This window comes from Pristiophorus japonicus, chromosome 12 (genome assembly GCF_044704955.1).
Source record: "Pristiophorus japonicus isolate sPriJap1 chromosome 12, sPriJap1.hap1, whole genome shotgun sequence".
NCBI lineage: Eukaryota > Metazoa > Chordata > Chondrichthyes > Pristiophoridae > Pristiophorus > Pristiophorus japonicus.
In genome coordinates, this window is record NC_091988.1 from 160,479,597 (window position 1) to 160,608,341 (window position 128,745).

The window sequence follows — 128,745 nt, forward strand, 5'->3', positions numbered from 1 at the left end:
AGGAAGACCAAAGTACAATGAAACACGACCAGGAAAGTCTTTGATACAATTACAAGCATTCTGTGGCACTTGCCACGCACCATTATTGTGTGCAACAGTGTGGTTTGTATCCATGTACGAACTGAAAATTGCCATGTTGTCTGCGGTAGTTTGTGGTAATTTTTATTCCAAACTGGATCTCGGAGCAGCTTCCTATCATTTTATTGCTAGTGATCTTCCACAGTGGTGTGTATTACTGATAATTAGCTTTAAGTTAGAAACATTTTCCATCTTTGAAGATTCATCTGTCATCATTTAGGTTTACTATAAAGCTTTTAAGTCTAGTTCACTTTCCCCACCCACCTAATTGCCCAAATATGCATTCTTTGCGTTGTCCATTCTTTTCCTCCATCTGCCTGCTATTCCTCTATATGCACTGTTATCTAATACCCCAGGGATCTGTACACCACTCTGCCATTTGTGGCAGGCTACCTACCTAATGACTCCTTCTCAATAAATAGCTCTCTACATTTGTCCACTTATCTCTGCTTGTGCATCAAGTATATACCTATCTACCTGCTTATGCAAGTACTTGGTTCTTGATTTACGTGCTTGACTGTGTATTCCACAACTGACGTGACTTTTCCAAGTTAATGTGTTTGTGCTACACCACACATGCAATTCATTTTAATCAAATACAGAAGTGTGTAATTACATATAATGTAAATAATGCTGTCATTTTAGTGCTATATTTTAAATAGTACTATTTTACTGAAACAGAATTTAGGTAAGTTTATGATTGTAATTATATAGTGCAAGAAGTAATTTTAAGTATGCATACAATGGAAATATAGATGCAGTTTTACGTTAAACATACTATAAAGTGGTGTACAGTTCATATGATAAAAACTTTATTAAGTTCAGTGATTTATATCAACTGCATTTTCCGTCTATGCTTCTGACGCGCGACCGTCTATACCAGGTAATTTCTCAAACATTTTCCATCACCATAGAAGTCAATTATAAAGGCGCTGCTAAGAACGTATTAAGCGTGCCAGCTATTTTAGGTAATTCAATAAGCTTTTTGCACCTCGTTAAAGTGCGATTACTTTAATCCTCTCTACTTATTTTTTTTTAAAAAAAGCTCTGCTGATTTCAGGCAAATTGAAGTGTTTATTAAATGTCTTTCAGCTTGCTTTGATAGTCACCTGGTACTTCGGAATGGAGTGCCTCAGCACTGCAGTGCAGTCAGACATTGCCACTGTTTGTATCGGGAGCGTGGTGAAATAGTGGCTGATTGACAGGATTACAGTCATTGTAAGGGGCTCGAGTTTTATTTTTCTGAATCCCCTCTTTAGGATGCTGATGACTCCTACGTGAACAAGCTGGAAGATTGCATCATGACGTAACTTTGGGCCAGGTATTAGAGTGCTACTGACACTATCTTTATTCTGTACTTCTTGGTTTTACCGTCCCTGTATAGGGGGAAATCACATTAGCACCAACACGTCTGCTCTAAAAAGTGGGGACTGTATTGCAAATAATGGCATGATTTTAGTTACATATAATCTGAATACTTCCATTTTTGCCTTCCTTTCCCCCCCTGCATAACTTTCTCCCTTCTACTGAAAGCAAATTCTCTTTCCTAGAGTCTGCTTTGAAAAGTGGTAGCTGCCCTCCAGCACCTCACTCAAGTGTCCATCATTCATGTGTGCATTGTGACACCCTGTGCAGAAGGTTATCGAACAGAGAATTAAGATCATATCATCAGCTCATATCCAAAACATGCACACATCCAGTAGGAGCTTCTGTAAAGAGATCAGGAGCATAAATATCTCCTAGCCAAAAACACGACTAATAATTGCTGAATCAGCTAACTCAGCACAGACGGAAGATGAAACCAAGGACCTTTCTGGACTGTTCGGCTCAGGGATGGGAGACTTTACTTTTGAGCCAGTGGCAGCCATTCTTCGCCTTAATACATTTACATAACTGATCAGATTGTTTTTTTTTACAAAAATGACATTTTCTTTCACTAACTAGGCTTTTCTTTATATTTAACTGCTACTTTTGTTCTAAGCAAAGTCAGTCGAACTTGGCTGTGACGGCGCTTGTTAATATTCCCTGTCTGTGCTTGTGCATGGAGATAGATTGCGTGCTCGGATCTTTATTGCTGGATTGATTTGCTTCCACCACACCTCAAAGGAGTTTAACATAGTTTGGTAAGTTCTGGAAAAACTACATACTGAGCTCATACCAAAAAGTCAGCATAATATTGCATTTGGGCATGGGGACAGATATCTCCTACTCTTGACCTCAAGACTTATGTCAGTTAATTTTCATGTTTATCTGTAACTTACAGGGCTTCTAACCGAGGGCCGTGCGGCTCTTTGTCGGCCGGCGCAGACACGATGAGCCGAAATGGCCGCCTTCTGCGTTGTAAATTTCTATGTTTCTATTCAAGTTAAACTGAAAACCAACATACCAATAATCACCTCCCCACCCAAACAAAACGTTACCATGCAGGGCCTTCAGTAATGAGTAGGTGGGATTGTGGTGTGTGGAAGATGGTCATCACTTGAACATTGAAAAAGATCCTACCAGATAAGTAAACTATAATTCTTCTTTCTGCTGCATCGTTCACACAGGATACCAAATTTAAAATAGTGAAGGGAAGATCCTGGCATAGAAGCCATAACACGAGCTGTCAGGACCGATCTGCCAAAGGCATGGTCATCCGCATTCCAACGGTGATGCAATATATTGGGATCGGATATCGCCTTTACAGGAACAATCCCCCTCGAAAAATTATCTTCTGCTTGGATTGCATCTGAGATTTCAAGTAACTTACAAAGCTCTTGGACTATATTGAGCATCTGCCACATGAGGCTGTCTTGGCAAACCTCAAGCATAGGGCTCTAATGAGTCAATCATCCAGGGATGGATGGGTCTCCGAGGATGTGCTACAAATACCAATAGACAATGTGAAATACTGATAGACAATGGGAACACCTTGCACAGAAACTTCCAGTGGCTTACCTATATGATGTTATGGAAATATTCATCCTTTACATCTATTGTAGCTGACCAGTCGTTTGTCATAGATTATTGAGGCAGTGTGTCCAATGTCCACATTAAGCCAGGAATCAGTTTGAACTTTAGTACAGGACAGAATCCCTCCATCCTTTTATGGATCACAAAATATTTGGAGTAAAAACATTCCTGAGGTGAACTCTTTCTATCTCCTCTGATAGTAGTTTAACACAGCTAACAACACTGCTATCACACTGCAGGTGGTCTGATCACTCCAGAGTCAGAGAGGATTGCTTGTGATATGGAGAATGTAATCTTCTCCAATAGTCTCCAGCAGCTAAGCATCCATTGTAATGCTTTCCCATATAGATCCAGAGACAGTTGAGAATATCTGTCAAGTCACTGATGCAAGGCCTCAGGTGGACTGAATCCACGTAGGACTGAGATGAGGAGAAATTTCTTAACTGAATCATTGGAATTCTCTACCCCAGATGGCTGTGCTTGCTTGTCGTTGAGTATACTCAAGGCCGAGATCGCTAGATTTTTGGACTCCAAGGGAATCAAGGGAAAAAGAGATCGGGTAGGAAAGGGGAATTGAGATCAAAGATCAGCCATGATGTGTTCTTATTTAAGGATGTGATTCAGCTGTAACCAAGTTGAGCAAGTCAGGCTTTTAAAAGGATCCCCATTCACAGCCACTCTTATAACAGCATGCATGTTTTATTGATTTAAAAAAAAAGAATTACAGCAGTTCCTCAAAATCTGGTTAAAATAACTGTGGCTGCTGCTCCAAGTGGCAGTGATGCTAAAGATACCAATGACAATCTTGGGAGCAATACATTAAGTATCATGGACATTACTGTCTAGAATTATAATTTCTGGCAGTTTAACCTCTGGTGCCAACCTTTTTTGACACCTAAGCCTCTTGGGAAACTGGACAAAGAAACATAAAAATCTACAGCCAGGTGAATAATGATTAACAGATTTCTGACACTCTCTAACTTACTCAGCAGAGATGCAGGAAACTTTGTCCCAAATTTTTGGCAAAAGGAGAAATTAAGCTTTAAACGGGGAGAAGCTAAATGCACAGATTCCGAGGCTTTATACAACACGGGAGTAGGACACCAAGTGGTATTACCTATCCACAATACATGCATGCTCATTAGGTTATTTCCCCAGAACTGATCAAACTAGGCCATTCTCCTATAGTTTGTAAAGGATGCAGAATGAAGAAAAATGGTAATTTGAGTGACACAACCAGGGGAAGGGGGGCAGATAGTGGCCAAGCAACTATATGCGTTGTACATGGCATAAGTTACTGCATTAAGGAAAGAACTGGTAAGGGAAAAAAATTAGCAGAAAATTAAAAAAAATGTACATCACTTTTTACATGAAGCAATGCATTCATAGTAAATTTCAATAAAGTCAAACTATAGTGTAGTTATACATTCTTTAAAAGTGTGCTAAATAAAATATATTTGCCATTTTATTTTATTAAAACTAATTTTAGGAAACAGCATTAATACATTGTCCTATCTGGTTATTGTTTAAAACGTTGAAATATCATATAATAATTGTGAACTTAGGGCGATATCGCATTTTCAGGAAAAGCAACAGAATGCCAGTTTTTCTCTCTAATTAACAACCCAGTAAAGAATCACATTCATAGAAATCATAAGTTGCAAGGCTGTTGTTCCTGTGGTTTCATTAGCAGGTTGTTAATTATCCAAAAAAAAAGGATTCCTTCCGATTTTGTTTAAAGGAGAATTTTAGAACCAAAAGCTCCTTTTCAGCAGTACAGTAAATTAAAAAGAAAAATGTGTAACTCACTGCTCTGAGATTGATATCTACACCCGCATTTATTAACATGCGGGCCATATTTTCTTTGCCGTGTTTAGCTGCCCAATGTAAAGCAGTCTGCAAAAAAAATAAAAATTATACATCAAAAACTTGCAAATTAAACAAATATTTTACTTGAAAAACAAGGATTCTATATTAAAATCTCAGTTATTTAATGCCACTACACTTTTTTTGGCTTCTCCCCTCCCAAAGATAAAATGATTTATTTCTATTACTAAACATGGACAATGTAAAACAGGTGGACCCAACTATCTGGCTGGGTCTGTCTTTCATACACATACTGTATCCAACAATTGTAGACCTTTATCATTTAGTTTTGCCAAGCTTCATGTTGTAATACACAATCTTTTCTGGTAAAAACAAAAACAAACATTTTTTTCTGGACTAGCAAAAGGTGAACATTTAATGGGTGCAATGTCATTGTGCTTCACCTCGCTCAATAATCTTACTATTGGAATCCAATTATATTGGTTTATAACGGACATATTTACTTACTCTGCAACAATCGACCTTGAAATCAATAATGCAGGTACAAGAGCCAGATATACATCAGTTACAGTCAGCTGTCCACAATGAAGTGTGGGATATATTCTTTAGATATTTGCATAATATTGCAATTGCAGAATTGTTAAGTAAAACTTATTCAAACCATGGTATGATATGGTATGCTCACATTGTAAGATGATACAACCATGGGGAGTTTTGATTACTTTTCGCAGGACATTTTCATATTTATTACTAAATGCCTTCAAAGCAGCTTGAAAAAATGGACTAAGATTCTATTACTGCATACTGGATGTATTGTACACTGCAGCTGAACTAAATTTGACACTGTAGAGAAACATACAGGACTACTTTAAGAACTTGAATGAGAAAAATCAAGGTGTATTAGCAAAGCTAAATGCTCATTTTTTTAAAAATCAATAAAAGAATGTTAAAAAGTTACTGCCAGTAAACTACTGTTTCTTTCCTCCAATTTGTTACCTTTAGAGCAATTCTGGAGATGCAGAACAGTAGTTTTGCCCTTGTTCAACAGAGCAAAGACATTCTTATCATGGGCTGGGAGATGATGAAAAGATCAAAAACAATTTTCCTTCCATTATATACTCACCCCACTTGAAGATCCAGCACAAATTATACCAAATACAAATATGCTGGGAGTTTTAAGTGAGAGATCAACTTGGGATATGTATAGTTACTATGTTGGAATATTTCCCCCTCTCTGCTTTATTGATAGAAAGCTGAAAACACTGAACCCAAAATGTGCACTTTTCTGAGTTGTTCTCCATTTTAGAGCTGTGTTACACTTTTGCAGTGTGTTCATCATGTTTAGTTTGCTGCTGTTTATCGTGAATCGTGGTAACAATGCAAAGGTGACAACACATCAAACAGAAAGGAGATTGGATGTGAAACGCTTTGAGCTGCAATCCCCAAAGTTTTTTCAGCTTCTATAATACAGTATATTATTGTTGTGGAAAAAAATATCCATCCACATTTATTTTAAAACACCATACTAATTTTAAAACATTTTCAAGGCACTAGCTTAAATTGTCGCTGCGCTCCAATTCTTTACATATGGAGCAGATCTGAAGTTCCTTTTAAATTAGATGCCAGCCTTGGCTCAGTGGTAGCACTCTTGCCTCTGTGTCAGAAGGTTGTGGTTTCAAGCCCCACTCCAAAACCTGGAGCACATAATCCAGGTTGACACGTCAACAGTGACTACACTTCGAAAGTTCCTTATTGGCTGTTTGGGACTTCCTGAGGTCATGAAATGCACAATATAAATGCATGTTCTTTCATTCTAAATTAAAAGTTCAACGTTGCTTACCAGCTTCTGGATAGTTCAATAAGTTTCCGAGTAAGCAGCTGAGTCAAACAAACTTAAAATGCCCCAGGTTCAATCCCTACTCTGCTGAGTTTAGTGCATTATGACTGTGCCCCAGCCTCCCATCAGCTCAATTGTGGATGGGAAATGTCAGCCAGAGTTCCAGCTTCTGATCATTATCCAATGACTCTTCCTGGGATTGGATGATGAGCAAGAGCTGGATTGGGCTCAGTGGTAATGTCCCCTATTACAGGAATAACTTTTGGCACTCTGTGTCTAGGCTCGCTCAAACATGAACGATCCAAGATTTGAGCACGGCATCGGCAGGAGCCCAATGCCTATGGAACTGTATCCCAGCAAGGGGTTAATCACCAGAAAAGGGGTAAAATTGGCAAAACCAACAATACCATCCCTTCATCAAAACATTAATCTGTCTTTTCTCTTTTTAGAAGTTAATATACCTGATTATTTACAGCATTTGCAGTTTTTAAAATCACAATATTAATATCCTACTTGTTTGCATTGTAGCAGATGGACAGAGACAGTAAGAATAGGAATTGTATTTTCCTGCTAAATAAGATATAATTCCATGGCAAATTTGCCACCAAAACCTAAGTTTAACATTGTTCTAAATCTACTAAATTTGAGGAGATGAGTTTTCTTCAGACCTGCAAATGACTGAAACCATATAAACTGTAGATTTATTTTAAGAAAAAATAAAAAATGAAACACTATTCTGAAATGACATGTTTTTGACCATGGATCATGGATCTGTCCTTGATGATCCTAAGAAATGTGTCAGCCTGTTACTACCTGATCAGCGTATCTTTTCCCTGGAGCCGCTGTGTTTGTAGTACACCGTCTGTTTCATTCTGGAAAATTCCCCGAATTTGCCAGCTGCACGAGGACTGTATGTACGACATTTCCTGCCCATTCGGCCAAGCTAATTACAAAACAACAAACCAAGCGTGCCTCAAATGAAGCCAAGGTGTAAGTGCCTGTCAGGGCTGATGATTGATGATGTTTGCTGCGACCCATCGGCCGTGCTGAACAGGGGCCTAGTTATGCTCTCACCAAAATCCCACTCAGTGGGAATGTCACAACTGAAGCTTAATATTTATGTTAAAAATGATTTTAGTGAAAGAAAGAAAACCAGAGTAATTGCAATGGGCTCATTAGACACCTGGGAGAAGAAACTTCCACTAGAAGTCGATTTATTTTCCTCAGACAGTATTATTACCATCTCATTATAATTGAACAGCTTTTCTGATTGTCTCCCGGTAATCTAAACATTCAGTTCAAACAATACATGCCTAGTTTTGGATAGTAATTTGTAGCAGTTTGTATAGAGGTGCAGGAGCTCTGATGTGTGTGGCAACGACATTATTAAGACTGGTATTTTTCTGACTAATGTACAGATTTATTTATCTACAGACTATGTTTTTTGGTATGCACATATTATACACGTACATAAATAAAAGCCATCAGCTCTAAAAGCTGTGTCCTCCTGAATGAATTCTTTGAGGCTTTCTCCTGCACACTTGAAGGACTTACAAGGCTAGAACCTAGGATCCATCAGCCCATCTGTCAGGGTCAGCAGCAAGGCGGTTCTCCACTTGGTGGGGGGGGGGGGGGGGGGCAGAAGAGAGGGAACAAGTTGACCAGGCTACTCATAGGCCACCTAGTGGCTACTTATAGACTGGCATTGGTAGAAATGTTGAACATCTGACGGGTGATTCGATAATCGCATGCTCGCAGAAGGGCGCTGTGCTTGCAGGGAGCATGGGTCAGGGAACTGGAGCAACTCTACAATGCTAACTCCAACCTGCGCACTCTGCAAGCATGGCTTCCCGACTGAGTGCAAGATCACAGAATTATCCCTTTAATTTAATGCTATATGACGAATGAAAAGAATGGATTCTCAGATTGGAGGTATATACCAATCTTAGCAACTTTTCATTGTAAAGCATCTTCATAAGCAAAGTACTGAAACATTCAGGCTCAAGTAGTTTTTAACTGCCTCTTTCAAGTTTTTGGCAAAATTCCTACAGTTATTCAATTTTGTAAGAAAATAGTAAAGTACCAATAGGGAGAAAAGAAGTGAAATTTATGTCTTGTATTCCCTGGAATTTAGAAGATTTGATCGAAGTTTAAGGGGAACTGATAGGCTAGATAGAGAGAAATTATTTCTGCTAGTTGGGAATCTAGGACTAGGGAACATGGCCTAAAAATTAGAGCCAGGTTTTTCAGGAGTAAGGGTAGGAAACAGTTGTACACGCAAAGAGTGGTAGAAGCTTGGAACTCTCTTCCGCAATGGCAATTGATGCTAAGTCAGTTGTTCATTTTAAATTGGAGATTGATTGATTTTTGATAACCAAAAGGTATTAAGGGATATGGGACAAAGGCAGCTATATGGAGTTAAGTCACAGATCAGCCATGATCTCATTAAATGGCATAACAGGTTTGAGGGGCTAAATGGATTACTTCTGTTCCTATGTTTTCATGGAGACCTGAAGGAATGGTATAGTGCTAGAACAGGTTCAGGTTGACTGCCGCTTTTTTATTAAAGGCAGCTTTGAGTGCTTCAAGCTCTCAAATTTCATGAAGATGTTGGTCCACTTGTGGGATAACATTACACACACGATAAGATTTTGTAACTATATTCTTCACGTCAAATGTTGGGCAGTTAACAGGGCTTTACATTTTTACAGCGATGTCCTACCTCCTGCGTATCCAAGCACTGAGCCCTGCATTGTATATTCCCTATTTACTGACACAGTAGATCACTGAAGGGCTGTCAGTCAGTCTACAAGAAACAGCTTTGAACCCGAGGTTCCAAGGCTGCAGTTTCAGCCTTATCCAAGATTATTTGTAAGCATAAACCTGCTTTACTTGGTTACACTCTCAACACGAGATCAACAGGTTGTAGATTCAAGGCCCACATTAGCACTTGAGTGCATAATCTAGGGTAAAATTTCACTGCAGTACTAAGTATGAGAGATTAAGCGAAGTTTCCATCTGCCTGTTTTGGCAGACAGTGGGGAGTTTTCCAGTTGTCTTGGCCAACTCTGGCCTCTCAATCAATAACAACAAAAAAAACCCATCTCATTGCTGTTTGGGACACTGCTGGCACAGAATGGATGCTGAATTTCCCTATATAACAGATCATTGCACTCCAAAAGTAATTCATTGTGCTGAAGTACTTTAAGAAAGTTCAACATAATAAGGCATCATATAAACATATTGAATGACTGCATTCAGTACCAAGCACTCTGGCCACCTTGGGGATGAGATCACCAGGCAGTTAGTATAATAGTTTTTTTTGGGGTGGGGGGGGGGGGGGTCAGCTCCTGCCAATAATCACCCTCAGTTCACTACATCAGATAACACAAATGCATCCCATCACTATAGGGGAGTTTGACAGATGAAATAATGCAACAGCCTCAGAACTGTATATACAAAGGTGGTGGCCACCAGAACACTCCAGAGCTCTGAGACAGGATTCTGGTATGCCACTGCTGGCCTAAACAAACTAAGATTTTTTTAAACAAAGTATAGGAATTTGTCCTTTGCCAGAACACAAATATCCAGTATCATCTGGGATATGATCCTGAGCAAAATATGCCTTAGAAAATCCATTATAAACTTTCTTTAGGTTAGATTTCTGGCTCAGTAGTCCAATCAACTGCCTTCATAACTACCTGAAGGGAGCACACTTGGGCAAAGCTTTAATCCAGGTGAAGATTATATAGATCTTGTAACTAAGAAATAGAACAGTATTTAAATTTTGAAAGATATTTATTTGCCACTTGAACAAAAAAAGAAAAACTTGCTTTGGCATTCTATGTGGAAGCACAGGCGACACTCAGTTTCTGAGCACATTACCTGAATAATAACCTCTCCATTTTTGGGAAACAATTACGATTTCGGAATCCAAAGGTAGATTGGAACAAAAGGAAAGGAATGTGGTTTCTAAACCCCTGGTGGTTTGACAAACCGGGAATTACTTCCATTGCTGACAATTCTGCTGGAATTAAAGAATTTGCCAGTTCTGACAGGTAAGGCCATTTGCTAAGAGTTTCATTCCTTTGTTTTTTTTTTTAAAACCACCCTGAAAGAGGAACTCCAGAAACTCTGCCTTAACTAATCATGGGTAGATTTATATTGCACTCTCTGGTCCTTAGATTTTTGGATTTCAATTGTGATGAGTCACTATAGCATTAAATTCAAAATTCATCTGACCTGGAACCATCCAATATTGGCCTCTTAATTCTCCTGCTTAATTCATCTGGAGTATTGTGTACAGTTTTGGTCTCCTAACTTGAGGAAGGACATTCTTGCTATTGAGGGAGTGCAGCGAAGGTTCACCAGACTGATTCCCGGGATGGTGGGACTGACATATCAAGAAAGACTGGATCAACTGGGCTTGTATTCACTGGAGTTCAGAAGAATGAGAGGGGACCTCATAGAAATGTTTAAAATTCTGACGGGTTTAGACAGGTTAGATGCAGGAAGAATGTTCCCAATGTTGGGGAAGTCCAGAACCAGGGGTCACAGTCTAAGGATAAGGGGTAAGCCATTTAGGACCGAGATGAGGAGAAACTTCTTCACCCAGAGAGTGGTGAACCTGTGGAATTCTCTACCACAGAAAGTTGTTGAGGCCAATTCACTAAATGTATTCAAAAGGGAGTTAGATGAAGTCCTTACTACTCGGGGGATCAAGGGGTATGGCGAGAAAGCAGGAATGGGGTACTGAAGTTGCATGTTCAGCCATGAACTCATTGAATGGCGGTGCAGGCTAGAAGGGCCGAATGGCGGTGCAGGCTAGAAGGGCCGAATGGCCTATTCCTGCACCTATTTTTCTATGTTTCTATGTTTTTCCTTCTCTACAGAGCAACTTAAAGAGTTTATCCTGACTATCCTGGATTGGGGAACGCCACGAAGGCACAGCTAGTCCTTTAGTAACCTGCCTGCTGTAAATCCTTTAGTCTTGTGCTTTCATACAAATTATTGTTGAATTACTGAATCACCACTGGTTTCACTTGACTCCTCACAGACAGTATATGTAGTTAATGATTAGCAGAAGAATTTAAATTGGTTTCACAATTGTCCAACCAAATAACAAATGAAACTTAATACCAACAAATGTAAAGTATTAGACAATGAATCTGTGAAACAAGTATACAAATAAAGAAACAGAATAATCGAAGGATACTTAACGAATCTGGGAATAGTCGTAGACTTATCAATTTCATTGTCTAGACAATGTGGTGATACTAACAGCAAACAAAAGCTAACAGAACGTTGAAACATACAGCTAGAACAGTAAAGTATATAGATATTATTCCGAGGGCTACTAATTATATTCATACCACACCTGGAGGTTACTGTGCTACAAAAAGGATGCAGGTGCACTGGATAGAGTTTAATGTCTCATTTGAAGGATGAAGACACTGTGGGCATTTATACTGCAGTTGAATGCTCGGCTGAGAGAATTGGAGTACTAGAGAGACTAGCTTCAGTAGACTATAAAAACGCTAAAACTAAAAAGGACAGCATTTTTATTGTTTCCAATTATCTTCCTTGATTAACCATAATGATGTTTCTTAATATGATGCAGATTAATACTTACAAACTATTGTGAAGCACCATAATTTCCATTGTTGAAGAGATAATCCATAATTCAGAGATGAAAAGCATATTGCAGTTGATATGTGGGAATAAATAGAAAAAAACAACATGACTATCAAATTGGGAAAACTCTGAGCACAATATACAAATAAATATTTCAATATTTGTTCGGTATTTAGATTTTCAAATGTAGTAAAAAGTAATGTACTGCATAAAATGTCAAGTTAGCAACTTGTATTTTCAAAATTTAATTGCATGCAGGCTCTAGCTCACAGAACAATCAACTGCAGGATTACCAAAAATAGCAGCACACAAGCAAGGGAAAGTTTTACAAGTTTGTGCTCTTGGAGCATAGCATTGCCCGAGTTCCCGATATGTCCCCCCAGTAGGTAAGAATCTGTGCTGTCAGCACAAACTTGTAAAAATGATTCATTTAGTGTATTTTGTGAGTATTACATTGAACATCATTGGACAGGTATAAAGATGAGTTCTTCATACAACATAGTTTAAAAAAAAACTAATTGATACTGCATAGTTAGGCAGAAAAAAGTGAATGCTCTCTCTATGTAACTCTCCCACACTTTAACTCCTTGCATCTAGTTTTCCAGTGTTATTTATCTTCCATTCAGTCTCCGTCTTCTCTCTTGCTGGTTTTGAAGATATGTTTTCTTGTTTCTTTCTATCCATCTTCAAGTTTCTTCATTCTTTCTGAAAGTCTGACCATCTCTTGGTAACTCGTCTTCTATACATCTTCCATCTGTGTACACGGTCCTTGGTGTGCATAGATTTTGCTCTGCCTGCCTATTTCTGTATGTTTACCAGTCCGTATCCCCATCACACGCATAATTTTTCTCTCTCATCTTGGATTTATATTTTACCTTTTGAAGTTGCTTTACTTCTTGCTTTCCACTGGAGAGCAAGAGATTCTGAATGGATCAAGAACTTGATGCATGATCACCTTGGGAAGGTTGTGGAGATTTGGGTTATGATGAGGGGGGAGGGGTAAGAGAGGAAAATTGGAAAAGACAGGGAGGAAAAAAGTGGAAAAAGTGAAGAATGCTAAAAAAAATTAAAATGTTAAAAATATGAGGTAAATAATTTAAAAATAGGTAAGCAGGGTAAAAAGTAGAGTCAAGTATGGCCATAGTCCAGATTTACATCAATGATCTTTATACCCAAATAGACAACTTTGGCCTTTCTGCGTCAGAAAAAAATGAATGTTATTTTTCTAGCTTGTTAAGGTGGCTAACAAATCTAGTGTTTGCAAATTTAGCCAAAATAAAGACTGCAAAAGAAAAAGGCTGGCCTATTCCCATTTATTTTTGCTTCATTGTGAATATTTCAAGTTTTCTTTTTAAACAGCAGGTTTCATTTTCAGAGAATTTTGGATACAAACTCAAGCCTTTTTGCTGGACAAGAATCCCTTGTGTGTAATCTACCTGATTGACCAACATAAACTGACATTTTTATTTATTACCTTTCTTCTAGCTTAACTATATTGGCACTATGACTTCAATTTTCAGAGATCAAGTGCTCCCTTTACAAGTGACTACATTTCAAAGTACTTAAATGGGTTTAAAGTGCTTTGGGATGTCCTGAGGTTGTGAAAGGCGCTATATAAATACAAATCAGTCTTTCTTTCTGATATTCCCGGGGTAAATACACCATCTGGTGTTGTCGGATTGAACATATAAATCAAAAGGCTTCACAAGGACACTATGGTTGAGGAAAACCATTCAGCCCATTGAATTTAATCAATCCAGAACGATCCTGATGTTTCCCCAATGTAACATCCACTTGTTTCTTAAATGTCTCAAGGGTTTTTACCTTTAATACTTATCAGTAAGTCTAATCCATACTTTTATCACTCTCTCAGATGCCTTTTTTTCAGGTTGAAAAAATCTCTCCAGTGTTTCCACACAACTCAGACCTGACACTATGGCCGCGATTTTTCCTACCAGGTCGGGAGAGAGGCGGGCGACTTCAGGTGGAGGATTGGAACCCTGTTACCGGTTGCAGCCCGCGCTGTTGAAGTGATTTTACCTTGATTGGGCTTGTAATCCCGCCCTGCGAGGTTCCCGGCCAATTAAAAGAAAGTGGGTCTGATGATGTCCTCTGATAACATGTCATCAGCCCGTTTCCTTACAGGGACCATGCCCACATCCATTTTGACAGTTGTGCTGTCAGTGTGCTGCTAATGGAGGGAGTCACAGCATGCAGGAAGATTTTCTTCCCTTCCAAATGGATGGAAGGCACTTCTCCAGGAGACAAACGCAGTCTGGTTGCACATTGTACAGGAGCGCACAAGCAGGGATGTTGTCAGGAGGAGCTGGCTGCAGTGGTGCAAATCTTTCAATGATCTCAGTAGATCACGAAACATTAAAACAAAGCCACACTCAACCACATCCTGCTGTGCCACTCATACATCCCCATCACTCTGCCTTCCCTACCCTACTCCTGCACATCTTTACTCACACCAACTTACCTTGCACCTCCACCCTTCCATTTCTATCTATCTACATAATCACATCCCCATCTCAATGGTCACCCCTCACACTCAACCCTCATCCTTGTCCAAACACACAAGGTGTAGGCACGTGGGTCTTTTAGCCAATGTTCATGTAGAGTTTCTGTTGATGTGTGTCAAATATTTAAATCTTTATTTTGAACACTTTGGGTTCTTGGACAGATTTGTGTGCACCTTTGGAAGTGGCTTAGTGAGTTAGTGAATGGTGAGACACAAGAGTACCCCCGCAATAGTGATGATGATTGGGCAGTGCAGGGATGCTTTATGATGCTGGTGTGGGGTGGTGCCAACGTGGCGCATCATGTGACAGCCAGGGTGCACAGCATCAAGTGGAGTAAATATGGCCCTGGTGAGGCCATCCTGGACCTCCCATGGTCATGTGCTGATGCCCTGTGCAGCATCAGGTGAGTGCAGAAAAAGTTGGTGTTGCTGCTGGTGAGCCTAGTGATGTTGGGGTTGGGGCTGATCGTGGTAGGATTCTGAGGACCAAGGTGAGATTTTTTTCAAGGGCACCGATGCTGCTAGAATAGATGGCAGCTAAAGTTGAGATGACGGAAGCGATCTGTTAATGGTGATAAAGGTTGCTCCAAGGAGTGATACTGGATAGAGAGTTTACTCCAAACACTTCGAACCTTCCTGAAGCTGAAAAGTGAACAGCTGTGAAATAGTAACTTTTATACCACTTTTGCAGCTATCACCTTTTCAAAGCAATGGAAAGTTGCTGAAAACCCGACCTACTTACCTGACGTGATCCCCGAGTGACGTGAAAGTCATCAAAAAGTTGGAAAAATGGTTAGTAGCTGGTAAACTGCTGCTTAAATACCTTTAAACAGTTTCTTAAGTATTTCAATTAGCTGATCAGCCACTTAGCACTGGGTCTGCAAAGAGCAGCCAGTGCCGACACTTGGGAAACTTCTAAGGAGGCAGGTTCAGAGCGGGATACTTGCCACTGTCAATCTTTTAGATTTTGACAGCAGACCCGCCTCCAAACCTGCCCTCTGAGCGCCGGCAAAATCCCAGCCGATGGATCGGGCTCATACCTCTGACACTAGGGATCAGGCTAATGGCGCTTCTCTGCACTGTCTTTAGTGCTTGATTGCCTTCCTCTTGTCTCAGAAACCAAAGCTGGACACAGCATTCTAGGTGCATTTGACCAGAGCACTGTACAATTTAATCACAACTTCCTCTTCCTTATTTTGTCTGGTAGCTCAGCATTTTATAGACTTTGAGGTTCAACCTCTAATGAGCTAAATGAGCTAATCTTAATTGATAGAATCACCCATTTATTCTATTCCCCATCTCCATACCCTTTTATACTTTACTTTTTCAAACATTTATACACTACCTTTTAAAAGTTATATTATGGATGATGCTTCTACCACTCATATGGCAGGGAACTCAACAACCTCTACATAAAAATATTCTAACTTCTCTTTGTTCTTTTAAAACCACTGATCAGTTGATCTTTATTTAGCTTATCAAAACCTCCCGTAATTTTCAACAACATTACAGGTATAATGTCTCAAATCCAACAACCTCGGGACCAAGACTGTGCCGATTTTCGGATTTTGGACAAGAAAATCAAGAACGTACATATGTTACCGAGACAAATGGTGGCATGGGTCAGGTCGGGTCGAGAGTCATTCGGCAAGGCTCGGACCGATCGCACACCATTTAAAACATAGCGGCGAAGCCGATAACTAGTCAGCCCGATGGTTTTTGGACAATAATTCCAGATTTTATTTTACTGAATATCAAATGAGATTTTCTCAAAAATGTCTGTTTTTTGGACAATTCCGATTTTCGGACAGCCGGATTTGAGACTTTGTACCTATACAAGATCTCCTCCTGATCTCTGAAATTATAATGATCTAGTATCTATAATTTCCCTCAAAGACTAAGGAGGAGAAAAATAATTCATCCAGAGTTCCCATACAAATATATCCAGTGATCCCAGCTGGGGAATGAATGTGGGACAAGGAAAGGATTGAGCTTTCTGTAATGCCCACATGGTTAAATAGCCTGCTTACACTGACCATCTGTCACACATGAAGAACAGCAAGTGAACTGCCTGTGCATGGATTCTTAAGAAAATAAGGCAGGTAACTAGAAAAAGAAAAAGGTGGGTACTGTTTTTTTTACTCCAACTCTTGTACAGACCCATAGCCACAGACAGGTTCCATGAAATCACCTGAATGGCAGAATTGTAGTGTGAAGGCAGCAGCCATTTGTTTGATGCCACCAGTTTTTCCCCTTCTGCGGAATGTTCAAAGCTGCTTTACAACATAGCTCTGCACCAAAAATGTAGTAATTTATCCTAAATCAGGAGTGTCCTAGCTTCCATGCAGCCTCATGAGCAACATTTGAAGTTTAAATCAATGCTCTTATTAATTTGCATATATCTCAAGCTGTGGATACAAATTGATCTTGGTGTTCTGATTTAGGATTTATCCACGAATGAGGCAACAGCATTAAGAACAGCCATTTCTAATCCCATGATGTTTGAAGCAGTCAAACCAGCAAGTTAGAAACATTGGCCCAGATTTTGCTGGAGAGGGCCATCTTGTCAGACTTGTTTGTGCACATTTAGGTTTTAACATTTTTTGCCCACAATGTTGCTGGAACTGCGAGCTGATAATGGTGTGTTGAGGGTGCAGGGACCTTGGTGAACAATGGGACAAATAGTGTATCTCCTTAACTAATGAGATTTAAAGATTGAGAAATAAACAGCGGAAGGATTTAGGAGAGTGAATTAAGAGTGGGTGAATCCAATGTCACATCTGGCAAGAAAAAGAGAGAGTAAAAGAAGAATTAGATTAAGGGAGAGGGAAAAAAAGAGACAGAAAGGAAATTAAAGAAATAAAAATGTAAAATTTAAAATTTGTCATTTAAAAAAATTTCCAACAATTCACAACCTGAAGAAATGTGACGCCACACTTTTAATTATTCGCTTTCTTGGCAAGAGGCATTGATTGGCAGTCATTAACAATTATCACGTTATTAAAAAGGTACTTATGCTGTTAATTACTAGATTTAACCTTGTGACAACTGAGCTACGGAATACCAAAGGGCAGAAAACGCTAGTGGGAGTTGTGTACAGACCACCAAACAGTAGTAGTGAGGTTGGGGACAGCATCAAACAAGAAATTAGGGATGCATGCAATAAAGGTACAGCAGTTATCATGGGCGATTTTAATCTACATATTGATTGGGCTAACCAAACTGGTAGTAATGCGGGTGGAGGAGGATTTCCTGGAGTGTATTAGGGATAGTTTTCTAGACCAATATGTTGAGGAACCAACTAGAGGGCTGGCCATCCTAGACTGGGTGATGTGTAATGAGAAAGGACTAATTAGCAATCTTGTTGTGAGAGGCCCCTTGGGGAAGAATAGCCATAATATGGTAGAATTCTTTATTAAGATGGAGAGTGACACAGTTAATTCAGAGACTAGGGTCCTGAACTTAAGGAAAGGTAACTTTGATGGTATGAGACGTGAATTGGCTAGAAGAGACTGGCGAGTGATACTTAAAGGGTTGACGGTGGATAGGCAATGGCAAACATTTAAAGATCACATGGATGAACTTCAACAATTGTACATCCCTGTGTGGAGTAAAAATAAAACTGGGAAGGTGGCTCAACCGTGGCTAACAAGGGAAATTAAGGATAGTGTTAATCCAAGGAAGAGGCATATAAATTGGCCAGAAAAAGCAGAAAACCTGAGGACTGGGAGAATTTTGTAATACAGCAGAGGAGGACAAAGGGTTTAATTAGGAGGGGGAAAATAAGAGTATGAGGGGAAGCTTGTTGGGAACATAAAAATTGACTGTAAAAGCTTCTATAGATATGTGAAAAGAAAAAGATTAGTGAAAACAAACGTAGGTCCCTTGCAGTCAGATTCAGGTGAATTTATAATGGGGAACAAAGAAATGGTGGACCAGTTAAAGAAATACTGCGGTTCTGTCTTCAAAAAGGAAGACACAAATAATCTTCCGGAAATACTAGGGGACCAAGGGTCTAGTGAGAAGGAGGAACTGAAGAAAATCCTTATTAGGCGGGAAATTGTGTTGGGGAAATTGATGGGATTGAAGGCCGATAAATCCACGGGGCCTGATAGTCTACATCCCAGAGTACTTAAGGAAGTAGCCCTAGAAATAGTGGATGCATTGGTAATCATTTGCCAACCGTCTATCAACTCTGGATCGGTTCCTATGGACTGGAGGGTAGCTAATGTAACACCACTTTTTAAGAAAGGAGGGAGAGAGAAAATGGGTAATTATAGACCGGTTAGCCTGACATCAGTAGTGGGGAAAATGTTGGAATCAATTATTAAAGATGAAATAGCAACACATTTGGAAAGCAGTGACGGGATCAGCCCAAGTCAGCATGGATTTATGAAAGGGAAATCCTGCTTGACAAATCTTCTAGAATTTTTTGAGGATGTAAGTGGTACAGTGGACAAGGGAGAACCAGTGGATGTGGCGTATTTGGACTTTCAAAAGGCTTTTGACAAGGTCCCACACAAGAGATTGGTGTGCAAAATTAAAGCCATGGAATTGGGGGTAATGTACTGACGTGGATAGAGAATTGGTTGGCAGACAGGAAGCAGAGAGTCAGGATAAACGGGTCCGTTTCAGAATGGTAGGCAGTGACTAGTGGAGTGCCGCAGGGCTCAGTGCTGGGACCCCAGCTATTTACAATATACATTAATTATTTGGATGAGGGAATTGAGTGTAATATCTCCAAGTTTGCAGATGACACTAAGCTGGGTGGCAGTGTGTGAACTGTGAGGAGGACGCCAAAAGGCTGCAGGGTGACTTGGACAGGTTAGGTGAGTGGGCAAACGCGTGGCAGATGCAGTATTATGTGGATAAATGTGAGGTTATCCACTTTGGGGGCAAAAACACAAAAGCAGATCATCTGAATGGCAGCAGATTCAGAAAAGGGGAGGTGCAGCAAGACCTGGGTGTCATGGTACATTAGTCATTGCAAGTTGGCATGCAGGTTCAGCAGGCGGTGAAGGCGGCAAATGATATGTTGGCCTTCATAGCTAGGGGTTTTGAGTATCGGAGCAGGGAGTTGTACAGGGACTTAGTGAGGCCTCACCTGGATTCTGATGTTCAGTTTTGGTCTCCTAATCTGAGGAAGGGTGTTCTTGCTATTGAGGGAATGCAGCGAAGGTTCACCAGACTGATTCCTGGGATGGCTGGACTGACATATGAGGAGAGACTGGATTAACTTGGCCTGTATTCACTGGCGTTTAGAAGGACGAGAGGGGATCTCATAGAAACATATAAAATTCTGACGGGCCTGGACATGTTAGATGCAAGAAGAATGTTCCCGATGTTGGGGAAGTCCAGAACCAGGGGACATAGTCTAAGGATAAGGGGTAGGCCATTTAGGACTGAGATGAGGAGAAACTTCTTCACTCAGAGAGTTGTTAACCTGTGGAATTCCCTGCCGCAGAGAGTTGTTGATGCCAGTTCATTGGATATATTCAAGAGGGAGTTAGATATGGCCCTTACGGCTAAAGGGATCAAGGGGTATGGAGAGAAAGCAGGAAAGGGGTACTGAGGTGAATGCTCAGCCATGATCTTATTGAATGGTGGTGCAGGCTTGAAGGGCCTACTCCTGCACCTATCTTCTATGTTTCTATAAAACAATAAGCCAATGCCACATGAGAAGACACTTCCATTCTTTTTTTAAATAAATCTAACAAAATGATAGCTAGCGGATATTTTTTTTTCGTTCCTGGGATGTTGGCGTCACTGACAAGACTAGCATTTATTGCCCACCCCAACTGCTCTTGTGGTGGTGAGCTGCGATTACTCTGAGGGCAGTTAAGAGTCAACCACATTGCTGGATTCACACATAGGCCAGCCAGGTAAGGACAGCAGATTTCCTTCTCTAAAAGGACATTAGTGAACCAGATGGGTTTTTACAACAATCCGGTAGTTTCATGGTCACCATTACTGATACTAGCTTTTTATTCCAGATTTATTTAATTAACTGAATTTAAATTCCCCAGATGCCGTGTGGGATTTTAACACGTCTCTTGATCATTAATCCATGCCTCTGGATTAGTAGTCCAGCAAACAAAATAAAACAGGGTTCTTGCTCTTGAATGCTGGAAAGTGTGCATGCAAAGCGAGAGCAGGATTGGGGCTCAACTGTGACAAACCTCTCAACTCAAATAGCCTTCCAATTCTCAGTGTTTAAATTCACCCATGAAGAATGGCCACATGCACAAAATACTGGAAGACTGCTGGCACCTGTAGAACTGTACCCCATTGTACCCCACTATTATTCACCGTCTACAGGACAAGAGAGAAGGAAAAAATGCAGCAACCTGTTCTATATTAAATCAGGCATTAAATCTTTGTTTACCGACATACATAAGCTTTCATGCAAAAGATGTTTGTCATAGTTCAAAAAGAGTCACTTTGTAAAGGAATCAAATGTGTCATAAATGGAATCAACTTACATAATTTAGTCCAAACTAAATACAATTTTAATTCTGAAGGTGGTAAGCCAGACTTTCTGGAAACATATTTGTCTTTAATGATTAAACATCTTTAATAGGAAGCCAGTATCTGGAGAAAATGGGCCCAAGATTCGGGCCGTGCCTAGAACGGCGCAGCCCCGACATGGACGCCCATTTTTCGCACCACAAAGTGCACCTAAAAAAAAACTTGCAGATTCTCCGGCTCCCTGCTGGTCCTCTGGAGTCGGGCGCGGCGCAGCACGAGCTGTTGGGGGTGGAGCTAGATCTCTGCGCTGAAAACAGTGCCGGGACCTCTGCACATGCGTGCTACAGTGGGCGTGCATGTGCAGTAGCTCCAGGCGCCCAAAATTGTGGGGGAGGGGCCCGAAGCTCACAGCCCCTCGCCCTGGTCGAATGGCCTCACTGGGGCTGCGTGCATAAGGCTGCCTCCCACGCCCGGCTCCTGCTTCCTCCCGACCTGACTCCCGCTTCCGCCCACCCCCCAGGACCGGACCCAACCCGCACTTCCCCCCCTCCCCCCTCCCGACCTGACCTCCCTCTCCCTCCCTCCCACCCCCCACCCCCGACCCCCCCCACCCGGACCCGACCCGACCCAACCCAACCTGACCTCCCTACGCCCCCGACAAAAACCGACCCGACCTCCCACTGCCCCCACCCCGCCGACCCGAACCGAACCGACCCGCGCTCCCTCCCTCCCCGAACCAACCCAACCTCCCTCCTCCCACCCCGCCCCCCCCGACCCGACCCAACGCCACCTACCTGTAAATCTGGTGCTGGTGCTGGTGACGGGCCTTGCCCGAAGTCTTGGGCCCGGCCAGGCCCAGCCCATTCAGCCTCCCTCACCCTCTCCTTCTCCCCCCCCCCCCCGCCCTCTATTCTCCCTCCCTTCTCCTTTCCTCCCCTCCTTTTCTCCTCTTCCCCCCCCTCCACTTCCCCTCCTTCCCCCCTCCCCTTCTCCTCCTTCCCCCCCTCCCCTTCTCCTCCTTCCCCCCTCCCCTTCTCCTCCTTCCCCCCTCCCCTTCTCCTCCTTCCCCCCTCCCCTTCTCCTTCTCCCCCCCTCCCCTTCTCCTCCTTCCCCTTCTCCTCCTCCTCCCCCCTCCCCTTCCCCGCTTCTCCCACCCTCCCCTTCTTCTCCTTCTCCCACCCTCCCCTTCTTCTCCTCCTCCCCCATCCCCTTCTCCTCCTCCCCCCCCATCCCCTTCTCCTCCTCCCCCCATCTCCTTCTCCTCCTCCCCCCCCATCCCCTTCTCCTCCTCCCCCCCTTCCCCTTCTCCTCCTCCACCCCTTCCCCTTCTCCTCCTCCACCCCTTCCCCTTCTCCTCCTCCTCCTCCTCCCCCCACCGTCCCCTCCCCCCATCCCCTTCTCCTCCTCCTCCTCCTCTCCTCCCCCATCCCCTTCTCCTCCTCCCCCCCCATCCCCTTCTCCTCCTCCCCCCCATCCCCTTCCCCTCCTCCCCCCCATTCCCTTCCCCTCCTCCCCCCCATTCCCTTCTCCTCCTCCCCCCCATTCCCCTTCCCCTCCTCCCCCCTTCCCCTTCCCCCCCCCTCTATCCCTCTTCCCCCCCTCCCCCTCCCCCCCCCATTCCCTTCTCCTCCTCCCCCCCATTCCCCTTCCCCTCCTCTCCCTTCCCCTTCCCCCCCTCTATCCCTCTTCCCCCCCTCTATCCCTCTTCCCCCCCCTCTATCCCTCTTCCCCCCCCCCTCCCCCTCCCCTCGCTGTCAGAAACACAGACACTGACAGAGAGTGAGAGACACACACAGACATAAAGAGAGATAGAGACACTGACAGAGACACACTGGGGGGGGGGGGGGGGGGGGGCATCCCAGCACGCTGTTGGAGGGCTCCCGGTGCTGCAGTCGGTAAGTAGAAAATGTTGTATTTATTGATTTAAAAAAAAAAATTATTTCTTATTAATTTTTTTTGATTGATTTATTGATTGATTTATTGATGTTTTTATCATTTATTATTGATGATGGCTCTTTATTTGTAAAACTGAAGTCTTTAATGTTTGTAAACTTCCCTTTAAACCCCCCCCCCATTCCCTACGCCTGATTTGTAACCTACGCCTGATTGTGTAGACAAGGTTTTTTCGAGCGTACAAAAATCTTCACTTACTTCATTCTAAGTTAGTTTGGAGTAAGTTTTCACTGCCGAAACTTTGAAAACAGGCATAAGAGGCCGGACACGCCCCCTTTTGAAAAAAAAATTCTGTTCCAAAGTAAAACTGTTCTAACTGACTAGAACTGGAGTAAACTATATGCCGAGAATTTGAATTTCTATGATACTCCATTCTGCACCAGTTGCTCCAAAAAATCAGGAGCAACTGAGGCCAAAACTTGGGCCCAATGAGTCACTTAAAATTTATTTAAAATCTCATGAAGCTTCAAACAAGTAGATTTTAACAAATAATAATTAAGCAAAGCGATAATAAATTTCCCCATTCTGTATCAGATTGAATGACAATTTTTTTTATATTCGATAATTAACAGATATCGCATATCAGGAAGACTTTTGGCTACGAATCATGAATTCTCCCTGAAATATCTGTGCTAACATCTATCTCTGAAGCAGAATTCGCTCACAGTTTTTTTTGCAAAGTCTTTTTCTTCCCTTCCCGATGGCACTGGGCCTTTCTACTAGCAGTTACCTTCCCCTAACATGCCCAAGTTGCCGTTCTTTATGTATGAGCCTCGACACTCAGTGCTGACAGGGTATCTGACTGTGTTGAGGCTGATGGTGGTCCTCACCTGACAGCCACACACACACAGCTGAAAACTGAACCTGCCACAATCTGTTCTGTATGGCTCAGTTATGTTCCTTAGGAACTGAGCCTTTGGGGGACTTCAATCCATAGTTTTTGTATCAGAAATCATTTCCACACTTGTTTGAAACAAGAATTTCAGAATCTGCAATACCTACAGAATTGGAGTTCATCTGCACAGTAAAAGAGAGAAACAGAACTGAGATTTGCAAGCCCATGGCTCAACTCCAAAGCTATCTATCGAAAGAATACCTCGCAGACCATGACACAGACACTTTTTACTTAATTCCACATGAAGCTCTCCTATTCTTAATGTAGATCCTTTTTTATCCATTATTTGCAGATTAATTGAAAGAGTGAGCTTATCCTTGGGGAAGCTATAGTAACCAATAATCTCTTCCACATTAGTCAGAACTATGTAACAACAGCTACAGGGGTGGAGCTGGATCTGTGCACTTCAAGGGAAAATGTTTTTATTTTTCCAATGATTGTAAAAAAGGGAATGAGAGGACATTTTATTGGAACTGCACAGTCACCTAAGATTACATAGGATAAACAACACAGAAACAAGCCATTCAGCCCAACCAGTCTATGCTGGCGTTTATGCTCCATTCGAGCCTCCTCCAGTCTTTCCTCAACTGTGCTAAGGTCTCACTTTTAACAATTCTTAAGTAGATCCATCGTCTATTAGTGATGTTCCACAATGCAGATCACAGATAAAAGAGTTTAGTATTTAGAAATCCGCACCTTCTTCTGCATCTCTCTCACAAACTAACCTGGTTTGTTTCTAGGATGTGACACCAAGCCCAATTTGTTTGATGTTGCTACAAAGCTTTGAGAGCACTCTCAGGCATGTCACTAAAGATCTCCAAGATCCAGTACCAAGCACTGCTTGCAGGGATGCCTTCTCTTTCTTTTTCCTACATCCTCAAGCTTCTTCCCCTTTTCTTTTCTTCTCTCTTTCCCTCACTGTCCCCTCCGTACTTTGCTTTCCTCTCATATTTGTCTCTTTCATGCTCTTCTTCATCTGCATTTTATGTTTGCCTTCTTGCTTCCTGTTTCTCTACTTTTTTTTTGCTCTATTTCCCTTTTCCCAGTGATAGCATTTCCCTCTCTAGTCTTCTGCTCCAAGCTTCACTAACTTTGTCAAGCCTCTCTTCTATGGTGCATCTTGAGCCCTGCAAAAAGGAGTAAGATTAAATTAAAATGAAAGGCTCGAGGTGAAAGTTGGAAGAGAGGCATGAAAAAAATCAGCAGAGATCTCAACTGATGCAAGGATTCTGGAGAGAGAAATCAGTGGTCCCCGAACCTGGGAAGGAGCCTTGAGCTGGAGAGGGAGCCAGTCACTGTGCTTGGACCCAGGTGCTGGTCCAAGCACCTTTGATTGGTCTCCAATGGACAGACTGATGATCCTCAACCAAAAGACTAGATTTGAGGCTTCACTTAAGTGTCGCTTTTTTTAAGTTACAGATAGATGAGCATTAAAAGATAATTTTTACAATGCTTCATAATTAACTGCGATTCTTGTTAAGGGACTTTATTATGTATTTGGCTGCTTGCAATAGAATCAAAATGGTAAACAGCTTAAAATGATGGCATGTCATTAAATGAGGCCATCACATCTGTTTTTATGCAACTCTAAATACTGTAAGCAGAATGCAAACTCGTTAAATTAATTTTTAAAAACACAGAAAATGCTGGCCACAAACAGCAGGTTCAGCCAACGCCTGGAAGAAAAAATTAGGCCAACAGTTCAGAATTCTGTTGAAGAATCCCACTCACAAAATTTGCTGCCTGGTCTTTCTCTTTCAACTGCTGATTAATCTTTGTTTATTTCCAGCATATTCTGTTTTATTTCAGAATTGCAGAATTTGATATTTTGCTTTTTATTGCAGTTCATTAATTTCGTGCACATTGTTTACAATCCATAAGCTGGTTAATGTTTACCATCAAACAGTGCTCATGCAATAAAAAGCTCCCAAGTCCAACAGTAAAGCCCTACATTTCAATGGAATGGGATTTGGATTTGTCCACATCTGCTGGTAATATCATAAAGATGCTGATGTTAATTAGAAGTAGTCTGAGCTGATCCAACGAGTGCCAAACAAACAGAGCAGTCAGGAGGAATACACAGCCTTTAATGTTGATACTGTCCTGCTCTGTGATACCAGCAGCTTTATGATATACATGTATGCTCACTTTTAGTTAAAGGAATTTGTTTTTAAATAATTTTGGAAACCACATGATTTCCTTGTAGGATTAAAGAAAAACCTTTGCCGTACAACATAGATTACTCCCACCTTTTGGTGATTAAAACGTTCTATTTATAAGTCGGTCATTAATATTTTAAGTAAAAAAAAAAATAATTTCCACTTGTTGTGACAGCCTTGCAGTATCTCTTCACCTGCAAGGCTGGACAGTGAATATCGGCAGCTTATTTGATCAAGGGGGAATCATACCCAAGCCTAATCCTATATTCACCAGACATGTCCATACACGTTCCAGCAGGAGTCATTGCACAGTGATCAGGAGCAGGAATTTTGACCAACTTGTCCCCTTCTTTAGCTCTGACCAATTGTTGCGTTCTGCACCTACCTTCCCAATGGAGATCAAGTAACTTGGCACACACCAAGGGCTGAACCGCAGATCTTCCTTGATCAGTAACATGCAATATAACACATTTATCCAGTGATCCCATTAGTTCTTTTTAATAACTATTTTCCCTAATTCTCTCTTGCCCGATCGACACGATATTCTAGAAAATGCACTGCGTGATACTATATAAAGGCTTAATATGATCAAATTAAAATCAATAGGTTAATGCCTTAACTAAACAAGAATTTTATGCATTGCATTAAGTGCTCATACAATAATATTGTAGTATAATAACCAAGCTTATATCTGCATTAAACTGTGTACTTACCACATCTTTAGTGTTTATATTTTTGGTACATCTTCCCCTCCTCCAGTTCTTCTTCTGAACCAGATTCTCTTTTAATTTTACACATATCTGTTGTCTTTTTACTTTTCTATCACCCACCCTAACTTTCTGCTAAATTAAATGTTCTCACAATAACATGAATTTCTACAACTTAGAAATAAACACATGACTGCAAGGAACAACTGGAGCCAGCCTGGGCAGATAAAAAGAGTGACGTATGTTAATAAGACAGATTGGGAGAAGAAAAATGCTGCTGAGGCTGGAATGGGTGGGCAGGGCCTGGAAGTCTGGAAAGGTGCCATGGTGTGTTATCTACACTGAGGCAGGAATAAAAAAAGGATTAGACCATGAGAAACTTCTAGAACAAAGAGGCAGTAACGACTGGGACTAATGTCAGGCCTATTGGCATGACCTCTGTAACATAGTTAAGACTTTCACCAGATCCTAATATTCTCTTCAACATTTGCAACCTCACAAAACAACTGTGGCATTTACATTGTAGATACAGGTAGATATGATCAGTGTTTCTCCTTCCGTGTGTTTTTTTTAAAAAGCACTAAGTGAAAGAGAATGTGAAACTATTGATTTTTCAAAATGAAAAATAGTAATCAAAATTAAATAAACAGTTTCTGCAGCTCAGGAAGCACTCAACTTTTTGCTACATAGAATTAGATAAGAGCACAATTACTGCACAACGCATCTTTTGTTTAATGTACATGTTTTCATAATAGGTGAAAAGCTTACTCAACAGTTCTAGTACAAAGGTCATAAAATGCATCAGCTTTTATTGTATTCTACTGTAATTGAAAAGAGTTTTACAAGTGGCATTTTATTCTCTAGACCTGCTGATCCTGGGTCAAAGAAGCCTAAAGATTAATACAGACCGTGGAATATTTTTGATCAGGTACTTACCCCCTAACATCAGACAGATTGTTTCAAGATTAGTGGAATCAATCAGGAGAATCAATTTCATAGAGGCAACACAGGACAAAAAACAGAAACATAATTCAGTCAAGAACTTAAAACTCATAGATCCTCAAGCAAGTTCTTGCTTTTCTTTCTACATGTTAACCAGTATTAAATTATTTAAAACAACACTGAATTTTGATTTCTTTTGTTCCTAATAGCACAGTATGTCCTCATATTCCCCACTAAAACAATATAATAAACAAACAGAACAAAAATTCAGCTGGCCATCAATCTCGAAATATTCCTGATCTCAAACCTTAGCCCGGAACATTGTGCTATGGCATCCTGACTCTTAACAGACTCAACCTGGACCCCAGCAAATTTTGCCCCGTCCCAACATTACTGTTATTCATAGAACTGCAGAATTCAAAGCTATAAGCCATTTATTGAGAAAGTGACGCTGTGGGCTCAGTGGGTGGCTGGGTAACAAATAGGAGCAGCTGCCATTCCAAATTGACTTAAAGTAGCACTTATTCCTTCCATGTAAATTTAATCTCAGTCACCAATCCACTCTGCCCAATTGCTTGGTAATATTTATGCCTTTGCTTTGGGCCATTTTGAGAAGGCATTGTGCAAAAGAACCACATTTTGATTAGAATGAGAAAAGGAAATTATATTGTGATTTTGAATAATTGAAATTTATAAAAAATTCCCAGTCAGGAAAATTTTTGTAGCTAAACGATATTAACAAGGGCGGTCTTTATATATACACACGTTAGAATTTTTGAAGATAATATTCTGATTGCTTAGTCATAGATCTTATTCGAAGTTTCCAGGCAATCTAAAACTCAAGTGTACAGTGTGTATGCTCTTGCTTCTTTTGCTTTTACTTGATGCACAACAGAACAAGCTTCAGCCCCTCCTTGGATGTTTCCGAGATCAATTTATCTTGAGATCTTTAAATGAAAAATACATCAGCCCCCAAGTTTACAAAGCACTTTCACTTCATTCAGAGTGGGTACAGTTTACTTCAGAAATACATTTTAGAACAAGATCGGTCAGCAAATCTGGCACTTATTCATTTAGAAAATGATATCACAATGTTCAGAGATCTGAAGACACATTCAAATAAATTCATGATTAGATAAATTAATTTAATTTCCACAAATTCAAATTCAGTGCTGGAGCACTATTTAACAAAGTAGATAAATACGGCTAACTATTTTTACTGTTTGAGTTTTAGACTTTTGAAATAGAAGTGTCTGCAGAATATTGGGCCTGAAATCGTGCTCCCCATGGGTGCTTACGAAGTGCACCGTGGGGTCCCCGCAGGTTCTGGGTTTAGGTATGCAATGCGTATGCGCCTAAACCCGTCACTTGCGATCAATCGCAGGCATGCGAAGCAAAATGGCCTCCGCGGGCGGAGAGTTGGGCTATTTGCTCAATTCCTTCCCAGCAATTGTCCTTCCTGCTTTTACCAGCGCAAGAGTTTTAAAAAAATAGAAAAATAAAATGTTATCACTCATTTATATATTAAAAACCCTGTCCATTAAGGTAAGTTTATTTCTAGCCCTGTTAAAACATATTAAAAATAAATTCAAAAAAATAAATGTGTGTGTAAAATATTTAATTAAATTGCATTTTAATTAATGTATTTATTTTCAGTATTTCTGTGTTTGGTGATATTCCCATTCATACTTATGATATCTCCGTACATACGGAATATCCATCAGCGTGAATGGGGATCCCCTACTCTGATAGGTTGGGTTGGTCCATGTGATCCCAGAGACCATACAAAACCCGTACGATCCTGGGCTACGTGGGCCCCCCACGCTAGCCTTCGCGTAGAGCCTCAGGACTGCAAGTCGCCGAACTTCTGGGACCACCAGGCACTTTAGTAGAAATTATTGCAGTCGGAGCATCCGTCCGTGGGAAGCCTCCGATCGCAATTTCTGGGTCAATATTTCTGATTCTGAAACATCAGCAAAATATGAATTGAAACCAATGACTGCAGATAGGGTGTACTGAAACTTACATTTAGGCATTTTTGTTTTGTTTACATTTTTAAATAAATATGAACACTATTATAGAGTTATAATATAGGAGTTCATAGTGCTGGAATGTCCTCTGCTATTGGAGGGAAGAAGCGAGAACATGCATGAAATTAACACGGACGATAATGGCCAGTGTCAAAGGTTATAACAGATCAAGGGGACTTAGTACCCCTTTCAACAAATTCCACATTAAACATGTTAAGTAACTTAGCCTGAGACTTTCCTGGCCTCGGCGGGTCCGAGTGGGCATTCGGTAGAGCATCGCGGCCCCACTACTGGCTCCATCCCACTCTGGAAAATGAACTTGCCTTAATGGGGCTCGTTGAGCCCGCCCAGCGCGTTACCCGGCCCAATTAGAGGAAGCGTGTCTGATGACATAATTCATAACATGTTATCAGCTGGTTTCCTTAAAGGGACCGTGGCCATCTTACTTTTGACAGTGTGCTGTCAGTGTTCTGCAGCATTGAGGTGCTGCAAACACTGCTCAAAGATGCACAGCTGCACCCAGGCTCTCCCATGACTCCCTCCATATGCTTATGTTTCTGTTAATGTGCTGTCAAACATATGCTTATGGAAGGAGTCACAGCACGCAGGGAGGTCCTCTTCCCTTCCCATGGACGGAAGAGACATCTCCAAGCGACCAACAGAGCCTTGTTGCACATTGCAGAGGAGGGCATAAGCAGGGATGTCATCAGGAGGACCTGGCTACAGTGGCGCAAACCTTTCAATGGTCTCATTAGCTCACAAAATATTAGTACAAAGCCACACTCACCTTCATCCTGCTGTGCCACTCATCACATCCTCATCACTCTGCCTTCCCTACCCTATTCCTGCACATCCTTACTCACAACAACTTACCTTGCACCTCCACCCATCCCTCTCCCTCTATCTACATTATCACATCCCCATGCCAATAGCCACCCCTCATATTCACCCTCAACCTAGTGCAATCATACCTAATAACAACACATAAGGGTAGCCACTTGGGTGTTTTATCCAATGTTAATGCAGTTTCTGGTAATGTGCTGTCAAACATTGAAACCTTTATTTCCAACACTTTCCATTCTTGGACAGATGTGTGTGCACCTTTGAAAGTGGCTTAGTGGGTTGCAGACATAACGGTACCCCCCACTCCCGCAATGATGAGGAGTGTGAAAGGACTGGCTTGGACATTGTAGGGATACTTTATGGTGTTGGTGTGGGGTAGTGCCAACTTGGCGCATCATGTGGCAGATGTCAAGTAAAGTAATGTGCAGCAATGTGGTCGGGTGCTGCTGCCCTCTGTAGCATCAGGTGATTGCGAAGAAGGCTGCTGCTGGTATGCCTGGTACTAATGGTGTTTGGGCTGTTCATGGTCAGATTCTGAGGACCAAGGTGAGACAGTATAAAGGACACCTATGTTGATGGAATAGATGGCAGGTGAAGCAGAGATGACAGAAACATTCAGTCAATGGTGAGAGAGTTCTTCCAATGAAGTAAGAGTGAATGGAGAGTGGAAAGTGTGCAGCATCTGTGCTGGAAAAGGACTGAGAAACAGCTTGTGGCTGAGGAAAGTCTCAGGTGGGAGCTTTTAGTGTACATTTGAAGCGGTCAAGTAATCAGCTGGAGCACTGCCCACTGAACTGTGGTCCTCGAACAGCGTAGTTCCCATGGCCATGCAGTTAAAGTTAAAAGATAAGTTTTAAAAGTCTGTTAAGCATCTCTCAACTAGATGCTCATGATTTTAATTTGGTCGCCTGCCGCTGCCCGTCAGGTCTGCTCAGCGCTGACAGATCAAACATTGGGAAAGGCAAATTGCAGTGGGTTGACAGCGGGTTTCCCAAAAACAACATTTCCCCACCCGACCAGCCACCGATCTTGCCCAGGAAATTCCCGCAAAATCTCGGCTTTATATAAAATGTTCAAATAACAGAGGCACATATTATTATTGATTAAACCATTTCCCACATTTGTAATCTATCTAAACAATATAGTAAAACTTTACGAGGTTTGTCTAGTCATCTCACTTAGCTTGTGCAGATGCTGACTAAATATATTGACTTGTTGGGTTAGGGATCAGGTATAATCTGTATAAAACACATTTAAATACTGTAAATTTTGGACAATAAATTCAGCATTCCAAATAAAAGCCAGAAGTATAAACATGGTCACTTACAGATGTGAAGTCCTTTAGATTTTCAACAGAAGCGTTTATATGGAAGAGAGAGAAAATAATTATTTTATAGACGTATTACTTTCTTATTGTGCTATTACAGAAAAGACGCATGGAGCAATAACTCAGCTTTCAGCACAACACAAATTATCGTTAATATTCTACTTAATGTAACCAATGAATGTTGAATTTGCATGTTAATTCTGATGAGCCAGACATCCGTTTGGAATTCAGTGGTTCCACATCTCCACAAACACAAGTATTGTGTACGCACATGCACATGATCTTTCTTAGTACTGAAAATTTAATGCAACAATTTGCATCAATGCCACTTTGATCAGCCAATCAAAAAGCATGATTGAAAGATCCAATGACAACAGTTCCTTTTCTTGCCCAGAGATGAAACATTTCACTTCTGCACAGTGTTCCAACTTCACTGGAGGCATGAAGGAGACAGGTCAGCCAACAAAGTCTCAGCTTCAAAACATTGCTTTTCCTTCACCTCTGCTCCTGAAGGCAGTGACTCACATTGGGGTCCAGTTCCACAGGACCTGTAGCCCTTTGGTACCTTGTCCATGTTGTATTCCTTCATGTGCACAACCAGAGAGTGCTAGCACACGAATTGAACTCAGCAATATAGCCAAGCTTGATCCCAGTTTCACCAGACACCTGCACATTCTAGTAGAACTGAGATGTCCAAACATCTTCTCTTCCTATGCCATTCAGTTGCTGATCCCAGAATATGAGGGCTACATATATACAAAATAAAAAATTCCCACTGTTGCCACCATAACTGGCTTAGGATGGCCCAGAGTTTCTTAGCCTTTTCACGCCCTTTTGATAGCTAAGAATTTCCTGCAACGGCGAGATGGGTGATGCAAGCTATAAATGTTGCCATCTAGCGTGCCAATCTCCCGTTGCTGCCTTACTCCAAAATTTCCTGGTATTCTAATTAGGATACGATGCAGCGAGCATTGGGGAGGATCAGAAGTGACCAAGGGCCAATGTTTGCTATTCTGAAGAAAAAAGGCAACATGGATATTGTATATGAAATTTTAATCAGAACTTGTGCTATTCTATCCTATTTAGTCAGTTGTAGTATTGAAAATTGACATACATTGATATGCGGTTACATTTTTACATTAGTAATCTTTTAAGTTGCTCCTTCGGATTGCTGTTAAAATAAGATCCTCTTGCTAAATAAATGCAACCTTATGAGACTCATGGAAGAATACGAACTCGGCACAGCTACTCCACATTTGGTCATCTCTGTACTGGCTCTAGAAAGTTGTCGTCTGGTGAAGTTACAATCAATTATATAAAAGTGAGACTCGGAGTCTTGTCGAATGGTTGTTCCAGCTAGATGAATTTCAGGTAAAATCTGGACGTGTGTTTTCCAGGGGGCCTGTCAGGGTCCCGGTTCACATTTAGTGTTTCTCCAAAACCTCCATGGCTAGAGAGATCCTGCCACAGACCATGATCCTTGCCACCCTCTGAAACTTCGCATCTGCCTGGTTATGCCAGACAAAAGCGTAGGGGCCGTGGTAACCAAACTTTGATCTCTTCTCTGCTGCCCCAGAGTAAGTAACAATAGCTACACTGTAAGACAGAGTATAAATCAATAAATAATGAGGGCGTGTAAGAGGTACCTGTACTGCAATAATCGTGGACGACTTTAATCTTCATATAATTGGACAAATCAAATTGGCAAAGGTAACCTTGAGGACAAGTTCATAGTGTATTTGAGACAATTTCTTAGAACAATCCATTGTGGAACCAACCAGGGAACAGGCTATTTTAGATCTGGCAAAGTGTAATGAGACAGGATTAATTAATGATCTCATAGTAAAGGATCTTCTGGGGAAGAGTGATCACAACATGATAGAATTTCACATTCAGTTTGAAGGTGAGCAACTTGGGTCTGAAACTCGTGTCTTAGACCTAAATAAAGGCAATTACAAAGATATGAAAATAGCGGTGGCTGAAATGGACTGGGAAAATAGATTAAGTATAAAAGCAGGGAAGTCTTGCTACAGTTATACAGGGTATTGGTGAGGCCACACTTGGAATACTGCGTGCAGTTTTGGTTTCCATATTTACGAAAGGATATGTTTGCTTTGGAGGCAGTTCAGAGAAAGTTCACTAGGTTGATTCCGGGGATGAGGGGGTTGACTTATGAGGAAACGTTGGAGTAGGTTGGGCCTCTACTCATTGGAATTCAGAAAAATGAGAGGTGATCTTATCAAAACGTGTAAGATTATGAGGGGGCTTGACAAGGTGGATGCAGAGAAGATGTTTCCACTGATAGGGGAGACTAGAATTAGGGGGCATAATCTTAGAATAAGGGGCCGCCCATTTAAAACTGAGATGAGGAGAAATTTATTTTCTGAGGGTTGTAAATCTGTGTAATTTGCTGCCTCAGGTGAGCGGTGGAAGCTGGGACATTGAATAAATTTAAGACAGAAATAGACAGTTTCTTAAACGATAAGGGGTTATGGGGAGCGGGCAGGGAAGTGGACCCGAGTCCATGATCGGATCAGCCATGATTGTATAAAATGGCAGAGCATGCTCGAGGGGCCATATGGCCTATTCCTGCTCCTATTTCTTATGTTATGTAAGATGATAAAAAAGCAGTGGCAGACATTTAAGGAGATATTTCATAATTCTCAACAAAGATATATTCCATTGAGAAAGAATCTACGAGACGGATGAACCATTCGTTGCCAATCTAAGGAAGTTAAGGATGGTATCAAATTGAAAGACAAGGCATACAATGTTGTGAAGATTAGTGGTAGGACAGAAGAATGGGAACACTTTAGAAACCAGCAAAGGATGGCTAAAAAAATAATAGAGGGAGAAAATAGATAGAGACTAGCAAGAAATATAAAAGCAGACAGTAGGAGCTTCGACAAGTATAGAAAAAGGAAGCGAGTGACGAAAGTAAATGTTGATCCCTTAGAGGATGAGACTGGGGAATTAATAATAGGAAACAAGGAAATGGCAGAGACTTTGAACAAATATTTTGCAGCTGCCTTCACGGTACAAGACAGTAAAAGCATCCTAATAATAGTAGAAAATCAGGGGACAAAAAAAGAGAGAGGAATTTAAAACAATTATCACTAGAGATAAAGTACTAGGAAAACAAATGGGACTAAACGCTGACAGCTCCCCTGGACTTGACGGCCTGCATCCTAGGGTCTTAAAAGAAGTGGCTGCAGAGATAGTGGTTGCATTGATTGTAATCTCCCAAAATTCCTTAGATTCTGGAAAGGTTCCAACGGATTGGAAAAACCGAAAATGTAACGTCCCTATTCAAGAAAGGAGGGAGACAGAAAGCAGGAAACTATAGGCCAGTTAGTCTACCATCTATCATTGGGAAAATGCTAGAATCCATTATTAAGAAAGCAGGACATTTAGAAAATCATAATATAATCAAGCAGAGTTAACATGGTTTTAAGAAAGGGAAATCGTGTTTAATAAATTTATTAGAGTTCTTTGAGGATGTAACGAGCAGGATGGATAAAGGAGAACCAGTAGATCTATTTGGAGTTCCAAAAGGCATTCGATAAGTTGCCACATAAAAGGTTACCACACAAGATAAGAGCTCATGGTGTTGGGGGTAGCATGGCTAGAGGATTGGCTAACTAACTAACTAACTAAAAGAAAACAGGTTGGCAAACTATAATCAGTGCTGGGGTACAACTATTTACAATCTATATTAATGACTTGGATGAAGGAACCGAGTGTATTGTAGCCAAATTTGCTGACGATACAAAGATAGGTGGGAAAGAGTATAATGTGGGAAAATGTGAGGTTATCCACTTTGATAGGAAGAATAGAAAAGCTAAATATTATTTAAATGGAGAGAGACTACAGAATATTGCAGTACAGAGCGATTTGGATGTCCTCGTACATGAAGCACAAAATGTTAGCATGCAGGTACAACAAGTAATTAGTAAGGCAAATAGAATGTTGGCCTTTATTGCAAGAGGGATGGAGTATAAAAGTAGGGAAGTCTTGCTACAACTGTACAGGGCGTTGGTGAGACCTTACCTGGAGTACTACGTACACTTCTGGTCTCCTTATTTAAGGAAAGATATACTTGCATTGGAGGCAGTTCAGAGAAGGTTCACGACGTTGATTCCTGAGATGAAGGGGTTGTCTTATGTGGAAAGGTTGAGCAGGTTTATCTACATAAACTTGAGATCATCCAAAACTCGGCAGCCTGTGTCCTAATTCGCACCAAGTCCGCTCACCCATCACCCGCGTCAGCTGACCTACATTGGCTCCCGGTTAAGTGGCGCCTCGATTTCAAAATTCTCATCCTAGTTTACAAATCTCTCCATGGCCACACCCCACCCTATCTCTAATCTCCTTCAGTCTCCCTTCCCTTCCCTCCCCACCCCCGGAGATGTCTGCGCTCTTCAAATTCTGTTCTCCTGAGCATTATAACTGCTCAACCATTGGTGGCCGTGCCTTCAGATACCTGGGCCTGAAGCTCTGGAACTCCCTCCCTAAACCTCTTCGCCACTCTACCTTCTTTTAGACTCTCCTTAAAATCTATCTCTTTGACCAAGCTTTTCGTCATCTGCCATAATTTTTTCTTGTGTGGCTCAGTATCAAATTTATTTGTTTTGTCTTAGAACACTTCTGTGAAGTGCCTTGGGACGTTTTACTACGTTAAAGGTGCTATATAAATACAAGCTGTTGTTGTTGGGCCTGTACGCATTGGAGTTTAGAAGAATGAGAGGCGATCTTATTGAAACATGTAAGATTCTGACTAGGGGCCTGACTAGGTAGATGCTGAGAGGATGTTTCCCCTTGTGGGGGAATCTAGAACTAGGGGGCATAGTTTCAGAATAATGGGTCGCCCATTTAAGACAGAGATGAGGAGGAATTTCTTCTCAGAGGGTCACGAATCTTTGGAATTCTCTACCCAAGAGCTGTGGAGGCTGGGTCATTGAATATATTCAAAGCTGAGATAGACAGATGCTTTAACTATAGGGGAGTCAAGGGTTATGAGGAACAGGCAGGAGAGTGGAGTTGAGGACAGGATCCGATCAGCCATGATCTTATTGAATGGCGGAGCAGGCTCGAGGGGCCTATGGCCTACACCCGCTCCTATTTCTTATGTTCTTATTCTTGGCCAACATTTCATTGCTCTAGGAGTTCTGCACACTGAGAGCTAGAATTCCTGATATCAGGAGAATGCCTGTGTATTTGAAGTAGCTGCAGGCAAAGGTAAAAACCAGTAGTGGCACTAGGGACAATGATAGCAGAAATCTGGAGCAATTCAGAGAGTAAACATAATAGTTTCTGTACACGCAGGTCAGATAGCAGGCCATAGTTTGGACATAGTAGGGTTACTGGCAATGTTCCCTTGAAGCTGCACGGTTTTGCAGTGTTTCAGAGGTCCCACACAGCCGGTGAGCCGGCTTTTAAATTGTAAAACCCACGCATGCGCAGACTTTTGAATGTGCTGTGCAGCTCGGTAAAGGGGCTGCACGACCCCCCAAAAATTTACACAGAACTGAATGACGATCATGAGTGGATAAGCTTGCAGATTTTTCCTCTCCCCAGCCTAATTCTTAATACAGCATAATCAACTTAAATTCTACACTATAAAGGATGCTTGATGAAAACTGGGCATCCATTTAAAAGTATTGTACTTTGAAACTTATTAAAAAAATGAAAAAAAACTTTTAAAAAGTTATATTTTTGTTACATTTATTTCTGTGGCAATTATTTTTTTTAAGCTCCACTTACCTAGACAAATTTGATTATAGCAAAGTTTACCTTTTTCATTGCCAAAGATGGATCCTGTCTGAGAAGATCACACAAAGCAGTTAAATGTCCACTGGCAGCACACTTCAGCCACTCTTTTTCCAAGGGATCCAACTACAAGAAACAAAATATTGAGAATAGACCATTTAAAATGCAATTTTTCATTTAACATCCAACTGTTTTCTGTACAGATTAGTTGTTATTCAGTCCAATGGGATAACAGGGGAATACTCCAGGCAAGTGATTTATGACTAGTATCACATACCTTAATGAACACAAGATTCTAACAAGTTTGAAATGTAATTCCAAATGTAATACAAGACAGAACCCTAGCACTCTGGACACCCATTATAAAGGTGTAATCAATGCCAAGTCACCCTCTCATTAAAAGGTCATTTCCATTACATTAATATATTACAGGTCCAACACCGCCTCCAGTGCGCCAGCGCACCCTTCAGCTGCCTGAGGAAGAGTGTGTTCGAAGATCAGGACTTCAAACCTGGCACCAAGCTTATGGTCTACAGGGCTGTAGTGATACCCGCCCTCCTGTATGGCTCAGAGATGTGAACCATATACAGCAGACACCTCAAATCGCTGGAGAAATATCATCAACGATGTCTCCGCAAGATCCTACAAATCCCTGCAAATCCCGTGGGAGGATAGACGTACCAATGTCAAATGTTCTCGATCAGGCCAACATCCCAAGCATCGAAGCACTGACAACACTCGACCAGTTCCGTTGGGCAGGCCACATTGTCCGCATGCCCGACATAAGGCTCCCAAAGCAAGCGCTCTACTCGGAACTCCTACACGGCAAGCGAGCCCCAGGTGGGCAGAGGAATCGTTTCAAGGACACTCTCAAAGCCTCCTTGATAAAGTGCAACATCCCCATTGACAGCTGGGAGTCCTTGGCCAAAGACCACCCTAAGTGGAGGAAGAGCGTCCGGGAGGGCACTGAGCACTTCGAATCTCGTCACCGAGAGCATGCAGAGAACATGTGCAGGCAGCGGAAGGAGTGTGTGGCAAACCAGACTCCCCACCCACCCTTTCCTTCAACGACTGTCTGTCCCACCTCTGGCCGAGACTGAAATTCCTGTATTGGACTGTACAGTAACCTGAGAACTTACTTTTTGAGTGGAAGCAAGTCTTCCTCGATTTTGAGGGACTGCCTATGATGATGATGATGATTAGTGATTCTCCCAGCTTTTTTTTGGTGGGAGCTTCTTGCAGTTAGGTCCTACCCAACTAGAAATGCATGTGACTCATGTTGGGGGTTGAACAGAGATCCGGCAAAGTCTATCTCCTGGTCTCCACCTGGCAAATGTAACCGTAACTCCAACTGCTACATCCATCTTCTATTATTACCAGTAACAGCAGATTAAAATATCCAAACAGAGAACAGGTTGGCAGAGTCAGATCGATGTTCAAATCCAGACCAAAAATTAAAGTTTCCTCTGTCTGCTAGCTGTGAGTCCTTTGTAATAAGAGTCTGCACAATCTCATCCATTTCCCAAAGACAGTGGTTCCATAGCACAAAACGACTCCAAATTCAGCTCTAATTTTGCTGGAGAGGAGATGCTTCTGAGGCTGGATGAAATCACTGAGATAGAATGAAAGGGCTGTACTAAGAGTGCTTGATGCTAACACTGCGTGAATGGAAAGTGTTTCATTCCCAGACATTAGCAGCCCTCTACTTTGCAAGAAGAAAAAACCTCATCAAAAAGCCCTTATAAAATACATGTAAATTTTTAGGGCACTGCAGTAGTACAAAGTATAGGAACTCAACATACTGAATCCAGGTTAGCACTCATGAATCACTGTATGTTGAACTTTTGTTCGCAACCACACCAACAAACAGATGTGAGGCACTTTCCCACATCCAGCAACTGAGGGCTACTAACCTTTTAAAACTTCAAAGTGAGGGATGGCCGATTATTGCCAATGGGAATCATGAGGAGAGATAAGTAGAATTAAAGACCAATACCAGCAGTGGGAAAACCAGTTTTACCTGCTGGTCGTGGCCATTACCAAACACATACACAGAATTCACAAATCAAGAGCTAAATTTATCAATACAATTACAGAGGTCCATTGATTTTATACAGCAATAAAATAAATTTGATCTGGATTTCAACCCTAAATGTGCACATACAATAATAAAAGTAATGCATATTAAAATAAAGCTTTAAAGGTACACAAAGTTTGAAAGGCTAGGTCAACACTTCACTTTGAAGCAGCTACTTTTTCAGAAAATGGCAATATATACAACATAGATTAAAAAAAATAAGCACATAAAATTAAGAACTGCATGATTTCATTATGGAAATGTATTATTAAGGCAAGTATCTGGTAGTTGGGGTCTGAGCGTTAGTGGGTTAGCACACTGTCCTTTTACATTAGGAATCTGGGCATGAATCTAACCACAACAAATAGGATCAAATCTCTCCTCTCTGTACAAGTTCAAAGGGCCCTATAGGAAATTAGTCTGGATAAGACTTAATCCAGTTCTTAGTGGGCATGATCCCACAGAAAATAACTAGTAATGTCCCTCTAGAGTTGCCAAAATGATGGCTAGCGTGGAAGATGAAATAAATGTTAGTGGTGTCCTTAGGGTGCTCTTCTGAGTTTGGTGGTAAGGCATGTTATTGTGCAAAACCGAAGGAACTTTACTCTGTATCTGAATGATTTATTAAACCCGAGTGCGCTTGATGCTGACATTGAGTCCAAAATGTGTTCCATTCTCCTCGATTCCTCACCTTGTTTGGGGCAAAGTTCATTCAAAAATATTTCCGAAATTTACTATCCCGGAATACTGCGTTAAAAGCAAGCCGTTTCATTTATAAACAAAACAATAATTTTTTTCACCTGCAATATCCTGTTAGCACTCCCAAGTTTGTGCCCAAGTAAAGCTAGAGTGGAGTGCAGCCTGATCTAAACATGGGTTTGCAAATTCTGCTGAATCATGCACACCAATGTGACAATGACATGAAAACGCACACTTTGGTGACAGGTTTCAGATTACGAATTTAAAGGTACTATACTATAAACTTTGGCAGGATTCCATGGTGTGTGTGTGTTTTTTTACATAACTGACATTGTTACAAATAGGCTAGTCATGCTAGGAAACTGACAGGAGGATGGGACAGGTCAGGGACAGCACAAGGACAGGTGAGCATCAGTTATAGAGAAAGAAGGTGGCCAGAGGTCCAAATGGGGCATTGAAGCACAGAGAACAGGGCAGGCTACCATTAACAAGAAAGTGGCAACAAGTTCAATGGCAGGGGCAGGCAGCACAAGTCCTCGCGAGTAAGAGAGGGTAGGCAGGCACGGGGGGAGGGGAGCAAGCTAAAAGGTCATGTCAACTCATGATTCCAGTATGTCCAAGATAGTCACCGTCACTTCCTAACTGCTTGAACCTTTTAGCAGGTGGCTACCAAATCCAAAGTTGCTCGCTCCTGTGGGATGAGCAGCTGAAGAAACGGAATGCTTCATTTTATCTGAACTTTAGAAATATAGGGGCCAAGTTTCGGCCTGAGTTGATCCTGTTTTTTGGAGCAACTGGTTTAGAATGGAGTATCTTAGAAATTGCAATTCTCGGTATTTATTTTGCTCCAGTTCTAATCAGTTAGAACAGTTTCAGTTTGGAACAGATTTTTCTTTCAAAAGGGGGCGTGTCCGGCCACTTACGCCAGTTTTGAAAGTTTAGGCAGTGAAAACATACTCCAAACTAACTTAGAATGGAGTAAGTGTAGATTTTTGTACGCTCAGAAAAACCTTGCCAAGAATTAGAAAACCAAGCATAGGTTACAAATCAGGCGTAGGGAATGGGGGGGGGGGGGGGGATTAAAGGGAAGTTTACAAACATTAAACACTTCAGTTTTACAAATAAAGAGCCATCATCAATAATAAATGATAAATACATCAATAAATCAACCAATAAATCAATCAAAAAAAATTAATAAAGAATACATTTTTTTTTTTAAATCAATAAATAAAAATTTTCTACTTACTGACTGCAGCACTGGGAGTCCTCCAACAGCGTGCTGGGACAGCCCCCCCATTGTGTCTCTGTCAGTGTCTCTATCTCTCTGTCTGTCTGTGTGTGTGTGTGTCTCTCACTCTCTGTCTGTCAATGTCTGACAGCGAGGGGAGGAGGGAGGAGGGAGGTAGAGGGGGTGGGGGAGAGGAGGGGGAGAGGGGAGGAGAAGAAGAAGAAGAAGGAGGGGGGGGAGAGAAGGGGGAGGGAGAGAAGGGGAGGGAGAGAAGGGGGAGGGAGAGAAGGGGGAGGGAGAGAAGGGGGGGGAGTGAGAGAAGGGGGGGGAGTGAGAGAAGGGGGGGGGAGTGAGAGAAGGGGGGGGAGTGAGAGAAGGGGGGGGAGTGAGAGAAGGGGGGGAGGGAGAGAAAAGGGGGAGGGAGAGAAAAGGGGGAGGGAGAGAAAAGGGGGAGGGAGAGAAGGAGAAGGCAGAAGGCAGGAGGCAGGAGGAGGCTGAACGTGCCGGGCCCAAGACTTCGGGCTGGAATTACAGGTAGGTGGCGTTGGGTCCCGGGTCCGTGGGGGAGGTCGCAGAGGTCGGGTCGCCGGATGGGGGGGGGGGGGGGGGGGGGAAGAGAAGAGAGCGGAGGTTGGGGGGTGGAGGATGAGCGGAGGTCGGGTCGCCAGGGGGCGGAGCGGAGATCGGGTTACTGGGGGGGTCGGGTCGGGTCGTTGGGGGGGTCGGGGCAGGTCCAGGGGAGCGGGGGTCAGGTCCGGTCCGAGGGGGGGAGCGGGAGTCAAGTCGGGTCGGGTCGGGAGGGAGCTGGGCGTGGGAGGTGAGCCTTATCCACGCAGCTTCAGTGAGGCCATTCGGCCAGGGCTAGGGGCTGCGTGCTTCGGGCCCCTCCCACAGTTTTGGGCGCCTGGAGCTGCTGCACATGCGCACCCACTGTAGCGTGCATGTGCAGAGGTCCCGGCACTGTTTTCAGCGCAGAGACCTGGCTCCGCCCCCCCCACAGCTCGTGCTGCGCAGCGCCGAGGGCCAGAGGACCTGCAGGGAGCCGGAGAATAGGTGAGTTTTTTTTAGGCGCACTTTGTGGCTCGAAAAACGGGCATCCAGGTCCGGGCTGTGCCGTTCTAGGTGCAGCCCGAAACTTGGGCCCATAGAAAATGAGCTGGCAGAAACATGGAAATTGCATCAAATGCAAATTCCACAGAATTCAACATCCATATAAATATAAACAAGGCAATGTTACGTTCTTTTGACTATCGGCCATGCCATTAATCAGAATAATAACTATGTATTCTGTTGCATTGGCAGTAAACTGATCTGAAACTACTATGGAAGCAATAATGGAATAAAACTACGTGGAAACACACACAACTTAAAGCTGTGGCAGAAAGCCAATAAATATATATTTCCTCAGACCCTGGCTTCACACCATGTACCAGGGCAACTTTCTATAATAGTTCATTTAAATCACATTAGAAGACACAACCTGAAGTCAGAAAATTGTGCATTGAAAGAGGACAGATACCTCATTGTAGAGCAGATTAATGTGTAAGTGTAAATGGGATTCCTGTAGAGTACTCCATGATTGGATAAAAGCAGTTTGAATCCAGGTGCTACTTTCATTATTAAAATAATTAGGGAAAAGCAATAAGTTGCTCACAGTATATTGTTGAAAGGCAAGAATGTTGTTTTGTAGAGATACCACATTAGCAATTATATTAGTGAGATGTTCAACAATTATGTCACAAATTGTACTTATGTACTTACAAGTTATTCCACTCGTACACTAAATGAATAATAACCTCAAAATGTGTATATATTTTTTTCCCCCCAGTTAGTTTGAATCATCCTTATCCTACAAAGACCTGCAATGATTCCTCATAGCTTCAAATACTGTGCCTGAATTACGGCAGGAATTGGTGGGGGGGGGGGAGGCGGTGAGGGGAGAGAAGAGAAACAAAAAAAGAGATAGGGAGTGGAAGATACAGAAGATGGTAGAGGAGAGAAGGCGGGGGGGCGGCGGTGGGGGAAGTTGGGGAAGTAGATGGGTGCACAAATAGGGGAAGGGCAGGTGGGTTGAGGTGAGGATTATTATTGGAAAAAATGTGCCGTAAAATTAGTCAGCAGGGTGCAGTGAAAGGACATTTGTAGGTGCTGTAAGGGCCTATTATTTTTTTTTTAATTACATATGCATTTAAACCCAATTATTTATCTCCTTTACATTCCTATACCAACATGGTTGCTGGCTAACAACGAAGAGCAAGAGAAGTAGGCTGCTCCACAGTGACACTCAGTGGCTAGATACTGGAACAATATACAGGCTATACCTGTCTTTTTTTACCATTAACTTTCAGCGCCTTTTTTAATCAGCTATTGTTTTGGTAGCTAACATCGTGTGAAATGCAACAACGAAAATCCCTATCATATCACCAGCTGCAGACATAACTGGTACCTGTACTGCAGATAAATGTTGAAACTTTTATAATGCACTTTTACTCCATTGAGATGGGATAACAGGACTTTTCAATGCATGTTGAAAAGGAATGTTGCAACCCACTGAACAGATATAGTTGAATATCACCATTTAATTCTTTTGAGACTTTCCTACTTTTGTGGACACACAGGAGTCACACCAAAAGATACTTAACTCGACAGAGAACCTCTGACTGCTACACAGAAGCACGGAAACAGTGGGAAGTTAATACTCCAGTTTTCACTACAGATTGGTGATACAGGTATGGGCAATTTCATTAAAACAAGGGTATTAATCACATCGCATCTGAGCTGATGCTTTGGATTACAAAATAATAGAATTTCTATCCAATGTTTTCATATTACAGCAGGTACCAAAAGGTAACTATAATATAGAGACCATTAAAAAGCTGTAGTATAATCTTAAGGAATCATATCACTGCAACAGCAGAGTCAGAGTGGTTTATCACTGTCATACAAACCCCAAGCTGGTCTTACAGATTTAGAACCCTCCCGTAACAATGTTTTTTTTCTTAAGTACACAAACCTCCCTTTTGTCACTAAAGTTAGATTTGTTTCTGCTACTGCTGCCACATTTTGCAGCCCTGGTTAGTAGTCTTACCAAATTGTGCTACAGTACTAAGATCTGTTCACAAAAAGTCAGCGTCGGGAAGAAACGGGCTTAGAGTTAGCTGCATTACCTTTGTTGTCACCATTCTGCAGCAATTTTATATACATTCTTGTTCATAATTATATGAGCTGACTGTTAAATCTGTCAGAGTTTGATTATTTCATTTCAATTATAATAAAAATGCAAAGTTGTATGGTTTGATTAAAAAAAACTAAGGATAATACTGGATATAAAAGTAGATCTTTGGCAGGATCCCTTTCAGATTTAGCCTGTGTCTGTCTGATGGATGATTACATAACATTATTACTGACAGAGTTAAAGTATTAAGGATAGTTTTTGATGTGCCCAGTAATAAGATCTAATTTGCTGATCATTTTCTGCAATCACAGTTGCTTTAATGTCACCACTTTAGTGTAATTACTTGTTAGAATAATACACTATGCACATCCATAAGGCGGCTTTGCACATTCTCAGAATAAAATTCACTTAGTATCAAGGGATTACACCACTACTTATTCACTGCATCCCATTCAGCGAAGAGTGACCCAAGGCTAATAAAAACAGATCTTGGCAGACTATTAAACTGGGCTTATGCTTTCATGATAAATGATCCTTCTACAATGGCAACAGCTCAAAATTGGCATAATGTTTACTGTTGAAAATATACTTCAGTATCAATGACCTTTAATAAATTAATACATACACAATAATTAGCTATAATTCAAGCACCCAAAGTAGTGTCTATTAGTGATGTCAAAAATCAATGCGACACTATATACCTCTGTATGCAGACTTGCTTCAATAGTACAGAGCAAGTGTGTCTAGCTGACATTTTTTGTCCTGTCTTGTAAACATCCCAAGATGTCTACCACTATTTCCACAAAAGATGTCTTCAAATATCCTTCACCATTCCTTCCCAAGTGTTCTCAGATGTCCGCAATGTTGCATCATTACTTGTTCAGATCGGCACATGTTTATAAAGGAGCTCTATAGACTGAACAATATTGTATACTGGCAAGCTCTGTGGACTTAACAGGACATTACATTGAGAATAAATGCTGGCTAGAAGGATCACAATTATAAAATCAGTGGCCGTGAAGATCAAAGTGTGTGTATATATTTGATATATATAGATTTATAATATATATATATATTATATATATACACACACATACAATAGATAACTTTCCACATGATACAGGAGTGGATCAGCTTGTTGGAGCTCGAATGGGCTATGCCACAAGAGGACAAGGAAGCAGGTTTGAGCTCACAGTTTCATGTGTAGTAAATTCCTACTCCTAGTCATGTTGTTGAGGAAGGTATTTTACGAGCAACTGCCAGACAATTCCTGAAAGGGCAAAGGGGAAGGGAGAAAAGCACACTGCGGAAGGGGAGACACCTTGAGCTTGTCTCACTTATCTTTCTGTGTTTGGTTGAAGAGTGGCATTGGTAGTGGCCTGGAAGCAAGCCACTTGCCTACTTGTTCAGGAAGAGAAAGACTTGAATTTATATAGCTCCTTCCACCGGACGTCCAAAAGCACTTTACAGCCAATGAAGAACTTTTTGAAGTGTAGTCACTGTTGTAATGTAGGAAATGCGGCAGCCAATGTGTGCACAGCAAGCTCCCACAATAAGCAATGTGATAATGACCAGATAATGTGTTTTAGTGATGTTGATTGAGGGATAAACATTGGTCAGGACACCGGGGATAATCTTCTGCGAAATAGTGGCATAGGATTTTTTTATGTCCACCTGAAGGGACAGATAAGGCCTCAGGTTAACGTCTCATCTGTCCCCTCAGGTGGACATAAAAAAAGGTTGTGGCTGGCACCAAATTTGGTAAAGTGGCCAATGATGCTAAACAATGTGCACAATCCAAAAGGATTAGGCGGAGGCTCGGTTATTGTGCAGCAACGTGGTATACAGGCTCAGCAAAAATAATTGTGAAGCCTTGAGATGTGGTAGAAGCAAAGTTGTGGATTACATATTAAATGGCAATGTACTGAGGTAACAGAGTAGGAAAGAGATCTATAGGTTTTGGTGTTGACCAGTGGTGAAAACAAGCAGATAAAATGGTGGAATATGAGGCCTCAGTTTAACATCTGATCCGAAAAACAGAGTGTGGTACATGGAAAAAATTTAAGTTCAAGGAGGTGAGATTATCGATTCAAAGGATGATACAGCACAGAATGAGTCTGTTCCGGCTATCCAATTAGTCCAACACCCCTGCTCTTTCCCCAGTCATGCAAATTTTTCCCCTTCAAATATTTTGAAGGTGACTATTAAATCTGCTTCCACCACCCTTTCAGGCAATGCAGTCCAGATCATAACAACTTGCTGCGTAAATGTTTTTTTCTCATGGCGCCTCTGGTTCTGTTGCCAATTACCTTAAATCTGCATCTTCTGGTTAACGACCCTTCTGACACTAAAAACAATTTCTATGTATTTACTCTGTTAAAACGGTTCATAATCTTGAACACCTCTCTCAAATCTCCACTTAACCTTCTCCGCTCTAAGAACAATCCCAGCTTCGCCACATAACCGAAGTCTTTCATCCTAATACCATTCTAATAAATCTCCTCTGCACCCTCTCGAAAGCCTTGACATCCTTCTTAACATGTGATGCACATAATACTCCAAGCTGGGGCCTAACCAATGTTTTATAAAGGTTTAGCGTAACTTCCTTGCTTTTGGCGTCTATGCCTCTATAATTAAAGCCAAGGATCCCATATGCCTTTAACAGTCTTCTCAACTTGTCCTGCCACCTTCAAAGATTTCTGTACCTACACCCCAGATTTCTTTGTTCCTGCACCCCTTTAAAATTGTACCATTTAGCTTTTTAGCCTATCATCATTCTTCTTGCAAAATACATCACTTCACACTTCTCTGCGTTAAAAATCATCTGCCATGTGTTTGCCTATTTCACCAATTTGTCTGTGTCCTCCTTAAGTCTGTTACTATCCTCCTCATCGGTTACTACATTTACGAGTTTTGTCTCATCTGCTATTTTGAAATGATGTTCTGTACACTCAAGTCCAGGTCATTAATGTACCATGGTCCCAATCTGACCCCTGGGAACACCACTTATGTATCCATGCTGCCACTGCCCCTTTAATCCCATGGGCTTCAATTTGTTTAACACATCTATTTTGTGGTACTTTATCAAATGTCTTTTGAAAGTGCATATTCACAGGATCAACTCTCATCAACCTTCTCCATTACTTCATCAAAGAACTCTATCAAGTTAGTCTAACATGCCTTTAACAAATCTGTGCTGGCTTTCATTTATTAACGCATAATTTTCCAAGTGCCAATTAATTTTGTCCCAGATTATTGGGCCGAAGTTTCCAATGCTGGAGAAAACGGCGCACCTCCGAGATTTGTATGACCTGTCTGGGATAAAAAGCGCGCCGAAATCCTACCGGGGAATTCTCCGGTCGTCCTGGAGCGTGGCGTGGCGAAGCGGAGTCTCCCTGGGGTGGAGCAAGTCGATCCCAGCCTGCAGGGGGGGGGTGGGGGCTAAGCCCTGCGTGTTTTTCATAGGCAGGCACAGCAGGAGGGGCGAAGGAGTGGCAAGAGTCCGTAGAGGGAAGTGACCGGGGACCAGGAGAGGCGTGAATATGGAGCCCAGAAGAGGCGAGGGTCCAGGGGCAGCACGGGCCAGCCCACACTGCGATAAGTGTGCGCGCTCGGTCTGTGCAGCAGAGCTGGTCTCCAGTTAGTCTTGGGTAATCTTTGCCACTGGACCAAGACCTAGGTGTGCAACGGCCAACACACGTTAAAAAAGTCCATGCGCAGGCATCTTCCACCCTTCACGATGTAGTTCAGGATCTGGAATATTAGGTCCTTCATTGAAACACCAGTGAACTCATCCATTTTCGGCGTGGAAGCAAGTCATCCTTGTTTCGAGGGACTGCCTATGATGATGATGAATACCACTTCCATATCGAGTGAGGATTGGAAGATTATGGCCAGAGCCTCTGTAATGTTCACCCTTAATTCCTTCAGCAACCTAGGATGCTCAGACTGGGTGACTTTTCCACTTTGAGCACTGCCATTTTTTTTAGTACCTCCTCTTTATCTATTTTTATCCTATTCAATATATCTACTACCTCCTCCTTTACTGTGGCATTAACAGAATCCTCTATTTGTGAAAACAGATGCATTTAGTACCTTAGCCCTGCCCTCTGCCTTCTCAAGATCTCCCTTGTGGTCCATAATCAGCCCCACTCTTCCTCCGACAGCCCTTTCACTATTTGTGTGTTTATAAAAGACTTTCGGGTTCCCTTTGTTAGCCTATTCTCATACTCTTCCTTTGCCCCTCTTATTTCCTTTTTCAGTTCTCCTTTGTACTTTCTGTATTCAGCTAATTTCTCTACTGTATTATTAATCTGACATTTGTCATAAGCCCCCTTTTTCTGTTTCATTCTAATCTTATATCTATGGTCATCCAGGGAGCTCTAGCTTTGATGCCCTTTCTTTCCCCCTCGTGGGAATGTACCCAAAATTGTCTCCTCTTTGAAGGAGTCTCAATGCTCAATTACTATTTTACCTGACAATCTTCGATTCCAATCTACCTGGCCAGATCCCTTTTCAACTCACTGAAATTAGCCCTCCTCTAGTATTTTCATGTCTGAGTTCCCCCCAAAAAGACTCAGGTAGTTAAAGACTTTACCACCACTGATGGGATGAGGGGAAGGTGATGTAAAAAAGATGCACAAAAGGCGTGAGTCACAAGACCAGAGAGTATAGAAGAGGACATATGTTGAAAGAGATTACAGATAGGATGGGTGTAAGGCAGTGGAGGCATTTGAAGATGAGGGCAAGGATTTTAAGTTTAACATGTTGGGATACAGGTAGTCAATGTAGGTCAGCAATGCAGTATGTGTCTTAGTTAAAATGACAGTTCTACTAAAGTGAAGACATTGGCCGCAATTTTCCCCTAAAAAACGGGTGGGTTTGGAGCATGGGGGCAGTTAAATTCATGAAATCTGGCAGTTAAACTGAGGCGGGACTGCTGCATCCAGGAGGTAAGTGGCTTTATTGTTAAAAATGCGATTCCCAACTGGATCCCGCCTCAAACCCGCCCACTTCCGGTTTTAACGGAGATAGAACAGGGGCCGGTTGACCAACCCGCTCCCAGGGGGCGGTATGTCAATTTAAGAAGCCTCTTTTCTCACCTCCATTTTGAATTTAACTGCATGTGGACGGGTTTCACACAATTCGTGAAACCTGGCACTTAAACTGAGGCGGGGACTGCTGCATCCAGGAGGTAAGTGGCTTTATACCCACCTCTTGGATCCAGGTTCCCAACTAACTCACACCCCCCTCCGCAATCGAAGAACCCCCCCTCCACGAAGCCTCACGTCGCCTCCCCAGGCCTCCCTCCTCCCCCCAATGAGGCCAGCTACCATCCTCTGGTGGCTGGCCCCGATCCTCTCCTGCCCGCCCGCGCCCGCCACCACCGCCGATGCTCTGGATGACCCCCCCCCGCCCCACAACCAACCTCCCACCGACCTTTCCCGCCTCACTCTAATCCCCGATCCTCCAGCTGACACGATCCCCCCACCCCACCCCCGCCAATCCACGACCACCCCACCGCCATCACCAACCTTCACCACCTGTACAGGTGCAGGCCTACCCACCTGCAGCCAGCCAGCTTCTCAATCTCGGAAGCCCCTACCTCTAACCTGCAGAAAATTCCAGACATTGTTCTTTGCAAGATTTGGAAGTGAATTTGATCAGGGGGTATGAATAGAGGCAATGTGACTGGATGCATACAATAGGGAAGCGTCTGTAGTTAGTGATATATTTGTGGTGGGAAGGGATAAGATGTAGACAGGAATGTGCATGCAGTGGCCAGATATGGCCAGAATTTTTTCCGGTTTTAGAATGGTACAAATGTCACTTGCAGCCATCAGCAGGGTATCTATTAAACATGACTATGGTGCATTTAAAGGGCTCTGATGGACTAAATGGACGTGGTTAAAGTGCTGCTTAGCTGGGGCCTTGGGAAAGCACTCTCTGGTTTCCGAGGATCCACCTAGAGGTTTACCTTTCTGAAGTAAGAAGTGGTTGCTTTCAAATAAAGAAAAGCATACATTCACTTACATGGTGGTGGGAAGCTGCTGCACATTTGAAACTGGTATGCTTTCCAGTTCACACACATCATGGCCATTAGTGCAGGGAGCACAAATGACTATGTGAGTATAAGAGTTCTTGGACCTTGGAGAATGGTGCCATTTAATAAAATTGAAGTGAGTCAATAAAATTGCTAACTCTTAGAGAACAATGCATCCATGACTTGCCTGATGTATCTGTGCAGAACCGATTGCCTTATGTTATTGATGTCCTCAGTGGCACTCTGCAATCACTGTGTGGTATAGAAGTTAAGGGTGGTTGTGACTTTAACAACAATCTGGGGTGGAGATCTGCTTGTAGTACAAGATAAACTCTATGACAGCTACCTTTGTAACATGAAGACTCCACTGGCATTGGTCCTTAGAAAAAGCAGGTAGAAGCACTTTTGCCTGCCCACTCTGGGTAGTTTGGGTTGTAACAAATGAATACCATGTGCCTGCTGTGCAGTCTTACAAGCTTAGCCTCACTTCATTACATAAGAACATAAGAAATAGGAGCAGGACTAGGACATTTGGCCTCTCGAGCCTGCTTCGCCATTCAATAAGATCATGGTTGATCTGATCTTGGCTTCAACTCCACTTCCTTGCATGCTTGCGATAACCCTGGACTCCCTTATCGTTCAAAAGTCTGTCTATCTCCACCTTAAATATATTCAATGACTCAGCCTTCACAGCTCTCTGGGGTAGAGAATTCCACAGATTCATGACCCTCTGAATGAAGAAATTCCTCATCACCGTTTCAAATGGCCAACTCCTTATTCTTAAACTATGCCCCCGGGGGAAGCATCATCTCTGCATCTACTCTGTCAAGCCCCTCATAGTTTTATATGTTTCAATAAGATCACCTCTCATTTTTCTAAACTCCAATGAATATAGGCCCAACCTGCTCAACCTTTCTTCATAAGACAATCCCTTCATCTCAGGAATCAACCTAGTGAACCTTCTCTGAACTGCCTCCAATGCAAGTATATCCCTCCTTAAATAAGGAGACCAAAACTGTACGCAGTACTCCAGGTGTGGTCCATACAACCACTTCTTACTACAGAACCAATGCCCTGTACAGTTGTAGCAGGACTTCTCTACTTTTATACTCCATCTCCTTTGCAATAAAAACCAACATTCCATTTGCTTCCCAATTACTTGCTGAACCTGCATGCTAACTTTATGTTTCATGTACAAGGACACCCAGATCCCTCTATCGCAGTATTTTGTAATCTCTCTCCATTTAAATAATAATAATTAGTTTCTTTATTTTTCATACCAAAGTGGATAACCTCATTTTCACCACACTATACTCCATCTGCCACATTTTTGCCCACTTAGCCTATCGATATCCCTTTGCAGATTCTTTGTCCTTCTCATAACTTGTTTTCCCCCCTCTCTTTGTATCATCAGCAAATTTGACTACATTACACCCGGTCCCTTCATCCAAGTCATTAATATAGATTGTAAATAGTTGAGGCCCCAGCACTGATCCCTGTGGCACCCCACTAGTTACAGTTTGCTAACTTGAAAATTACCCATTTATCCTGACTCTGTTTTCTAATAGCTAGCCAATCCTCTTATCCATGCTATTATCCCTAACCCCGTGAGCTCTTCTTCCAAAGAGCAAAGACCCCAGCAAATGGTACCAAAGTGGGTGGCATCAGCATGAAAACAAACAAAAGTAACAGAGAAATAAGTTTTTAGCAATGCCTATCAATTTACAATCTCATCCCAGTTAAGTATTGTTTTTTTTTTAATCCTTTCTACTCGATATTTTTGGCTTTTGTGTTTCAGCCCAAACTCCCTGTATTCCACAAACTTGGTCTGAAATACAGTTAAAATTCATAGGATGCCAGGATAACGAGAAAAGATCTAAACTACTGGGTTCTATCCCGTGCCTTCACCAACTCTCATCTTCAAAAGGCAAGATAAATAATGTTATACCAGACCATGTTTTAGGCTTTAAGTAACAAATAAATTTATTAACCAGTAATTGGACAAGCAAATAATAACATGTACATTTTTTTTTAAACTACCATTAAGTTTCACTGCCTGCTTGAATAGAATAGTTCACAACTTCTAGACTAAGCTATGCTGTAATTAGTTATACACTGTGGTTCTTTTTATCCTTCTCTCACAAACTACATACGTCATCTGATTTAGCTTTGTTGGGGGAGGGGGGGGCAGTTCCAGACAGACATTAGCCCTGATATTTACTGGAGTGGGGAGTTATGGTTGGGAAGCCTGGAAGTGTGATTTATCCCCAGCGCTGTGGAGTTTCCGAAAACCCAGCTGACAAATTAAAAATAAAAACTTTGTTAAAATGGAGGCACGCAGCCTCCTTAAAAATTTTCAATGATGGACCAATCTCCTGAGAGCAGATTGGTTACCTGCCTCTCGATCTGTCTTCTTTAAAACCGGAGTGGCCGGTTCGAGGCAGCTTGAGTATGTGTTTGAAATTTTTTACATTTTTACTTCACACCCGACCCAAACCCACCCATTTTTAGGGGTTAAAATTACCCCCATTGTCTTTAAAAGCTCCACATTAGATTTGAAATGACAGGCTAATAATTATTGAAATAGAGACCATTGCACCTTTTAAGAGAAAGAACAAACATTTGAAGCAGAGAAAGATGCTGGACTATGGGAATTGAGAACAGGGCAGTAGGTTTAATTTTGGATTGCTCTAACAAAAATGCAGCATTGACAATATTCTGAATGCTTCTATGGCTCTAATTACCTTTGAAACAATTACCAGGATAACATGAATTTAAATAACTTAAATTCAAAAAGGAGATGTCATTCAAATCAAACAGAATATTTGTATTTAAATTGAATGGATTAGCCCCTCCTACAGACTGTCGTTTTTCAGACAAAGACTAATTACTGCAACAAAATGAGCTGGAGCATTCTTCTGTGAGTGAAGCAGGTTTTTAAAGCTCTTGTATATCACAATGGAATTAAAATAGCTAATACCAAGCCTAAAGACCTTTAAACTTGCAATGCCTTGAAAGTAGAGCTTTTCAATTCTGGATGCTAGTTTTATATTGGTGTTATTAAGAGTGAAAATGAGAAAAGAAAAAATAGGATGTATGACATGCCCATTACCTCATTTGAACATATCCACCCAACAATGAATGGGTGGGTGCTTGTGCCATCAATGATGGCAGTAAATGGGATAAGGGCAGATCTGACACAGTGGATCCGCTACTGCCCCTTTCCACTCATACCTCCATGATTAGCAAATTTTGGGTGGACAGCAGCATATAGAATGTAGAAACCATCAGAGTAACAACAGAATTTTACCCACTTCAAGAGAAAATTCCCCCAAAAGTGGATTAACAGAACTTGAAGGCATTTACACAATTTGAAACCAAAAATGTCAGCTAAATTTGGTGTATTCACTGGATCTGTGCAACACTTTGTTGGCTGTGACCCATGCAATTAGACTCGATGTATTGGCAATCTACTAGAATTCTTATTTGTGGAAACGGATGTGCAAAGTTACTGACTGCATCAAATCACCAGGTTAATTAAGTTACATACGGTTACACAGGCACAACTAAATTGTCCAATATACAATAGGAACTCACTGAAGTTGTAAAGGGCCTTGGTGAGGCCTCACCTGGAATATTATGTTGAGTTTTGATCTCCTAATCTGAGGAAGGACGTTCTTGCTATTGAGGGAGTGCAGCAAAGGTTCACCAGACTGATTCCCGGGATGGCAGGACTGACATATGAGAGGAGACTGGATCGACTGGGCCTGTATTCTCTGGAGTTTAGAAGGATGAGAGGGGATTTCATAGAAACATATAAGATTCTGATGGGACTGGACAGGTTAGATGCAGGAAGAATGTTCCTGATGTTGGGGAAGTCCAGAACCTGGGGACACCGTCTTAGGATAAGGGGTAGGCCAGTTAGGACTGAGATGAGGAGAAACTTTTTCACTGAGTTGTTAACCTGTGGAATTCCCTACCACAGAGAGTTGTTGATACCAGTTCATTGGATATATTCAAGAGGGAGTTAGGTATGACCCTTACGGCTAAAGGGATCAAGGGGTATGGAGAGAAAGCAGGAAAGGGGTACTGAGGTGAATGATTCGCCATGATCTTATTGAATGGTGGTGCAGGCTCGAAGGGCCGAAAGGCCTACTCCTGCACCTATTTTATATGTTTCTACGTTTCCATGCATGAGCTAATGAGGAATAATTTAAAGATACTTCCTCACAGAAGTAACAAAAACCTTGGGGACAACTTTAGACCCGCCTAAAACGGTTGCAACGTCGGTGGAGCAGACGGTCTGAAGCTGGCATCAGAGGCCTGAACAATTTTCCGGGTTTCTTTTTTTAGATGGCACTCGCGTGCTGCAGGCACCAAGCAATTGCCGCGCTGCAGCTGGCCAGTTGAGGAAAGGTGGAAAATCGTCCGGCATTGAGCCAGCTGGCAGGTTGGGGCTACGGGAATGTGGGTGGGGACTGATCCTAGAGAGGGCCAAGCTTGGGCCGGCAGCAGCTCATAATATTTTTGCTCCTCTTGCTCCTCCTAGCCCCACAAAAGCTCTCCGTGTTATGTCTCTAACAAAGTAATGTAACGGAGTACTGTAGACGTGAGCAAGTGTGACCTTAGTTCCTTTATTCTACTTCCAGATTGCCGGTACAGCATGGGAGGCCTGCTTATGTACAGTGCTCCCAAGGGATGCTGGGATCCCCTGGGACTCCAACAGGTACGTCCTCTGGTGGCAGTATAATACTGGTTACATAGGGTTGCATAGATAACATCACTCTCTCCCAAAGTCAATAGTACACTTATTTACAGGGTGAGACGATCAGGGGCCTTTCGCGCCCAAGTCGATCGCCTCGGTACAAATGCAGGTGTAGGTGAGTTGGTTGGTTCTTCACTGGGCTGCTGTGCAGCTGGCCTTGCTGGGGATGGTGAGTTCAGCTCCGTGGTCAACCGTGATGTCGGTTACCACTTGTGTATTTGTCGGAGGGTCGAAGTTGGTGGTGTCCTTTTCGGGTTGTCGTGGCTGTCTGTGAATCGCAGTTTAGTTTGGTCCAAAAGCTTCCTGCAAGTTAGTCCATTTGCAAGTTTGACCTGAAACACCCTACTCCCTTTTTTGACTAGGACAGTGTCAGCAAGCCATTTGGGACCATGTCTATAGTTGAGTACAAATACAGGGTCATTGACTTCAATGTCGTGTGACAAATTTGCACGATCATGGTGCATGCTTTGTTGATGCCGCCTGTCCTCGACATGATCATGGAGATCAGGGTGAACGAGAGAGAGCCTTGTTTTGAGCGCCCTTTTCATGAGCAGCTCGGCAGGGGGAAGCCCGGTGAGCGAGTGGGGTCTGGTGCGGTAGCTGAGCAGGACTCGGGACAGGCTTCCGAGACGCATTTGAAGCTTTGCTTGATGGTTTGGACTGCCCGTTCTGCCTGGCCGTTGGATGCGGGCTTGATCGGGGCAGATGTGACATGCTTGATCCCATTGCAGGTCATGAATTCCTTGAATCCAGCTGTGGTGAAGCACAGCCCATTGTCGCTGATAAGGACTTCAGGCAGGCCGTGCATGGTAAACATGGCTCGTAGGCTTTCAATGGTGGCAGTGGATGTGCTTAGACATTATTACACACTCAATCCATTTTCAATAAGCATCCACAACAACCAAGACATTTTGCCTAGAAATGGGCCAGCAAAGTCGACTTGGATCCTAGACCACAGTTTGGAGGGCCATGACCACAAACTTAGCGGTGCCTCCCTGGGTGCATTGCTCAGTTGAGAGCAAGTCTTGCATTGGCGCACGCAAGACTCCAAATCTGAATCGATGCCGGGCCAGCACACATGGGATCTGGCTATAGCTTTCATCATTACTATGCCTGGGTGGGTACTGTGTAGGTCGCGTATGAATGTTTCCCTGCCTTTCTTAGGCAAAACCACGCGATTACCCCACAAAAGACAGTTCGCCTGTATGTACATTTCGTCTTTGCGCCGCTGGAACGGTTTGATCTCTTCATGCATCTCTGCTGGGACGCTGGACCAGCTCCCATGGAGGACACAGTTTTTTACCGAGGACAGTAAAGGATCCTGGCTGATCCAGGTCCTGATCTGGCGGGCCGTAACGGGTGACTTTTCGTTTTCAAATGCATCCATCACCAAGAGCAAGTCTGCAGGCTGTGCCATTTCCACCCCGGTCGTGGGCAATGGTAGCCGACTGAGAGCATCAGCACAGTTCTGTGTGTCTGGCCTGTGGCAGATTACATAGTTATATGCAGACAGCGTGAGCGCCCATCTTTGGATGAGAGTAGAGACATTGGTATTAATCCCTTTTCTCTCTGAGAATAGCGATATGAGCGGCTTATAGTCAGTTTCTAACTCAAACTTAAGCCCAAACAGATACTGGTGCATTTTTTTTTAACCCCGTAAACGCATGCAAGAGCTTCTTTTTCAACATGTTGTAGGCCCTTTCGGCCGAGGACTAACTCCTGGACGCATAGGCGACCGGTTGCGATGTTCCCGATTAGTTTGCTTTTTGTAACACACGCCCGACTCCGTACGAAGACGCATCGCAAGCTAGCACTTAACGTTTACATGAGTCATACAGAACAAGCAGTTTGTTGGAACATAACAGATTTCTGGCTTTCTCAAAAGTAGCCTCTTATGATTTCCCCCATACCCAGTCATCTCCCTTGCATAGCAACACATGTAGAGGTTCTAGCAAGGTGCTTAACCCGGGTAGGAAATTACCAAAATAATTAAGGAGTCCCAGGGACGACCACAGCTCAGTCACGTTCTGTGGTTTTGGCGCGTTCTTGATGGCCTCCATCTTGGCATCGGTTGGTCTGGTGCCGGCTGCCGCGATTCTTCTCCCCAAGAACTCGACCTCTGGTGCCAGGAAAACACACTTCGAGCGTTTCAACCCGAATCCCACGCGATCTAGCCAACTTAGAACCTCTTCCAGGTTTGATGGTGTCCTGACCTGTGATCAATATGTCGCCCTGGAAAGCCACGGTGCACGGGACCGACTTTAGCAGACTCTCCATGTTCCTTTGAAAAATAGCCGCAGCCGATCGAATCCCAAACGGGCATCTATTGTAGATGAACAGACCTTTGTGCGTGTTGATGCAGGTGAGGCCTTTTGAAGATTCCGCCAGCTCCTGCGTCATGTAGGCCAAGGTCAGGTCCAACTTGGTGAACGTCTTTCCTCCTGCCAGCGTCGCAAACAGGTTGCCTGGCTTGGGTAGCGGGTACTGGTCCTGCAGCGCAAAACGGTTAATCGTTATTTTATAGTCCTCACAAATTCTGACTGTGCCATTGCCCTTGAGGACCGGAGCAATTGGACTGGCCCACTCGTTGAACTTCACCGGTGCGATGATGCCTTCTTGTTGCAGCCTGTCCAGCTCGATCTCCACTTTCTCTCGCATCATATATGGTACCGCCCGTGCCTTGTGGTGGATGGGTCATGTACCGGGAACCAGGTGGATCTGCACCTTCGCCCCAGAGAAACTTCTGACGCCTGGCTCAAATAATGCCGGAAACTTGCTCAGAACCTGGGCACATGAGGCGTCGCTGGCTGACGAAAGCATTCGAGTGTCGTCCCAGTTCCAGCGGATTTTCCCCAGCCAGCGTCTGCCGAACAGTGTGGGGCCATCTCCTGGTACAATCCATAGTGGGAGTTCGTGCACTGCTCCATCATAGGAGACTTTTACTGCTGCGCTGCCGATTACAAGAATCAGCTCTTTAGTGTAAGTTCTCAGCTTGGTATGAACGGCTAAATTAGAGACCAAATGTAGACAAGGCTATTAAAGGTTATGCAACAAAGGTGGATAGATGAAATTATGATACAGATCAGCCAAGATCTAATTGAATGGCGAAACAGGCTTGAGGTGCTGAACGGCCTCCTCCGGTTTCCATGTTAATACATTCCCGAGCTAAATTAGCGGCTAATTACTGTTCAAGGGAAGATTGGATCAGAGAAAGAATCAGAAAAGAAAACCCAGAACATGAGAAACAGATGAGGACGCTGGGAGAATCAGAAAGGACTGGCAAATAGGTACAGTAAATTCTCTCTCCAGTATCAGATTGCGACAAATAAATCCAGTAAGAAATTGAGGAGAAACTTCTTTACCCAGACAGCAATCAGAACATGGAACTCGTTACCACATGGAGTAGTTCAGGCAAATAGCATAGATGCATTTAAGGGGAGGCTAGATAAGTACATGAGGGAGAAAGGAATAGAAGGATATTCTGATAAGGTGAGATGAAGCAGGGTGGGAGGAAACTCTGGCACAGAACTGTTGAGCCAAATCGATGTTTCTGTTCTATAATTTCTATAGGCTGAATTTTACCAACCTTGACTGGTCCGTGGCAGGCGACGTCGGTGGCAGGTCCTGGCCTCGCAGCTGGCTCCATCCCGCTGCCCAAAATTATTTTCTCCTTATTGTGCTTGATAAGCACACCTAGCTGTTTGCCGGCCAACTGAAAGAAGTGGGTCTGATGATGTCATTTGATGATACATCATCAGCCGGTTTCCTTAAAGGGACCATGCACAAATTAATTTTGACATTTGTGCTGTCAGTGCTCTGCAGCATTGAGGTGCTGCAAATACGGACAAGCACTGCACAAAGGAATACGGCTGCACCTAGGCTCTCCCATGAATCCCTCCATATGTTTATGGAGGGAGTCACAGCACGCAGGGAGGTTCTCTTTCCTTTCCATGGACGGAAGAGACCTCCCCAGGAGATCAACGCAGCCTGGTTGTACATTGCACAGGAGGACACAGGCAGCGGCCATAGAAGGATTTGAAAATAAGGACGAGAATTTTGAGATCACGACCTTGCATAACCGGAAGCCAATGTAGGTGGGCGAGCAGGACTTGGTGCGTGTTAGGAAACGAGCAGCCGAGTTTTGGATCACCTCTAGCTTATGTAGGGTGGAATGTGGGAGGCCAGCCAGGAGTGCGTTGGAATAGTCAAGTCTAGAGGTATGGATGAGGGTTGCAGCAGCAGATGAGCTTGAGGCAAAGGTGGAGACGCATGATGTTACGGAGGTGGAAATAGACGGTCTGAGTAATGCTGCGGATATGTGGTCGAAAGCTAATTTCAGGGTCAAATATGACACCAAGGTTGTGAACAATCTGGTTCAGCCTCAGACAGGAGTTGGGGAGAGGGATGGAGTCAGTGTCTAGGGAACGGAGTTTGTGGTGGGGACCAAAGGCAATGGCTTCGGTCTTCCTAATATTCAATTGGAAAAAAATTCTGCTCATCCAGAACTGGATGTCAGACAAACTCTTGTTAACGATTCGGTCTCCTCAGGTACTTTCCCCTCTCCCTCAAATCTGCTGTCATCACGCCTCTCCTCAAAAAAAACAATCCTCGATCACTCCGTCCTTGCAAAACAAATAAAAAGCTTGAAAATCCAGGATTACATTACTAAAAACAATTTTCAACAAAGTAATTGCTCTCTACAAACAATATAAAATTTTTGCTGCTGTGAAGTGATCTCTGAATATTGCTTTTCTAATGGGCCGAAAATTCTGGCCTCGCCGGGTCCATATGAAGCCGGCAAGGCCTCACAAAAGCCGGTTTTCAGGCGCGATGCACATACGCTGAAAATCGGCTTTTCCGATCGGTCAAGATTTCTCTCGACAGATTGTCTGCATCTCCAGAGAGATGGACACTCGTGCGGGAGAGATTGAGCTATTTGCCCAACTAATGCCTAGCGAATGTCCTTCAAACTTTTACGCCTGCTAAAACCAGGTGCATAGCTTACTATTACCAGCGTAAGAGTTTTAAAAATAAAAATTAAATGTAATCATTAATTTTTATGTTAAAAACCCTGTTTTGCAAAAATGGCATTTTGCTGACTGTTTCGACAGCCTGTGTCCTAGCTCGCACCAAGTCCCGATCACCCTATGCTCACTGACCTACAATGGCTCCCGGTTAAACAACGCCTCGATTTCAAAATTCTCATCCTTGTTTACAAATCCTTCCATGGCTTCACCCCTCCCTATCTCTAATCTATTTCAGCATTACAACCCCACGAGATGTCTACACTCCTCAAATTCTGCTCTCTTGAGCATCCCTGATTATAACTGCTCAACCATCGGTGGCCGTGCCTTCAGCTGTTTGGGCCCTAAGCTCTGGAACTCCCTCCCTAAACCTCTCCGCCTCTCTATCTCTCCTTCCTCCTTTAAGACTCTCCTTAAAACCCCACCACTTTGATCAAGCTTTTGGTCATCTGCCGTAATTTCTTATGTGGCTCGGTGTCAAATTTATCTGTTTTGTCTTATAACACTGCTGTGAAGCGCCTAGAGACATTTGACTACATTAATGCGCTATATAAATAAAACTTGTTGTTGTTTGCCTCACCATTGACAAGCATTAAATATCATGAAGTTGCTGTATCTGCACTGTAGATATGAACTAAACCCGCCACAGGTATTTAGAACTCGTAATTACAAGCGTAAGCACCTCTTTAATGCTGCCATAAGTGTTAATGACTGCCAATTAACACCTCTGGTACTGAAAATTAACTATTACAAGTGTGGAGTCTCATTCCTTCAGGTTTGAATTTCAAACTTAAAAAAAGTTTCTTACTTTCCCTTTCTGTCCTTTTTTCCCTCTCCCTTAATCCAATCTTAATTTCCTTTTCTGTACCTGATTGAATTCACTCCCTTTATTTTAACTTCCCTTTCAGTCCTTCCACTGTTTATGTCCCAATCCTTAAATCGCATTGGTTAAGGAGATACCCTGTTGGTTATTCTGTTCACTCAGGTCCCAGATGCCCTGTTTCTCAGGCTGCACGTCATTGGCTTGCACTTTCAGCAACTTTATGGGAAAATTGGTTTTGAGTTGAAGGCTGCAGAGGCAAGTCTAACTAACAGCAGATGTCATTGGATGCCCTGTTGCATCAAAATCATTATTTTATCTTCATTTTTGTTAAAAAAAAGGAAGAACTGCACAACAATGTGGTGTGAACACTATTGATTCAACTCCCCAATGGGTCAGAGTGCAAGTCACAGCATGGGAAGCACGGAGGTGCATTCACCCACTAAGCAATCGGGAAATAATTCCATTTAAATGGAATAATTTAAACAATTTTGTTAGTTCTTTTCATTGTTTAAAAACTTCACTGGTGACTAGTGAGCAGTTCTTCATGTATTGGTGGCCAGACAGCTTCATTTATTGCTTGGAGTGTGTATGTGCAGCGATCTGCAGTTTCCAATTATGCATCCAAAGTTCGAGGAACATAGGAACAAGAGCAAGTGAACTCTTCTGTAGTTCACACCTCTGCTGTTTTACAGTAGAAAATGCTTAAGTTAGCTCAGCATAAAACTGCATTTAAAAAAAAAATGCATTTTCATAAACAATATATTCAATTCTACCAATCTGAAATGGCAACTTTTATTTTTTACTCAATTTAATTCGGAACAACTTTGCTACATACATGAAGTGACATGACCTAGTAAAATAATAAAAGTTTTAGAAATTTGAGGATTTGAATCAGAAAACAAGACTGTGGTAAACTGAAAATATACAATAAAACAAAATGACAAAAATATACATCGTAAAAGCATCAATACTTACAGCAACAGATGGTGAACCCATACTTCCACTGCCATCTTCAAATCCATTTTGCTCTGTGTCTTCCTGAAAAATACAAAACATTAATATAAAAGTTTTCACTGACAAATGCTGCGGATACATTTTTTAAGTACGTATCACTCATTTTACAACAGAACTTTTCTCCTTTAATTTATGTCTAATGCTAGTACTGTACTAGGTATACCTAATTCAAAAACAGTAGGTTTGCCATTAAGAGTCATGCAAGACTCTTTCAGGAGCAAACCACTATTGCAAAATGTTTTAGTGATAATATGTTGATTCCATTTACCCCGACCGGACACTAGTGTTAATTCTCTTGGCAAAGTCTGCTATTAACACAGGTGACTTAGTACAAGGCAGTGTCAGCTTCAGACCACTTCAACATCTCTACAAAACAGATTATCTGGTCACTATCACATTGCTGTTTGTGGGAGCTTGCTGTGCGCAAATTTCCAGCTTGCGTTTCCTACATTACAACAGTGACTACACTTCAAAAGTACTTTATTGGCTTTAGGACTGCCGTTCGTCGCAAAAGCCACGACATAAATGCAAGTTTTTCTTTCTTTTCTATTATGAATAAACATGGTCCCTCTTGCATGAACAGAGCCATTCAATTAGAGCCCATGGCTAATAACAGCTGAGTGCAAAGACCGCATTCTGATCTGAAATGTGAACTTAATGAGATTGTGGTTCAATGCTAGCAAAATAAATTTTACCTACCAAAAATACTGTAAGCGCACAAAAGGTAAGTAAATTATTTTGCTTTGTACAATATCCTTCTTTACCCTTTCAATTTACTTGGCTCCATAATGAAAAATTCTTATTCAAAAACTTTGATTTATTCTTTAGTAATCTCATACTAAGAATATTATTTATCATTCTATTAACATGAACTGTTCTACACGCAATGGTTCATGTAAAACTATCAGGCAATCATATATTACATAAGAAATAGGAGCATAAGTAAGCCATCTGGCCCCTTGAAATTGCTCCGCCATTCAATAAGATCATGGCTGTTCTGAATTTGGCCTCAACTCCACTTCCCTGCCCTCTTCCCATAACTCTCGACTCCCTGATCTCTCAAATGTCCATCTATCTCTGTTGTGTAGGCATGCCTGTTCTCTGTAACACTGTCATGCAATATTGAATGTACCCTTGTACTGTATATACCTTGCTGGTACACTAGAGGGTGCTGTTGCTGGAGACCCAGGGGTTGCCTGCACACGGCAGGTAACCCAGTATAAAAAAGGAACACACAGCTTGTTGTCAGCACTTGGGAACTGCTAATAAAGGACCGCAGGCCTACACAGTTTAAGTACCAAACCCTGCCTCGTGGAGTCATTACTAAAGGTGCCTACATACACCTTAAATATTTTAATTAAACTTGGCTTAATGAAAATATTGAAAATAAAAAGACAACCTACATGGCCATTCAAATCTAAATAAATTCAAAAATATTGCTTTTTTCAGAATGCATTTTGCTGATTATAGATTTAAATCTTTTGAAAGGAATCATATAGAACTCTACTCACACTTTGAAATTGAACTAAAAGAATTTTGTTAAAGGCTTCAAGCACTGATGACAATTACTCAGGATCAACATGATAACATTCAGGATTAGTCATTTAAGGAAATTAAGTCACAGCAGTAACAGCCACAAAATGGCTTTCATTTGTAAACTGCTGATCCCCATGCATGTTCTAGTCATTCACTGTCAATGATTGATATAGTTTTCTTTAGAAAGGAATTTAATTTTTACTTTAATTTACCATTTTTGACGAATTTACTATTGCATGTTTAACAAAAGACTGAAGGGAGGTACATGGTGAAATAATCCAAAATTTGATATAAACATTTTTTAATAATACTGATTTAGGTCAGAACTGTGAATACACAAAATAATGAAACCAATCATGCCCTGACACCCTCATTCCCTCCCCTCATTCCTCCTCAGTGCTGGAGTACAGTTCCATGGGTGCTAGCAACCTTCAAACATGGTCAAGTGGTTATTCTTCATGTGCAAATAAAGAAAGTGTCGACAAGCTATTCAACTGTGGGGATCCTATTTTTTTCGAACCACTCTTAAAAATTAGATTTTAAAACACTGTGGTCTAGAAATTTGTCTTTTGGTGATAGTGTTTTCCCTCTGGCATTTGTAGCCAAAAATACCGTTAAAGGGGTAAAATTGGCAACAAAATGCGCCAGACGGTAAAAATCAGCATTGCACGAGGATTCACGATGGAAACGGTGGCCCTCGTCAACTTTAGCCCGAAGCCTATTACAGCTAAAACGACAAAGGCTCTGGGAGGAGGGAAAAAACACAAAAAAAAAGCAAAAAAAAAATCACAAACATTCACAAAACACTTATCTAGCGAATCACTGAAAAGGAATTAAAAAATAAAAACTTAACTTACTTTTTTTTTGCAGGTCTTCATACTTACTGCTGTTTCTGGGGCTGCACCACTGGGTTTTCTCGGGTGTTTTCTTTCTTCCTAACTATGGGTGCGCAATTTTAAGCGGTCGCATTTTTATGGTGTTGCACGCTGGCGGTCCGCTTTTCAGCGATGTTTCAAAACCGCTGAAGCATAACTTTGGCCAATTTAGAAGAGTACCGTTTACCGTCAAAAAAGGCGAAACATCACCAAAAAAATGGGTGCAAGGCTGGTCAATTTCTAGCCTTGTATAGAAACGTAGAAAATAGGTGCAGGAGTAGGCCATTCGGCCCTTTGAGCCTGCACCATCATTCAATAAGATCATGGCTGATCATTCACCTCCGTACCCCTTTCCTGCTTTGTCTCCATACCCTTTGATCCCCTTAGCCGTAAGGGCCATATCTAACTCCCTCTTGAATATATCCAATGAACTGGCATCAACAACTCTCTGCGGCAAGGAATTCCACAGGTTAACAACTCTCTGAGTGAAGAAGTTTCTCCTCATCTCAGTCCTAAATGGCCTACCTCTTATCCTAAGACTGTGTCCCCTGGTTCTGGACTTCCCCAACATCGGGAACATTCTACCCGCATCTAATCTGTCACATCCAGTCAGAATCTTGTATGTTTCTATGAGATCCCCTCTCATCCTTGTAAACGCCAATGTATAAAGGCCCAGTTGATCCAGTTTCTCCTCATATGTCAGTCCAGCCATCCCGGGAATCAGTCTGGTGAACCTTCAATAGCAAGAACGTTCTTCCTCAGATTAGGAGACCAAAACTGAACACAATATTCCAGGTGAGGCCTCACTAAGGCCCTGTACAACTGCAGTAAGACCTCCCTGCTCCTATACTCAAATCCCCTATCTATGAAGGCCAGCATACCATTTGCCTTCTTCACCGCCTGGTGTACCTGTATGCCAACTTTCAATGACTGATGTACCATGACACCCAGGTCTCGTTGCAACTCCCCTTTTCCTAATCTGCTGCCATTCAGATAATATTCTGTCTTTGCGTTTTTGCCCTCAAAGTGGATAACCTCACATTTATCCACATTATACTGCATGTGTCATGCATTTGCCCACTCACCTAATCTGTCCAAGTCACCCTGCAGCCTCTTAGCGTCCCCCTCACAGCTCACACCGCCACCCAGTTTAGTGTCATCTGCAAACTTGGAGATATTACACTCAATTCCTTCATCTAAATCAATGATGTATATTGTAAAGAGCTGGGGTCCTAGCACCGAGCCCTGTGGCACTCCACTAGTCACTGCCTGCCATTCTGAAAAGGACTCGTTTTTCCCTTCTCTCTGCTTCCTGTCTGCCAACCAGTTCTCTGTCTACATTAGTATATTGCCCCCAATACCATGTGCTTTGATTTTGCACACCAGTCGCTTGTGTGGGACCTTGTCAAAAGTCTTTTGAAAGTCCAAATACACCACATCCACTGGTTCTCCCTTGTCCAATCTACTAGTTACATCCTCAAAAAATTCCAGAAGATTTGTCAAGCATGGTTTCCCCTTCATAAATCTATGCTGACTTGGACCGATCCTGTCATTGCTTTTCAAATGTGTTGCTATTTCATCCTTAATAATTGATTCCAACATTTTTCCCACTACGGATGTTAGGCTAACTGGTCTATAATTACCCGCTTTCTCTCTCCCTCCCTTTTTAAAAATGGCATTACATTAGCTACCCTCCAGTCATAGGAACTGATCCAGAGTCAATAGAATGTTGGAAAATGATCACCAATGCATCCACTATTTCTAGGGCCACTTCCTTAAGTACTCTGGGATGCAGACTATTCAGGCCCTGGGGATTCATCGGCCTTCAATCCCATCAATTCCCCTAACAGAATTTCCCGCCTAATAAGGATATCCTTCAGTTCCTCCTTCTCACTAGACCCTCGATCCCCAAGTACCTCCGGAAGGTTATTTGTGTCTTCCTTCGTGAAGACAGAACCAAAGTATTGTTCAATTGGTCTGCCATTTCTTTGTTCCCCATTATAAATTCACCTGAATCCGACTGCAAGGGACCTACGTTTGTCTTCACTAATCTTTTTCTCTTCACATATCTATAAAAGCTTTTGCAGTCAGTTTTTATATTCCCGGCAAGCTTCTTCTCGTACTCTATTTCCCCCCTCTTAATTAAACCCTTAGTCCTCCTCTGTTGAATTCTAAATTTCTCCCAGTCCTCAGGTTTGCTGCTTTTTCTGGCCAATTTATATGCCTCTTCCTTGGATTTAACACTATCCTTAATTTCCCTTGATAGCCACGGTTGAGCCATCTTCCCCGTTTTATTTTTACTCCAGACAGGGATGTACAATTGCTGAAGTTCATACATGTGATCTTTAAATGTTTGCCATTGCCTATCCACCGGCAACCCTTTAAGTATCATTTGCCAGTCTATTCTAGCCAATTCACGCCTCAAACCATGCTTAACTGGTATTTAAAACTTTTACTAAAAAAAAGGCAACTTTACAAACATTTCCATTATGAAAATTAAAGTCACTGGCTCACCAATGAAAAATAATGGGAACTTTAATGTACTTTTTTTTGTGCAGCAAGGTCAAGAATTTGTTTGTTACTAATGATGATATTTTAATATTGTCTCAGTAATGTACTTTTCTCCCTATATTTAACACTGACAAAACTGGAAGCAATATAATCAACGATAGTTATCGGTTCAGATTCAACATCTTTTCACAGGAGAATTCTTTGATGCAATCTTGCTGCACTTTATTCTGCATTGGAGTGCTAGCATTACCAAATTACCATCAACTTGCAGAATTTCCTTAACCTGGTTAAATTTCCCTTAAGAAAAATTGATCAAATATGAGGAAATATTGTGTGAAAAACCACCATACGAGAAAAATAAGTAAAAACAAAGATCAAATGAAACTATATGGGTTTACTCAATCTGAACTGTCTACTTGTGTTAAGCCTTGGGACATTTTCTCTATGTTAACAGTGCTATATAAATGCAAGTTATTGTTGTGGTGAGCATTCTTAATTCTGTTGCATTAATCATTTCCACCAGAGAGGAAAATGTAACTTGCTCTCGACATGATCAGACTAGTTGGGACATTCTCCATACAGACTCAATACAGTGTTCACCTATCTACCATATATAGTGCGGATCAGCTTTTATATAGGAGTTATAGTTCTTTTGCACAAGTGAAAAGAAAATAGGTATCACAGCTGTCACTACCCATTACTTGTATGACTTTTTTCTTATTTAAATGTAAAATAAATCTCTTCCTTTAACTTGTGGTTTTATTTTTGAACTGGCAAATGAGAGCAATTTCATGAAGGACTTAAAATAGTATTTAAACTCCAGTAAAATAGCACCACATGATTAATAATATCAGTGTTAGATTCATTCGTTACCTTTATAGCCAAAATACACATACAGTAATAATCATCAGTAGTTACTGTATTATGTGTCCACTGGGAAACTTACCACTGTAGTTTCACGTAATGTAGGCTCCAGGGTGATTTTTGACACACCTCCCCTGTTAAATTTAGAATTAGTTTTCTGTGGACGAATGTAGTGAATGTTTCACACTGAGATCAGCAGTTCATTTAACCCTCAAGGAGCATCAGAAAAAGACACCTAAATGTCACTTCCCAATGCAGTGGTAAATAGATTTCAGTGCTGAAATTCCTAATTTCATACCTATATCACTGTCCTTTCCTCCCATTATCACAAGATATTGATGGACTTTTTGTTATAAGTGCTGTTGTACATTGCCCTCCCATTTTGACATCATAACTAATGCCACCCTAAGAAGTCTGTTGTGTCAAGGAATAGCACGATGCACAACCATGACGACACTACAGCAGCATAAGCACTGCAACTATAAAAACAGCCTAATCACTTTATAACATACATTTAAGCTAAAGCAGAAAGACTACCAAATTCTTGAAAAAAAATACCGAAAATGTCAGTCAGCATTTATAGAGAGAGAACAGATGTTAGCGTTTTAGGTGTAGACCCTTTGTCAGAACTGGAAGATATGACAATGAACAGCATTTAAAAAAGGAACAAAGAGAAGTTAAACAAAGTTGCCAGAAAAAGTAGCAAGTCTGAGGATTGGGAGCAGTTTAGAATTCAGCAAAAAAGGACCAAGAGTGTATGAGAGTAAACTTGCAAGGAACAGAAAAACCGACTGCAAAAGTTTCTACAAGTATGTAAAAAGAAAATGATTAGTGAAGACAAATGTAGGTCCTTTACAGACAGAAACGGGAGAATTTGTAATGGGGATCAAGGAAATGGCAGAACAAATAAATAAATACTTCGGTTCGGTCTTCACGAAAGAGGACACAAATAACGTCCCAGAAATGCTAGGGAACCAAGGGTCTAGTGAGCAAGAGGACTTAAAGGAAATGATTATTAGTAAGAAAATAGTGTTGGAGAAACTAATGGGACTGAAGGCAGATAAATCCCCAGGGCTTGATGATCTGCATCCCAGAGTATTAAAGAGGTAGCCATGGAAATAGCAGATGCATTGGTTGTCATCTTCCAAAATTCTAGACATTATGGAACAGCTCCTGCAGATTGGAGGGTGGCACATGTAACCTCACTATTTAAAAAAGGAGGGAGAGAGAAAACGGGTAACTACAGACCAGTTAGCCCAACATCAGTAGTAAGGAAAATGCTAGCGTCTATTATAAAGGATGTGATAATGGCATATTTAGATAATATCAACAGGATTAAACAAAGTCAACATGGATTTATGAAAGGAAAATCATGTTTGACAAAGCTACTGGAGTTTTTTGAAGATGTATCTGATAGAATAGGTAGGGAGAACCAGTGGATGTAGTGTATTTGGATTTTCAGAAGGCCTTTGATAAAGTCCCACATAAGAGGTTAGTATGCAAAATTAAAGCACATGGGATTGGGAGTCATGTATTGGCATGGACTGGAAATTGGTTAACTGACAGGAAACAGGTCTTTTTCGGGTTGGCGGGCAGTGACTAGTGGGGTATTATAAATATAATATAAATAATATATATATAATATAAATATAATATAAATATATATAATATATATAATATAATATAAAATATAAATATATATATAATATATATATATAATATATATATATTTATATAATATAAATAATATTATATATATATATATATATATGTATTTAATACATATAATATAAAAATAATATAATATAAATAATATAAATGATTTGGATGAGGGAACCAAATGTAATATTTCCAAGTTTGCAGATGACACAAAACTAGGTGGGATTGTGAGTTGAGGAGGATGCAAAGATGCTACAAAGCGATTTAGATAGATTGAGTAAGTGGGCAAACACATGGCAGATGCAGTATAATGTGGATAAATGTGAAGTTATCCACTTTGGTAGGAAAAACATAAGGACGAAGTATTATTTAAATGGTGATGGCTTGGGAAGTATCGATGTACAGAGGGACCTGGGTGTCCTTGTGCACCAGTCATTGAAAGCAGATATGCAGGTGCAGCAAGCAGTTAGGAAGGCAAATGGTATGTTGGCTTTCATTGCAAGAGGATAAGAGAACAGGAACAAGGATGTTTTACTACAGTTATACAGGGCCTTAGTGAGACCGCACCTGGAGTATTGTGTGCAGTTTTGGTCCCTTACCCAAGGATATACTTGCCATAAAGGGAGTGCAGCGAAGGTTCACCAGACTGATTCCTGGGTTGGCAGGACTGTCGTATGAGGAGAGATTAGAAACATAGAAACATAGAAAATAGGTGCAGGAGCAGGCCATTCAGCCCTTCTAGCCTGCACCGCCATTCAATGAGTTCATGGCTGAACATGAAACTTCAGTACCCACTTCCTGCTTTCACGCCATACCCCTTGATCCCCCGAGTAGTAAGGACTTCATCTAACTCCCTTTTGAATATATTTAGTGAATTGGCCTCAACTACTTCCTGTGGTAGAGAATTCCACAGGTTCACCACTCTCTGGGTGAAGAAGTTTCTCCTTATCTCGGTCCTAAATGGCTTACCCCTTATCCTTAGACTGTGACCCCTGGTTCTGGACTTCCCCAACATTGGGAACATTCTTCCTGCATCCAACCTGTCCAAACCCGTCAGAATTTTAAACGTTTCTATGAGGTCCCCTCTCACTCTTCTGAACTCCAGTGAATACAAGCCCAGTTGATCCAGTCTTTCTTGATAGGTCAGTCCCACCATCCCGGGAATCAGTCTGGTGAATCTTCGCTGCACTCCCTCAATAGCAAGAATGTCCTTCCTCAAGTTAGGAGACCAAAACTGTACACAAAACTTCAGGTGTGGCCTCACCAAGGCCCTGTACAACTGTAGCAACACCTCCCTGCCCCTGTACTCAAATCCCCTCGCTATGAAGGCCAACATGCCATTTGCTTTCTTAACCGCCTGCTGTACCTGCATGCCAACCTTCAATGACTGATGTACCATGACACCCAGGTCTCGTTGCACCTTCCCTTTTCCTAATCTGTCACCATTCAGATAATAGTCTGTCTCTCTGTTTTTACCACCAAAGTGGATAACCTCACATTTATCCACATTATACTTCATCTGCCACGCATTTGCCCACTCACCTAACCTATCCAAGTCACTCTGTAGCCTCATAGCATCCTCCTCGCAGCTCACACTGCCATCCAACTTAGTGTCATCCGCAAATTTGGAGATACTACATTTAATCCCCTCGTCTAAATCATTAATGTACAATGTAAACAGCTGGGGCCCCAGCACAGAACCCTGCGGTACCCCACTAGTCACTGCCTGCCATTCCGAAAAGTACCCATTTACTCCTACTCTTTGCTTCCTGTCTGACAACCAGTTCTCAATCCACGTCAGCACACTACCCCCAATCCCATGTGCTTTAACTTTGCACATTAATCTCCTGTGTGGGACCTTGTCGAAAGCCTTCTGAAAGTCCAAATATACCACATCAACTGGTACTCCTTTGTCCACTTTATTGGAAACATCCTCAAAAAATTCCAGAAGATTTGTCAAGCATGATCTCCCTTTCACAAATCCATGCTGACTTGGACCTATCATGTCACCATTTTCCAAATGCGCTGCTATGACATCCTTAATAATTGATTCCATCATTTTACCCACTACTGAGGTCAGGCTGACTGGTCTATAATTCCCTTCTTTCTCTCTCCCTCCTTTTTTAAAAAGTGGGGTTACATTGGCTACCCTCCACTCGATAGGAACTGATCCAGAGTCAATAGAATGTTGGAAAATGACTGTCAATGCATCCGCTATTTCCAAGGCCACCTCCTTAAGTACTCTGGGATGCAGTCCATCAGGCCCTGGGGATTTATCGGCCTTCAATCCCATCAATTTCCCCAACACAATTTCCCGACTAATAAAGATTTCCCTCAGTTCCTCCTCCTTAATAGACCCTCTGACCACTTTTATATCCGGAAGGTTGTTTGTGTCCTCCTTAGTGAATACTGAACCAAAGTACTTGTTCAATTGGTCTGCCATTTCTTTGTTCCCCGTTATGACTTCCCCTGATTCTGACTGCAGGGGACCTACGTTTGTCTTTACTAACCTTTTTCTCTTTACATACCTATAGAAACTTTTGCAATCCGCCTTAATGTTCCCTGCAAGCTTCTTCTCGTACTCCATTTTCCCTGCCCTAATCAAACCCTTTGTCCTCCTCTGCTGAGTTCTAAATTTCTCCCAGTCCCCAGGTTCGCTGCTATTTCTGGCCAATTTGTATGCCATTTCCTTGGCTTTAATACTATCCCTGATTTCCCTAGATAGCCACGGTTGAGCCACCTTCCCTTTTTTATTTTTACGCCAGACAGGAATGTACAATTGTTGTAATTCATCCATGCGGTCTCTAAATGTCTGCCATTGCCCATCCACAGTCAACCCCTTAAGTATCATTAGCCAATCTATCTTAGCCAATTCATGCCTCATACCTTCAAAGTTACCCTTCTTTAAGTTCTGGACCATGGTCTCTGAATTAATTGTTTCATTCTCCATCCTAATGCAGAATTCCACCATATTATGGTCACTCTTCCCCAAGGGGCCTCGCACAATGAGATTGCTAATTAATCCTCTCTCATTACACAACACCCAGTCTAAGATGGCCTCCCCCCTAGTTGGTTCCTCGACATATTGGTCTAGAAAACCATCCCTTATGCATTCCAGGAAATCCTCCTCCACCGTATTGCTTCCAGTTTGGCTAGCCCAATCTATGTGCATATTAAAGTCACCCATTATAACTAATGCACCTTTATTGCATGCACTCCTAATTTCCTGTTTGATGCCCTCCCCAACATCACTACTACTGTTTGGAGGTCTGTACACAACTCCCACTAACGATTTTTGCCCTTTAGTGTTCTGCAGCTCTACCCATATAGATTCCACATCATCCAAGCTAATGTCTTTCCTAACTATTGCATTAATCTCCTCTTTAACCAGCAATGCTACCCCACCTCCTTTTCCTTTTATTCTATCCTTCCTGAATGTTGAATACCCCTGGATGTTGAGTTCCCAGCCCTGATCATCCTGGAGCCACGTCTCCGTAATCCCAATCACATCATATTTGTTAACATCTATTTGCACAGTTAATTCATCCACCTTATTGCGGATACTCCTTGCATTAAGACACAAAGCCTTCAGGCTTGCTTTTTTAACACCCTTTGTCCTTCTAGAATTTTGCTGTACAGTGGCCCTTTTTGTTCTTTGCCTTGGGTTTCTCTGCCCTCCACTTTTCCTCATCTCCTTTCTGTCTTTTGCTTTTGCCTCATTTTTGTCTCCCTCTGTCTCCCTGTATAGGTTCCCATCCCCCTGCAATATTAGTTTAACTCCTCCCCAACAGCACTAGCAAACACTCCCCCTAGGACATTGGTTCCGGACCTGCCCAGGTACAGACCGTCCGGTTTGTACTGGTCCCACCTCCCCCAGATTGGTTCCAATGCCCCAAGAATTTGAATCCCTCCCTGCTGCACCACTGCTCAAGCCATGTATTCATCTGCGCTATCCTGCGATTCCTACTCTGACTAGCACGTGGCACTGGTAGCAATCCCGAGATTACTACTTTTGAGGTCCTACTTTTTAATTTAGCTCCTAGCTCCTTAAATTCTTTTCGTAGGACCTCATCCCTTTTTTTACCTATGTCGTTGGTACCAATGTGCACCACGACAACTGGCTGTTCTCCCTCCCATTTCAGAATGTCCTGCACCCGCTCCGAGACATCCTTGACCCTTGCACCAGGGAGGCAACATACCATCCTGGAGTCTCGGTTGCGTCCGCAGAAACGCCTATCTATTCCCCTCACCATCGAATCCCCTATCACTATCGCGCTCCCACTCTTTTTCCTGCCCTCCTTTGCAGCAGAGCCAGCTACGGTGCCATGAACTTGGCTGCTGCTGCCCTCCCCTGATGAGTCATCCTCCCCAACAGTACTCAAAGCAGTGTATCTGTTTTGCAGGGGGATGACCACAGGGGACCCCTGCACTATCTTTCTTGCACTGCCCTTCCTGCTGGTCTTCCATTCCCTATCTGGCTGTGGACCTTTCTCCTGCGGTAAGACCAACTCACTACACGTGATACTCACGTCATTCTCAGCATCGTGGATGCTCCAGAGTGAATCCACCCTCAGCTCCAATTCCGCAACGCGGACCGTCAAGAGCTCGAGGCGGATACACTTCCCACACACGTAGCGCCCAGGGACACCTGAAGTGTCCCCGAGTTCCCACATGGTACAGGAGGAGCATATCACATGGCCGAGCTCTCCTGCCATGTCTTAACCTTAGATACCCTTAAATTGGTAATAACAATGTTGCAGTTCACTTACTGATATAAAAAAGAAAAGAAAAGCTACTCACCAATCACCAGCCAATCACTTACCACATTGGCTGTGACGTCACTTTTTGATTACTTTCTACTTCTATTTTGCTTTCTCTCCCGCTGTAGCTGCACCGGTACGCTGGCTCTCGATCTCCCGCTGGGCTTTTGACAGGTCGCTCCCCTCTCACCAACTGCCGCTGGCTCTCGATCTCCCGCTGGGCTTTTGACAGGTCGCTCCCCTCTCACCAACTGCCGCTGGCTCTCGATCTCCCGCTGGGCTTTTGACAGGTCGCTCCCCTCTCACCAACTGCCGCTGGCTCTCGATCTCCCGCTGGGCTTTTGACAGGTCGCTCCCCTCTCACCAACTGCCGCTGGCTCTCGATCTCCCGTTGGGCTTTTGACAGGTCGCTCCCCTCTCACCAACTGCCGCTGGCTCTCGATCTCCCGTTGGGCTTTTGACAGGTCGCTCCCCTCTCACCAACTGCCGCTGGCTCTCGATCTCCCGCTGGGCTTTTGACAGGTCGCTCCCCTCTCACCAACTGCCGCTGGCTCTCGATCTCCCGCTGGGCTTTTGACAGGTCGCTCCCCTCTCACCAACTGCCGCTGGCTCTCGATCTCCCGCTGGGCTTTTGACAGGTCGCTCCCCTCTCACCAACTGCCGCTGGCTCTCGATCTCCCGCTGGGCTTTTGACAGGTCGCTCCCCTCTCACCAACTGCCGCTGGCTCTCGATCTCCCGCTGGGCTTTTGACAGGTCGCTCCCCTCTCACCAATTGGGTCGACTAGGCCTGTATTCACTAGAGTTTAAAAGAATGAGAGTGGATCTCATTGAAACGTATAAAATTCTGATTGGATTGGATAGACTGGATGCAGGGAGGATGTTTCCCCTGGCTGGGAAGTCTAGCACAGTCTCAGGATACGGGGTAGGAAATTTAAGACTGAGATGAGGAGAAATTTTTTCACTCAGAGGGTGGTGAACCTGTGGAATTCTCTACCACAGAAGGCTGTGGAGGCCAAGTCACTGAATATATTTAAGAGGGAGATCGATAGATTTCTAGAAACAAGAGGCATCAAGGGGCATGGGGGAAAAGAGGGAATATGGTGTTGAGATAGAGGATCAGCCATGATCATATTGAATGGCAGTGCAGACTCGAACGGCCGAATGGCCTGCTACTGCTCCTATTTTCTATGTTTATAAAGGGACGGGGGAAGGAAAAAAAACAAACATACGTGAGAAATAGTGGTGAAGTGCTGGAAGATGGTTAAATGGCTCACAGAGACAAGGTAAGAGAAAATAAAGACATTTACAAGAGACAGAGAATGTGTGAATAGCTGAGACAGTGGTGGTAATAATGGAAAGTTTGCAAAGTTGAGTCCCCCCAAGAGCCTTATCTATAGCTCCCAATTTTTTTTCAGGAGGGCATACTGGTAGTTTGGGATGGGCATGCTGCCATTTTGGGAGGGGGGTTGGTGAGGGATGGGTTGGAACTTAGAATGGAGAGGCCCCATCACAATACCATTCTTCCAGGACAGTCTGCATCCTTGATATTCACCTGTTTTGTTCCTCTTCTAGCTGCCCCTTGGTGACATCATCCAAAGGCATGATATCAGGTTCCATATGTACACCAATGACTCCCAGCTCTACCTCACTACCACCTCTCTCAACCCCTCCACTGCCTCGTTGTCAGACGACTTGTCCGATATCCATCCATTTGATGAGCCACAATTTAATCAAATTAAACATTGGGAAGACCAATGCCATTGTCTTTGAACCACGAGACAAAATCCATTCCCTCGCTACCTATTGCATGCCCCTCCCTGATCACTGCCTCTGGCTGAATCAGTTTGTTTGCAACCACAGCATCCTAATGAACTCGAGCTGAGCTTCCGACCTCATATCCTCTCCATCGCAAGACCGCCTACTTTCACCTCCGTAACATCGCCCGTCCCCAACCCTGCCTCAGACCTTCTGCTCCTGAAACCCTAATGCATGCTTTTGTTAGCTCCATATTTGATTATTCCAATGTTTTGCTGGTTTCTCTGTTCTCTCCACGGATGCTAACTGGCCTGCTAAATGTTTCCAATATTTTCTGTTTTTGTTTCAGATTTCCAGCATATTCATTTCTTTGCTTTTTGGTAAACAAAATATCAAAATCATCCGAATCCCTCAAATGTGTTATGGCCTTGAAACACACTCAACGTTGTTCTATTTAAGATATTGCAAAACAGTTTTAACATTACATTTTTGTAAAGTACTTTTTTGCACCATATATTGAAACGAGATGGCTTTTAAAAAAAAATCTTGTCTGAGTAACAGCACAACACAAGTGGATGAAAGAAATGACATTAATATAATTTTTCTTCAAAAGTCATCAATATTCATTTGAAAGTCATGGTGTGTACCATGTTAGCAGACTGAGCCTGAGGAGTAGTTGGGGCATTACAAGTGGCCTCGGCACTGAGCTTGAGGTGAGAGAAATCAGCCAGTGACCTTCAACAGGAAAGGGTGTGTGTGGATGTCAAGTGAGAACAGATCAGGCTCATCTGTCATGCCCTTCATATCAGCATGGCCTGTGGCGATTCACTGATCAGGCTCACACATACAGAATGGCCTCTTGGGCAAGGTCCCAGAGGGAGACTAGTGCTCGTGAGACTGTAGCCCAACAAGAGTAGAACAGGAGGGGAGAAAACGGGAAGAAAAATTGAAGTACAGGTACTCTAAAAGAAAAACGCGAGTTCTATCTTTATAATAATGTAAATCTTTGGACTATTCAGGATAACATTACATTAATTAGACAATTTGCATATACAACTTGGGTTAATTGTTTATGGATCATTACACTCTGTTCCATATCTTTTAAAATCTGGATTCAATGTCATGTACCGTGTTGTTTCCTTGATAGTGGCAGAGATCGATTGCTGCGGAGCTGATAGTGAACTTTGAAAACGAAGGAGTTCATACTGCAGAATAGCTACTGTAGGTAGTGAAGAGTGATCATAATGGCAATTGCACATCCATACTGCAATAGGCCATAACCACAGCATTATCTGCCCTTAACAACTTGGGAGCTGTTCAAGCAATAAATGCAGGGTTTTCCCCCCCTGCAGCAATTTTGCACAAAGCATAGGGAACCTAGACTAATTTCAAAAATGACCAGATGGTAGAGATTGTAAGACTTCTACGGTGAGGAACGAACAATTAACATTAATAAATAAAATTAGGTGGCCTATTAGTCTTGCTGACTGGGGAGATAGCTAAGCTGTTCCATACAGTAGTATCTGCAACAGTGTAACAAAGGTAAAACAATCTGATAGCAATTAGCTTTGAAACTATGTTGTAATAAATGGCAATTTCCATGTCAGTTTTATCAGTTAGAATTTACTTTGCCTCAGTGTTATAATTCTGACCCGCAGTCAAGCAGAACTTGGCTTCGCTAGAAATGGCGGTCAGATCTGAAATTATTCTGGGCTACATAAACAAACCTCTGCCAAAATGCTAAATCCTGAAGCAATTATCATTCCTCCTAATTCGCTGCAATTTTACACAATTTCATTTAATGTTTGACTATTACAGATTCTATTCTAAATTGAAGTATTTTTCCATGATCCAGCATTTGAAATCTGGATGCACTGATCCTGACAAAAAAAAACAGCATTACCATACAATTTGTTAATTCAGACAGATTGTTTTTGTTCCTCTCAAAAATCTACTCCAATTAAAAAAAATATGTAGCCTCTAATTTTTCTAGCATCTTCCCAAAACATTTATGTTCTAATGTGGATATTGTAAACTTGGTCCAATCTTTATACAGTCAGGATTATTGGGCATTTGCAAAGGTTACAATTTGAATCTACTCTGCAATGAGACCCTCTCTGTCCTAGGCATTGTTTGCAGCTTCGCAAGGAGGCACCTGCTTTCTATCATGCAGCAGCTGTAAAAACAAAAATAGTGGGGAAATTAGAGAAACACACAAAATCAACAGAAAGTTTCTTTGTCCCGAATACTGTCTGAAAAAAGGGCAAAATCTTTCTTTCACTGCTCATCTCCCCACTTCAAAAAATCTTTCAAAAATATTGTGAGCATTCTTTAAGGTATGTAGCATATAATACTTTGGGAGAGTCTTCAAATTATATTTCAATCAATGTGCTTTTGACTTATTTCTTAAATTCATCACCCTCGGAATTATTTCTTCTGCCCATCACTTTCACTAATAATTGACTGTCTTCAATAATTTATATATGGTCCTTCCCACAGAGCATAGATTTAGCATTTTCTTGGCTGTCTGAACTCCAAACCAAGTACAGTTCTATAAATTTTAAATTTGCTTTAAGTTTCAATATCAACTTGCCATTCTCTCAGTTGGTTTTAATTCTTCCTAATTTCCCCAGTGGTTATGGGAAGACAGGTTTGTAAGAGTACCTTGAACAGAGTGTCGAATTCTTCCTCTTGGGGTTCTTCCACCTTTACTTCAATATGCACTGGACATGCTGCATCACTTTCAGATGCAATAGTGAGCTCTTCATCCTGCTTTTCTTTGAATACTTCACTGTTGCAAAGACTGGAGTTTTCCTGTAATTTAATCAATAAAAAGGTCAACTGCCTGTGCAAGCTAAGTATACTGAAGTAAAATCTTCAATACTATTTGTATTCTCTTATCCCCAGATTTTTCCCTTCCTGCCTTTTGCTCAGTAAGCTAGGACCAGCAGCTCTACTACCTCGCCAAATAGGCAGTCATGTGCAATCCCAGACAGTGAACATCAGTAGGCTATTTTCTCATTGGAGGGGATCTGATCCTGCACTGACCCAATGTTGACACACATGGACACCCCAGAGGGGCTACTAATTAATAATCCCGCAAGGATTTGAAGCCAAACAGAAGCACCCTAAATATTGCTCTGGCTGAGATCAACTAACTCAATACAGACCAGGAACTGAACCTGGGACATTCTGGTATATATGGCCTAATATTATACCAGACGATATCTTTGCTCACCAAGGGAGTCACACTGTTATTATTACAGACCATTACAAGGTAGTATAGGAAGTACAGTACTTTAACCAGTAATAACAGTATAGGGTATTGAGTATTGGCAGTTACAACATTTCTACTACTGCTCTTCCCTTCTTTTCCATTTAAGGGGTTTGGAGCCATTGGTAATTGACTTTGAGTGGCAGTGGAATCTAAGAAAGCAGCTCAGAAATTACAGAATGAGTTATAGAGAGAAATAGAAACAGAGAGAAAAAAAAAGGGAAAAAAAATTGCAAATTGTAGCGCCTTTCATGGCCTCAGGAAAGTGCATTACAGCCAATTAAGTACTTCTGAAGTGTAGTCACGGCTGTAATGTAGGAAACGCGGCAGCCAACTTGTGTACAGCAAGGTCACACAAACAGCAGTATGATAAATGACCAGATAATTTGGCTTAGGGATGCCAGTTGAAGGATAAATGTTGGTCAGGACACCAGGGAGAACAGCTCTGCTTTTCTTAAAATAATACCATAGGATCTTTTGCGCTTATCCCAGGGGCCAGGTGGGGCCTCGGTTTAACATCTCATCTGATAAACGTTGGCTACAGAGCAGCAGTTCCTCAGTACTGCAATGAGTTGGGCAAAGATTAGTACATGGACAGAAGAATAGATCAAATTTAATGCAAAATGTACATAGGAAGGAAAAATAAGCAATACATACTCCATGAATAATGCTGAAATAGCTAAGGATGAAACTGAAAGAGAGGAGTCTTAGCAAGCTTGATGCTAAACATCTCCAACTAATGCAAAAGCAGCAATGACAAACAACAGAATGCCAAACTACATAGACAAAATGGTAGAATATAAGTCAGTAGTTGTTATCGAACTGAAGAAAAACTGTATGAGCTTGGGTTTTTCAGCCTGGAAAAGGTGTGTCTGAAGCAATCCTATCCTACAGAGGTACAATGTGAAACGATAAATCCAGAATATTACTTTAAAGTAAAATGAGAGTAGGACAAGGGGACACAGGTTAAAAGTAATAAAAGACAAATTTAGGATCAATATCAGGAAATTCATCTTCAAACAAAGAGTATTGAACAAATGAGAGCCTCTTGGATGCAATCGTAGAGGTGAAAACTCTGGAATCACTTATGAAACAATTGGATGCTGCAATGGGGGAAGGACTCGAGGGTGTTTCTGGACAGATGAAGTAATATGGGCCAAATGCATTCCGTTTATCTAATTATTTTGTGACCCTGTGTAATTGGTTTTTTTAAAAAAAACAAAAACACCTATTTAAATTGCTCAAAACTGAGAGCACAAGAAATCTTAACAGTCTTTAGGACTGCTAAAAAGTAGCATACACCCAAGCACTATACTGTTGTTGTGTTCCTAACACAGATGAGACTGCACACAGGGAGGTTAAAGTAACAGTGACCTCAGTCTTTATTAAGACACTCCAGAGTAACAGGCTTTAGGGGCCGGCTTATATACAGTGCTCCCAAGGGATGCTGGGATCCCTTGGGACTTCAGGAGATGCACTACCTGGTGGCGGAACATGGGAGTGCATGCTTTACAGATACACATCATCACTCTACTCCAAAGTCAAAGTGAAAACTATTTACAAGGTGAGGCGGTCGGGAGCCTTTTTTTCCCTGGTGGACCGCCTCGGTACAAATGTCTGTTCTGGTGTGTTGGCTGTGCCCTCGCTGGGCTGGCGTGTTGTTAGCCCTGCAGGGCTGCTGGGTGAGCCTGGCCTTGCTGGGCTGTTGGGTGTGATGGGTTCGATTTCCTGGTCCGGGGTGGTGTCGTTGATCCTTTTGGGTGTGTGTTATGGGCTCAAAAAAGGTGGTGTCTGCTGTGGGTTGTTCAGGGCAGTCTGTGAACTGCAGCCTCGTTTGGTCCAGGTGCTTTCTGCAAATTTGTCCATTGTCTAGTTTGACTACAAACACCCTACTCCCTTCTTTAGCTATCACCGTGCCCGCGATCCACTTGGGACCATGTCCATAGTTTAGCACATACACAGGGTCATTCAGATCAATTTCTCGTGACACAGTGGCGCGACCATCGTTTACATTTTGTTGCTGCCGCCTGCTCTCTACCTGATCATGCAGGTTGGGGTGAACCAGCGAGAGTCTGGTTTTAAGTGTCCTTTTCATGAGTAATTCAGCCGGGGGCACCCCTGTGAGCAAGTAGGGTCTCGTGCGGCAGCGGAGCAGTACTCGGGACAGGCGGGTTTGGAGTGAGCCTCCTGTGTCTCGTTTAGGGCTCAGTTTGATGATTGTTTGTACTGCCCGTTCTGTCTGCCCATTGGAGGCTGGTTTAAACGGGGCCGAGGTGATATGTTTGATCCCATTGCGGGTCATGAATTCTTTAAACTCAGCACTGGTGAAACATGGCCCGTTGTCACTGACCAGTATGTCAGGCAGGCCGTGGGTCAAGCTTTCAATGGTGGCGGTGGCGGTGCTTCCCGACATTATTTCACATTCAATCCATTTTGAAAAAGCATCCACCACCACCAGGAACATTTTACCGAGAAACGGGCCCGCATAGTTGATATGGATCCTCGACCATGGTCTGGAGGGCCAGGACCACAAACTCTCTGGGCGCATTGCTCAACTGAGCACACATGCAGCATTGCCGTACACAGGACTCTAAGTCAGAGTCGATACCGGGCCACCACACATGGGATCTGGCTATCGCTTTCATCATTACTATACCCGGGTGTGTGCTGTGAAGATCCGAGATGAACGTCTCCCTGCCCTTTTTGGGTAGCACTACGCGGTTACCCCACAACAGGCAGTCTGCCGCTGGAACGGCTTGATTAGCTCTTGCATTTCAACGGGGATGCTGGCCCAGCTCCCATGCAGTACACAGTTTTTTACTAGGGACAGCAGAGGATCTTGGCTGGTCCAAGTCTTAATCTGGCGGGCCGTGACAAGTGATTTATCATTTTCAAACGCTTCCATGACCATCAACTAGTCTGTGGGCTGCGCCACCATCAACAAGTTTGCAGGCTGCGCCATTTCCATCCCTGTGGTGGGCAACATTAGCCAACAGAGCATCCGCACAGTTCTCGGTGTCTGACCTGTGGCAGATGGTATAGTTATACGCTGATAGCGCGAGTGCCCACCTTTGTATGCGAGCTGAGGCATTAGTATTTATCCCATTGTTTTCAACAAACAGGGATATGAGGGGCTTGTGATCGGTTTCCAGCTCAAATGTGAGACCAAACAGGTACTGATGCATTTTCTTTACCCCGAAGACACACGCTAATGCCGCTTTCTCAATCATGCTGTAGGCCCCCTCGGCCTTCGACAAGCTCCTGGAGGCATAGGCGACAGGTTGCAACTTCCCCGCAACGTTAGCTTGTTGTAATAGACACCCGACTCCGTACGACGATGCATCACATGTCTTTTACATGGGTTATACAAAATAAGCAGCTTGTTGGAGCATAAAATGTTTCTGACTTTCTCAAAAGCAATTACTTGTTTTTTTCCCCATACCCAGTTCTCACCTTTACGCAATAACACATGTAGGGGCTCTAAGAGGGTGCTTAACCCCGGTAGAAAGTTACCAAAATAGTTGAGGAGTCCCAGGAACGACAGCAGCTCCGGGATGTTCTGTGGCCTGGGCGCTTTCTTGATAGATGCCAAGACAGAGGCTGTGGGCCGAATGCCGTCTGCCGCGATCTTTCTCCCCAAAAACTCCACTTCTGTTGCCATGAAGACGCATTTTGACCTCTTCAGCCACAGCCCTACGCGATCCAGTCACTGGAGGACCTCCTCCAGGTTTTGTCGGTGCTCGGCGGTGTCCCGATCCGTGACCAATATGTCGTCCTGAAAAACCACCGTGCGTGGTACCGACTTGAGTAGGCTCTCCATGTTTCTCTGGAAGATCGCTGCAGCCGACCGAATTCCAAACGGGCATCTGTTGTAGATGAACAGTCCCTTGTGCATGTTGATGCAGGTGAGACCCTTCGAAGACTCTTCCAGCTCCTGCATCATGTAAGCCGAAGTCAGGCCGAGCTTGGTGAACGTCTTGCCTCCTGCCAGCGTCGCAAATAGGTCCTGTAGCGAGAAACGATTAATAGTTACTTTATAATCGCCGCAAATCCTGACCGTGCCATCACTTTTGAGTACTGGAACTATCGGGCTGGCCCACTCGCTGAATTCCATTGAGGCGATGATGCCCTCGCGTTGCAGCCTGTCCATCTCGATTTCCACTCTCTCCCTCATCATGTGAGGTACCGCTCGCGCCTTGTGGTGAATGGGTCGTACCTCTGGGACCAAGTGGATCCGCACCTTCGCCCAGGAAAAATTTCCAATGCCTGGCTCAAAAAGGGATGGAAATTTGTTAAGAACCTGGGTACATGAGGCCTCATCGACATGTGATAGCACTCGGATGTCATCCCAGTTCCAGCGGATTTTGCCCAGCCAGCTCCTTCCAAGCAGTGTGGGACCATCGCCCGGGAAAATCCAGAGTGGCAGTTCGTGCACCGTGCCCTCGTAGGTGACCTTGACCATGGCGCTGCCCAGGACAGTGATGAGCTCTTTGGTGTACGTTCTCAGTTTCGTATGGATGGGGTTCAGGGCTGGTCTGAGTGCCTTGTTGCTCCACAGTCTCTCAAACATCTTTTTACTCATGATGGATTGGCTAGCGCCAGTATCCAGTTCCACGGCTATGGGTAAGCCATTCAATTTTACATTTAGCATTATAGGTGGACATTTCGTCGAAAATGTGTGCACCCAGTGTATTTCAGCATCTGCCTCCTCTCTCTTAGGCTTGAAATTGCTTTGATCCACCATGGACCGATCTTTCTGCCACGTGGTGGTTAGCAGGTTTTGCAGAGCTTTCAGCTCATCTGCAAGCTCGTTGGAGGTGCCCCATTGTTCCACAGCTCTTGCAAACATACCCTTTGAAGTGGCATGAATAGGCTGAATGGAAGCCTCCACAACGTCAACAAGGTGTGAATTGCCTTGGCATTCATCCTTTGTTGCGGACTCAGTCATCTGGGTCACCCGAGGCCTGCTGGCAGTTGCAGACTCATGGATTCTGCCTTGTACATTTCTGCTCGCAAACACAGTTCTAGTTAATTTATGAACACTGTTAGCACTTGTGTGCCGACAGATTTGTTTGGTGTTATCACTGGTGGACATAAACATGTCGCAATGGCCTTGCTGAGGGTCGGTGTCTCTACAGTCAAAAGTTTTCATAGGATCGTCTCGGGGCCAATGCCCAGTACAAAAAAGTCTCTGAGCATCTGCTCCAGGTAGCCATCAAACTCACATTGTCCTGCAAGTCGCCTTAGCTCAGCGACATAGCTCGCCACTTCCTGACCTTCAGATCACTGGCACGTGTAGAACCAATACCTCGCCATCAGCACGCTTTCCCTCGCGTTAAGATGCTCCCGAACCAGTGTACACAGCTCCTCATACGACTTATCTGTGGGTTTCACCGGAGCCAGAAGATTCTTCATGTGGCTGTAGGTCGGTGCCCCGCAGACCGTGAGGAGGACCGCTCTCCTTTTTGCAGCGCTTCCTCTTTCGTCCAGCTCGGTGGCTACAAACTACTGGTCTAGCCGTTCAACATCGGCTTCCCAGTCCTCACCCTCCAAGAACTTCTCCAGGATGCCCAGTTTGCTGCATCTTTGCATTGGATTCGTATACTCATCGGCAGTTATTGTGTTCCTAACACAGATGTGACTGCACACAGGGAGGTTAAAGTAACAGTGACCTCAGTCTTTATGAAGACACTCCAGAGTGAGTAACAGGCCTTAGGGGCCGGCTTATATACAGTGCTCCCAAGGGATGCTGGGATCCCTTGGGACTTAAGGGATGTGCTCCCTGGTGGCGGAACATGGGAGTGCATGCTTTACAGATACACAACAACTGTGTTTTGCATTTATTCATAAAATGAACTTCTTGGTTTTGTGAATCTATATTGTAAACCTGACAAAACATGAAAAATAGAGCAAGAGATGGAGAAACAGCAGTGGCTTTCAACCAGCCACATTTTGTGTTGCTGCACTGTACATGGCCCTTTGCTTCTGCTTTCTCACCACTTTTGCCCACAAAAAAAGTTTTAATTAAATACAAATAGGGTACTATATTAGCTTTCGAAGTGCTGCAACAGTGCAACACCACAGTGCAGCAACACAAAATGTGTCCAGTTGAAAGCCACTGCTGTTCCTCCACCTCTTGCTCTATTTTCCCTGTGTTGTCAGGTTTACAATATAGATTCACAAAACCAAGAAGTTCATTTTATGAATAAATGCAGAACACAGTATAGTGCTTGGGTGTATGATACTTTTTACCAGTCCTAAAGACTTAAGGTTTCCTGTGCTGCCAGTTTTTAGCAATTTACAATTTAAAGAAATAGGTTAATGCCCTGTTAAAATAACAAATTGCATATGAACATCTTACGAGTTTGTACGCCAACCATTGCACATCATGATTTCAACACCTTAATTATTAGAAAGCCAAACACTATCCAGTAAATGATAATTGAAGCATCAAGCTAAATCAGGAGTTCTCAGTGTGCGGCATGGGTCTGTTCCAGACGCAACGTGATCAGTGTTTAAAAAGGCGGACCCAGATTGAAGCATGAGATGTATGGGATTTTGTACATAAGCAATAAATGCATTTGAAAGTAAACAAAGCATGGACTCAAGAGTCGTCAATCAACCCACTCAATGATCTAGCGTGCTAAGCCGATTTAAATTGTATTGTAGATCAACGGCCTAACCGACCTCGCCCAGCCCGGGGCTGACCTCGGCTCGGCCGACTTCCCGGCCTCGCCGACGTCCCGACCTCGCCCGGCCTCGGCCCGACCCGCCAACTTCTAGACCGACTTCGCCCCGACCCGCCCACTTCTCGGCCTGGCCTCCCAAGCCTTGGCCCGGCCGACCTCCCTCGGGCCCGGCCGCGGCCCGACCGACTTCCCTCGCCCGGCCTCGGCCCGACCGACTTCCCTCGCCCGGCCTCGGCCCGACCGACCGACTTCCCTCGCCCGGCCTCGGCCCGACCGACCGACTTCCCTCGCCCGGCCTCGGCCCGACCGACCGACCGACTTCCCTCGCCCAGCCTCGGCCCGACCGACCGACTTCCCTCGCCCAGCCTCGGCCCGACCGACCGACCTCCCTCGCCCGGTCTCGGCCCGACCGACCGACTTCCCTCGCCCGGCCTCGGCCCGACCGACCGACTTCCCTCGCCCGGCCTCGGCCCGACCGACTTCCCTCGCCCAGCCTCGGCCTGACCGACCGACCTCCCTCGCCCGGCCTCGGCCCGACCGACCGACCTCCCTCGCCCGGCCTCGGCCCGACCGACTTCCCTCACCCAGCCTCGGCCCGACCGACTTCCCTCGCCCAGCCTCGGCCCGACCGACCGACCTTCCTCGCCCGGCCTCGGCCCGACCGACTTCCCTCGCCCGGCCTCGGCCCGACCGACCGACTTCCCTCGCCCGGCCTCGGCCCGACCGACCGACTTCCCTCGCCCGGCCTCGGCCCGACCGACCGACTTCCCTCGCCCGGCCTCGGCCCGACCGACCGACTTCCCTCGCCCGGCCTCGGCCCGACCGACCGACTTCCCTCGCCCGGCCTCGGCCCGACCGACTTCCCTCGCCCGGTCTCGGACCGACCGACCGACCGACCGACCGACTTCCCTCGCCCGGCCTCGGCCCGACCGACCGACTTCCCTCGCCCGGCCTCGGCCCGACCGACCGACTTCCCTCGCCCGGCCTCGGCCCGACCGACCGACTTCCCTCGCCCGGCCTCGGCCCGACCGACTTCCCTCGCCCGGCCTCGGCCCGACCCACCGACTTCCCTTGCCCGGCCCGACCGACTTCCCTCGCCCGGTCTCGGCCCGACCGACTGACTTCCCTCGCCCGGCCTCGGCCCGACCGACCGACTTCCCTCGCCCGGCCTCGGCCCGACCCACCGACTTCCCTCGCCCGGCCTCGGCCCGACCGACCGCCCGCCCGACTTCCCTCGCCCGGCCTCGGCCCGACCGACCGACCGCCCGACTTCCCTCGCCCGGCCTCGGCCCGACCGACCGCCCGCCCGACTTCCCTCGCCCGGCCTCGGCCCGACCGACCGCCCGCCCGACTTCCCTCGCCCGACCTCGGCCCGACCGACCGACCGACTTCCCTCGCCCGGCCGTGGCCCGACCGACCGACTTCCCGCCCGACTTCCCTCGCCCGGCCTCGGCCCGACCGACTTCCCTCGCCCGGCCTCGGCCCGACCGACCGACTTCCCTCGCCCGGCCGACCGACCGACCGACCGACCGACCGACTTCCCTCGCCCGGCCTCGGCCCGACCGACCGACCGACTTCCCTCGCCCGGCCTCGGCCCGACCGACTTCCCTCGCCCGGCCGTGGCCCGACCGACTTCCCTCGCCCGGCCTCGGCCCGACCGACCGACTTCCCTCGCCCGGCCGACCGACTTCCCTCGCCCGGCCGACCGACCAACCGACCGACTTCCCTCGCCCGGCCGCGGCCCGACCGACTTCCCTCGCCTGGCCTCGGCCCGACCGACCGACTTCCCTCGCCCGGCCTCGGCCCGACCGACTTCCCTCGCCCGGCCTCGGCCCGACCGACTTCCCTCGCCCGGCCTCGGCCTGACCGACGTCCCTCCCCCGGCTCGACCGACCTCCCCCGGTCTCGACCAGACTGACCAACCCCCTCGACCTCAGCCCGACCGACATCCTCCCGACCTCCGGCGGCCCGACTGACGCCCCCCTCCTCCAGACCTACGGCGGCCCAACCGACCCCCCCACCCCTACCAACTCTCTCAGCTCAGGCAAAGCCGTTGCGAGATCTGGAATGGCCTCGGTCCCGAGGTTTCCGGACTTCGGACTTTAAACTGTATCAAACAAAAAACAGGACATAAATTTGGATTCAACTGAACAGCGTAGTGCTAGTGGAAGTTTCAGATTTTTTGAGTCAGTATTCCAATCAATATTTTTGAAAACAAATAACCCAGGTTACATCTATGGTCCCAGTGTTGGCCCTTCAATTTCTGATACCCCCTTCATTATCCTCATTTTGAATTATCAGATAATCAGAATTAACAGGACAGTTGAATCCTCTAGCTATATTTTTGTAGAATGTTTTTCTCGCTCTGTTTTTATAATATTCAAACGAAAAGAAAAATAATTAATGTTTTAGTTGTGCTATATCAAGCTGGTTAAGCCAGTGAGTACCTCAGCCAGAGAGAGCAGAAACATGCTAAGTCCATGGTCTTTGGTGAGTTAGATGGTCTCAGCCAACACAGAGGTAGGAGCACTATAGCTGCCCTTAGCACTTCTAAATTAATGAGAGGAAAACCACCAAAGTTTCTCTCTCCAGTTTTCTATCCGCCGACTTATGTTGGAAGTGCACATGTGTATATTGAATGAAAGTGGGACCGAGTTTAGCTGTGCCACTCTGCATCATACAACCATACTGACTGTCCAGACTCACACATGAAGACTGGTTACGTGGGTGCAGTACCTGAGGATGTCCGGGTGTTTGTGGAACCAAACCTCGGTGGGGGCTCAATTCCTTCAGGAGAGAAGCAGGTGAGAACACAAATGTAAACTGGCAGGAACAAAAAAATAGCACACTGTACCTGGTAATCACTGGTTAGTTCTGAAGGTGCTTTGGACTTAGCATTGGCTGTTGGTGCAGGTAATTCTTGTACAATCCACTCACACATGCTCACTTTCTCTGCTGTAGAGCTTCCAGCACAGATCTTACTGCTTGGAGGCCTGTTAATGAATAGATTTGGTACGGTTTCTTTCGGAGACGTTTTTTTCATATGTTGGGCATCAGAATTACAGCTTTCCTGCTTTTCTTCCCCAGAATGTGTGGGTAGTTCCTTTTTCAACAATGGTTCAATTGACTCTTCCACAGGGGTACTCAATGTCATTTTCTCTTCTTTGCTGCAGCCATCTCTTTCCTGCACAAGATGCTGATATTTCTTTTTAAGAACAATATATTTTTCACCCTGAAATTTAAAAAAATTAAATGTTGGATAATTTTTTAGAAAACAGAGACATTACGGATGGTTTCTATACATTTCCCAAAATACTATTCTTGTGTTTAAAATATCCATAATAAAAAGAGGATATGCCACAGCAAGTCTATTCCAGCAGTAAATGAGACCACATTACCCACAAGCAACTAAGGCACAACTGCACTATAGATCTTCTTCACAAACAATCCTACACAATGAAGGCTGAGCCAAATGATCACCTGCTTTTTTTCTTCTTTTGCACATCACGTGTATACCATTCTGGAAGAGAGTGATGTATATAATATAAAACAAACTGCATTTTGAAATTCGGCTTCAAGGTTTAAAACAAAAACAGAAAAAACCCAAAAAGACATATTTAGTCAGTGTCTATGAAGAGAACAAGCAACAGGTTGTGAAATGTTGGCTCGCCTGTTCGTTCCACAGATGCAGACTGACCTGCTGTGCGTTTCCAGCACTTTTTGTTTTTGTTTCAGATTATCAGGCACTTTTATTTTTCAACGGTTTTTTGGGCTGGATTTTTGGGTCGTTTGCGACCCGGTTTCCGCCAGGTTTTGACCCTCTCCAGCGAAAAATGGGGGGGGGGGGGGCGCGGGGGGCTCAGCTGTTTTGCATCTGGGTGCGATCCTCGGGTCGGTTTTTGCGGGGGCGCTTAGAAGCACCGCCGGAGAGAGCCGTGCCAGGTGTGCAACGGCTCGCATTGTGACACCGGCACAAGTTCCGTCAATCACCCGACCCGTACACCGCGAAACACGACTCTCCGATGACCGCCAGGGAAAACACAGCGATGCAGCCCTGCCGGCAGCGGTGACTTGGATAAACTGTAAAAAAAGTTAACGTTTTTATTTTTTTTAGATTTTTGCAACAATGTGTGGGGTAAGGTTGTTGGCAAAATTTTTTGAAAGATTGTGTGAATTTTTTCCCCCCCTCAACGCAGAGCACTCTCAGCCCCGCACTAAAGTTGGCGAGGTTCCTGTTTTTGTGTTGCAAAACTAGTGCAACGCCTCCCTTTGCGCTGCACCCCCGGTGCAGAGCCCAAATGATGAAAGTTGCTCCACAAAGCGCAAATGTTAATCGGACAATAAATTTCCCGCCCCGCCTCAGTTTTCGCCGCAAAAATGGCAAAGACGAAAATCTAGCCCGAAGTTTCGACATGAAAGCTTATTACACAATTAGTATTACTTGATCATAACATCAAATTAAATTTAAGCACTGCAATCTTGGATTAATGAAGTCTTTAAAGGTACGCGGAGTCAGAGGAAATGTATTAGAATGGATTGAGAATTGGCTGGCTAACAGAAAGCAGAGAGTCGGGATAAATGGGTCCTTTTCGGGTTGGAAATCGGTGGTTAGTGGTGTGCCACAGGGATCGGTGCTGGGACCACAACTGTTTACAATATACATAGATGACCTGGAAGAGGGGACAGAGTGTAGTGTAACAAAATTTGCAGATCACACAAAAATTAGTGGGAATGTGGGTTGTGTAGAGGACACAGAGAGGCTGCAAAGAGATTTAGATAGGTTAAGCGAATGGGCTAAGGTTTGGCAGATGGAATACAATGTCGGAAAATGTGAGGTCATCCACCTTGGGGAAAAAAAAAAAACAGTAAAAGGGAATATTATTTGAATGGGGAGAAATTACAACATGCTGCGGTGCAGAGGGACCTGGGGGTCCTTGTGCATGAATCCCAAAAAGTTAGTTTGCAGGTGCAGCAGGTAATCAGGAAGGCGAATGGAATGTTGGCCTTCATTGCGAGAGGGATGGAGTACAAAAGCAGGGAGGTCCTGCTGCAACTGTACAGGGTATTGGTGAGGCCGCACCTGGAGTACTGCGTGCAGTTTTGGTCACCTTACTTAAGGAAGGATATACTAGCTTTGGAGGGGGTACAGAAATGATTCACTAGGCTGATTCCGGAGAGGAGGGGGTTACCTTATGATGATAGATTGAGTAGACTCTGTCTTTACTCGTTGGAGTTCAGAAGGATGAGGGGTGATCTTATAGAAACATTTAAAATAATGAAAGGGATAGACAAGATAGAGGCAGAGAGGTTGTTTCCACTGGTCAGGGAGACTAGAACTAGGGTCACAGCCTCAAAATACGGGGGAGCCAATTTAAAACCGAGTTGAGAAGGAATTTCTTCTCCCAGAGGGTTGTGAATCTATGGAATTCTCTGCCCAGGGAAGCAGTTGAGGCTAGCTCATTGAATGTATTCAAATCACAGATAGATAGATTTTTAACCAATAAGGGAATTAAGGGTTATGGGGAGCGGGCGGGTAAGTGGAGCTGATCAGCCAGATCAGCCATGATCTTGTTGAGTAGCGGAGCAGGCTCGAGGGGCTAGATGGCCTACTCCTGTTCCTAATTCTTATGTTCTTATGTTCTAACACAATTTTTTGCCATTTGTTTTGCACTGCGAGCTGTATTGTTCAGTATTTCAGCTCCTAATACTGCACTTTTGTCCATCTGAGTAGCAACATTTTTTCTTTCCAGTTGTCAGATTATTTCACTGTGCTTAAATTTAAAAAAAGAACCTGGCTAAAACATAAAACACCTAACCATAAACTGCTGTACCATAGTTGGATTCCAGTGACCTATTAATAAGCATATGGCTCTCCACTAAATTTATAGCACTTCCATCTTTACACAGCGCAGCATATCCACTAATGTCATAGATCATAATCACGAACATCGTAAGTTCTCTTATCAAGATAACTATTTTTAACATTTTTAATATATATCTTTGGGATATAACAAAAAAAAAGATAAACATGCAGTTTCCCCCCTCCTCCTGAAAGCTGTTCCTCATGGAAAGCAATGACATGCAAGTGCAAGTGATCACTTCTTGAGCTGCAACTATTAAATTATTCAACTATGGGAGGACATCACCATCAAACTGGTTTGCTGCCCTCAGCCAGCAATTACACGTACCAAGGATCAAATCTGGGGCATTCTGGTTTGTATATTTCAGTCGCAAACAGTGCATTCAACTTCAGGTACGCCTTTAATTGCTGACATAAGTTTTTAAAAGTTCCACTAAATTATTAACTTTAGGACAAATCCTATAGAACACTAGGTACACTGGCATGTGTTAAGATGGTGACAACAATGGCCTACATTTATATAGCATCTTTAATGTAGAAAAAAAATCCAAGTCACTTGATCGAGGTGTAATTAGGCAAAACTGGATGACAAGACAAAGGAGGGGCTATTAAGAGAAAAGAGCTAGATTTTAAGGAGCTAGTTAAAGGAGAGGGATGGGGAGAGGCGGAAGGGTTAGGGAAAGAATTCAAGAGTGTAGGGCCTAGATGGCTGAGACACTGCTGTCAATGATTAGGTGAACAGGGGTATGGGAATGCAAAAGCAAAAAAGACCAGAGTCAGAGGAAGAGATAGTTTGGGGGCTGGTGTTGTAGAACTGGAGGAAGTTACGGAGATAGGGAGGGGCAAGGCCATTAAGGATTTAAACATGAAGATCAGAATTTTAAATTGGACATGTTGGAGTCCAGAAGCCAATGCAGTCAGTAAGGATTTGGGTGATGGGCAAGTGGGACGTGATGTGGGGTATGATATGGGCAGCAGAGTTTTGGATGAGCTCAATTTTATGAAGGGTGGAAGATGGGAGACCTGTCACAAGAGCATTAGAATAGTCCAGTCTGGAGGATGACAAAGTCACAGACGTGGGTTTGAGCAGCAGGTGGGCTAAGGTGGAGGTGGGCAATGTTACAGGAGGTGGAAGTAGGCCATCCTTGTGATGGAGTATATGGAGTCGGAACCACAACTCGTGAACAACTTGGTTTAGTGTTGAGGCAATGAGCAGGAAGGAGGATGAAATCAGTGTCCAAGATACGGACTTTGTGGCAGGGGCTGAAGACAATGGCATCAAACTTCCCTCTATTTAACTGGAGGATATTACGGCTCATCCAAGACTGGATAATGGGCACGAAGTCTGACAATGCAGTGGCAGTGGAGGGAGAAGTGATGCAGAAGCAGAGCTTGGTGTCATTAATGTCCATTAGAACATAAGAAATAGGAGCAGGAGGCCATACAGCCCCTTGAGCCTGCTCCGTAATTTAATACGATCATGGCTGATCCGATCATGTACTCGGGTCCACTTCCCTGGCCGCTTCCCATAACACAATCCCTTATCCATACGGAAGCTAACCCTACATCTGCAGATGATGTCGCCTAGGGGCAACATGAAGATAAGGAAGAAGATGGGGCCAAGAATTAGTCCTTGTGGGATTGGTGCTGGGGCAGGAAGAGAAGACATTGCTGAAGATGCTCTGGCTACAACTGGATAGGCAAGAATGGAACCAAGAAAGGTCAGTTCCACTGAATTGGATGACAGAGGAGAGGCATTGGAGGCGGAGAGTGTGGTAAACCATGCCAACGACTGCAGAGAGGTCACGGAGGACGAGGGAGGAAAATTCACCAGTCTGAGAGGATATAATGTGACTCTGAATAGGCTGTGTGAGTGCTGTGCCAGGGACGGAAACCTGATTGGAGTATTCAAACAGCAGTTGCTGGAAAAATGGGCACTGATTTGGGAGGTGACAACACATTCAAGGACTTGAGAGGAAAGGGAGGTTAGAGATGGAATGGTAGCCTGCAAGGACAGAGGGGTGGAGCGTGGGTTTATTGAGAAGGAGTGTGATGACAGCAGTTTTTAAAGGGAGGACCAGTACGCGACGAGAGGGAAACATTTACAAGATCAGCTAGGATGAGGGCCAGGAAGGGAAGTTGAGTAATCAAGAGTTTAGTGGGAATAGGGCTAAGGGAGCAGGAGGTGAGTCTCATGGACAATGCGAGCACGGAGAGCAATGGAATCTTTTTGGGGCTGTGTAGCCCACTCAAAATTCTGCGCAAGTACAGTTTATTCAATTTAAAAGGCGGCTCATCGGCTGCGTGGGACCCCTAAGCCACTGCGCAGCTTAAAGGGAACACTGATGGAGAACACATGAGGGGACACAGTAGAGAAACACGCGGGATCAGACTAGGGCAGGGGGTGGCTATTGAGGTTTGGCGCGGTGGGCAAGAGGGAAGGGAAACAGCTGAGGCAGCTGAAATTAGGTGATCAAACAAGCAGGAAAAAGGCAAAGTGTCCTCAAAATATTAGCACTCAGTTCAGTTAAGTGTTCGGAGTATTCCGTTTGTTCCCTACCCATTGTAGGGCTAGAGGTAGTTAGAGATAGCGAGGGGTGAGGCCATGGAGGAATTTGAAAACCAGGATGAAAATTTTAAAATCAAGGCATTGTCAGACCTGGAGTCAATGTAGTTCAGCGAGCACAGGGGTGATGGGTGAATGGGACTTGGTGCGAGTTAAGATATGGGCAACAATGTTTTGGATGAGCTCATTTACGAAAGGTGCATGGTGGGAGGCCGACAAAGAAAGCATTGGAATATTTGAATCACGAGGCAACAAAGACATGGATCTACTGTCAATGGGCCCAAGTTTCCCCAGGAGTTGCTCCTTTTTTTGTTGGAGCAACTTGATTTTTCTAGACTATCTTTTTAGTTGCAATTCTGGCCATTTAATTTGTGCCAGTGTAAGTGAGTTAGTTAGATTTTTTTTTTAAATTCAGTTTTTTTTCCCCAAAAGGGGGCGTTCCCAGCCACTTACCCCTGTTTTAGTCGTTTGGCCAGCAAACAGTTGCTCCAAACTAACAGGCCAGCGTATGTTACCACTTTTGTCCGCACAGAAAAACCTTACCTAGAGTTAAGGAATCGGCGCAAGTAACGACATTTAAAGCACCACCAAGCACCAAACAAAGCACAAAAAGTAATAAGCAATTAATTAACAAATAAAATAGAAGGAACCCTGCACCTAAAGCACCAAGACCAAAGTAATAAGCAATCAATAAATAAAAAATAAAAAAATAGAAGGAACCCTGCACCTAAAGCACCAAAATCAATCAATAAATCACAAATAAAAAATAGAAGTCCTATCTTAGGGAACGCAGCAGGCCACTGATGAGGGAGCCCATTCGGCCAGGGCTAGGGACGGTGTGCTTCAGGCCCCTCCCACACAGCCTGCAGCGCGTACTCACAGATTCAGCCTGCCAGGAGCTATTGCACATGCGCACAAACTCTAGCACGCATGTGCAGAGGTCCCGGCACTGTTTTTAGCACCGGGACCTGGTTCTGCCCCCAAACCATTGGGCCACGTTGCGCCACGACCGAAGAGAGGCTGGGAAACGGCCAGAATACCAACATCTTTTTTCGGCGCGCCTGGAGGCGGACAAAAACGGTGCAATTTGGGTGAAGGCGCCAGAAAAGCAGGTTAGGGAAATTCTAGCCCAATGGAACTAAGATTAGCCAACTCAGCACAGACGAGGAATCAAATCTGCACCTTTGGTTTGTATGGCTCATTTACACACTATCAAATCAGCCATCTGAAGTACAGTATTCTTTGTTGCAAATCTCAAAATTTGAAAGGTAAAAGCTCTATACCCTTAATTTTCAGTCCTGCTGAAATGATTATTCTTGGACACTATCCTTTATGTAGGTGCAACTAGAAGTTAAAAAACAAGTAAATATACAATCTACTGCTTTATGCTTAGCAACAACTACTTGCTTGCTGCACTTTTTGATTGCAAGCTCCTGCAACTATTCAAAATAATACATTGTCTTTTTTGGATTCGCTGCACAGGTATTGTGTAGTTAATCACCTGGGTGTAACAAAAAGAAAAACAATTGGTTCAGCTGGAAAGCCCAAGCAGACTATGCATATGTGTGAAAGAGTAAGGGAAAGCTAGATATTTATATGAATAATGACGTATAACCAATACTTACATCTTCCTGCTTAACCAGTGCAATCTTGTTGACAATATCTTTGAAGACATCACGATATTTAGCTGTGGAAAAGTTACATTTATTTTAGCATTGTTTACACTGTAACCCCAAACTAAAATCTATAATAATTATACTAATAATGCAGTACACAACAACAACTTGTATTCATATAGCGCCTTTAACGTAGTGATATGTCCCAAGGAGCTTCACAGGAGCATTATGCAATAAAAATTTGACACTGAACCGCATAAGTAGAAATTAGCACACATGATCAAAAGCTTGGTTAAAGAAGTATGTTTTGAGGAGTGCCTTGAAGGAGGAAAGAGCGGTAGAGAGGTTTAGGCAGGGAGTTCCAGAGCTTGGGGCTTAGGTAACAGAAAGTACGGTCACCAATGGTTGAGCGATTATAATCAGGGATGCTCAGGAGGGCAGAATTAGAGGAGCGCAGACATCTTGGGAGGAGGGGTGGCTGGAGGAGATTACAGAGATAGGGAGGGGTGAGGCCATGGAGGGATTTGAAAATAAGAATGAGAATTTTTGAAATCGAGGTGTTGCTTAACCGGAAGCCAACCGGAAACAAGAATGCATAAATAGCGAGAAAAGATACTATATGGCTGACTTCATATAATAGACCAAAGATTATCAATGTGTTATCATTTGCCCAAAGCTTCCACATCAACTATCCTAATCTGACATTTTTGGCCATACATATTAGCTCAATTAAAGCTAAATAAAATACAGTGAAAGCAACTACAGATATAACCTATACAGTAGAATTCTTAAGAGTGGAAGGAGAGATCTGGGGATGCGGATACATAGATATTCAAAAGTGAGAGTAGAGGTTCAAAGCCTATAAACAAGCAAATGAAATACTATATTTTATAATTAGGGCCACTGACTGAGTATAAAATCAATGAGCCAAATTTTCACAGGACATTGATTAGGAACATAGGAACAGGAGCAGGCCATTCAGGCCCTCGAGCCCATTCTGCCACCTAACACTATGGGCCCAAGTTTCCACACGCGCCTAGAACGGCGCAGTCCCGACCTGGACGCCCGTTTTTTGTGCCACAAAGTGCACCTAAAAAAATCCTCGGTATTCTCCACCTACTTGCAGGTCCTCTGGCCCTCGGCGCAGCCAGCACAAGCTGTGGGGGGGGCGGAGCCAGGTCCCTGCGCTGAAAACAGTGCCGGGACCTCTGCACATGCGCGCTACAGTGGGCACGCAAGTGCAGTAGCTCCAGGCGTCGAACTGTGTGGGAGGGGCCTGAAGCACGCAGCCCCTAGCCCTGGCTGAATGGCCTCACTGGGGCTGCGTGAATAAGGCTCCTCCCACAGCCAGCTCCTGCTCCCCCCCGACCCGACACTCGCTACTCGCTCCCCGCCCCCCGCCCCCGGACCAGACCCGACACCCGCTCCCCGCACCCCCCTGCCTCCGGACCAGACCCGACACCCGCGCCCCCCCCCCCCCCCCCCGACTGGACCTGACCAGACCTCCTGTTCCCGCTCCCGGACTGGATCCGACCTGACCTCCCTCTCTCTCTCTCCCTCTCTCTCTTTCTCTGTCTCTCTCTCTCTCTCTCCCTCCCCCCTCTCCCCCCTCTCCCCCCTCTCTCTCTCTCTCTCTCCCTCCCTCCCTCTTTCTTTCTTTCTTCCCCCCGCCGCCCCCACCCCCCCCGACCCAACCCAACGCCACCTACCTGTAAATCTGGTGCTGGGGACGGGCGCTGCCCGAAGTCTCGGGCCGGCCCGTTCAGCCTTCGGTCCCGAAAGGCCAGCCTGAAGCACTTTCACACAGATAGGAAGATGGTTTATTTAATCTTTTCTTTGCTTATAAATGTTTATTCAGGTTGGATTTATTTGTAGAATATTTGTATAAGTATAAATAAGGATTTATTATAGAATTTAATGACTTCCCTTCCCCCCCCGCCCCCCACCCCCCACCTCGTTCTGGACGCCTAATTTGTAACCTGCGCCTGATTTTTTAATGTGTAGAACAGGTTTTTTCAGTTCGACAAAAATCTTCACTTGCTCCATTCTACTTTAGTTTGGAGTACGTTTTCACTGTGGAAACTTTCAAATCAGGCGTCAGTGGCCGGACACGCCCCCTTTTGAAGAAAAAATTCTGTTCCAAAGTAGAACTGTTCTACCTGACTAGAACTGCAGAAAAAAAATGTGGAGAATTGCGATTTCTAAGATAGTCCGTTCTCCACCAGTTGCTCCTAAAAATCAGGCGCAAATCATGTGGAAACTTGGGCCCTATATACCCACCTTTGGCCCATATCCCTTAATACCTTTGGTTAACAAAAAGCTATCAATCTCCTACCTAGCATCAATTTCCGTTTGTGTAAGAGTTCCAAACTTCTACCACCCCTTTGTGTGTAGAAGGGTTTCCTAATTTCACTCCTGAAAAGTCGGACTCTAATTTTTAGACTATGCCCCTTAGTCCTAGAATTCCCAACTAGAGGAAAAAGTTTATCTCTAGCTACTTTATCTGATCTCTAAAGAAATGGTTCCTGAATCAAGAGAACTTTGGAAGATTATAGTTAGGGCATCTGCAATGTGCTCACCTACTTCCTTTAAATCCCTGGGATGGAAACCATCTAATCCTGGGGATTTGTCACTCTATAGTGCCATTATTTTCTTTATTTTTATTTTACTTGCGTTAATTTTATTGAGTCCCTGTCCCCGATACAATATTAGTTTCCTTGGGATTTTCGGCAAGCTATCCGCCTCTTCTGCTGTAAATATTGACACAAAGTAATTATTCAACATGTCCGACATTTCCTTATTATTGACAATATCACCGCTTTCAGTTTTTAAGGGGCCAACATTGCTCCTGACTACCCTCCTTTTCCTAATGTAATTGTAAAAATTCTGTGTAGATTTTGATATCCTTTGCAAGTTTCTTTTCATTCTCCCTTTTTGTAACTCAGCACATTTTGTGACCCTTTGCTGTTCTTTGTATCTTTCCCATTTTTGTACGCTTTTTCTTTTAGTTTTATGCTGTCCCTTACCTCTTTAGATGTCCATGGCTGTTTTTTTTTGACATGTAGAGCTATTGTCTCTCAGGGTATAAACTGGTTCTGTATCACATTAAATTATTTTTTGAACATCTCCCATTGATCTTCTGTTGTTTTACCCATTAACAGATTTGCCCAGTTTACTGTGGACAGTCTCTGCCTCATCCCATTGAAGTCAGCCGCACCTAAATTTTAGAAACTTAGTTGCTGTTTCATGTTTCTCTCTTTCAAATGCTACGTTGAACTCAATCATGTTATGACCGCTATTGGATATATGTTCACGCACAGTTCGACTGTTAACTAAATCTGGCTCATTATTCATTACTAAATCTAATATGGCTTTCCCCCCCCTTGTAGCCTCTAGACATATTGTAGTAGAAAACTATCCCGGACACACTCAACAAATTCACAACCTTTCTAACAGGTGCTAGACTGCTTATTCCCATTTATATGAAAGTTAAAATTCCTCATTAAAACCACTCTGCCTTTGCTACATGCTTGTCTAATCTTTCGGCCACAAATGGAGTATTGTATGCAGTTCAGCGTTCCATTATATGAAGAATATTAGAGACATGCAAAGGTTTATGAGAATGATAGCAGTAATGAAGTTATGAAAAAAAGACTAAAAAAAAAATGGGGCTTTTTCATTTCAGCAGAGACATTTATAGGATAACCACTCCAAGGGCCCAAGTTTCGAGCCGCGCCTAGAACGGCGCAGTCCCGACCTGGACGCCCATTTTTCGCGCCACAAAGTGCGCCTAAAAAGACTTCCAGATTCTCCAGCTCATTGCAGGTCGGCGCAGCGCAGCGCGAGCAGTAGGGGGCGGAGCCAGGTTCCTGCGCTGAAAACAGTGCCGGGACCTCTGCACATGCACGCTACAGTGGGCACGCATGTGCAATAGCTCCAGGCGCCCAAAACTGTCTGGGAGGGGCCGAAGCACGCAGCCCTGAGCCCTGGCCGAATTGCCTCACTGGGGCTGCGTGAATAAGGCTCCTCCCACGCCCAGCTCCTGCTTCCTCCCGACCCGACTCAACTCCCGCTTCCCGCCTCCGGACCCGACCCGACTCCTGCTTCCCCCCCCCGCCCCTGGACCGGACCCGACCCCTAACCGACTCCCGCTTCCCCCCCCCGCCCCTGGATCGGACCCGACCCCGGCCCGACTCCCGCTTCCCCCCACCTGACCCGACTCCCGCTTTCCCGCCCAAGGACTGGATCCGACCTGACCTCCCTCCCCCCGACCTGACCTCCCTCCCCCCGACCTGACCTCCCTCCCTCCCCCCGACCCGTTCAGCCTCCCTCCCCCTTCTCCCCCCCTCTCCCCTCCCTTCACTCCCCTCCCCCCCCCTCCTCCACACTCCCTCCTGCTCCCCCTCCCCTTACCCCCCTCCCCTCCTGCTCCCCCTCCCTCCTCCTCCACTCTCTCCCCCTCCGCGCCCCTGCTCCCCCTATTCCCCCCTCCCTCCTCCTCCTCTCCCTTCCCCCCCTCCCTTCCCCCCTCCTTTCCTCCTCTCCCCCCTCTCCCTTCCCCCCCTCCTCCTCTCCCTTTCCCCCTCTCCCCCTCCTCCCCCCTCTTCTTTCCCCCCTCCTCCTATCCCCCCTCTCCCTTCCCCCCCTCCTCCTCTCCCTTCCCCCCCTCCTCCTCCTCTCCCTTCCCCCCTCCTCCTCCTCCTCCTCTCTCCCCCCCTCTCCCTTCCCCCCTCCTCCTCCTCCTCCTCTCCCCCCCTCTCCCTTCCCCCCCTCCTCCTCCTCTCCCCCCCTCTCCCTTCCCCCCCCCCTCCTCTCCCTTCCCCCCCCTCCTCCTCTCCCCCCTCTCCCTTCCCCCCCCTCCTCCTCTCCCCCCTCCTCCTCTCCCCCCTCTCTCCCTTCCCCCCCCTCCTCCTCCCTCCCCCCTCTCTCCTTCCCCCCCCTCCTCTCCCCCCTCTCCCCCCCCCCTCCTCCTCTCCCCCCTCTCTCCCTTCCCCCCCCTCCTCCTCTCCCCCTCTCTCCCTTCCCCCCCTCCTCCTCTCCCCCCTCTCTCCCTTCCCCCCCCTCCTCCTCCCTCCCCCCTCCCCCCCTCTCCCTTCCCCCTCCTCCTCCTCTCCCTTCCCCCCCTCTCCTCCCTTCCCCCCCTCCTCCTCCTCTCCCTTCCCCCCCCCTCCCCCTCTCCTTCCCCCTCCTCCTCCTCTCCCTTCCCCCCCTCCCTCCCTCCTCCCTTCCCCCTCCTCCTCCTCTCCCTTCCCCCCCCCTCCTCTCTCCCTTCCCCCCCTCCTCCTCCTCTCCCTTCCCCCCCCTCCCCCCCTCTCCCTTCCCCCTCCTCCTCCTCTCCCTTCCCCCCCCCTCCTCCTCTCCTTCCCCCTCCTCCTCCCCTCCCCCCTCTCTTCCTTCCCCCCTCTCCTCTCTCCCCTCCTCCTTCCCCCCTCCCCTCTCCATCCCCCCCTCCCCCGACCCCCCTTCCCTCCCCCGCCTCCCGCCTCCTCTCCCTTCCCCCCCTCCCCTCTCCCGACCCCCCTTCCCTCCCCCGCGCTCCCCCCTCCTCTCCCTTCCCTCCCCCCTCCCCTCCCCCCCTCCCTCCCTCCTCTCCCTTCCCCCCCCTCCCCCCCTCCTCTCCCTTCCCCCCCTCCCTTCCCCCCCTCCCCCACGTTCCCCCCCTCCTCCTTCTCCTTCTCCCCCCCTTTCCTTCTCCCCCCTCCCCTCCCTCCCCTTCCCCTTCTCCCCCCTCCCTCCCCTCCCCTTCCCCTTCTCCCCCCCTCCCTTCCCCCCTCCCCTTCCCCTCTCCCCCTCCCCCATCTCCTCTTCCTCCCCCCTCCCTCTATCCCCCTCCCCCTGCTGTCAGAAACACAGACACTGACAGACAGAGAATGAGAGAGACACACACAGACAGACAGACAGAGACACTGACAGAGACACACTGGGGGGGGAGGCATCCCAGCACGCTGTTGGAGGGCTCCCGGTGCTGCAGTCGGTAAGTAGAAAATGTTTTATTTATTGATTTAAAAAAAAACAATTTCTTATTAATTTTTTTTGATTGATTTATTGGTTGATTTATTGATGTATTTATCATTTATTATTGATGATGGCTCTTTATTTGTAAAACTGAAGTGTTTAATGTTTGTAAACTTCCCTTTAAACCCCCCCCCCCCCCCATTCCCTACGCCTGATTTGTAACCTATGCCTGATTTTCTAAAGTGTAGACAAGGTTTTTTCGAGCGTACAAAAATCTTCACTTACTCCATTCTAAGTTAGTTTGGAGTAAGTTTTCACTGACGAAACTTTGAAAACAGGCGTAAGTGGCCGGACATGCCCCCTTTTGAAAAAGAAATTCTGTTCCAAAGTGAAACTGTTCTAACTGACTAGAACTGGAGCAAACTAAATGGCGAGAATTCCGATTTCTAAGATACTCCGTTCTACACCAGTTGCTCCTAAAAATCAGGAGCAAATCATGTCGAAACTTGGGGCCCAAGGCACAGCGTGTTAATACATCAATGTATCTGACCTGCTCCAAAGGGTGTAAAAACAAATAATTGTAAATTAAAAATTGGATGACTGAAGATAACTTCTAAATGGTAAGAGGCAAGGGCCCATGAAGCAAACTAAGAAGGGAAACCAAATTCTCTCTGTCTGAGGATCTCGAGGGCCTGAAAGGTTTCAGCACTACCCAGGTTATAGTTGATTTAATCCAGTCATAATGATGCAGCTGCAGGATTTTTCCATTTCAAAGTGTACTTTTGAATGTCAGCAGTATATCCATCCTTTTCCAAGACTGTCACTCAGACCTCCCCTTCAACGCAACTTGAGTCAGTTGTTAGGGCTCTTACCTGAGTCAGAGGGTTGTGGATTCAATCCCTAATACAGACATCAGCACATAATCTAGGTATACATTTTAGCACAGTACTGAGGAAATCTTTCAGATGAGACATTAAACTGAGGATCCATCTGTCTATTCAGATGGAGCAGAGAGTTCTCCTGGTATCCTAGCCAACATTTCTCCCTCAACCAACAAAAAAAGATCAAATATTCATTCATTCAATTGCTGTTTGTGACACCTTGAGTGCAAATTGGCTATCACACTTGCCCAAACAACAGTGATTACCATATAAATTCATTGGATGTGAAGTGCTTTGGAGTGTCCTGAGTACATGACAAAGTGCTATATAAATGGAAATTGTTTCTTTAGTTCAGATCTTTGTACAGTTCCATACACTGGCTTCTTTATCCCAACAGCAAAATTGCAAACCCCTATTTTGTCGAGTGCAATTATAAATTAGTGGGAAAAAATATTATACACCAGAAATGAGATCATATTCTGTTCATGCAAAAGGTGATATATGTCTGTAATAACCCGATAAGACATGTAAACGATATTCAAAATATAGGATGATGCGGTGGGAGATTAGGAATAGCAAAGAGATAAGCTTTGCTGTTTCTCTTCGTTCACTTTTCGAATGGTCTAATGAGAAAATAGGCAGATTCTCTAGTCCCGCTAAAATTGGGCTAGATATAATAAAGACTCCATGAAATGCTAACAACACTTGCTGACAAAACCTTCCACTCAGCTCAATCTAAATACACAATCCAATTCATATCTAGATCAAAAAGTTGAATGACTTAAAGGCAGATGAAGCATCTCTGACAGTCATTTTATATTTACAGAAACAAAGATCTGGGTTACTTGAGCTCTTAAAAAATATATGCAAACCTAACAGGACAAAATTCCTGTGTTTGTCATCCAAACCTGAACACAAATGACACATGGCTCTTCTAGGATCGTTTCTCACAGAAAGCAACAGTAAATCTTTTAAAAAGATACTGTCACCATTTTCAACAGTTATACATCAGCTCTTGCACAGCATTATAGACTTGCTTCTGCATTATTGTTGCCGAGAAATATAATCAATCTGGAAAAACATAAATAGCACTGAAAATTGAACTATCCACTTCGCACAAGCTTTGCAATTCTCCTTTGTATGCGAGTTAATCGGTATGACAATTGCGCTCTAACTGGGATATCAAAACTGTTTGATGATTGGAGCCACGATATATTCCTGGATTCGTGAACAATTGTTTCAAATGTTGAATGAGATCCTACCTGTAATCAACAATGTGGAATAAAAATACCAAAGCTTTTGCCAGCATTTTAACAAACAATCCTTCAACACTACAGATTTACACTGATCAGTCTGATTTTTCTCTCCAAGTTTCCAATAGTTTTTTTGTTAAATGCAAATTGTTAATTTTTAACCACCAGACTGCATGAGTATAACTTCTTTGCACAAACATTTCATGCACATCAAGCAAAGCCTCCATTCTGGTCATCAATTCTCATACCAGCTAGATAAAAGTTTTCATACCTCTTATTGTAATATGCAGAGGAATAGAATGTCCACTAAATTGGACTGGAGCAATCTGGGGCAGTCTGGGGAAGCAGTGCTATAACACCACCAAAGCACAGTTGTCACCTGCTGGGTTTATACCCAAATCATTTTCTCACATGAAGTCCACAGTTTCAGCAGTGTCATCAAATGGAATCCCCATAAGAGGAAAGTGCATTAAAAAACAAAGCACATCATCTAATGCCATGCATGGAGACTTTGTAGATAGTTCAATGGTGGTTTTAGCAGTAGCTGAAGAAGAGGTGGCCTATCTACCCTTTAGGCCAGGAATTCAGGAACCAGATTGGGTCAGAGCAAAACAGTGATAATTTGCAAACAGGAAAGAAATCCACTGAACCAAATCTTGGTAAGTTACCACAATCTAAATTCAATTTGAAAAAGGTAAACACTCACTATTTGTATTACCTGTGGCAGGATTCAAGAGCTTTGCACAGCAACATACTCTCATTCATATTTTCGCCAATTCTTCTGGTCATTTATCTGCCTCTGATACTATTGGCATGAAAACCCCGACATACAGCACGGGTGTGTCAGGGAGAGGGCCTTATAACAATTAAGATTTTGAAGTATATAAAAAGATGTATAAGTATATAACATATGAAGTATATAAAAAGTATATAAAAAGCCTTTTAGAATTATGATGTAGTGTGGCCCTTTTTGTTTCTTGCCTTTGTTTACTCGGCCTTCCACTATTGCTTTTTACCTTTCTACCATCTGTTTCTGACTCCATATTACTTCGCCCTATCTCGCTGCATAGGTTCCCATCCCCCTGCCATATTAGTTTAAACACTCCCGAACTGCATAAGCAAATGTTACCCCTAGGACATCAGTTCCAGTCCTGCCCAAGTGCAAACCATCCCTTTTGTACAGGTCACACTTCCCCCAGAACTGGTTCCAATGTCCCAGGAATTTGAATCCCTCCCTCTTGCACCACTGCTCAAGCCACATATTTATTCTAACTATCCTGCTCCCTCGACTCTGATTAGCACATGGCACTAGTAGCAATCCAGAGATTACTACCTTTGAGGTCCTACTTTTTAATTTAACTCCTAGCTCCCTAAATTCAGCTTGTAGGACCTCTTCCCGCTTCTTACCTATATCGTTGGTACCTATGTACCACGACAACTGGCTATTCACCCTCCCTCTCCAGAATGTTCTGCAGCCGCTGCGAGACATCCTTGAGCCTTGCACCAGGGAGGTAACATACCATCCTGGAGTCTCGGTTGCGGCCATAGAAACTCCTATCTATTCCCCTTACAATAGAGTCCCCTATCACTATAGCTCTCCCACTCTTTTTCCCACCCTTTTGTGCAGCAGAGCCCGCCACGGTGCCATGAACTTGGCTGCTGCTGCCCTCTCCTGATGAGTCATCCTCCTCAACAGTACCCAAAGTGGTGTATCTGTTTTGCAGGGGGATGACCTCAGGGGAACCCTGCACTACCTTCCTTGCACTGCTCTTCCTGCTTGTCTTCCATTCCCTAGCTGGCTGTGGACCCTTCACCTGTGGCAAGACCAACTCACTATACGTGCTACTCACGTCATTCTCAGCATCGTGGATGCTCCAGAGTAAATCCACCCTCAGCTCTAATTCCACAACGCGGTCCGTCAGGAGCTGGAGGCGGATACACTTCCCGCACACGTAGTCGTCAGGGACACCGGAAGTGTCCCTGAGTTCCCACATGGTACAGGAGGAGCATATCACGTGATCGAGCTCTCCTGTCATGACTTAACCCTTAGATACATTTAAATCGGCAACAACAATGCTAAAGTTTACTCGCTGTTATAGAAGAGAAAAAAGAAAAACTACTCACCAATCACCAGCCAATCACTTACCCCCTTGGCTGTGATGTCACCTTTCTGTTTCTTTCTACTACTTTTTTACCCTCTCCCTGTAGCTGCACCGGCTAGTCTTTTGTAGGCCTCTCGCCGACCCCGGACTCACGCCTCTCCGACGCACCTCCCGACGTCACTCGCCGACCCCGGACTCACCAAACAATGTGGTCTAATTGGCTAATGAGTTGGAATTAGCTTATTTTAAGAATCTGCATTCCTGAAAGGCTGTTTGATTTTTTGTAATTGCATATATATAGCGCCTTTCACGACCTCAATGTCCAAAAGCGCTTTACAGTCAATTAAGTACTTTTGAAGTGTAGACACTGTTGTAAAGTAGGAAACGCAGCAGCCAAGATGTGCACAGTAAGCTCCCACAAACAGCAACGTGATAATGACCAGATAATTTGTTTTGTAGTGATATTGATTGAGGGATAAATATTGGCGAGGACACCAAGGATGATAACTCTTCAAAATAGTGGCATGGAATCTTTTACATTCAGCTGAGAGAGCAGACGGGACCTTATATCTGAAAGGCAGCACCTCCGACAGCACAGCCGCCCCTCAGCACTGCACTAGTGTGTCAGCCTAGTTTTTTGTGCTGAAGTCTCTGGAGTGGAACTTGAACTCACAACTTTCTGACTCCGAGGCATTTTTTTTTTGTATCCCTCTCTAGCTTGGGCTCATTAAAGCACTCCAACTGCTGCCCAGGTTAAATACCTAAATCAACAAAAGACTGGAAACTGGCTTGAGTGTGAGCTTTTCGTGCTCCTGCGTAGTATTACAATTTATTGGGGGAGCCCTACAATCTGTTACCTTTTTCAAAAATGTCTTGTATTCCTCTTCTCTCACCCTAACAATGCTGGAACCACTAGTTTGGTGTTGTGACTCTAAACAGCAGGATATTCAATCTGCATTTAATATGGTAAACTATATATTAAAAGCTAACAAATTGGGTGCAGCTGCTAAAAATGATAAAATATTACAGCAGTTGTTTTAGTTTACAAAACACGGGACAATTAAAGCTTTTTAAAAAAAATGTGGCTCAACATTTGAGCCGTATTTCTTTGCACATATAAATTTACTGAAAAGTCAGGCATGCAGTATAAATTCTGAAGGCTTTGTGTCTTAATGCAAGAAGTATCGTAATAAGGTGGATGAATTAACTGTGCAAATAGATGTTAACGGATATGATGTGATTGGGATTACAGAGACGTGGCTCCAGGATGATCAGGGCTGGGAACAACATCCATGGGTATTCAACATTCAGGAAGGATAGAATAAAAGGAAAAGGAGGTGGGGCAGCATTGCTGGTTAAAGAGGAGATTAATGCAATAGTTAGGAAGGACATTATAGCTTGGATGATGTGGAATCTATATAGGTAGAGCTGCAGAACACCAAAGGGCAAAAAACGTTAGTGGGAGTTGTATACAGACCTCCAAACAGTAGTAGTGATGTTGGTGAGGGCATCAAACAGGAAATTAGGGGTGCATGCAATAAAGGTGCAGCAGTTATCATGGGTGACTTTAATATGCATATAGATTGGGCTAACCAAACTGGAAGCAATACAGTGGAGGAGGATTTCCTAGAGTGCATAAGGGATGGTTTTCTAGACCAATATGTCGAGGAACCAACTAGGGGGGAGGCCATCTTAGACTGGGTGTTGTGTAATGAGAGAGGATTAATTAGCAATCTCTTTGTGCGAGGCCCCTTGGGGAAAGAGTGTCCATAATATGGTGGAATTCTACATTAGGATGGAGAATGAAACAGTTAATTCAGAGACCATGGTCCAGAACTTAAAGAAGGGTAACTTTGAAGGTATGAGGCGTGAATTGGCTAGGATAGATTGGCGAATGATACTTAAGGGGTTGACTGTGGATGGACAATGGCAGACATTTAGAGACCGCATGGATGAACTACAACAATTGTACATCCCTGTCTGGCGTAAAAATAAAAAAAGGAAGGTGGCTCAACTGTAGCTATCAAGGGAAATCAGGGATAGTATTAAAGCCAAGGAAGTGGCATACAAATTGGCTAGAAATAGCAGTGAACCTGGGGACTGGGAGAAATTTAGAACTCAGCAGAGGAGGACAAAGGGTTTGATTAGGGCAGGGAAAATAGAGTACGAGAGGAAGCTTGCAAGGAACATTAAGACGGACTACAAAAGTTTCTATAGATATGTAAAGAGAAAAAGGTTAGTAAAGACAAACGTAGGTCCCCTGCAGTCATAATCAGGGGAAGTCATAACGGGGAACAAAGAAATGGCAGACCAATTGAACAAGTACTTTGGTTCGGTATTCACTAAGGAGGACACAAACAACCTTCCGGATATAAAAGGGGTCAGAGGATCTAGTAAGTAGGAGGATCTAAGGGAAATCCTTATTAGTCGGGAAATTGTGTTGGGGAAATTGATGGGATTGAAGGCTGATAAATCCCCTGGGCCTGATGGACTGCATCCCAGAGTACTTAAGGAGGTGGCCTTGGAAATAGCGGATGCATTGACAGTCATTTTCCAACATCCCATAGACTCTGGATTAGTTCCTATCGAGTGGAGGGCAGCCAATGTAACCCCACTTTTTAAAAAAGGAGGGAGAGAAAACAGGGAATTTTAGACCGGTCAGCCTGACATCAGTAGTGGGTAAAATGATGGAATCAATTATTAAGGATGTCATTGCAGCGCATTTGGAAAGAGGTGACATGATAGGTCCAAGTCAGCATGGATTTGTGAAAGGGAAATCATGCTTGACAAATCTTCTGGAATTTTTTGAGGAGGTTTCCAGTAGAGTGGACAAGGGAGAACCAGTTGATGTGGTATATTTGGACTTTCAGAAGGCTTTCGACAAGGTCCCACACAAGAGATTAATGTGCAAAGTTAAAGCACATGGGATTGGGGGTAGTGTGCTGACATGGATTGAGAACTGGTTGTCAGACAGGAAGCAAAGAGTAGGAGTAAATGGGTACTTTTCAGAATGGCAGGCAGTGACTAGTGGGGTACCGCAAGGTTCTGTGCTGGGGCCCCAGCTGTTTACATTGTACATTAATGATTTAGACGAGGGGATTAAATGTAGTATCTCCAAATTCGCAGATGACACTAAGTTGGGTGACAGTGTGAGCTGCGAGGAGGATGCTACGAGGCTGCAGAGTGACTTGGATAGGTTAGGTGAGTGGGCAAATGCATGGCAGATGAAGTATAATGTGGATAAATGTGAGGTTATCCACTTTGGTGGTAAAAACAGAGAGACAGACTATTATCTGAATGGTGACAGATTAGGAAAAGGGGAGGTGCAACGAGACCTGGGTGTCATGGTACATCAGTCATTGAAGGTTGGCATGCAGGTACAGCAGGCGGTTAAGAAAGCAAATGGCATGTTGGCCTTCATAGCGAGGGGATTGGAGTACAGGGACAGGGAGGTGTTGCTACAGTTGTACAGGGCCTTGGTGAGGCCACACCTGGAGTATTGTGTACAGTTTTGGGCTCCTAACTTGAGGAAGGACATTCTTGCTATTGAGGGAGTGCAGCGAAGGTTCACCACACTGATTCCCGGAATGGCGGGACTGACATATCAAGACAGACTGGATTAACTGGGCTTGTATTCACTGGAGTTCAGAAGAATGAGAGGGGATCTCATAGAAATGTTCAAAATTCTGACGGGTTTAGACAGGTTAGATGCAGGAAGAATGTTCCCAATGTTGGGGAAGTCCAGAACCAGGGGTCACAGTCTAAGGATAAGGGGTAAGCCATTTAGGACCGAGATGAAGAGAAACTTCTTCACCCACAGAGTGGTGAACCTGTGGAATTCTCTACCACAGAATGTTGTTGAGGCCAATTCACTAAATATATTCAAGAAGGAGTTAGATGTAGTCCTTACTACTAGGGAGATCAAGGGGTATGGCAAGAAAGCAGGAATGGGGTACTGAAGTTGCATGTTCAGCCATGAACTCATTGAATGGCTGTGCAGGCTCGAAGGCCCGAATGGCCTACTTCTGCACCTATTTTCTATGTTTCTATGTTATTTCATTGAAGCAATCTAATGAATTTCCCTATGGTGTTGCTCATAGGTAGTCTGAGGTCCAAAGCTGGTTGTAATGTTTAGTTACAACATATTTTTCAAGGCCACTGTTCAAATACTTTCTGTGCAGAAGTGATTTTAGCCAGTAAAGCCAAATAATTATAGCTGCTTGTGACCTCCTGAGGTCAATGAGAAACCAGTTGTAACTGCTTGTAAATTTCTGGTTCCACATCAGAAGAACCTATGTAATGACTGGTTTTCATAAACTTAAAAAAAGTTATTTTTGCATGTGCAACTAAGTGTGACATCTGGAGTGACAATCTGGAGTGATACCAACATGCCCTACCCTAGATGTATTATTTAGTTGGTGACCTGTTACTCAGGGAGTCAGAGGTTTTGTAAGAATAGAGGTAAGTAGCACTATCAAATTCACTTATTTATCAGCACTGGGATGGCCCTGGCATCTGGAAATAGGATTAAGCTTGGACTGTACCAGATAGGCTTTCAAGGTCTAACAGTACTTTAAAACAGATTCAAGTGTCATGTAGCACTGAGAAGGGGGCTCCGGAGACACTGAGCAGCAAGGTTCTAGGAGCTGGAAGTAGGTCCCGGAATCCAAGATCCCAGGGTCTGAGAGAATCAGGGCTGCTTGAATGGCAATCTCAGTCTAGAGGCTTTGGAAGGGGTTCTAGGATTGGGAGGGTGCAGCCCTGGACAGTTTTTTTTTGGGGGGGGAAGGGGCGGGGGGGGGGGGGGGAAGAGGAAGGGGGATAGGTACAGCAAAATATGGTCAGGTTCTGGCAGACTGGGGTGGAGGGGGTGGGGGCGAGAGAGAAACAGGTGAAATTGAACCTTGGCTCCTTTAGGGCCATTAGCTGTACACCATTGTGTTCCTACCAGTGAGATTCCTCTCCCAACCCATCTGCAGCCTCTTTGGGCCATCAAACACCCCCTCCCTTTTCATCAGCCATTCTCTACCTTTAAGTTCTTAAAGCACTTTGCCAATTTTCAGGTGCAAAAATTCCTGGGCTGTGGTTGGGGACTTCTTCTGGGAGGGGACAAGAATTTGGGAGCAGATCCTGGATCCACTGGGTTGCTGCCATTTACATTCATGGTCCCAATTCAAATCGGGAAGGGAGGGCAAGATTTCAATCTGCACCACTTCCACATCCTTAGCTCCCATTCCTTGGCTGCCCTCGGAATTCCAGCCAGAAGCGCTATGGTTATGCCCAGCAAAAACCACACTTTGAGAGCAGCCATCAGTTTCATACTGTGTCTTAAAAATATCCCAAATATCTAAGGGAGGCAAGGTATCAGATCCCAGAGGGAGTTGATTACCTATTAGTGCCAAAATTTGAGTCCTGTGGGAATAAAATTCCTTTCAAATTATCTCTTCAGCCCAATAATGGTATCTGGCTCCCCTATCACCCTGCAGCTGTGATTTCCGCCACTTCCTCGGGAAGGCACCTTTATCTTGCATGGATTGTCTGCCAATTATTGAAATAAACCCATCCCCAGGATTTGTGGCCAGGCATCACACTTTGTTGGCACAGCAAGGACTCTGGAAAAACAAGAAAAATTCATAAAATGCTTTGAAGTTAATTTTTAAACAGCTTCCAAGTTTTGTACATTTTTTGTTTACGTCCCAAAATGATTCACTATCTTTCTCAAAGGAAAGATTTTAACTGCATTTGGAGCCAAAATTAAGAGGAATGTTCTTGCTGTGATTGACATGGGGAGTAGCTCAATAAATTAAATTCATCTTTAGATTGTTGTTGTTTCGCTAGGTTTAAAACACATTGAAATATCAATAATACTGCATATACTCAGAATTCACAAATATGGTTGGTAACTTTCTTTATCTGCTCTGGAGAAAATATATCCAGCTGAAGCCCAGGCTCGAGTCCTGCTGAGGCTGCGAGGTTGAAACTTTATTGAAGGTATTAAAAAACACAACTTGATTCATCGGATAAATGTGATGAAATGCTATTTTTAGATGTTTTTATTTGGGGCATTAGCAACTATAGTTGCAGAGAGAGAGAAAAAATGCAATTTAAATTGTTCAATTTGTTTACCACCTCCTTTCTGACAGTTAAGTTCTCTTAACTCGACATTAAGGAATGGCTGTGTTCCTAAGTCCTTTCTTATTGCTAGTTTTCCAGCCACCCTCATCATTTTTGATTCATACATTCCCTACCTCTTCAGTTCAGGTTTGCTGCTGTTTTACTTTTGGACAATCAGCAAAGTGTGCCAAGAAAATGAGGTTACAGGAAGGAAGCTTGAAAAGATACATTTTCAGATCGATCAGAAGGAATGGCGACAGTGTATATCACAGGCCAAAAAAAATCTATGTCGACATCTTGCACAGGTATAAGTGATCTTTCACTGGTCAGAATGATGTCATGGTTTTTCACCGCGTGGCTCATCTCTCCATCGCTACTATCTTCATCGTCCTAGTTCAACTTCCTATTGTTCATCATCATCATAGGCGGTCCCTCGAAACGAGGATGCATTGTCCAATTACAATGCATTGCACTACTATTATTTCAGATCACATTCGCCATCTTACTAGAACAGCTTCTTCTCTTAGGCAGTCTCTCGTATCGAGGATGACTTGCTTCCACACCAAAAAGGGACGAGTCCACAGGTGTTTCAATGAAAGACCTAATATTCCCGGACCCAAACTACATGTTAAAGGGTGGAAGATGGCTGTGCGTGGATTTTTTTTACGTGTGGTGGCCATTGTACACCAGCCATCACACGGGCTTGACAGAGCTAGGTCTTGGTCCAGTGGCAAGGATTCACCAAGATGACTGGAGACCAGTTCTGCTGCACGGACCTAGTGCGCACACATATTGCAGTGTGGGCTGGCCCATGCTGCCCCTAGGCCCTCGCCTCTGCTGGGCCCCGAACTCACGCCTCTCCTGGGCCCCGATCATGTCGCTCCACGATCACTTGCCGCTCCTTTGTCCCGACCTCGCCGCTGCTGCTGTACCTGCCCACGCTCCAATCACCGACTTAGACCTTGGTACGTCCAATCTAGTCGCCCTCTTCACTACCATCGCCCTCTTGCACCAGCTCGCGCCGCTCCCTGAAGTAGTATGCCGCCACGCTGTCCAGGAGCCGCTCGCCTTTTATGGCTCCAACCAGCCACTGGTGTATCCTCGCTCTGCATATGACAATTTGCTTTTACTTTATATCCAATACCCAGAAGATTCACCTTACTTTCTATCTCCTTCCCAAACTAATATATTCCAGACCTTCAATCAGGTTCAACAGGTATCCAACTCTCATGCTTTCCCTAATGTGCCGAGTTGCAAAAACTAAACTGTGGATTGCTGTTGAGTACAGTGTTGCACAACTATCTCTCCCGAGGACTGCACTAATCCACACCATCACAAGCACAAATAATAAACTATGTAATGAAAATATTTAAAAATGTAACCTCCTGACCTGACAGTGTGTGGTACAAATCATATAATGTGCCCCAATCCTTTTTTGGTACATCACTCAGAGTTTCTTTTTCTAAATACTAATGTCTACACTTCAAACAAATCCAGGAATCAAACACTTCTGAGAAGAAACTTGTTCAGAATAGGAAGGGCAGACCTGCCAATCATACCACTTTTCAGAGTGAGAAATATTGGGCTTAAAATTGGCCCACCCCTTTTTTCGGCACGCTCACCGGAGATGCGTCGACTTTCTGCATAGGAAAGTGCTCCGAAAAAAATCGGTCCCCACTTTGGCCGCTGTCCGGCCTCTCGCAGGTCTTTGCACAGTGTGGCCAGTCGGGTCGGGGGGAAACGTCTGCACATGCGCGTTGGAGTGTGCGTGCAAGCGCAGTAACTCCTGCCCCCAGCCTCTCAGTGTGCATGCTAAAGCGTGGGAATTCGGCATAACTGATGCTAGTTAGAGGTATGCCTGGCCTGAGAGACAGAAGCAGGAGAAATGTTCTGGTTGCAGGAGAAAATGCCTTGTTCGGACTGGACATCGACATCGCGCCGTTTGGGGAAACAGCAAGCTCGATTCGGTAAAGATTGACTTTGCCGATTGTATTTTTTGTTGTTGTTGTTGTTGTGGAAGACCAATTATTTGGAATATATCCATTTGAGTCCGTCAAATCACTTTGAAAAAAGTGGGATGATGATCATCATCATCATACCGGTTGCTGGTGCGTCCCGCCCCTATCCCAGGCCGAGTGGCCTACTGCACAGGCCAGCCTGCTGCCTTCCTGGGCTGAAGATGAAGGTAGGGTAGGACTTACTTACTTCTGTTTTTTATTTGGATATTTTGAAAAAATGTAAATATGTTTTGTCTCTTGTGAATAGTGGTGACCATTTGGCAAGCCTATTTACCTGGTGCTATTGTGAAAGAAGAATAAGTGACGGAGGAACAAAGAGAATATCTTATTTATTGAAGTAGACTTTATTTAGATAATATGGGCTCAATTTTGGCCCAGTATAATCATTGCAAACAAATAGTTGTTTAAATTAGTTGTGAGATTAGGGCAATTTAATTCAACTATCTTTTACTTCTTTTATTTTTGTAGTTTAAGCTTCCATGAATGCTTCTGTTGTATAGTAAATTAACTTTGCGAAGTTTGTCATATGATATCCTATATAGCTGTTTGATCCTATTCACATTCTTTAGTCAAGTCATTAAGTTCTGTTGGCCTCCAATGTACCTACCTGCGCTGATTTCTTAACTCTCCGCAAGGGTTTTCACAAGCGGCCACAATTGGCCATGTGTGCTGGCCTAAGTTAGTTTGGAGTAACTATTAGCTGGCTAAAGTGGCCTAAATGGGCGTAGGTGGCTGGTAACGCCCCCTTTTGAAAAACAAACTAAACTAAAAAAATCCTAACTAACTCACTTACACTGGCGCAAATTGAATGTGCAAAATGGGGATTTTTAAGATACTCCAGAAAAACCAAGTTGCTCCAAAAAAAAAACGAAGCAACTCCTGGCCAATTTTTAGCCGATTGTTTCTAGTCTAGCTAATTCCATGGGAAGCAATGAGTCTTATATAAACACTTGATTACAACAGAGATCAATATAGTTTCTTAATCGTAGCCAGAGAATCACCTGCAATGGCTTCTTTTCCCACCCCCACATTGTTACCTCTGGTGTCCCCCAAGGATCTATCCTTGGCTCCCTACTAGTTCTCATCTACATGTTGCACCTTGGCGACATCATCCAAAAACACAGCATCAGTTTCTACATGTACGCTGATGACACCCAGTTCTACCTCACTACCACTTCTCTCAACCCCTCCACGGTCTCTAAATTGTCAGACTCCTTGTCTGACATCCAGTACTGGATGAGCAGAAATTTTCTCCAAAAAAATATTGGGAAGACCGAAGCCATTGCCTTTGGTCCCCACCATGAACTCCATTCCCTAGCCACTGACTCCATCCCTCTCCCCAATTTCTGTGAGGCTGAACCAGACTGTTTGCAACCTTGATATCATATTTCATCCTGAAATGAGCTTTCAACCACATAATCGCAGCATAACTAAGACTGCCTATTTCCACCTCCGTAACATCGCCCGTCTCCGCCCTTGCCTCAGCTCATCTGCTGCTGAACCTTTGTTATCTCTAGACTTGACTGGCTTCCCACACTCTACCCTACGTAAACTAGAGGTGATCCAAAACTTGGCTGCCCGAGTCCTAACTCGCACCAAGTCCCACTCAACCATCTGTGCTCGCTGACCTACATTGGCTTCCAGTTAAGTAACGCCTCAATTTCAAAATTTACATCCTTAATTTCAAAACCGTCCATGATCGCACCATTCCCAATCTCTGTCATCACCTCCAGCCTCCTCACCCGCCCCCCCCCACAACACCCACACCGACATCCCACCACCACCACTCCCCCACGGAGATGTCCTCGCTCCTCTAATTCTGTCCTTGTGATCTCAGACTAGAATCACTCAACCCAAATAAAAGATTACTGCACAAGATAAAAGTTCACAGGGTTGGGGGTAATATATTAACATGGATAGAGGATTGGCTAACTAACAAAGAACAGTCGGGATAAATGGGTAATTTTCCAGCTGACAAACAGTATCTAGTGGGGTGCCACAGGGATCGGTGTTGGGGCAAACATGAGGATTGGGAGAAATTTAGAATTCAACAGAGAAGGACTAAGGGTTTAATTAAGAGGGGGAAAAATAGACTACGAGAGGAAGCTTGCAGGGAACATAAAAACTGACTACAAAAGCTTCTATAAATATGTGAAGAGAAAAAGATTAGTGAAGACAAACGTGGGTCCCTTGCAGTCAGACTCAGGTGAATTTATAATGGGGAACAATTTTGAAATGGCAGACAATTGAACAAATACTTCTGTTCTGACTTCACGAAGGAAGACACAAATAACCTTCCGAATGTACTAGGGGATAGTGGGTCTAGTGAGGAGGAGGAACTGAAAGATATCTTTATAGGCAGGAAATTATGTTAGGAAAATTGATGGGATTGAAGGCCGATAAATCCCAGGGCCTGATAGTCTGCATCCCAGAGTACTTAAGGAAGTGGCCCTAGAAATAGTGGATGCATGGTGATCATTTTCCAACCGTCTATCGACTCTGGATCAGTTCCTATGGACTGAGGGTAGCTAATGTAACACCACTTTTTAAAAAAGGAGAGAGAAAACGGGTAATTATAGACCAGTTAGCCTGACATCAGTCGTGGGGAAAATGTTGGAATCAATCATTATGAAATATTTGGAAAGCAGTGACAGGATCGGTCCAAGTCAGCATGGATTTATGAAAGGGAAATCATGCTCGACGAATCTTCTGGAATTTTTTGAGGATGTAACTAGCAGAGTGGACAAGGAAGAATCAGTGGATATGGTGTATTTGGACTTTCAAAAGGCGTTTGACAAGGTCCCGCACAAGAGTATTGGTGTGCAAAGTCAAAGCACATGTTATTGGGGGTAATGTACAGATGTGGATAGAGAACTGGTTGGCAGACAGGAAGCAGAGAGTCAGGATAAACGGGTCCTTTTCAGAATGGCAGGCAGTGACTAGTGGAGTGCCGCAGGGCTCAGTGCTGGGACCCCAGCTCTTTACAATATACATTAACGATTTAGATGAAGGAATTGAGTGTAATAGCTCCAAGTTTGCAGATGACACTAAACTGGGTGGCGGTGTGAGCTGTGAGGAGTAGGCTATGAGGCTGGAGGGTGACTTGGACAGGTTAGGTGAGTGTGAAAATGCATGGCAGATGCAGTATAATGTGGATAAATGTGAGATTGTCCATTTTGGGAGCAAAAACACGAAGGCAGAATATTATCTGAATGGCGGCAGATTAGGAAAAGGGGAGGTGCAACGAGACCTGGGTGTCATGGTTCATCAGTCATTGAAAATTAGCATGCAGGTACAGCAGGCGGTGAAGAAGGGAAATGGTATGTTGGCCTTCATAGCTAGGGGATTTGAGTATAGGAGCAGGGAAGTCTTACTGCAGTTGTACAGGGCCTTGGTGAGGCCTCACCTGGAATATTGTGTTCAGTTTTGGTCTCCTAATCTGAGGAAGGACAGTCTTGCTATTGAGGGAGTGCAGCGAAGGTTCACCAGACTGATTCCAGGGATGGCTGGACTGACATATGAGGAGAGACTGGATCAACTGGGCCTTTATTCACTGGAGTTTAGAAAGATGAGAAGGGATCTCATAGAAATGTATAAGATTTTGACAGGATTGGACAGGTTAGATGCGGGAAGAATGTTCCCGATGTTGAGGAAGTCCAGAACCAGGGGACATAGTCTTAGGATAAGGGGTAGGCCATTTAGGACTGAGATGAGGAGAAACTTCTTCACTCAGAGAGTTGTTAACCTGTGGAATTCCCTGCCGCAGAGAGTTGTTGATGCCAGTTCATTGGATATATTCAAGAGGGAGTTAGATATGGCCCTTACAGCTAAAGAGATCAAGGGGTATGGAGAGAAAGCAGGAAAGGGGTACTGAGGGAATGATCAGCCATGATCTTACTGAATGGCCTACTCCTGCACCTATTTTCTCGGTTTCTATTTCTTATGTTTTTGGTGGCCGTGCCTTCTGTTGCCTTGACCCCAAGCTCTGGAGCTCCCTGTCTAAACCTCTACCTCTCTTTCCTCCTTCAAGATGCTCCATAATATATACCTTTTTATGTTTTGGTCACCTGTGCTAATCTCTATTTATGCAGCTCAGTGTCAAATTTTGTGTCTCATAATACTCCTGGACGTTTCACTATATTAAAGGCGCTATAAGTTGTTGTTTATCTTTTTTTAATTGTCACATAGATAAAGCCACTTTTTGGTCGTAAAAGGGAAAGTGAAGATACATGAAACTAGACAGGTAACAAAACATATGTAGTTATCACTAATCAAATCTCAATATACTTAGCTTGGGTTTGTAATGCAATCCCACACTTTATAACTATTATTCAAATTGATAAATTACAGGGATGGGATTTACACCATTATCCTTCTTCATCTTCCTCTCTTGCTCCTAAATGTTTGCACCTCCTCCTCAGACATTTGAGTGCAGTGCCACAATCAATGGGCATGGACCCAGTACCTCAGGTGCATCTCTAGACTGGGCATCAAAAGAACATGAAGCTGTGATGGCCATAACTGCTGAGCCCAATTTGGCTCTCACTCAATCCATCAGTAGTCACTGGATAGCAATCAGAACCAGAAAACATTAGATGATTTTAGCTCCTTATCCCAGGATACATGGAAAAAAGGAAGACTTGCATTTTATATAGCATCTTCCACAAACACCGGACATCCCAAAGTGATTTACAGCCAATGAAGTACTTATTTGATGTGCAGTCACTGTTGTAATGTAGGAAACGTGCCAGCCAATTTGCGCAAAGCAAGCTCCCAGAAACAGCAATGCAATAATAACCAGATAATCTGTTTTAATGATGTTGATTGAGGGATAAATATTAGCCAGGACACCAGGGTAACCCCCCTGCTCTTCTTCAAAATAGTGCCATGGAATCTTTTACATCCACCTGACGGTGCAGCACCCTCTCAGCACTGCACTGCACTGTCAGCCTAGATTTGTGTTTCTGGAGTGGGACTCGAACCCACAACCTTCTGACTCGTAGCCGAGGGTGCTACCAAATGAGTCACGGCTGATATATAATTGGCTTCTGTGGCTCAGTTGTGTAAGAACAAATAACCCAGCTAACTTCAGACCAGCGTTTGAAACCATGATCTTCTGGTCTTTATGACCCAGATGTGTATTTACCCATTGAAGGCACTACTCATCCAATAACCACCCTGCAAAGAGCCAAGTCCAACATTGCAGATACTCAAGCCAAGGTTGTACGTCTCAGTTTAATACTCACTGGAGCTTTTTCAGGAATCTGTAGACCACATAACCAACCAACAAACCCTACCCTTCCACCCAGATGTGCCACTTAGGGCCTTCCATTGCTTCTACCCCTTAACTCATCTCGATGTCCCCCATCCCAGTGTAAACCCATCCATCCCAAGATCCCCCCCCCCCCCATTGTTTACAACACGATTCGACCAATCTACGAACGCCCCCATAGTGATTGACAGCCAGCTTCACCATTCACGCAGCCAAGGAGCCTTCACACGCGCGACATCAGTTACGCCGCCAACCAACCGAGGTGTGAGGGGCGGGTCCCCAGCGACCATTCCGCCGCTCACCCGCTCAAGTCTCACCTTTCAGCTCCGGCTCGGGAGCGTTGATGAATTTTTTAAACCTCTCCACCAGCTCCTTGTTCTTCACTCGGCCGCCTTTCTTGGCCAGGAAATCGATCAGGGTATCTTCTCGCAGCTCCTCGCCGGCTCCGCACTCCGCCATGGCTCGTTGCGGTGTGGTAAGTGCTGGTTTTTGCCGCCGGTGAAAAATAACGGACTCGGGGACGAAGCTGCGCCACCCGCCTTCAGCTTCAAACTGCAGCTGGCCGGCTGGCGCTACGCGTGCGCAGCTCGCTGCCACACCTTCCCACGGCGTCTGCGCAAAAGCCAAGCTGCCCACCCCCCTTCACTCCCATGGATGAGAGTCCTTCAGCAATAACATGAATTAAATTAAAGCTGACCTACATTAAATACAGGGGCATAAGCACACAGTATAATATATTGTTTTTGAACATTGTCATATGACAGAATATACAGCACAGAAACAGGCCATTCGGCCCAACTAGCCTGTGCTGCGCAGGAGCCTCCCAGTCCAGCTCTTCATCTCAGCCTTTCAGGATATATTTCTCTCCCCTTTTCTCTCATGTACTCATCTAGTTTCCTTTTGAAAGCATCTAAGCTATTGAAAGCATCCTGTGGTAGCGAGTTCCACTTTCTGAGTAAAGACATTTCTCCTTATTTCCCTATTGGATCTATCTTGTATTTATAGCCCCTAATTTTGGATTCTCCCACAAGTGGAAACATTCTCTCCACATCTATCTTGTCCAACCCATTCATAATTTTAAAGCCCTATTATCAGCTCACCTTAAAATCATAGAATAGTACAGCGCAGAAGGAAACCATTCAACCCATCGGGTCTGCGCCAGCTCTTTTGAAGAGCAATCCAGCTAGTCCCTCTTCCCTGCTTTTTCCCTATATCCTGCAATTTTTTTCTCCTTCAAATATTTACCATCAGGTCTTTTCTTTTCTGAAGAAAAAAGCCCTAATCTGATCAATCTTTCCCAATAGCTATAATATCTCAGTTCTGGTACTATCCTTGTAAATCTTTTTTGCACTTTCTCTCGTGCTTCTATGCCCTTTTTATAGTATGGGGACCAGAACTGTGCAAAGTACTCTACCATGGTCCTATACAAGTTCAGTATAACTTTACTACTTTTGAATTATAAACCCCTAGAAATAAATCCCAGTGCTTTGTTTGCATTTTTAATTGCTTTGCTGACCTGTGATGCTGCTTTTAATGATTTGTTCACCTGTATCCTTGGATCTCTTTGTTCATCGATCCCATTCAGTTTCTCATGTATGACACAGTGTACATTTTCTGGTTCTAGATGAACTCTTCTGCTGTTCGAATAGTGCTAAACCTGTTTCTAGTGACCGTCACTTTTGTTTTTTGAGTTGGGGAACATTCACTTGTTTGTCATTCATTAATAACCACGCTTACTCTAGTCATAGTGTCTGTACAGTTAGTACTATTTTCGTAACAAAATATGGACCTTTTACAACCACCTGAGAGGGCAGATAAGAGTCTCAGATTAACATCACATCCAAAAGGCAGCACCTCCAACAGTGTTGCACCTCACAGCACTGCACTAGATTATGTGCTCAAGTTTCTGGAGTGTGTCTATAAACTTCGTACAGTGTAAGCTGTGTGTCTGTGGGTATCACTCTTGCCTCGGAGTCAGAAGGTTGAAGTCCTACACCAGAGACCTGAGCACAAAAATCTAGGCTGACACTCCAGTGCAGTACTGAGGGAGCGCTGCACTGTCAAAGGTACCGTCTTTCAGATGAGATGTTAAACTGAGGCCACGTCTGCTCTCTCAGGTGGATGTAGAAGATTCCATGGCACTATTTTGAAGAAAAGCAGGGGAATTATTCCTGGTGTCCTGGCCAATATTCATCCCTCAATCAATATCAACAAAACAGATTATCTGGTCATTATCACATTGCTGCTTGTGGGAGCTTGCTGTGCACAAATTGGCTGCCGTATTTCCTACATTACAATAATGACTACACTTCAAAAAGTACTTCATTGGCTGTAAGTCGCTTTGGGGCATCCAGTGGTTGTGAAAGGTGCTATATAAATGCAAGTCTTTCTTTCTTTTCAGAGGCAAGTGTGTTACCACAGCTAAGACTGACACCTAAGGGAATTTTCTTTCCCATTTAGCTAACTCAAAGATTTGGTGGGACATGCCTTGTGCCCCTGGTTAGAACAGCCCAGGCACAACCTCCCAGAGCAATCAAACCTGTTTCTAGTGACAGTCACTTTTGTTTTTTGAGTTGGGGAACATTCACTTGTTTGTCATTCATTAATAACCACGCTTACTCTAGTCATAGTGTCTGTACAGTTAGTGCTATTTTCGTAACAAAATATGGTGACATTAGGCAATAATGGGCCGCACACTCATACAAAAAATGTAGACGCTCAGCATATTAAGAGAGGTCATTCCACCATCAGAGAAGGTTCTATTTTAGATGGGCCAGTGGGGGTGGCATCAGTTTACACTAGATGTCACTAGCCATTAACCAAGAAATCTCCTTTTGGGAATGTGCAACTAATAAGTTCAGCTGATACACGTAAACTAAAATAATTTCTGGGTTACACCACTGCAATATAGACCAATTCAGGTCTATATTGCAGTGAATCTCCCAGTCGTCATGAAAGGCTTCACGTGAATCAGCAGACACCACATGCTCACAGTCAATGGCCACCCAGAAGCGTTCCAGAGTTGTGAACAAGGACAACAACATCTTTTATTTATATAGCATCTTTAACGTAGTAAAACGTCCCAAGGCACTTCACAGCAGTGTTATAAGACAAAACAGATAAATTTGACACCGAGCCACAAAAGAAGAAATTAAGGCAAATGACCAAAAGCTTAGTTAAAGAGGTAGGTTTTAAGAAGCATCTTAAAGGAGGAAAGAAAGGTAGAGAGGCGGAGAGGTTTAGGGAGGGAGTTCCAGAGCTTAGGTCCCAAACAGCTGAAGGCATGGCCACCAATGGATGAACAATTCTAATGAGGGATGTTCAAGGGGGCAGAATTTGAGAAGTGCAGACATCTTGTGGGGTTGTGAGGCTGAAAAAGATTACAGAGATAGGGAGGGGAAAGGCCATGGAGTGATTTGTAAACCTGGATGAGAATTTTGAAATTGAAGTGTTATTTAACCGGGAGCCAATGTAGGTCAGAAAGCACAGGGGTGATGGGTGATCGTGACTTGGTGCGAGTTAGTACATGGGCTGCTGCGTTTGGGATGACCTCAAGTATACGTAGTGTAGAATGTGGGAGGACTGCCAGGAGTGATTTGGAGTCGTCAAGTCTAGAGGTAACAAAGACATAAATGAGGGTTTCAGCAGCAGAAGAGCTGAGGCAGAGGCGGGCAATGTTATGGAGGTGGAAAAAGGCGGTTTTAATTATGACACGGATATATGGCTGGAAACTCATTTCAGGGTCAAATATGGCAGCTAGGTTGCGAATCGTCTGGTTCACCCTCCGATTGATGCTAGGGGGAGGGATGGAGTCAGTGGTTAGGGACTGCAGTTTGTGGTTCTTAACAGACAAGCAGGTGTTCTTACACATACGGGACCTGTATCGAACAGCTTTAGCCAGGCTTAGAATCAGACCCACCAGAAGGTGTTCTAACCTGCTCTCTGCATACCAGGTGCCCAATTAGCATTATAAAGTCAGAGAGGCTTTGTTCCAGAGGGTTTGGGCTTTGGGTGAGTCAGATGCAAGTAGATTGGACACATTTAGTTTAGTATTTTTACAGAACATGCTACCATATATTTTTACATTTCAGAGAATTTTAATTAATTTCTAATAAGGTTCCTATGTTTCTCATTCTGAGACCAGAAAGGTGACCAAGTATGCTTTAAAAAGTGTTAAAGCCGTTTTTAACTTTTCTGAAGAAATCTGTCAACCGAAAACATTTTTTAAGGTAATTAGCTATAAATACATCTTTATCATGAGTTGCTTGGTCCAGTATCTTGCTGTCGCTCAATTGGAGTTGAACTCTTTTGGCCTTATCATTGTACAAATATGCACAGCACACACATGTTTCAGTTGTATTAACTATATTGTGAGGACCTGCCAAAATAGTCAGACTGGATTTGTTCAAACAGCACATTTACCAGAAATCCCAAGATCCCTTAAATGTCTGGAAGTTTCGTAATTGTAAATGGTATTTTTTCACGTCTCCATTCAATTGCCCAAATATTTAAACGTCAGCTAAAACACTCTTGTAATTCTCACCCAGGGTCTTCCCACCCAATTTGTAAGTCAAAGTAGCTCACATTTACTCTGCTTCCATGTGGAAAAAGGAAAACTCTTAAGCAAATCATTGGAAATGTGTTACACGCAAAGGCTTGAAGCTTGAAGATTGCTCATTGAAGAACCAAACTTCTTTATAATCTGACAGCGTTTAGCCCATGAGTCAGCCTGTCAATATTTTAGAAGAATTTTTTTCCCACTGCGATTGGGATCATATTGATTGGATGGTGGGACTGGAGGTTGTTCAAAGCTATTAATTGATCAGATTTCACTTTCTCCCACTGTTAGTTGCACACAACCCTCAGACAGAAATATTTTCAGATGGGTTTCTGAGAGTTGCAATTACAGATGTGTTGATTAAATATTTGTGCCTGAAGAACTTAAATGTAACAAGTAAGCTGCTAAAATACATATTCAACTTCCACAAAGTAACTTTCTGGAGAATGACCGGCAGTTGTCCAATGCGAAGATTGATTTTCTTCCAGTCTAGTTGCAGAAGTTATTTTGGAGATAAGGATGTTATTCCTGCTGTGAATACATTAACTGACTTTATTTGAGCAGTGGAATGGTGACGAGTTTTACTTAGATTAAAGAAGATTACAGATTCCCATAATAGAATATTACTACGCTGTACTACTATGATGTATGATGTGGGCATTTGGTGTGTTTGTAGTTAATTGTAATGCCTGACAATGTTCTGTAACTTTGAAAATGGGTTTCAGTTTGTTTACTTGCTTGCTCATGGTGGAACTCTCTCTCTTAACTTTTGGTAATCAAGAGTGAGGTTGCAGCATCCTCTTTGAGCAGTGAACATCCATGGGGAAATAGGAGAAGTAACATTATTAATCAAATAGATAGATTAATAGATTTTAAACCCCAGACTGGAGATAATAAGCCAGCTCTACCCGAGAACGCAACATTCAGCTCACTTTTCCGCACACCATGTTCTTATGCAGTTTAGTTTTTTTTAATGATTGCAATGTGTAATATTTCCTATTTCTACTACAGGAAAAGACACTTTTTTGACAAAAGCAAAAGTGCAATATAGGTCAGAAATGACTGTGATTGATAATAGCAGACAAATGCTTAACAGATTTGAATTACTTTCCTCTACCCACTATTTCAATAGAGGGCATTAATCCATTTATTTTAAATAGGTTAACCGCTCTCTTAAAAGAGCAGGCAGGGGAATGTTGTGCAAGCATGTTAAACATTCATCTGCCAATTATCACCAACAGTAACTTCTAGCCTCGTGTGATGGAAATGTGTTAATTGCATAGCAGGTTAATAAGTATCCAAAAGTGAAACAGGCAGATTAATATTTGGGTGTGATCCAAGAAAGAAAGAAAGACTTGCATTTATAGACCATCTTTCACAACCACCGCACATCTCAAGGCGCTTTACAGCCAATGAAGTACTTTTGGAGTGTAGTGACTGTTGTAATGTGGGAAACGCGGCAGCCAATGTGCACACAGCAAGCTCCCACAAACAGCAATGTGATAATGACCAGATAATCTGTTTTTGTTATGTTGATTGAGGGATATATATTGGCCAAGACACCGTGGATAACTCTCCTGCTCTTCTTCGATATAGTGCCATGGAATCTTTTACGTCCACCTGAGAGCAGACGGGGCCTTGGTTTAATGCTTCATCCGAACAACGGCACCTCAATAGTGCAGCACTCCCTCAGCACTGTGCTGGAGTGTCAACCTTGATTTATGTGCTCAAGTTCCTGGAGTGGGACTTGAACCCACAACCTTCTGACTCCGAGGCGAGAGTGCTGCCCATTGAGCCACAGCTGACACTGATCTATGATCAGAACCTGGGTCTATGGTTTTGTTCCAATGATATTGACTCACCTTAGTCACTTTAAAATCACCCCTGGTAAATCTGGGTATATTTACTCGATCCTGTAAAGTTATATTGAGGCCCCTACAACTACTTTTATTTTCATATTTAAAATACTTGTAGCCCTTCCAGAGAAAGGGTTTTGGTTTGAAAGGCAGAATGACAGTGGGCACCAAAACATCAGAAAATGCATTTAAAAAGTGTCAAAATCAAAATTTTGGGGATGCCCTTAGGCCCCCCCCCCCACTAAATAAATGCCTTCAGTACTTGCATCTCCTTTGTAAATCCACCACTTCTGCAATAAAAATAATGCAATTTTGGCTATGTCAGCGGTTTATGTTATGGCATGACATATAAACCTTGTCCCACTGCACTTTTAGTCTAACTCTTCATTTTCATGTGTTATAGGGCCTATATTTAAGGCTGTTTTGGGCCTGTGGTTGTTAGGGGGCTATGTCAGCTTTTTGAAGCTGCCCGCTTTTATCGGCTTTCTAGGTTGGCATGTATGCATATAATTGAATTGACTAATCAGGAACTGTTTACGACTTGGTAAAGTACTGCTATGCTCTCTTTAATTTACTTGTATTTTTATGTAAATAGTTCTGATTGTACCACAATCATTGCAGAATTCGTTTTAAAAGCATATTTTCTCAGCACCGTATATATAAATCAACAATAAGTCCAAAACAGGACCCTTCTGAAAAATTATTTTTTTGCAAACAAGAAATGCAGACACCGCTATCTGGTTGGAATATGTTTTGATAAGATAGGGATTTCAAAATGCTCTTGAAAACAGCAAGTTATGAACTAGTATCAAAAATGTCAAATGTTGACGATTTCAGAGCTTGTTCTGTACTCGAGATTTATGAATGGGGCTCTCCAAATGTTGTGTGCAAATCGGGTTGATCCAGACTGGGCTGAATTTGTTGATCACAGCTTAAATGGCAGTGGCGGTCCTAACAACTTGCATTCATATAGTGCTTTTAACACAGAGAAACTGCCCAAGGAGCTTCAGAGGAAAAAATAAATGGCCACAGTTGGCTTCAGTGTCTCTGTTCCATGGAGGGGTAAAGTCAGGAATGGCTTTTGCTTCCGATTGTTGTGCAATGGCTATTGGTAGAAAGTATATCTTGTGGAATGTAGTTGAAGACAGAATCAGGCTCGGTTATGGCTCCTCTGGTGGTTAAAAAACCTGCCGGCACTCAATGCTTTGGCTCATACACACAGATTGGTCACTCAGCAAGATACTGCATTCCAGCAGGAATCACTCCCTTCGGAAGAGGAGAGGAAGAAAATAAAAGAATATTGGGGAGCGTTGGAATGAAGAATTATGATTGATTGATGTTTTTCTGAACCCTGCACAGAATGGCGTCAAGTTTCGGCCTGAGTTGCTCCTATTTTTTTGGAGCAACTAGTTTAGAATGGAGTATCTTAGAAATTGAATTCTCGGCATTTAGTTTGCTCCAGTTCTAGTGAGTTCGAACAGTTTCATTTTTGAACAGATTTTTTTTTTTCAAAAGGGGGCATGTCCAGCCACTTACGCCTGTTTTGCAAGTTTAGGCAACAAAAACTTACTCCAAACTAACTTAGAATGGAGTAAGTGTAGATTTTTGTACGCTCAGAAAAACCTTACCTACACTGAGAAAATCAGGTGTAAGGAAGAGAGATGGCAGTGGGGGTGGAGGGGGGGGTTTACAAACATGAAACACTTCACTTTTACAAATAAAGAGCCATAATCATTAATAAATGATAAATAAATCAATAAATCAACCAATAAATCAATCAGAAAAAAATTAAAAATTAATAAATAAAAAATTAAGTTTCGACTCACCGACTGCAGCACCGGGAGCCCTCCAACAGCGTGCTGGGGCTCTCTGTCTCTGTCTCTCTCTCTGTCTGTCAGTGTCTCTGTGTTTCTGACAGCGAGTGGTGGAGGAGGGGAGGAATGGGGGAGGAGAGAGAGTGGCGGGAGGGAGGGG

The 128,745-nt window shown here is 43.8% G+C and overlaps 1 protein-coding gene across 1 annotated transcript; it reads right to left on the reverse strand.

Moving 5' to 3' along the window:
• Positions 1 to 24,221: 24,221 nt before the first annotated feature.
• On the reverse strand, positions 24,222 to 120,951 carry LOC139276884 (ankyrin repeat domain-containing protein SOWAHA-like). Its single transcript, XM_070894882.1, has 9 exons — positions 120,675 to 120,951; positions 96,772 to 96,833; positions 89,575 to 89,952; positions 79,422 to 79,571; positions 78,913 to 78,933; positions 62,758 to 62,820; positions 37,973 to 38,074; positions 32,180 to 32,191; positions 24,222 to 24,293 (listed from the first exon to the last, which is right to left on the reverse strand). Exons 1-9 carry the CDS (start codon positions 120,814 to 120,816, stop codon positions 24,222 to 24,224), a joined length of 1,002 nt encoding a protein of 333 aa, XP_070750983.1. The 5' UTR covers positions 120,817 to 120,951.
• Positions 120,952 to 128,745: the final 7,794 nt, after the last annotated feature.

Excerpts from the sequence above, each read along its gene's own strand:
- LOC139276884 (XM_070894882.1), bottom strand. The coding sequence starts at position 120,816 with ATGGCGGAGTGCGGAGCCGGCGAGGAGCTGCGAGAAGATACCCTGATC. Across the intron at positions 89,953-96,771 it reads CACTGGTTAAGCAGGAAGAT|GGTGAAAAATATATTGTTCT; the intron begins GTAAGTATTGGT and ends TTTAAATTTCAG. Across the intron at positions 38,075-62,757 it reads TGGGTTCACCATCTGTTGCT|TTGGATCCCTTGGAAAAAGA; the intron begins GTAAGTATTGAT and ends TGTTTCTTGTAG.